The 144,179-nt window shown below is 38.3% G+C and overlaps 1 protein-coding gene and 1 long non-coding RNA gene across 5 annotated transcripts; both read right to left on the bottom strand.

Annotated features, from left to right (window-relative positions):
• Positions 1-40,537: 40,537 nt before the first annotated feature.
• LOC122703105 lies at positions 40,538-48,638 on the bottom strand. The gene is made up of 3 exons (XR_006343460.1): positions 48,619-48,638; positions 44,587-44,589; positions 40,538-40,678 (listed from the first exon to the last, which is right to left on the bottom strand). It is a non-coding gene; the product is annotated as an uncharacterized LOC122703105 (long non-coding RNA).
• A 1,362-nt stretch (positions 48,639-50,000) lies between these two features.
• ELMOD1 (ELMO domain containing 1) lies at positions 50,001-132,955 on the bottom strand. Of its 4 annotated transcripts, none has more exons than XM_043898224.1 (11): positions 132,636-132,955; positions 108,019-108,120; positions 94,648-94,793; positions 94,482-94,510; positions 93,399-93,496; positions 89,069-89,198; positions 72,187-72,320; positions 69,165-69,233; positions 65,703-65,753; positions 64,469-64,602; positions 50,001-51,389 (listed from the first exon to the last, which is right to left on the bottom strand). In XM_043898224.1, the coding sequence occupies exons 2-11, from the start codon at positions 108,033-108,035 to the stop codon at positions 51,217-51,219; spliced, it is 981 nt and encodes a 326-aa protein (XP_043754159.1). In that variant the 5' UTR covers positions 108,036-108,120; positions 132,636-132,955; the 3' UTR covers positions 50,001-51,216. The 4 variants fall into 4 exon arrangements, with proteins under 4 accessions (XP_043754159.1, XP_043754164.1, XP_043754174.1 ...); XM_043898229.1 differs by lacking the exon at positions 132,636-132,955 and adding an exon at positions 115,471-115,490; XM_043898239.1 differs by lacking the exon at positions 132,636-132,955 and adding an exon at positions 99,420-99,550.
• Positions 132,956-144,179: the final 11,224 nt, after the last annotated feature.

The raw sequence follows: 144,179 nt of genomic DNA, 5'->3' as shown, positions 1-144,179 counted from the left end.
ATTTCCTTCTGACTTTCAGAGTTTTTGCTGAAAGGTCCACTGTAATCATATGGGTTTTCCCTTGTATGTTGCTTACTCATTTTCCCTTGCTGCTTTTAATATTCTTTCTTTATGTTTAACACCTGTGAGTTTGATTAATATGTGTCTCAATATGTTTCTCTTTGGGTTTATCCTGTAAAGGACTGTCTGCACTTCTTGAATTTGATTGACTATTTCCTTTCCCATGTTGGGGAAGTTTTCAACCATAATTTCTTCAAAAATTTTCTCAGTATCTTTCTTTCTTCTTCCTCTGGGATCCCTACAACTCAAATGTTGGTGCATTTAATATTGTCCCAAAGGTCTCTGAGGCTATCCTCAATTCTTTTCATTCTTTTACCTTTATTCTGGTCTTCAGCACTTATTTCCACCATTCTATCTTCCAGCTCACTTATCCATTCTTCTGACTCAGTTATTCTGCTATTGTTTCCTTCTACAGTATTTTTAATTTCAGTAATTGTGTTATTCATCTCTGTTTGCTTATTCTTTATTTCTTCTATGTCTTTGGTGATTGCATTAACTGTGTTAAATGTTTCTTGCCTTTTCTTCATGCTATTTTCAAGTCTTCAGAGCATCTTTACTATCATTATTCTGAATTCTCTTTCAGGTAGATTGCTTATTTCCTCTTTGTTTATTTGGTATTGTGTGTTTCTACCTTGTTCTTTCATTTGTGCTGTATTTCTCTGTCTTTTTTTTTTATTCTAACTTGTTCCACTTGAGGTCTGCTTTTCCCAACCTTTAGAGTTTTACTCCTTCTTCCTTTCGGCTTTTGTCTTTGGAGGGAAAGATTGGTTGAGTGGTTTGTGTTGACTTCTTGTTAGGGGTGACTTGTGCCTGTGTTCTAGTGGGAGGAGATCAAGTAGATCAAGCAGGTAATTACAGAAATAATGGGAAATACACCCACACTTCCACACACAGTTATAACCAAAGTGTTCTAAAGAAAAGAGTACAGTAGATTGATTTGGTGAGTGGAAAACCAAAAGTGATATTGACCAATCAAAAGCAGAGCTAACTAACACTCAGTCTGGAAACTGCCTGAGCAGAGTGCCAACTGGGGAATACAGCAAAGAGAGCACAACAATTTAACTTACAAGGTTAAAAAAGAAAGAGAGAAAGAAAAAAAGGGAGAAGAAAAAAACAGAAAAAAGGAGAAGGGAGAGAAAAGAAAGGAAGGGGTGGAAGAGAAGATAAAAAAAGAGACAAAAGAAAAAATAAAAAAGCAAAGATAAATAGATGAATGTGAAAAGATTTATATATATTCAGGAATAGCTATATCTAGGAAAGAACTTTAAGAAAAGCAGTCAAATATATCAAAAACAAAATCAGAAAAATCACCGAAAAAAGGTGGGGGGAGGAGTTGAAGAAAAATAATCTTAAAATGAATGTGCTTTTTAACATGAAAAACAAAGAGGAAAACTCCACAGCACCACAGAAAGCTAATGTGAAGGCAGAAATATGTAGGGAGAATAAAGAGTGTGATTTATAATGAAAAAAAAAAAAAGAAGGTTTCAAGGTCCTCGTTCTTCTTGGTTGTGGAGTCTGCCCCCGTGGATGGGGTTGGATTAGTGTCCTGTGATGTTTCCCTGGCTGGAGGAGCTTGTGCCAGTGTTCTGGTTGATGGAGCTGGATCTTGTCTCTCTGAAGGGCAGTGCAGTGTCTAGTAGAAGGTTTTGGGGGTGTCTATGGGTTTAGTATGTCTTTGGGCAGTCCTTCTGGCTTTGGCAGTGTTAGACACGTCTATTTCCACAGCTGCGTTGAAGTGGCACTCTCAGCCTATCTTCACTGCCGCCAGCCCCCTACTTGTCCCCAGAATCTTTGCCAGAGCTTCTGTTCCCTGGTCCCGCCCTGCACTGCAGGCCAAAGCTTGCTAGATAGGGGCCGTCTGTGGATCTTTTCTCAGCACCCCGACCCTATCCTCTGCATCATGGAGACTTGTGTGGGCTTCTCTCACCCCCCTGAGCTTGCCCTCTGTGTTGTGGGGCTTATGTGTACTTGTGTTGGCTCCCCAGGCCCGTCTTTTACGTCGCGGGGCTTGTGTGCATTTGCGTCGGCTCACCAGCCTGCTCTCTGTGTCCTGAGGCGTGTGTGTCCTTCCTTCAGCTCCCTGGGCCCAGCCTTTGTGCCGCAGGGTTCCTGTGGGCCTCTCTCAGTTCCCGAAGCCAGCCATTTTGATGTTGCCACATTCCGTGAGCTTCTTATGGGCTGAGAAGTGCAGCTATCTCTGTTTTCTACCTTCTAAGTCCTGCTTTGCCTGGCTTTCTGAGATTCCACAGGACCCCCTCGGGCCTCCCTGTGAGGGAGCTTCCCAGTGCACGGGAACTCTTCCCGCTTCATGACTCCCTCCCTCGGGGTACAAGCTCCCATTCAGACGTTCTCCATCTTTTCCGTTTTATGTCTCTATCCTCTCTCCTACCTTATTCCAGGGAGCTTATCCTGTCCCTGTGGAGGCCTGGAGTTTTCTGCTGTTGTCTAAAGGTGGCTTTGTAGGAGTTATTCTGTATCTTGATGAGTTTTTTATGTATTTGTGGGGAGGCTGGCGATCTCCCTGTCTTTCTCCTCTACTATCTTCTTCTGTCATCCTGTAACTAGGCATCTATACATTTTGAGATGCATAGAAATATTAAGCCACTATATTGTGAAATAGGAACTAACATAGTATTATAGGTCAGTTATATTTAAAAGCAAACAAGCAAAAAACTCATAGGAAAAAAGATCAGATTTGTGATTTTCAGAAGTAACAAGTAGAAGGAGGGAGAGTTGGATGAAAGCAGTCAAAAGGTATAAACTCAGAGTTGTAAGACTAACTGCTAGAGATGTAGTGCCTGACACAATAAATGTAATTAACACTGCTATATGTTACACATGAAAGTTGTTAAGAGACTAAATCTTGAGTAGTGATCACAAGAAAAAAGTTTTTCTACTTAATTTTGTACTTGTATGAGATGATGGTTATTTACTAAACTTGTTTTGATAATCACTTGATGTTGTTGTTCAGTTGCTCAGTTGTGTCTGACTCTTTGCGATCCCATGAACTGCAGCAAGCCAGGTTTCCCTGTTCTTCACCTTCTCCTGGAGCTTCATGATATATGTCAAATCATTATGCTGTACACTTTAAACTTATATAGTGCTACATGTCAATATTTCTCAATAAAACTCAAAGAAAAAAAAGATAAGTAGATCCAGATACCGGGATGAACTCATTGAGACACCTAAAGACTGCTGTGAAGCCGGAAGTGGGGGCGGGGGTCAAGATGCCCATGCTTGGTACCAAGTACCAGTCCAAAGTTGACTCCAGCTGATCTCAGGTGGGTTTTTCCTGATATCTTTCCTGCAAATTACACAAAGCAATGTTTATGAAAACAATAAACTCTAATAGGAATATGAAAGTGTTTTATTTGAACAAAACTAGGGGTAAAGGACTTCCCCCAGTGGCACAGAGGTAAAGAATCCATCTGCAGTGCAGGAGCCACAGGAGATGAGAGTTTTGTCCCTGGGTCAGGAAGATCTCCTGGAGGAGGGCATGGCAACCCACTGCAGTATTCTTGCCTGGAGAATCCAATGGACAGAGGAGCATGGCAGGCTACAGTCCATAGGGTTGCAGAGTTGGATAGGATTGAAGCGACTTAGCACACACATATGTGTAAGGACAAAAGCCTGGGAGATGCAGATTCAAGAAACACTTGAATTTTTCCCTGTAGACTACAGAATGGGGGGATTTTATATAGGCAAAATTACATTAGTTAATTGTCAAGAATTAGGATGGGAGCTGGCAAGAAAGAAAGATGCCTGTTAAGCAAAGATTGGTTGGGATTTGAAATTTTTGCATAGTTTCAAGGAGAGTCCTTGAAACCACAAGGCTGCAGCTTGCAGTTGCTAACAGATATGGTTTTGAGTGTGGCTGGTGATGCTCTTGTTTTTGATACAGTTCAAAAAATTCAAGTTCTCAGTGACGCAGGAACATGTTTGAAACCACAGCCACCTGGCTCCATTTTGAATGTCTGGACCACAATTACTCCATTTTGATTTTTAAATGCCTTCTGTATTTTAATGCTGAAAGCAGATGAACAATCTGCTTTTTTAAAAAATTATGAAAACATGATAACACATTTACAAGAGTCTTGGAAAATACAGAACAAGGTTACATATAGTTCCACTATTACAATTTTTTTTAATAGATAAATTAAGATTTTTAGTTGGAGTTTCAATATCAAACTCTCAAAGAATAATAGAATGAATAAATAGAGAGGTAGAAAGCTATAGTTGACCTGAAAAGCTCTATGAACCAATTCAACATAATTAAGATTTATACAATTTACATAGAAGTAGGAAACAAATTCTATTCAAGTTCCCATAGACTATAAACTAGGAGACACTGGAACATATCCAGGGACAAAAGACCAAGAGCAAAAACCTGATGTTCTAAAGATATTCAAATCATATATAGTCTCTTCTCTTATCACTGTGGAATTCTGTTAGAAATCAGTATCAGAAGATATTTGAAAATGACCCACATGTTTTCAAGTTACAATGTGACATTTACCAAGCAAGATCTTTGACTTGGCCATTGAAACATTCAAAAAAGTTGGAAGACTGAAAATACACAGAGAATAATTGCAAAGAAGAAATCATTTGAATGATAAATTAATATCAAAATGAGAAATTAATATCAAAGATACTTTAAAAATTCCAAGTATTTGGAAATTAAATGTTCACCTTTGAATGAGAAGTGTATCTAAGAAATCATAATAAGGAAAGAGAAAATATTTATAATAGAATAAAAATGAAAAGAGAATTTACCAGAATTTGTTGCATGCAGCTGAAGATGTTCAATGCAATTAAATATAATGTGGAGTTCTTGCAGAAGGTATGAAAACAAATAATGAACACTAGCATAAAATTTTGTGAAATTTGAACAAAATCTGTACTTTAGTTAATAATACTGTATCACAAATTAACTTCCTGTTTGGTTTTTTTGTTAGACACAGTATTTCTTTATATTTTCAGAATTGGATTAGAAGTTTCAAGCCATACTCAAAATTTTTTTAATCAGTAAGATAATAAACTTTCTAGACTTTTAGCAGTAAGACTAGATGTCAAAATACATGAAACTATATCAAAGTTTTGAGTCAATATAAATTAGAAATCAAGCATTCTATGCAAAGAAAGTCAAACAAGTAGAATCAAAGTGTCATAAGATTTTAGCATTTTTTTGTGTGTATGTATACACACACACAAACCTTTTCTACTACACTTGATAAAAGTTTGAAAAAGAAGAATGAAAACAAAACAAAAAAGATGGAGATGGAGAAATTGGAAAACACAAACTAAATGAAATAGTAGCACTGAATATGAAAGAGAAAAATGAAACAAGATAAAAGTAAAAGATCATCATAAAGTCTAGTCTTTTTTTTTTTAATGACTGCTCATTAGAAACATACCAGGAGCTTTGGAGAAAAAAACAGTAATACCTGAGCATTTGTACTCTTGAAAAATTCTCAGATAATCCTGCTAGGCATCTGAATTTTAAAACATGATTACAGGTTTTTCTAGTAAATGGTAGTATTAGTGATATAGAATTCTATTATTTTCTGTTGACCAATCATGATAGAATGGTATTAAGCAAATAATAGTTACATAATCATACTACTAAAAGAAGTTTATCAGTTTTCACAATCAACAGCCGGACAAAAAAATAAAAGATAATTACACTTGCAAGCCGTAATGGACGACTGAACGACTGAAATGAACTAAACTGAACTGAACTGAAGAGACAGGAGACAATGACCAGTTCAGTTCAGTTCAGTTCAGTCGCTCAGTCGTGTCTGACTCTTTGAGAACCCATGGACTGCAGCACACCAGGCCTCCCTGACCACCACCAACTCCGGGAATTTACCCAAACTCATGTCCGTTGAGTCGGTGATGCCATCCAGCCATCTCATCCTTTGTCGTCCCCTTCTCCTCCTGCCCTCTATCTTTCCCAGCATCAGGGTCTTTTCCAATGAGTCAACTCTTCACATCAGGTGGCCAAAGTATTGGAGTTTCAGCCTCAGCCTCAGTCCTTCCAATGAACACTCAGGACTGATCTCCTTTAGGATGGACTGGTTGGATCTCCTTGCAGTCCAAGGGACTCTCAAGAGTCTTCTCCAACACCACAGTTCAAAAACATCAGTTCTTCGGTGCTCAGCTTTCTTCACAGTCCAACTCTCACATCCATACATGACCATTGGAAAAACAAATAGCCTTGACTAGGCGGACCTTTGTTGGCAAAGTAATGTCTCTACTTTTTAATATGCTCTCTAGGTTGGTCATAACTTCCCTTCCAAGGAGTAAGCACCTTTTAATTTCATGGCTGCAGTCACCATCTATGTTTGATACTACATAAGAGACAGGAGACAATTATAGTTAGAACAAAATTCAAGTCAAAGCAAATTTAAGCTGGAATTTTCCCACATACCTGAATATGTGAAAATTTCTTTCATCAACAGTGATAGTTTATGGTGAATGATGTTGGATTTATATTTTCCAAAGAAGATTCAGCTTCAGGACCAGGGACCAGGCTTGATCACTCATGAGCTTTTGTGTATCAGAGTTTTATCAAAGTAAAAAAAGTGACAGAGAAAGTTTCTGACATAGACATCAGAAGGGGGATGGAGAGTGCCCCCCTTGCTACTGTTAGCAAGGGAGTTATATACTTTTTAAATTGGTTATTACAATAAATCAAAAGAATGTCTCAAGGTTGCAAAAATTTTACTAGACTCACTCCTACAACTTGCATTTTAGGATAAATGGATTAGAACTTAACAATAGAAAGATCCTACCACACCCACTCCCATAATTTACATTCTAAGATATCAGTCTTCAGTTCAGGTCAGGTCAGTCGCTCAGCTGTGTCTGACTTTTTGCGACCCCATGAACTGCAGCACGCCAGTCCTTCCAATGAACACCCAGGACTGATCTCCTTCAGGATGGACTGGTTGGATCTCCTTGCAGTCCACGGGACTCTCAAGAGTCTTCTCCAACACCACAGTTCAAAAGCATCAATTCTTCAGTGCTCAGCTTTCTTTATAGTCCAATTCTCACATCCATACATGGCCACTGGAAAAACCATAGCCTTGACTAGAGAGACCTTTGTTGACAAAGTAATGTCTCTGCTTTTTAATATGCTATCTAGGTTGGTCATAACTTTCCTTCCAAGGAGTAAGCATCTTTTAATTTCATGGCTGCAGTCACCATCTACAGTGATTTTGGAGCCCCCCAAAATAAAGTCTGACACTGTTTCCACTGTCTCCCCATCTATTTCCCATGAAGTGATGGGACCAGATGTCATGGTGTTAGTTTTCTGAATGTTGAGCTTTTAAACCAACTTCTTCACTCTCCTCTTTCACTTTCACCAAGAGATTTTTTAGTTCCTCTTCACTTTCTGCCATAAGGGTGGTGTCAGCTGCATATCTGTTATTGATATTTCTCCCGGCAATCTTGATTCCAGCTTGTGCTTCCTCCAGCCCAGCATTTCTCATAATGTACTCTGCATATAAGTTAAATAAGCAGGGTGACAATATACAGCCTTGATGTCCTCCTTTTCCTATTTGGAACCAGTCTGTTGTTCCATGCCCAGTTCAAACTGTTGCTTCCTGACCTGCATACAGATTTCTCAAGCTTCATCAGAATGTTTTCAGGAAGGAGAAACTGTCCTCAAGCAGGATACATTGTTGTTATATAATACTTAGTACAGAGTTTAAACTGAGTTATTTGTTGTGTAATCATCAGTTCTGGGCTTAAAGAAAAAAAATGTTTTATGTGACTAAGACTAAGGAATGGAGAGAGAGAGAGAAACGATTGTCCTTTACTCCTCCTTGAGAATTCCAGGCCCCCATTTCCTCCTTGAGAACCCCAGATCCCTTTTTCCTCCTTGGGGAACCCAGACTTCTTATCAACCTGCCTAGGTACTGACTCTCTCAACAGCATTAATCAGTTACCAGAAACTAGCACAAAGTTGTAAATCAACTACATTGCAATTTTAAAAATTAGCCAATTATATGCACTTGTAGGAATTTGTCACATTGGGAGATGTTTTTGTCTTCCAATCATTAGATCATTTTAAAGTAAGGCACTGGAAAAGGCACAGTCTTTGAATTCACAGATTATATTTTGCTTACTAATGTGTGTGTGTACTTAGTCACTCAGTCATGTCTGACTCTTTGTGACCACATGGACTGTAGCCTGCCAGGCTTCTCTGTTGATGGGGATTCTCCAGGCAAGTATACTGGAGTGGGTTGCCATGTCCTCCTCCAGGGGATCTTCCCAACCCAGGGATAGAATCCAGGTCTCCTGCATTGCAGGTAGATTCCTTACCATCTGAGCCACCAGCGAAGCTCAGAAAAGTTACCAATCTTTCGTGAGTCACAATTTTCTTAGCTGTAAAAGTAGACTATAGTATCATTTTGTATGAATAAGATTACCTAAAGTATTATTTAGAATTTTTTTTTTCCAGTACTTAAGTCATGTCTAACTCTTTGCAACCCCATGGCTTGTATCCTGCCAGGCTCCCCTGTCTATTGGACTTCCCAGGCAAGAATTCTGGAGTGGGTTGCCATTTTCTTCTTCAGGGATCTTTCCGGACTAGGGATTGAACCCACGTCTCCTGCATTGGTAAGCAGATTCTTTACCTCTGAGTCACCTGAGAAGTCCATTATTTAGATACCTTGTGTTTAATCAGATAACAGTGCCTGACAATTAGTAATTACTAAGTGTTACTTAATATTATTAAGACATAAGTAAAGGATTTTCAATTCTTGGGACATAGTAGTCCCTAAGAAATATGTTAAAGATTAGTGGTAGGTAATGCTGCTGTTATTTCAATAATATTGAATACTATATCTTCTTCACAATGAGAGATAGATTGTAAAGAAGGCAGAATACCAAAGAATTGACACCTTCAAACTGAGGTGCTGAAGACCCCTGAAAGTCTCTTGGACAGCAAGGAGATCAAACCAGTCAATCTTAAGGGAAATCAACCCTCGTTGGAAGGACTGATGCTGTAGATGAAGCTCCAGTATTTTGGTCATCTGATGTGGACAGCTGACTCATTGGAAAAGCCCCTGATGCTGGGAAAGATTGAGGGTAGAAGGAGAAGAGGGAGTCAGAGGATGAGATGGCTGGATGGAATCCCCAATGCAATGGACATGGACTTGAGCAAACTTTGGGAGATGGTGAGGGACAGGGAGGCCTGGCTTGCTGCAGTCCATGGGGTCACAAAGAATTGGACACGACTGGGCAACTGAAAAACAACAAAAACAATTCTGCTGTTATTTCAATTCTATATATTTTAAGAAAGAACATACAACACTTTGTGAACATTGGGGGATTCTTTTTTGAAAGCAGAGGAAAGAGAATTTCAGATTATTTTACTCCTGATAAGTACAGTGTATATCTGAAACACTTAAACAATTGTGAATTCCTGCACCAACCCCAGACCTACTGAATTGGAATCTCCAAGTGTGGAGTCTGGCTTGCTATATTTAAAATCAGCTCCTTGGATGATTTTTACACTCACTAAAGTTTGAGAAATGCTAATTTACAACATACTTAAATGCCAATCCACAGGATTTGCACCTCTTATGAAGGACTTGGCACTGGTTGGAATGAGAAGTTCACACATTTTTACTTTCTCAGAAGGATCACAGAATTCAGTTCCCATGTTGGATCTATAGATTCTCTCAAAACAACTTTTCTTCTTTATATCTGAAGATTCAGACCAGACCACAGATTCGTTTAATTAAAAGAAAACATGAGGTTAGAGTGTATTAGCTTGTATGTAAGATTTCTATTTTGATACATTTTCAGAAAAATTTTGGAGTTGTCATTCAAGTTTTAATAGCTTCAGAAGCATTAAACATCTAAAGATTTTTCCAAATCATGTTCCCATTTGATACTAATCTTTTTCTTTTTTTTTGGAGTCAGACTGCATGCCAGAGTAGAAAATCAGCATATAGTAGTCTTTAGGATTCAGATTTTAAAAATTCAGAACTTTGTTATTTCTCCCCGAGAGGTAAAGTGAAAATGCAGTCTCAGCAGCAGCCATTTCATACAGGGTTAGCGCAATGTGATATCAGTCTGGAGACAGGGTCACAGGCTCCAACCAATGCTATTTGACCCAGATCCAAGTGTGAATTGCCTTCTCTTCCAACCACTTAACCATTTCATATTCCTCTGACAGCCTCAAAAGAACTTCAATGTAAAAACTCTATTTTCAGTACTTAATGTGTCTATAGTGATAACATGTATAGTGAAACCCAGCACCCACACACTCACATATATTCTGCCAAATTCCAAGACAGTCTGTCTTCACAACACAAACTTTTCAGATGTTCAGAGGTTTCATGGTGACTATACAGCATTTAAACCTGAAAACTGCTCCTGTTCTTTGCTGTATACTCCTTGAACTTTCCATCTTCATCCAGAATGACAAGGCATTTATAGGGTCTTAAAATCCACTTTGAGATTTCTCTGTGTGTGGAACAGCAACACTTGGAATTAGTGATATTGTAAGCCCCCTTTTATAAATTGAAATATAGTTGATTTAAAGATTGTGCTCATGTCCAGTGTACAGCATAGTCATTCAGTACTTTTGCAGATTATATTCCATTATAGATTGTTACAAGATAATACACTATTCAGTATATCCTTGATGCTTATCTGTTTTATCCATAGTAGCTTGTATTTGTTAACCCCATACCTTTAATTTGTTCCTTCTCCCTTCTCTCTCCTCTTTGGTAACAACAAGTCTGTTTGTTATATCTATGTTTGTTTTTGTTTTGAATGTACATTCATTTGTATTATTTTTAGATTTCACATATAAGTGATATTTGTCTTTGACTTATTTCACTAAGAATAATATTTTCTAGGTCTATCCACATTGCTGCAAATGGCAGTATTTCATTTTTATGATTGTATACTATTTCACAATATTCCACGTTTTCTTAATCTAATGTTCACTTGGTTTGCTTCTGTGTCTGGCTATTGTAAATAATGCTGCTATGAACAATGGAGTGTAGGTATCTTTAGAAATTAGGGTTTAATTTTTGCCTGGATATACCCAGGAGTAAAATTGTTGGATCATATGGTAGTTCTATTTTTAGTTTTTGAAGAAACCCCAGTAGTGTTTTCCATAGTGGCTGCATCAGTTCCCACCAACAGAGTAATGTACATGTGTTCCTTTTTCTCCACATCCTCCCCAACACTTGTTATTTGCAGTCGTTTTGATGCCAACACCCACAGGATCATAGAAAAAGCCAGAGAATTTCAGAAAAACAACTACTTCTGATTAATTGACTACACTAAAGCCTTTGACTACGTGGATCACAACAAACTGGAAAATTCTTCAAGAGATGGGAATATCAGACAACCCTACCTGCCTCCTGAAAAACTTATATGTAGGTCAAGAAGTAATAGAACCAGACATGGAACAATGGACTGGTTCAATTTTGGGAAAGGAGTACAAAAAAGCTGCATATTGTCACCTTGATTATTTAACTTATATACAGGGTACATCATGTAAAATGCCAGGCTGGATCAATCACAAGTTGGAGTCAAGATTTTCAGGAGAAATATCAATAACCTCCGATACACAGATGATACCACCCTAGTGGCAGAAAGCAAAGAGGAACTAAAAGACCTCTTGATGAAAGTGGAAGAGGAGGGTGAAAAGGCTAGCTGAAACCTCAATACACAGAAAACTAACTTATATACAGGGTACATCATGTAAAATGCCAGGCTGGATCAATCACAAGTTGGAGTCAAGATTTTCAGGAGAAATATCAATAACCTCCGATACACAGATGATACCACCCTAGTGGCAGAAAGCAAAGAGGAACTAAAAGACATCTTGATGAAAGTGGAAGAGGAGGGTGAAAAGGCTAGCTGAAACCTCAATACACAGAAAACTAAGATCATGGCATCCACTCCCATCACTTCATGGCAAATAAATGGGGAAAAAGTGGAAACAGTGACATACTTTATTTTCTTGGGTTCCAAAATCACTGCAGATGGTGACCATAGCCATGAAACTAAAAGACGTTTGCTCCTTGGAAGAAAAGCTAGGGCAAACCTAGACAGCATATTAAAAAGCAGAGACATCACTTTGCCGACAAGGGTCCAACTATACTGTCAAAGCTATAGTTTTTCTAGTAGTCATGTGTGGATGTTGGAGAAGGCAATGGCACCCCACTCCAGTACTCTTGCCTGGAAAATCCCATGGACAGGGGAGCCTGGTAGGCTTCAGTCCACGGGGTCGCTAGGAGCCGGACATGACTGAGCGACTTCACTTTCACTTTTCACTTTCATGCATTGGAGAAGGAAATGGCAACCCACTCCAGTATTCTTGCCTGGAGAATCCCAGGGACGGGGGAGCCTGGTGGGCTGCCCTCTAGGGGGTCGCACATAGTCGGACACGACTGAAGTGACTTAGCAGCAGCAGCATGTGTGGATGTGAGAATTGGACCATAAAGAAGGCTGAGTGCCAGAGAATTGATGCTTTCAAACTGTGGTGCTGGAGGACTCTTGAGAGTTCCTTGGACTGCAAGGAGATCAAATCAGCTAATCCTAAAGGAAATCAGTCCTGAATATTCATTGGAAGGACTGATGCTGAAGCTGAAGCTCCAATACTTTGGCCAAATGATGTGAAGAACTGACTCACTGGGAAAAAAAAACCCTGATGTTGGGAAAGATTGAAGGCAGGAGGAAATGGGGGTGACAGAGGATGAGATGGTTGGATGACATCACTGATTTAATGGATATTAGTTTGAGCAAACTCTGGGAGATAGTGGAGGAGGAGGAAGCCTTAGGTGCTGCACTTCGTGGGTCCCAAAGAGTTGGACACGACTGAGTGACTGAATAACAACAGCAACAATTTGACAGGTATGAGGCGGTATCTCATTGTGGTTTTGATTTGCTTTTTTATTATGATTAGTGCTGTTAAACGTCTTTTCATGTAAATGTGCCTGTTAGCCATCTTTATGTCCTCACTGGAGAAATGTCCATTCAGTTCTTCTGCCTATTCTTTGATTTTTAAAAAAAAAATATATATTGAGTTGTATGAACTGCCTATATATTTTGGATACTAACCCTTTGTTGCTTTCACCATTTGCAAATATTTTCTCTCATTCTGTAGATTTTTTCATTTTGTTGATAGAAAGTTGTGTTTCCATTTTCACTTGTCTTGGGGTCTTTTCTGACTTTTATCTTTGATTTCATCATTGCCTCATTGGTTTTTCATAGCATTTTTATTTATTCTTTCTCCAGTTTTCTTTCTGTAGTTGATTTCTAGTTTCACATCAGTGGGGAAACGCTTGATATAATTTCTATTCTCTAAAATTTGTTGAGGTTTGTGACCTAGTATATGATCTATTCTGGAGAATGTTCTACATGCTCTGGAAATGAATGTGTATTCAACTATTTTAGAATATAATGTCTTTCAGGCATCAATTAACACCAACTGGTTTATTGTGTTATTTGAAACTCTATTTTCTTACTAATTTTCTGTCTGGTTGACATGTCTATGATGTCAGTGAAATATCAAGTCTACTATTACTATATTATTGTCAATTTCTCCTTTCATGTCTGTTAGGGGGGTGTAATTTGCTTTATATATTTAGGTGTTCCTGTATTGAGTGTGTCTATGATAATGAGTATAATATCATCTTCTTGAACCAATTCCTTTATCATAATGTAATGCCCTTCTTTGTCTTTCATTATGGCCTTGTATAAACTCTATGTTTTCTAATCTGAATATTGCTCAACCCTCATTTTCTTGTTGTGTCTGTTTTTGTGAAATATCTTTTTCCATCTCCTCACTGTCAGTCATTATATGTCTTTCACCCTGAAGTGAGGCTCTTGTAAGTAGCATATAGATGGATCTAGTTTTTTTATCCAGCCACCCAACTCTTTTGATTGGAGTATTTAAGTCACTGACATGTAAATTTATTATTTATAAGTATGAAGTTACTGCCATTTTAATCCTTATTTACCAGTTGGTTTTCTTTTTTCTTTTTTTGTAGTTCTTCTGTGTTCATTTCTTCTTTTTGTTTTGCTCATTGTACCCTGATGATTTTATTCTGTGGTATGCTTAGGTTTCTTTTTATTTATCTTTTGTGTATCTATTGTAGATTTTGTAAAATTATTTTTTATTGAGGGATAATTGCTTTACAGAATTTTGTTTTCTATTAAACCTCAACATGAATCAGCCATAAGTATACATATATCCTCTCCCATTTTAAAAAATTTATTTATTTTTTATTGAGGGATAATTGCTTTGTAGAATTTTGCTGTTTTCTGTCAAGCTTCAACATGAATTATCCATAGGTAAATATATATCCCCTCCTTTTTGAAACTCAATCCCATCTCCTGCCCTATCCCATCCCTCTAGGTTGATACAGACCCCTGATTGAGTTTCCTGAGACATACAGCAAGTTCCCGTTGGCTATCTATTTTACATATGGTAATGTAAGTTTCCATGTAACTCTTTCCATACATCTTACCCTCTCCTCCCCTCTTCCAATGTCCATAAGTCTATTCTTTATGTCTGTTTCTCTATTGCTGCCCTGAAAATAAATTCTTCACTGCCATTTTTCTAGATTCCATATGTATGTGTTAGAATACAATATTTATCTTTCTTTTTCTGACTCACTTCACCCTATAATAGGTTCTAGGTTCATCCACCTCATCAGAACTGACTCAAATACGTTCCTTTTTATGGCTGAGTAATATTCCATTGTGTATATGTACCACAACTTTATCCACTTATCTGTCAATGGACATCTAGGTTGCTTCCATGTCCTAGCTATTGTAAATAGTGCTGTGATGAACAATGGGATACATGTGTCTTCTTCAATTTTGGTTTCCTCAGAGTATATGCTTGCAAGTGGGATTACTGGGTCATGTGGTGATTTTATTCCTAGTTTTATAAGGAATCTCCATATCATCGTCCACAGTGGCTGTATCAATTTACATTCCCACCAACAAGACAAGAGCTTTGCCTTTTTCCCACACCCTCTCCAGCATTTACTGTTTATAGACTTTTTAATGATGGCCATTCTGACCAGAGTGAGGTGATATCTCATTGTAGTTTTGATTTCCATTTCTCTAATAATGAATGATGTTGAGTATCTTTTCATGTGTTTGTTAGCCATATGTATATCTTCTTTGTAGAAATGTCTGTTCAGGTCTTTCCCCCACTTTTTGATTGGGTTGTTTGTTTTTCTGGTATTGAGTTGTATGAGCTGCTGGTATATTTTGGAAATTAATTCTTTATCAGTTGTTTCCTTTGCTATTATTTTCTCCCATTCTGAGGGTTTTCTTTTCACCTTGCTTAGAGTTTCCTTTGCTGTATAAAAGCTTTTAAGTTTAATCAGGACCCACTTGTTTAGTTGTTTTTATTTCTGTTACTCTAGGAGGTGGGTCATTGAGGATCTTGCTTTGATTTATGTCATCAAGTGTTCTGCCTATGTTTTCCTCTAAGAGTTTTGTAGTTTCTGGTCTTATATGTAGCTCTTTAATCCATTTTGAGTTTATCTTTGTGTACGGTGTTAGGAAGTGTTCTAATTTCTTTCTTTTACATGTAGCTGTACAGTTTTCCCAGCACCAGTTATTGAAGAGGCTGTCTTTGCCCCACTGTATATTCTTGCCTCCTTTGTCAAAAATAAGGTACCCATAGGTGTGTGAGTTTATTTTGGGGGTTTCTATCTTGTTCCATTGGTGTATATTTCTGTTTTTGTGCCAGTACCATACTGTCTTGATGACTGTAGCTTTGTATTATAATCTGAAGTCAGGAAAGTTGATTCCTCCAGCTCCATTCTTTCTCAAAAATGCTTTGGCTATCTGGGGTCTTTTGTGTTTCCATACGAATTGTTAAATTTTTTGTTCTAGTTCTGTGAAAAATGGCACTGGTAATTTGATAGGGATCGCATTGAATCTGTAAATTGCATTTTGTATTATAGTCATTTTCACAATATTGATTCTTCCTCCCCAGGAACATGGAATATCTCTCCATCTGTTTAAGTCATCTTTGATTTCTTTCATTAGCATCTTATAATTTTCTGTATACAGTTTTTTTTTGGATCCATATGTAAGTTTATTCCTAGATATTTAATTATTTTTATTGCAATGGTGAAGGGGATTGACACCTTAATTTCTCTTTCTGCAAATGATTTCTCTGTCTTGATTTTGCACCCTGCAGCTTTGCTAAATTCACTGATTAGCTCTAGTAATTTTCTGATTCTATCTTTAGTGTTTACTATGTACAGTATCATGTCATCTGCAAACACTGAGAGCTTTACTTCTTCTTTTCCAATCTGGATTCCTTTTATTTCTTTTTCTTCTATGATTGCTGTAGCTAGGACTTGCAGAACTATGTTGAATAATAGTGGTGACAGTGGACACCCTTGTCTTGTTCCTGATCTTAGGGGGAATGCTTTCAGTTTTTCACCTTGAGAATAATGTTTGCTGTAGGCTTATCATATATGGCCTTTACTATGTTGACATAGGTTCCTTCTATACCCATTTTTTTGAAGAGTTTTAATCATAAATGGGTGCTGAATTTTGTCAAAGGCTTTTTCTGAATCTATTGAGATTATCACATGGTTTTTATCTTTCAATTTGTTAATATGGTGTATCACATTGATTGATTTGTATATATTGAAGAATCCTTGCATCTCTGGAATAAACCTGACTTGATCATGGTGCTTCAGCTTTTTGATGTGTTACTGAATTCTGATTGCCAAAATTTTGTTGAGGATTTTTACATCTATGTTCATCAGTGATATTGGCCTGTAGTTTTCTTTTTTGTGTTGTCTTTGGTTTTGGTATCAGGGTGATGGTGGTCTCGTAAAACGAGTTAGGAATCATTCCTTCCTCTGCAGAGTTTTAGAAGGAGAGGCATTAGCTCTTCTCTAAATGTTTGATAGAATTCTCCTATGAAGCCATCTGGTCCTGGGCTTTTGCTTTTTTGGGAGATTTTTGATCACAGCTTCAATTTCAGTTCTAGTGATTGTATTGATAATAATATCTATTTCTTCCTGGTTCAGTCTTGGAAGATTGAACTTTTCTAAGAATCTGTCCATTTCTTCCATCATCTATTTTATTGCCATATAGTCGTGCATAATACTCTCTTATAATCCTTTGCATTTCTGCATTGTCTGTTGTAATCTCTCCTTTTCATTTCTGATTTTATTGATTTGATTCTTCTCTCTTTTTTTGTATGATGAGTCTGGCTAAAAGTTTGTCAATTTTGTTTATCTTCTCAAAGAACCAGCTTTTAGTTTTATTAATATTTACTATTGTTTCTTTCATTTCTTTTTCATTATTTCTGCTAGGATCTTTATGATTTCTTTCCTTCTACGAATTTTGGTGGGTTTTTGTTGTTGTTGTTGTTGTTGTTGTTGCTGTTCTTCTTTTCCCAGTTGTTTTAGGTGTGAAGTTAGGTTGTCTATTTGATGTTTTTCTTGTTTCTTGAGGTATGATTCTATTGCTATAAACTTCCCTCTTAGAACTGATTTTGCTGCATCCCATAGGTTTTGAGTTGTCATGTTTTCATTGTCATTTGTTTCTAGAAATTTTTTGATTTCTCTTTTGATTTCTTCAATAACCTGTTGGTTATTTAGAAATGTGTTGTTTAATCTCCATCTGTTTGTGTTTCTTACACTTTTTTCTTGTAATTGATATCTAGTCTCATAGCTTTGTGGTTGGAGAAGATGCTTGATATCATTTCAATTTTCTTAAATTTACTGAGGTTTGATTTGTGATCCAAGATGTGGTCTATCCTGGAGAATGTTCAGTGTGCACTTGAGAAGAAGGTGTATGCTTCTGTATTTGGATGGAATGTCCTGATGATATCAATGAGATCCATCTCATCTAATGTATCATTTAAGAATTGTGTTTCCTTATTAATTTTCTGTTTTGATGATCTGTCTATTTGTGTGAATGAGGTGTTAAAGTCTCCTACTATTATTGTGTTACTGTCAATTTCTTCTTTTATGTCTGTTAGTGTTTGTCTTATGTATTGAGGTGCTCCTGTGTTGCATGCATAGATATTTACAATTGTTATATCTTCCTCTTGGATTGATCCCTTGATCATTATGTAGTGTCCTTCCTTATCTCTTGTAATAATCTTTATTTTAAGGTCTATTTTGTCTGATATGAGGATTGCTACTCCAGCTTTCTTTTGCTTGCCATTTTCATGGAATATATTTTTCCATCCTCTCACTTTCAGTCTATATATGTCTTTAGATCTGAAGTGGGTTTCTTGTAGACAGCATATAGATGGGTTTTGTTTTTGTATCCATTCAGCCAGTCTGTGTCTTTTGGTTGGAGCATTTAATCCATTTACATTTAAAGTAATTATTGATATATATGTTCCTATTGCCATTTTCTTAATTGTTTGGGGTTGATTTTGTAGATCTTTTTTCTTCTCTTCTGTTTCTTGGCTATATTAGCCCCTTTAACATTTATTGTAAAACTGGTTTGATGCTGATGAATTCTCTTAACTTTTGCCTGTCTGAAAAGCTTTTTATTTCTCCATCAGTTTTGAATGAGATCCTTGCCAGGTACAGTAATCTTGGTTGTAGATTTTCCCCTTCCAGTACTTTAAATATATTCTGCCCTTCCCTTCTGACCTGCAGAGTTTCTGCTGAAAGATCAGCTGTTAAGTATATGGGGTTTCCCTTGTATATTACTTGTTGCTTCTCCCTTGCAGCTTTTAATATTCTTTCTTTGTGTTTAGTTTTTATTCGATTGACTAGTATGTGTCTTGGTATGTTTCTCCTTGGGTTTATCTTGTATGGGACTCTTTGTGCATCTTGGACTGTCTGACTGTTTCCTTTGCCATGTTGGGGAAAGTTTTAGCTATAATCTCTTCAAAAATTTTCTCATACCCTTTCTTTTTCTCTTTTTCTGGGACTTCTATAATTCAAATTTTGGTGCATTTTATATTGTCCCAGATGTCTCTGAGACTAGCCTCAGTTCTTTTCATTCTTTTTTCTTTATTCTGCTCTTCAGAAGTTGTTTCCAACATTTTATCTTTCAGGTCATTGATTCGTTCTTCCACTTCAAATATTCAGCTATTGATTCCTTCTAGAGTATTTTTAATTTCAGTAATTGTGTTGTTTCTGTATGTGTATTATTTAATTCTTCTAGGTCTTTGTTAATTGAGTCTTGCATTTTCTCCAATTTGTTTTCAAAGTTTTTGATCATCTTTACTATCATTATTCTGATCTTTTTCAGGTAGTTTGCCTATTTCCTCTTCATTTATTTGAACTTCTGTGTTTCTAGTTTATTCCTTTATTTGTGCAGTATTTCTCTGCCTTTTCAGTATTTTTTTTTAAACTTATTGTGTTTGAGGTCTCCTTTTTCCAGGCTTCAGAGAAAGTGGAAGTCTTGCCTTTAAGAAGGTTGAATTCTTTCTTCCTTTTGGTTTCTGCCCTTCTAAGGTTGATCCAGTGGTTTGTGTAAGCTTCATGTATGGTGAGATTTATGCTGAGTTTTTGTTTGTTTGCTTGCTTATTTTTCCTCTGTTGGACAAGGTTGAGTGAGGTGGTAATCCTGTCTGCTGGTCATTGGGTTTGTATTTTTGTTGTTGCTGTTGTCTAGATGAGGCATTCTGCACAGGGTACTACTGGTGGTTGGCTGATGCTGGGTCTTGTATTCAAGTGGTTTCATTTGTGGGAATTCTCATTATTTGACACTCCCTATGGTTAGTTCTCTGGTAGTCTAGGGTCTTGGAGTCAATGCTCCACTCCAAAGGCTCAGGGCTTGATTTCTGGTCAGGAACAAAGATTCCACAAGTGCTTTGCTATGGCATTAAGTGAGATTAAAACAAATATCCAAAAACGAGAAACCAAAGATGAACCCCAGACAAATGGCAGTTAAAAAATCAGGCAAATAATAATTGAAATAATTGAATATACACATATACATATACACCCATGAGTAAAGTAAAAACCGTCCAACAAAAATACAGTAGATTGACCCAGTGAACAAAGGGAATAAAAAAATTATATTTATCATTTAAGAACAAAATTAACTAAAGCACAAACTTGAAAACAAAACTAAAGCAAGGTGCCAATTGGGGAATAAAGCAATGAAAATAAAACTAAGAAATATGTTGAGAAAAAGGAGAGAAAGAAAAGAAAGAAACAAGAGATATGCAAAGTTAAATAGAGGTAGATAAAGAAGATTTATATACATTAAAGATTAACTGCAAAGGGAAAAGAACAGTAAGTAGGAAAAGCAAACAAAGGAATAAATGTAGAAAAAATAATAATAGGTTTAAAAAATTAAAATTAAAGAGAGAGAGAGAGAAGGAAAGCTCCATAGAACTGCAAAAGCCCAAAGTAGAGGCAGAGGTTTATAACAACAATAAAAAATTTGACTGAGGGAAAAAATGCTGAAAAGTTTAATTGGATTACATAATGCCAATAAAATTGATAAGTACAATGGGGGTGGGGTGAGGAAAAAGGAAAAGAAAGCAATATTCCAAAAGAATCTGCAGGACAGGTCAAAACATAAGAATAATAGTTTTTCTTGAGTCACTACTGTCAGAGTCCTTTCCCTCGCTGGGAGTCACAGTCCATCTCACCTCCCTAGGATGCCTTCTAACACTGTGCTGATCTTGGACCTGCTGTGGGGGCAGCTCAGATTCTAGTCTGGTCCTACTCCTGTGTGTTCTTGCCTCCAATGTCCACAGCTATCAGAACTAGTGCATTTTCTTTTGTGGGAGCTCTCAATGTCCTTTTATATATTCCATAGACACAGTGTTTGCCTAGTTGATTATGTGGATTTAATCTGCAGCTTGTACAGCTCGTGGGAAGGTTTTGGGTCTTCATTCTTAACCCTGGGTTTCAACTGTGGTTTTATTTCCACCTCTACATGTGGGTCATCCACTGGGCTTAGCTCCTGAGTCTGCCCTGGAGGACTTGGGTTTGCCCCTGTGAGGCCCAGGTGTGGAGGTGGTGCAACTGCTTGGGTCATAGTGGTTCTGGCAGCACCAGGTACTCAGGGGAGTTGGCAGCTAGGGCAGCAGGAAATATAGTGCTCTAGAAGTGTATGGCAACCAGTATTCTTGCCTGGAGACCCTCCCTCCCTGACAGAGAAGCCTGGCAGGCCACAGTCTACAGGGTCACAAAGAGTTGGACACAACTGAAGCAACCCTGCATGCGTAGACACAAGACTTTTTTTTTGTCTATGGCAGCTTTGCCCCAGTGAGAGTTGAGCATGAAGGTGGAGCAGCTGCTTGGCTTGCAGGGACCCTGGTGGCTCCTACTGTGTAGGGACAGGGACTGCCTCTGCTTCAGGAAGCCCTATCAGAGTCTTTTTTTGAGACTCTTGTAGCTGACGATCAGAAGGCCTCTTTGGCCAGTTTTTCTCCATAGCTCCACCCATTTAGGCACTTAGAGGGCTCCCTTGCCCTCGGTCCTTCTCTGTTGTTTGGTGCATCAGGCACATAGAGGGCCCCCCCTGGCTGGGGTCCTACTCTGTAGATTGGTGCATCAGGCATTTAAAGGGGCACCCTAGGTGGGGCTTACTCTGTGGTTCAGTGTGTGAGGCATTTGATGGGCCAGCCTCTCTATTGTTCAGCTACCGGTTGCTGGCATGTGGGGAGAGAGAGGCTATGGTGATGGCTCTGCCCCCTATGCATGACTCAGCAGTATCACCTTGTTTCCATGCCTGCCTGGTTTTCCTCCACTGGCATTTCCCACCATGATCTTTTCCCTCACACCCCCTGGATCCATCTCTCCACAGTCAACAGCAGTCCTCTCCCTGGGATTGCTCCACAATCCCTAAACTACAGTTCCCAGCTACTGCACCTTCCAGGGGACCAGCGGTTCCTGTCCGGGGTACGTATGGCTGCAGCAAGGACTGTCTGATTCTCATTCCATTTAGGCTGCCACAGATCAGCTGTTTCACTCTCAGCCTTGAATGTTTCTCCTCTGACTCACACAATTGCCATGACATGGGGATCAGATCCCTGTTTTAGTTCCCCCACCCACAGAGGGCAGGTCCAGTCTTACTAACATTCTTGTTTCCCCCCCTAGTTCCTTCATCCTACTGAGTTTTGCATGGTACAATGTATTCTTTTCCACTGGTCAGGTCCTCCTGCCTGCTTTCAGCTGGTGTTCTGAAGGTGTATTCCTTTATGTATCTGTGGAGAGAGATGTACTCCATGTCCACCTACTTCTCCATCTTGTTCCTCTATTGTAGATTTTTTATTTGTGGTTACCATGTGGTTCATATATGACAAACTGTAATTATAGTACTTGATTTACACTGATAGTCTTTTAAGTTCAAATACATTCTAAAAGATCTTTATTTTTAGTCCTTTCACCCTCATTTTGTTTTTGATGTCATATTTTACATCATTATGCTTATTCCTTTGCTGTTTATTACAGTTATAGTTGCTTTTACATTTTTCTTATTTGAGTGATCTTCAGTATCCTCACTACATATTTTTCTTTCCTAATTGGGATTTTTCCTTTCCTATAGAGTCTTCTTTCATATTTAGAGAAAAACCTTCAATGTTTCTTTTGGGGTAGGTTTAATATTGATGAATTCTTTTAGTTTTTTTGCTTGTCTGAGAATCTCTTTATCTCTCTATTCTAAATTATAATCTTGCTAGGTAGATTATCCTCCTGGAGGGCATGGCAACCCATTCCAGTATTCTTGCCTGGAGAATTCCATGGACAGAGGAGCCTGGAGGCTTACAGTCCATTGGGTCACAAGGAGTCAGACATGACTGAAATGACTAAGCAGAGTTTCCTAGTTGCAGGTTTTTACCTTTTAGCACTTTGAATATATCATGCCACTCTCTCTTGGTCTGTAAAGTTTATACAGAGCAATCAGATAATACTTTTATTGAGACTCCCTTGTATATGACTGCCTTTCTCTTGATACTTTTAGAATTCTCTAACTTTTGCCATTTTAACTGTGACACATTTTGGTTTGGGTCCATTTAGGTTCATCTTGTTTGGGACCTCCTGTGCTTCTTGTACCCAATTATCCATTTTTTTCTTTACGTTTAGGAAGTTTTCAACCATAATTTCTTTAAATAAATTTTGGATCTTTTTCTCTTTCCTTTCTACTTATGAAATCTCTATAATGGGAATATGGAAGGTTTAAGTTATCCCACAGATCTGTATGTTGCTTTCATTTTTTTAAATCTGTCTTTCTGTCTGCTGTTGTGATTGAGTGATTTCTATTGTTCTGTCTTCCACATCACTTATGCGTTCTTTGTGTCATTTAGTCTGCTGTTCGTTGCTTCTAGAGTGCTTTTCATCTCAAATATTAAGTTATCTATTTTTGTCTGGATCTTCTTGATATTTTTTAGGTGTTTTTTTAAAATGAGTCAGTGCTTAGATTAATTTTCTTTCCTAATTCAGTTACTTTGAATTCATTTTCTAATAGACTCTCTTTCATTGTTTATTTCTTTCTCTTGCTCTTTCAATTGAGAACAGTTCCTCTGCCCTTTCACTGTATTTAGTTTTAGACGTTTTAGATGAAACAGCCACCCATGGTGCTTTTGAAGGAGTGTCCTTATGTAGGAGTGTCCCTGGGTAGACTGTGTGTCTCGAGTGCCTTTGAGGGGGAGGGCAGGATTTGATGTGGATACCAGTCATGTCTTTCATGTCTGCTGACTGCTATCACCTTGGTATGAAGTGTGGCTGGTTTTGGAGAAGCTAGAGACTACTCAGGGTGTGACATGGGACATCATCTCTGATCAGTGGCCATCATCACTGGCTCCCAAGTTGTTCCCAAGTTGCTTAATTGAAAGACCTGAGGGTTGAACCTGAGCTGGCTCTGTTCCCTTTAAGAGTATGTTTTTCCTTCTCCCCTCCCTGGGACTTTGCCCCAAAGGAAGGGTGCTTATGTAAGGGGTTTGTGCACTTACAGAGGTGCTGCCCGTTTAAGTGTCTTTGGCTCTGCTCAAGTGCAGCCTGTGGTGGTATCTTTTCCTTTGTTACATCCACCTGAGATCTAGTGCTAGGTTGTGTCATGGGGTGGGAGGTGCTGAAGCATTCACTTGGCTGAAACTGACAAGTATGGTGTGGAGGTTGTGGGAGTTCAATTGGCGGCACTTCTGTCAGAAGTGTGGGCTTCTTCTGTGCATTTAAGTGCATTTAAGTGCCAATAATGGCCACTGCCACCCTACCTGGATCACACCCGCATTGCTTCTGTGTCTCTGGATCCAGTGTTTCCCCTGGTCCTGACCATCACAGATCCAGTGCCAAGCTGTGGCATGGAGTGAGTGGGACTGGGATGTTCACTTCACACAGACTGGGAGTGTGGTGGAAGCAGTAACTGCTAAGGCAAACCTCTTTTTGCCCTGTCTATGGGAAATCCAGCACCTGCCCACTCCTGAGTGGAGTCTAGGCCTCTTCAGCCTATCTGCCCCAGTGGTTCCCTGATTAGCTCAGGGAGCTTGCCTCCTCTGCGTGGGATCCCAGGGCTGGGATTCTCAGTCTGTGGCTTGACTAGCTCACTCCCCAGAGTGGGAGTCTACCATGTGATCTCCCTTTTCTTCTGAGTCCCCTCCCGGGGCACACGTCCCAACCTAGTGCTTTGCTTCCCACTCTACCTGATTATGTGTATATCTTGCTTACAACCTTGTAGGAGTCCTTCTGCCTGTTTCCTGTTAGTTTTCTGTGAGTATTGTTTCATGTGTAGATGTATTTTTCATGTGTTTTTAGAGGGAGGTGATCTCTATACCATCTTACTCTACCATCTTGACCTTCTTCCTCCTTCAGGCCCAGTCAGTAACGGATTCCATCTCCACTCTGTCAGAATGACTATAGCTGACTAACCAAAAAAAAGGAAAGCTAAACTTGTAAGATTTGATTTTTGATACATGTGATGAAACAACCACACCTTGATTTTGGAAATGAACCATTTGTAATTTGACAGATTAACAACCTGAAACACATTATATATGATACCATATGTCATGGAATTTAATGATGGTTTTGGACCAGTCCATTTTGAATATCTCATGAAAAATCATATCTTTGATATTTAACATTACTCATGGTTAGCTCCTGAGTCATAAAGCATTCTCTTCCTAAGAAAGTTGTGTATAACAAAATATATTTTCCTTGTAGATCTCTGTAGTTGGTTCTGTTTTCCCCCTTTTCCATCTTTTCCTGGTGTTTTCTGTGTCCCAAATATGCTTATTCTGATACCATGATGATTAATATGAACTTTTAGCTCAGGTTGCAGTAAATCTACAAACCAATCCTCCCAATAATAAGATATTCCTTCTATCTACAATGAAAAGATAAAGCAAGCCTAATGCTTCACACTTAGCTGTAAAAGCAACATTATCACTCATATATGGAGTGGAATTGAAAGCTTACCTCTTCTGAGAGAAATCATGCCATAGTATCTGACCTTTACTTTTTTGTACAGGGCATATATTTTTATAAGTATTGCTTTTTATTTGCAATTCAATTACATCGGCAAATGTTCTTCTGAATATTCCACATTTATACAATTGAAACTGTGTGATTGTGAGGATATTTATGACCATGTTTCTCTTTTGGACTGGAAAGTATATTGGCACATCATTCTAACTGGATGCCTAGGACTCTCTATTTAATATTTAGCTTTATAATTGAACAATTACTTGAAAAGAGTGGGATCAGAGGTGCTTGAATCAAAAGTTTGTTGAATCTCTCACTCTTTTTTATGGTTGCTTAATAATAAACACTTTAACCTTCATTATGGCTGGAAATAGAACAAAAATTTTAGCAAGGGTTGAAATTTTAGCTGTGCAGAGGAATAAATAGCCCTGTGACCTCTGAGATTTCCAACAATATCATTGGATGGTTTCCCTGAGAACTTTCTTTACAACTCTCAGATGCTAAAACCAGTTGCTTACAGATCTCTTTCCTTACTCTCAAGGAACATGATCTAAATATGAATCATCATAGGATCTTGGCTAGACAATCTTCCTAGTGACACAATATCCTTTTCCTAAAGATATGCCAAAGGAATTCTTTCCACAGTTTCTCCCTCAGAAGAGAACATAGTGGGAAAACATGGGTTTGACAACAATTAGACTTAAGTTTTAATCCTGAATCAGACACTTACTAGCAATTTGTTAAATAACAAGTAAATTAAATTCCCTAAGTCACAGTTTTCTAATATAAAATGGCAGATTCATTCCAATCCCAAAGGAAGGCAATGCAAAAGAACGTTCAAACTACCTCTCAATAGCACTCATCTCACATGATAAAAAGTAATGCTCAAAGTTCTCCAAGCCAGGTTTCAACAGTACGTGAACTGAGAACTTCCAGCTGTTCAAGCTAGATTTAGAAAAGGCAGAGGAACCAGAGATCAAATTGCCAACATCCATTGTATCATCAAAAAAGCAAGAGAGTTCCAGAAAAACATCTACTTCTGCTTCATTGACTGCACCAAGGCCTTTGACTGTGTGGATCACAACAAACTGTGGAAAATTCTTCAAGAGATGGGAACACCAAACCACCTTACCTCCCTCCTGAGAAATCTGTATGCAGGTCAAGAAGCAACAGTTAGAACCAGACATGAAACAACGGACTGGTTCCAAATTGGGAAAGGAGTACATCAAGGTTGTATACTGTTACCCTGCTTATTTAAACTATATGCAGAGTACATCATGGGAAATGCCTGGCTGGATGAAGCAAAAACTGGAATCAAGATTGCTGGGATAAATATCTGTAACCTCATACAGAGATGACACCACCCTTATGGCAGAAGGCGAAGAAGAACTAAAGAGCCTCTTGATGAAAGTGAAAGAGGAGAGTGACAACTCAACATTAGAAAACTAAGATCATGGCATCTGGTCCCATCACTTCATGGCAAAAAGATGGGGAAACAGTGGAAACAGTAACAGACTTTATTTTGGGGGAGTCCAAAATCACTGCAGACGGTGACTGCAACCATGAAATTAAAAGATGCTTACTCCTTGGAAGGAAAGTTATGACCAACCTAGACAGCATATTAAAAAGCAGAGACATTACTTTGCCAACAAAGGTCTGTCTAGTCAAGGTTATGGTTTTTCCAGTAGTCATGTATGGGTGTGAGAGTTGGACCATAAAGAAAGCTGAGCACCGAAGAATTCATGCTTTTGAACTCTGGTGTTGGGAAAGACTCTTGAGAGTCCCATGGACTGCAAGGAGATCCAATCAGTCCACCCTAAAGGAAATCAGTCCTGAATATTCATTGGAAGGACTGATGTTGAAGCTGAAACTCCAATACTTTGGCCACTTGATGCGAAGAACTGACTCATTGGAAAAGATCCTGATGCAGGGAAAGATTGAAGGCAGGAAGAGAAGGGGAAGACAGAGGATGAGATGGTTGGATGGCATCACTGACTCAGTGGACATGAGTTTAAGTAAACTCCAGGAGTTTGTGATGGATAGGGAAGCCTGGCATGCTGTGGTCCATGGTGTCGAAAAAGTCAGACATGACTGAGCGACTAAACTGAACTGAACTGAACTGAATTCTTCATTAGATAAGCTACACGTTGTTGAGGCCCTCTCGGTTGTGCCATCACTCCCAGGCCATACCTTTTCTTTCAGTAGCAAACAGATTAAACCCTGACCCTGTGGGCAAGCTTAAAGCAGGAGCCTGCAGGAGAGCAGTTTGAAGAGCCTTAAAAGCCCTTTGAGTTTCTGATGACCAGATAAACTTACCAGGCTTGACCTGTTGAGTTTCAGTTATAAGTTTATATTAAGGCTGGGCAAGTTCCCTGTAACCCAGAAATCAAATGCAGCAATAGCCTGTAATGCCCAAGAATCCTCTCAATTGTCTTAAAGTCATGGTAAGTAGAGGATGGTTTAGTATCAGTTCAGTCGCTCAGTCATGTCCAACTCTGTGACCCCATGGACTGCAGCATGCCAGTCTTCCCTGTCCATCAGAGTCTTTTCCAGTGAGTCAGTCCTTCACATAAGGTGTCCAAAATATTGGAGTTTCAGCTTCAGCATCAGTCCTTCCGATGAATATTCAGGACTGATTTCCTTTAGGATTGACTGATTTGATCTCCTTGTAGTCCAAGGGACTCTCAAGAGTCTTCTCCAACACCACAGCTCAAAAGCATCAGTTCTTCAGTGCTCAGCTTTCTTTGTAGTCCAACTCTCATACCCATACATGACTACTGAAAAAACCATAGCCTTGACTACACAGACCTTTGTTGGTAAAGTAATGTCTATTCCTTTTAATATGCTTTCTAGTTTGATCATAACTTTTCTTCCAAGGAGCAAGCATCTTTAATTTCATGGTTGCAGTCACCATCTGCAGTGATTTTGGAGCCCCCCAAAATAAAGTCTGTCACTCTTTCCACTGTTTCCCCATCTATTTGCAATGAAGTGATGGGACCAGATACCATGATATTAGTTTTCTGAATGTTGAGTTTTAAGCCAACTTTTTCACTCTCCTCTTTCACTTTCATCAAGAGGCTCTTTAATTTTTCACTTTCTGCCTTAAAGGTGGTGTCATCTGCATATCTGAAGTTATTGATATTTCTCCCAGAAATCTTGATTCCAGCTTGTGCTTCATCCAGCCCAGCATTTCTCATGATGTACTCTTCAAAAAAGTTAAGTAAGCAGGGTGACAATATACAGCCTTGATGTACTCCTTTCCCAATTTGGAACCAGTCCATTGTCCCATGTCTTGTTCTAACTGTTGTCTTGACCTGCATACAGATTTCTCAAGATGCAGGTCAGGTGGTCTGGTATTCCCATCTCTTAAAGATTTTCCAGTTTTCTGTGATCCACACAGTCAAAGGCTTTGGCATAGTCAATAAAGCAGAAGCAGATGTTTTTCTGGATCTCTCTTGCTTTTCAGTGACCTGACGGATGTTGGCAATTTGATCTCTGGTTCCTCTGCCTTTTTAAAATCCAGCTTGAACATCAAGAAGTTCATGGTTCATGTACTGTTGAAGCCTGGCTTGGAGAATTTTGAGCATTACTTTGCTAGCGTGTGAGATGAGTGCAATTGTGTGGTAGTTTAAACACTCTTTGGCATTGCCTTTCTTTGGGATTGGAATGAAAACTGGCCTTTTCCAGTCCTGTGGTCACTGCTGAGTTTTCCAAATTTGCTGATATACTGAGTGTGGCACTTTCACAGCATCATCTTTTAGGATTTGAAAGAGCTCAACTGGAATTCCATCACCTCTGCTAGCATTGCTGGTAGATACTTCCTAAGGCCCACTTGAGTTCACATTCCAGGATGTCTGGCTCTAGGTGACTGATCACACCATTGTGGTTATCTGGGTCATGAAGACGTTTTTTGTATAGTTCTGTGTATTCTTGCCACCTCTTCTTAATATGTTCTGCTTCTGTTAGGTCCATGCCATCTCTGTCCTTTATTGTGCCCATCTTTGCTTGATATGTTCCCTTGGTATCTCTAATTTTCTTGAAGAGATTGCTAGTCTTTCCCATTCTATTGTTTCCCTCCATTTCTTTGCATTGATAACTGAGGAAGGTTTTAGTTTATTATAGGTTTAATTCTAGAAAGCATCCCTTAAATCAATGACTGAAAAATATTTGGCTTGTTCAGGAATTTCAGACAATAAAGTATAGTGACTAGGCACCATGGGGTGTAAACGAACCACAGCCTCATTTATTATTTGTAAATCTTGATCTAATCTCCATTTATTATTTGACTTTTTTACACCCAAATAGGAGTGTTTCATGGAGTGTTACAGAGAATTAATAGCCTTAGTTCCTTTAAATTTTTAATGATGGGTTTTAACCCCTCCTTAACCTTGCTTTAATGGATACTGCTTTTGATGCAGAAATAGGTGAGGGTCTTTGAGCTTGATAATGACAGGAGCAGCATTTGTGCTCGACTCAGTTTTTCCATCAGCTGACACTCTAGAATTTACATTTTGTTCAATTAATGGGAGAAAAAGAGTGAATTTCATATACATGAAAACAGAGGCCTGGACCTTGCTCAGTATATTCCTCCCCTGAAAGGGTGAGGGAGACTCTGGCACAATGAGAACTCTTGAGAAAACAGCGCAAATGCCCAGTTGCAGCTTAAAGGATGACTGAAATAATAGCATTTGCCTCAACTAGAGAGCCCATTATGGTAGTAGATCAGGAGCAAAGTGGATCAGAGGCTTCAGTGAGCACAAAGAACATTGCCTCAGTGTCCAAAAGGAAATCGACTGATTGGTCCCCCAGTTTTTAATACTTGGGGTTCCTCAGATGTAATTAGGATGGGAGATTGTGTGGGGGATTCCCCGGCACCTTCACTCCTGATTGTCTTGAGAGTCTGACCCCTGGGGCTTATGCTTCTGAGGGCAGTCTCTTCTTCAGTGTGGTCCTGTGCAGACCAGACATGGAGCTGGAGGCGGCTTAAATGCCTGACAGCAACCCTGATTTGTGTCCCCCCTTTCCAGTGTAATAGTAAGTCCATCCCTTTTCACCTGGGCCCCTCTGGGCATTTTTCCTCAGACTGTTTCAGAGCAGATCTGACAGCCATCACTAGGGTTTCAGTCTTTCCCTGGTCTTTTTCTGCCTCTTCTCCTCCTCCTCATACTCTCTGCCATAGAAGGCCATCTGAGCCAGCTTCAGCAGTTTATCTAAGGACTGATTTTGTCTGAACACCTGTTTTAATAGTTGTAGCAGATATCTGCAGCCACCTGAGTGAGAAATCTATCTTTTAAGATTACTCCTCCGTCCGCACTTTCAGGATCAATCTCAGTGAATCTGCAAATGGCTTCCCGTAGTCTATCTAGGAATTTACCAGGACCTTCCTTCTCTCCCTATTCTATGCTTGCCAATTTGGGAGAATTTAGTCTTAGCGCATGCCCACTTGAGTCCTTCAGGAATACATCTGACAAAGTGACTCTGATCCCATCTTCCTTTAGCCGTGTTATAGTCCCAGTCTGACTCTATTGTGGGGACTGATTCCCCAATAGGGAGGGCTACTATCTCTTGTTACCTCATTCCTATTGACTCATGTTCAAACCATTCATCTCCAAAGGCAGTAGCTTTTTTTTCCAAAACTTGAGTTTTTGAGTCAGGAGTCAGCCTGTGTCCTAAGATATACACTACATCTCTCCAAGTAATGTTAAGCTTGGGGATCGAATTTATCCCAGTTTAAAATACCTTTCAAAAGGGTGCTTCTGGAACTGTTAGCTCCCATCTGTAAGAAGGAAAAAAATAGCATCCAGCGCTGTGGCTTTTTTTCTGCTGGAGTCATCCCTCCTTGCTCTAAATGGGGGTGGATTCAGACTTTCCACCAAAGCTTTGCTTCCCTGGTTGAACTTAGTCTGTCCCTTACCAATGGAGGCAACTTACTCATTCCTGTCAGCCTTCCTTGTTCTACCATCGAGGTAGGGTGGAGATGCACCAGGGGTAGACCTGATGGGCATCCCAAATTGATTTATAGTTCCTTACCATTAAGACCTTGGCTTGATTTCCCCTTTTCCTCTGGTGCCACCTGGGGTGGAGCAGAGTAGTCTTCTGGAATGTTTCCCAAGCTAGGAGTGCTAGGGAAAGCATCTGTGTTCTGTGTGCCTGTGCACATTCTTGAGCATATTCCTGGCCTCAGTAGAAACAGTGAGTCATAAAGGGATGAATGGAAAAAGCCAAGATGTCTCTTCTCAGTGTCACCACACCACTATATGTGACAGCAAAAGAGGTGGTGGCGGGTCGGCCAGCAAGGAAAAAGTGATTTTTGTCCTCGAACTACAAGGGCCAATCCTTCCAGTTCATTTTCATAGATTCCACAGGAGGAATATCTAGGGAGTTAAGACAGAAGCCACTGGAGAACTTTATCTGGTCTGCTAAGAGCTAGCATTGCCAAGGAAAGAATCCCGCTGTGCTCCCAATCTGGCCAGATCCTGGGGTTCCCATCCTATGTTCTTAGAAACCTCATGTTCATTAGCAGCACTTCCATCCATATAGTCTGGAACTACAGCCATTGGAAAGGACTCACTTTTAGGGCTCTGGTCCAGTATGGAAGCAGCCAAGAGAGAGACACTCCTGGAGCTAGAGCTCCACCTAGCTCCCATCAGCAGTGCACGAGAAAACAACCAAGATGTAACTTTTGGCTGCTAGCAAGGCTGGGTGCCTCGTGACTATGCATATAAGCTTGGGGTCTATGTAAAATACACAGTAATAACATGGATCACAAGTCCCTTGAAAGTCTATGATCCAACAGATTAGGTTAGTAGTTCTAATTCCCCAGGCAGTTATGAAATGGTCAAAGAGACCAGAGAAAGCTGACCGAGAAAGGAAAGTTCAGTCCACACGCTTTGCCCATTTCTTGCTGCTCCCCTTCACAGGGATGTTGGGTGCCTCTTCGCATTGGCAGGATCAGTATAAACCCCTTTCAGGGCTGCCTTCAGTCGTTACGAGGTGCCACAGAACTACAAACCCAGGCTCAACACTTCCTTTGTACTTCTTTTGTATATCTCAGACTTTCAATCAATCACACACACAGGCACACTGTAGACTTAGTTTAAAAAAAAAAAAAAAAGGCAGAAAACTCGTACACTGAGAAAGCAGAGAGACTAGAACTTTCTGCTTACCTTGTCCTTTGTCTTGAAGATACCAGATGAGCCCCCAAGATGATAGCTTATGGTGAATGGTGTTGGATTCGTGATCTCAGAAGGAGAGAATTTACCTTCGGGACCAGAGACGTGGCTTCAGGCACTCAGAGTTTCATGTGGCAAAAGTTTTATTACAGTGAAAAAAGGGATAGAAAAAGCTTCTGACATAGACATCAGAAGCGGATAGAGAGTGCCCCACTCACTAGTCTTATCAAGGCCCTATATACTTTTTCAACTGATTACTAACAATAGATCAAAAGAATGTCTCAAGGTTATAAATGTCTTATGAGACCCACTCCCACAACATACATCTTAGGATAACAGGATTAGTTAGAAGGTTCTTAAGAAGGAGAAACTTGTCTTTAAGCAAGATACTTTGTTGTTATATAATCATTAGCACAGAGTTTAAGGAAAAATGTACCCTTGAGCAAGATGAGTTCTTTCATTGTGTAATCATTAGCTCTGGGCTTAAAGAAAATTAGTCTTAGGTGAAATAGATTGTTGCCATAACAACTCAGAGCTTAAGAAAAAAAAAGTGTATTATGTGACTAAGATGAAGGAATGTAAAAAAAAAAAATTCTTGTCCCTTTCTCCTCCTTGAGGGCCCCCAGACTCCTTACCAACCTACCTAAGAATTAGCTCTCTCAACAAGTATCATTATGCTGTATTCACTTCATGAATATGAATCTTCTTTCCTCAGCTTATTTTGCCCCAGGGCCTAGGCCATGGTGATACTTAATAATATTTCAATAAATGTGTGAATGGAAACCTGTAGGTTGATTTAAATATTTTAAATAGATGAAATATGAATCTTCCCATCCAGATTCTTGTCTCTTTTCAAATATTCAAATCTGACTCATCAGTAAAATTTTGTCATTTCCTTCATATAGGTCTCACTTCTTACTGGCTTTGTACCTATGGATTTGTTTTATTTCCCTGTTGCTATTGTAAATAGGCTCTAGCTATAAAAAGTCCCAGATAGTAATAAACTACTCTGAGAAGTAAGGAAGATGGCAGGAAAGAGTTGGACACAGGGCTGCAGCCTAAACAGGTTGCTACAGCAGGCACCAGAGCAGCCTGAGGTCTTGGAAGAACAGGGCCAGGAAGTGCTAAAATGTAGAAGTAAGTTGCAAAAACATGTAGTTGGCAAATCAACCTACAGGTTTCCATTCAGATTGTGCTCTGTTCACCTTGGTGCCTTTGTCCATACTGTCTCCATAGTATTGTCTCCTATAACACCTAATACAGTCCAACTATTTCACTCACCTCACTGCAGTGTAATGGATTATGTGTCTATCTTCCAACTAGACTTGCAGGCAATGTGCTCATCTTATTCCTCTTTGTATCCTGGAGATTAGCATGATGCCTAACATATAACAGGCCCCCAGTAAATATTTGCTGATAAATGGATGAATGAATGCACAGTTCCCTAGCTCTCTGATTGTGAAGGAAAGAAAAAAGAACATTTTTCAGGGATATTCTACTTATATAACAGCACCGTAAACAAATCTGCATCAGGTACGTGGAGCTGCTGAGTGGTAGGAAACAAAAACAGGATATTCATGGTTGATCAGTGAGATGGAAATAAATATGATTATTTGAGCTGAAACTGTCATTCCTTGCATCAGTGATAATAAGACATATATATTCATGGTCCCATTATTTAAGGAGTTGTGAAGCGTTGACAGAAGATGTACTGTCTGGAATTTTTGCTTCAGTGACTCAAATTATCACTGATAAAATTTAAAAAGAAAAGAAAACAAACCAGTGGTCTTCTTAAACATGTTTAGTGAGACTGTAGCTACAAACTTTCTGCTAGAGGGACCAGGTGATGGGGATGGTTGACTCTAGATTATCTCCTATAATGTCTGCAAGACCCACAGCTGCAGTGTCAGTACCAAATCAGCAATGAAGCCAGGAGGGCTGAGCGCCTGGCAGACCCGCAGAAAGCAGTAGATTCAGGGGAAGCTCCAGCATAGTGTCAAGGTCAAGGTTCCCTTTCAGTTGTTTGTGAGAGAGCACATCTGGGCATGTGGGCATTTTTTGACTTGTTAGGGAACATTTTTAATCAAAGTTCTGTGTTCCTGAACATTAGCAGGCCTGGTATACCACACCCTTCATGATCAGGCCTCTGCCTTCGTCCTTGGCTTCTGGCTCATTTTTAGTTTAGGTGTCAATGAATACTCTGTCCAAAGGTGTGCTGAGCTAATGGTGTTCCCTGGATGGATCGTGTATGTCTCTATGATTTGGCACCTGGTATATTCTGTCAGAATTCTGTCCAGCCATAAACAATAAAGACTTAAATAAAGAACAGACTAAACCAACTGAAACTGAAAGATAATGTGTTTCACTTTCACAGAAAAGTCTGGAGAAGACAGTCTAGGACTGGTAGATCAGCTGAGGCCCTCAGGGACCTGGGCTACATTTAGGTCATCACTAACATCCTTACAATGTAGCTTTTGTATTTATGGTCTGAGATGGTAAATATCACATCCAGTTTATAGTAGCAGAGGGAACTAGAAACAAGTAAAATGACAGAGGGCAATTCTTTAATGGAACATTCTTAGAAGCTTCTCACAACACTCCCACTTACATTCTGCTTAATAAAATTTGTCAAATGATCACACCTAGCTGGAAGAGAAGGCAGGAAATGTAAGTCTTTAGTCTTGGGTAGCCATGCGCTCCAGCTTATTATTAGGGATTTCAATTACTATGAGAGATGAGTCAATAAAATACTGGGGAATGATTAGCATTATTTGTTGTACCAAGAAATTCTTATCTTTCGTGTAAAATGGTATAGCCCTTCTGGAAAACAATTTGACTGATTCTCGGAAAACTAAACATGAATTACCACATTATTTAGCAATTGCACACTTAGGGATTTATCCTAGAGATATGAAAAGTTATTTTAACATAACTGGTGAAATCGAAGTTGGTGGATTACATCAATGTTAATTTCCTGTTTGTGGCATTATAGCACAGCTACACAAGATGTTATCATTGGGGGTAAGTGGATGAAGGGTATATAGGATCTCTCCATATTAGTCCTTTTGATAGCACTGTTGTATGAAATAGTTATATTAAGAAGTTTAATAAAAAATGCTTTCAGAAGCTGGGGGGAAAAATAAAAAAATAACATAATTAGAAGTGGTCCCAAATGGCAGAGGAATAGGATGGAGAGACCACTTTCTCCCCCACAGATTCATCAAAAGATCATTTGAATGTTGAGCAACTGTCACAAAACAACTTCTGGATGCTGGCAGAGGACACCAGGCACACAGAATGGCAGACCAGTCTCTTTGAAATGAAGTAGGACAAAATATAAAAGATGAAAACAGAGACAAAAGATTTAGGGATGGAGATCCATCCTGGGGAGGGAGTCCTGAAGGAGGAGAAGTTTCCACACAGTAGGAAACCCTCTCACAGGCGTGTCTGTGGGGAACTTTGGAATCTCAGAGGACAACATAATCAGCAAACAAAAAAACCCTTACAGAATACACACCTAACTACAACTACTACAGAAGTGACACCGATGCTTACATCCACCAGCAGTGAGTGGGGCTGGGCAGGGAGGCACAAGCTGCATCTCTGGTCCTTAGGGTTAAGACTGGGCCTGGATGCCCTGAGGACAATCTGAGGGAGCTAATGTGAGATAGCAACCCAACCGTGGGATTGCCAGAGAGACCAAAAAAAAAAAAACCCTTTCCCACAAGAGGTTCTAACTCCACATGGTGACCCCTGGCATGCTCACAGAACAAAGGATTGAGCAAATATCAGAGGAGAGCAAGACATCTGCCATAGAGGGCCCTTCCTCCGCAGAGGCCGAGAGGCAGTTGTGCAACAGCCAGAACTGCAAGGCAAGGGGCTGCTGCAATCTTGACCCCAGAGACTGCATCTTCCACCAAACCATGAGCAGGCTCCCCATTGATAACCACGTCTTCCTGGGATCCTGGACGGTTGACTTCTGTCAGGAGTGTCACAGCCTGAGATCAGCTCTGCGGAGGAGACACATGGCTCATCTGGTACTGAGCACTAAAGGCACACCTAGGACACTGAGAGGCCGGGACTAGGGAGGTGCATGAGACGCATGGCCCACCAGGGGTAGTGCACTTGCCAAGCACCTGGGAAGGGTACAAAAGACACAGTCCATCTGGGTCTGCACCCTTGCAGAGGACCTGGGAGCCTGGGTGGCTTAGACCTGGGAAGCAGCATGCAGCGCCTGCTGGGGACAGTGCCCGTGCACAGCGCCCTGAAGCCTGAGCAGTGTGGACTCGGAAGTGATGCCACCTTGGGCTCTGGCAAACCCAGGGTTGTCCATCCGCTGCGAGCACTCTCCACACACGCCAGCGGCATTTGTTTGCAGTGCCCCTCCCTCCCCACAGCACAAGGGAACAAGTGAGCCTAACTAAGTGTCCTCCTTTGCCCCCTTGTGTCAGGGAAAGTTAGACACTGAAGAGACTTGCAAACAGAGGAAGCAGAAACAAAGAGGGGAAAATGCTCTGGAAGTGACAGGTGTAACAGAGTAAAACCCTGCAGTTAATGCTGAGACTGTGCATTTGAGGGGCAACCTTAGACCTTGAGAACAAATACAGGCTGGAATGAGGGACTATTTGACACTGAACTGACCCCATACTGCTCACAACAGCTCTAGAGAAATTCCCAGATAAATTTTTACTATTATAACTTTTTAATTTTTAAAAAATTTTAGTTATTATTCCTTTAACTTTCATTTATATAGCCTACTATTACCATTTTAAAAAACTTCTATTTAAAAAAAAACAAATTCCATATATATTTAAAAAAATTTTTGTGATAAGATTTTGTTTTGTATTTTTCATATTGTATTTTTGAGAGTCTAACCTCTATTCTAGGTTTTTAATCATTGTTTTTTGATATTTGTTATCAATTTTGTACCTTTAGGAATCTAATCTTCAGTATCCATTTTCACTTAGGGATTTGATTACTGGCTTGATTGCTCTCTCCCTTTTCTCCTCGAGTTCACCTCTATCTCCTTCCTCTATCTTATCATCTTTATATAACTCTGAAAATTTCTCTGGGTGTTCCTGGCTGTGGAGAACTGTTTCACCATTAACCAAGGGGCTTTATCTTCTGTGCTGTATGGACAGAGAAGTCTTGGAGCTACTGTAGGAGAAGGCCTGAAAGCCAGAGGCACTAGGCTTACCTCCAGAAATTTAGACCATCAGAGAACTCCTGACGCCAGGAAACATTAATAGACAAGAACTCACCTAAAAGTTTCCATACCTATGCTGAAACCAAGCTCCACCCAAGAGCCAACAAGTTCCAGTGCAAGACACATCGTGCTAATTCTCCAGCAAAACAGGAACACAGCCCAGAACATTAAAAGACAGGTTGCCCAAAGCTATGCCAAACCCATAGACACCTCAAAACTCACTACTGGACACTTGCATTGCACTCCAGAGATAAGAGATCCAGCTCCACTCACCAGAATACAGGTGCAAGCTCCCCCAACCAGAAAACATTGAGAAACCACTGGTCCAACCTCACCCACAGGGAGTGGACTCCACATTTAAAAGGAGCCATGAACTTCCAGCCTGCAGAAAGGGCACCCCAAACACAGCAAGCTAAACAAAATGTAAAGACAGAGAAATATCCAGCAGGTGAAGGAACATGATAAAAATCCACCAAACCAAAGAGGAGGAGATAAGGATTCTACCTGAAAGATAATTCAGAATAATAATAGTAAAGATGATCCCAAATCTAGAAAATAAAATGTAGTTACAAATAAATAGACTAGAGACAAGGATTGAGATGATGCAAGAAATGTTTAGAAAGGACCTAGAAGAAATAAAGATGAGTCAATCAATAACGAACAATAATGGTGAAAAATTAAAAGCATTTCCTCTAAAATCAGGAACAAGACAAGGGTGCCCATTCTCACCTCTACTATTCAACATAGTTTTGGAAGTCCTAGCCATAGCAAGCAGAGAAGAAAAAGAAATAAAAGGAATCCATATTGGAAAAGGAGAAAACTCTCACTGTTTGCAGATGACATGATCCTCTACATTGAAAAACATAAAGATACCACCAGAAACTTACTAGAGCTAATCAATGAATATAGTAAAGTTTCAGGATATAAAATTAATACACAGAAATCCTTTGCATTCCTATACATTAACAATGAAAAAAACAGAAAGAGAAATTAAGGAAACAATCCCATTTACCATTGTGACGAAAAGAATAAAATACTTAGGAATAAATTTACCTAAAGAAACAAAAGACCTATATATAGAAAAATATAAAACACTGATGAAAGATATAAAAGATGACACAAATAGACAGAGAAATATACCATGTTTGTGGATTGGAAGAATCAATATAGTGAAAATGAATACACTACCCAAAGCAACCTATAGATTCAACACAACCCCTTTCAAGTTACCAATGGTATTTTTCACAGAACTAGAACAAATAATTTCACAATTGTATGGGAACATAAAAAACCTTGAATAGCCAAAGCCATCTTAAGAAATAAAAATGTAACTGGAGGAATCAACCTGCCTGACTTAGACTATACTACAAAGCCCAGTCATCAAGACAGTATGGTACTGGCATAAAGACAGAAATACAGATCAATGGGACAAAATTGAAAGCCCAGAGATAAATCCACACACCTATGGACACTTTATCTTTGGCACAGTAGGCAAAAACATACAATGGAGGAAAGACAGTCTCTTTAACAAGTGGTGCTGGGGAAACTAGTCAACCACGTGTAAAAGACTGAAACTAGAGCACCTTCTAATGCCATACCCAAAAATAAACTGAAATGTAAATGTAAGACCAGAAACTATAATCACAGCAAGATCCTCTATGACCCACCTCCCAGATTAATGGAAATAAAAAAATAAATAAACAAATGGAACCTAATTAAATTTAAAAGCTTTTGCATAATGAAGGAAACTATAATTAAGGTGAAAAGGCAGCCTTCAGAATGGGAGAGAATAATAGCAAATGAAACAACTGACAAAGAATTAATCTCCAAAATATACAACTAGCTCATACAGCTCAATACCAGAAAAACGAACAACCCAATCAAAAAGTGGGCCAAAGAACTAAACAGACATTTCTCCAAAAAAGACATACAGATGGCTAATAAACACGTGAAAAGATTCTCAACATCACTCATTATCAGAGAAATGCAAATCATAACCACAATGACGCACCATCTCATGCTGGTCAGAATGGCTGCCATCAAAAAGTCTACAGACAGTAAATGCTGGAAAGGCTGTGGAAAAATGGGAACCTTCTTACACTGTTGGTGGGAATTCAAATGGGTACAGCCACTATGGAGAACAGTGTGGAGATTTCTTTAAAAACAGGAAATAGAACTGCCATATGACCCAGCAATCCTGCTGCTGAGCATACACACTGAGGAAACCAAAACTGGAAGAGACACATGTACCCCAATGTTCACTGCAGCACTGTTTACAATAGCTAGGACATGGAAGCAACCTAGGTGTCCATTGGCAGATGCATGGATAAGGAAGTTGTAGTACATATACACAATAGAATATTACTCAGTTATAAAAAGGAATGCATTGGAGTTAGTTCTAATGGGGTGGATGAAACTGGAACCTATTTTACAGACGACATAAGTCAGAAAGAGAAACACCAATACAGTATATTAATGCATTTATATGGAATTTAGAAAGATGGTAATGATGACCCTATATGCAAGACAGCAAAAGAGAGACAGATGTAAAGAACAGACTTCTGCACTATGTGGGAGGGAGAGGCAACAGTGGGATGATTTGAGAGAATGGCACTGAAACATGTGTATTACTATATGTAAAATAGATGACGAGTGCAAGTTTGAAGCATGAAGTGGGGCATACAAAGCCGGTGCTCTGAGACAACCCAGAGGGTTGGGGTATAGAGAAAGGTGGGAAGGGGTTCAGGATAGCTGAGACACATGTGCACCCGTGGCTGATTCATGTCGATGTGTGGCAAAAACCACCACGGTATTATAAAGTAATTATACTCCAATTAAAATAAATAAATTTTTTAAAAGGAAAACTTTGCTAAAAAGCCAAAGTTAATTGGAAATTTTATAAGTAATCAATTAAGCTAAAAGAAGGCTAGACAGGAAAAAAGATCAAAGAACATGCCATTATATATTTGTTCAAATCCATATAATGTATAACATCAAAAGTAAGCCCTAATATAAATTATGGATTTGGGGTGATTACGATGTGTCAGTGTAGAGTCAGCAGTTAGAACCACTGTACTACTCTGGTGGGAGATGTTGTTAATGACAGTATGCGTGAGAACAGGGAACAGATGAGAAAACTCTGAAACTTCTGCTCAATTTTCCAGTGAACCTAAAAGTGCTAAAAAAATAAAGTCTATTGAAAATAAAGTTTAAAAACAGATGAGATAAATAACAAGTTGTAAAATTACAGAACTAAATCCAACCATATCAATAACCACATTAAATATTTGTGGAACTAAGAGTTCGATAAAAGGCAAATGTCGTCAGATGGAGAGAATAAACTATGATATGTTCACACCATAGAAAACATTCAGCAATGAAAATAAAATAAAACCTCCAGTATATACGATAATATAGATGAATTTCAAATTTTGAGGGAGAAAGTTGGACCCAACAGGTTATATACAGTATGACTGCATTTAGATGAAGTTTAAAAGAAGGAAAAACCCAACAAAGTATACAGGGATGGCAATATATACATGTAAAACACACATTCAGGTGGTAAAACTATATGGTAAACTAAAACAGATACTACCATCCAAATGAAGAGTTATGACTTCAAAGGAGTGGGCATGAAGGGAGCGTGGCCGAGATGCTGATATTTTCTTCCTTGACCTGAGTGGTGTAAATAATTTATATTTCATTTTTGCTACATTTCTTATATCTCTATTAAACTTCACAACTTAAATGATTAAAAACAAGACAAAAATAAAACAAATAACTAAATTAAATAACCACAGCAACTTAATAGCATTTTAGATGGATCTTCACATTTGTGTAGCACATTCATGCATGTTAATCCATTTCATATTTAAATAGAGGTAGGAACACAAGTACAAGTTAGGCCCTAAAGCCAGGAAATTAGTTATGTGTAAATGTAACTCCAAGTCTAGTTATGTCATAAGGATATTTTAATAGCTTTCTTTGAACTGGCTAGTATTCTAAATTAAATTTACTATCTTTATTCTAAATCATGAAAAAAAGATTCAGATTGTTGTTAATCTGTGTGAGAGTCTTTGGTTTATTTAAGAATGGCTCTATTCTGTTTTGGTATGCTTTTATATAGTGTCAGAACACTTAGGCAGCAGAGTTCTGTTATTTTTATTGTCATTCTCTTGGTGTTTTCAAGTTCCTGGGTTCATTCTAGCCTCAGACTTCAAATAACTTCTCTGATAGTTGTGCATGCTCAGTCGCTAAGTTGTCTCCAACTCTTAGCCCACCAGGCTTCTTTGTCCATGGGATTTCCCAGGCAAGCATACTGGAGTGGGTTGCCATTTACTTCTCCAGGGGATCTTCCCAACCCATGGATCAAATTTACATCTGCATTTGCAGGCAGATTCTTTATCACTGAGCTACCTGCCAAGTTGCAATTAGGTGGTTTGTCTTCAGTGAGGTGAAAAGTTTGGCTAGTAAGCGAAGACTTTGTCTTCTCCAGCATGTAGGAAGCTAGCCAACCTGACTGACACCTTGAAAGAAGGAAACTCTTTGAGAATGGCCATCAGGGGGTGTGTGCATCTGGGGCAGCAGCAGCTTTGGCTACTGTGGGAAACTTCTCAAGAAGCATTTGGGGTGGGAGGGCTGGCAATTCGCCTGGGACCTGTATCCGCATTGATGTCTTAATTTGGGGGAGCTGCTGTAACAATACTGTGGGATGAATGGCTTAAACAGGAAACTTTTGTTTTTCACAATTCTGGAAGTTGAAAAGTCAAGATCAAGGTGCAGCTTTGGTGTCTGGTGAGGACTGTCTTCTAGGCTTGTAGATGGCCATCTTTTCACTGTATCCTCAAAGGGCAGAGAAAGACAGAGAGAGAGAGAGAAAGGAAGCTCTCTGTCTTTTCTTATAAGGGCTCTAATCCTATTTATGAGTTTTACCACCAAAGGTGATATAAGATCCCATTTCCTAATATCATCACCTTGAGGGTTAGGATTTCAACACAGGAATTTGGGAGGACACAAATATCCAGTCCATAATAACTTTCCATTTTCTCTATACTAACTCCTGTTTGTGCCTCTGGGTAATGACAACAAAACATGTAGTCCTTTGTTAGAGGTGGGTACAGTGTCAAGTTATATTGACAAAGTAAGTTAAGGGAAAGCAAAGGAAGTGTTTGATTTACTTCTAAACTATTAACAGTTGAGACTAAACCTTGTAAGGTTTCAGTGGAGAATGACCAGATCAATATTTTTTAGAGCAAGAAGCAAGGCAGTAGACTTAGTCTATGAGTTCCATGAGATCAATAGCGCCATCTTCTTTCCCATTTGATTCCCAGAGCTGGCAAATCTCTGATACAAAAATAAGTTCTCAATAAATGCTTGCTGAATAAAATTAATGGGGACACTGGCTACAAGGACAAATTTTATAGCTTAATTTTCTGTTAGAGTGAGCTCACAGCCAAAAACCAAACAGATAAAAGCCATCCATAATTAGACATAATTAGTACCATAATTACTACCAATGTGTTTAATTGGTACTTTGGAGCTTCCCAAGCACTTTAATTAATGATAGTTTATTTGATTTTTATTCTTACAGTAATCTTCTGAAAGGGAGCTGTAACATTTTTCTGTTATAGATGGTAAGCCAACATTGAGAGGGTAAGTCATGAGCCTGAGGAGGCTAGCAGCACAGAAACTGGAATATGGGTCTTCTGCCTGCAGATTTTTCCTAGTGTACCCTGAAGAAATAGTAAAAACTTGACCAAAAGTGGATTACAAAATTCTTGGTATCATACCGCTTCAGGCTGTTGATGTTTCTATTCCTCAGTAATTGCTACATGATTTGCACAGAAGAGCTAATACATCTAGAATATAAATGTATGGGTGTTATATGAAATTTGGCAAAAAATAACTCACAAGTTCTCTCTGGGCTTCTGGGAGAAACCATCTGCTCTTCTTTCTCCCAGCAGAAGGACCTACATGCACGCTCAGCCTCCCTGAGGACTGGAGATTTCCTTCCTTATGGTGACATCCCATAGACCCCAAAGTCTGCAGGAACAGAGCAGCTGGCAGCCAGATCCAGACTGCCTGGCTACAGAGTGCACCTATCAGATCATTCCCTCTGCCAAGGTGTGGTTTAGGTTTGCCCCCAAAGAGAAGAGGAAGAGACGTGCAGGAGCTCTTCACCTGAACCCAGACTGACAGTGTGTCTGGCACAGCACACAGGCCCTGGCAGCCTTGGGACAATGGGAAGCACTCACACCATTTTTTTCTCTTACTAATACTTGCTTTGAAATTTCCCTAGGAGAGTCTATTCCAAACCCATGTTTTGGGATGCTGTGGAATTCACTCAAGCTCTTGCCTGGTAGGCACTGATCCACCATGAAGGGACTCCCCCAACCCCCAACCCTGTCTTGATTCACCTTGCATGACAGAGGGGGTTTAACTGTTGTTTTACAAATTTAATCTCACCTTTCTCGTCTCTTTGCCACACTTTTCTAGTTGCCATCAACTTTCCTCTATAGTCTCTTTGCAAGACAAAATGCTACGTATATAATAGATAAAATAATAGAAAGGTACTAAGTCAACATTTGGGAAGACAGAGATGAGATGGCTGGATGGCATCACCGACTCGATGGACATGAGTTTGAGTAAACTCTGGGAGTTGGTGGTGGACAGGGAGGCCTGCTGTGTTTCAATTCATGGGGTCTCAAAGAGTCGGACACGACTGAGCGACTGAACTGAACTGAACTGAAGTCAACATTTTTTGCAAACCTACCCCCTGGTTTCTGTGAAGTATCCCAGTGTTGTTAACAGATGACATCACACATGTTAAGGTGCCTATGAGTAGTAGCATTCTAGAGGCTATGTCAGGTCATGGGACACAAGAATCTTTGAAGTAAAAGGAATGTTTTATTTACAAAGAGTTCACATCTTTGAAGCTCTATAAATTTCTTTTTCCACATGATGCCCTATAGCTCCTAGCCTGAATATACTGCAGTCAGGCCCTGCAAGGGCACTTTGCTGAGGTTTTCCACTGCGGGGCCAGAAGGAGGTACGCCGGCTTCTATTGCTCTTGGAGGAAGCAAGGATCTGGAGATGAGTTCACAATCCTGTTGGAATTGTTCTTTCTGTATCAAGGAAGAAATTCTGACCAAAAATATGGCAAGTTCTGAGGGATAGTATGATAAAGTATGAATTTATCCTACAGACATCTGAGCAAGAGATGTTATTTATGTATAGTGTATTATAATGTGGGAGGGGTATATAATCTACATGTTTATAATCTACCCTTGACAGAAAATAATTCCAACTAGGTAGATAGCATAATGATTAAGTTGGCGTTTAAGGCTCTGGGTTCAAGATCTTGCTATGCTCTATCTATCATTTATGTATTTACGATCTATCTATTGTCTTTTGACCACCTTCACTATGTGATGCTACTTATTTGTTTATTCACTTATTACCTTTTGACTATCTTCACACATTTGGCCCAGCCCATACCTCATACCTCTGGCAACTACCAATCTGTTCTTTGTATCTAAAAGTTACTTTAAAAAAAAAAAAGATTTCACATATAAGTGAGATCATATGGTACTTGTCTTTCTTTCTCTGACTTAAGATCCATCTATGTTGTTATGAATGAAAGGATTTCCCTCTTCCTCATGGCTGAATAATATTCCATTGTGTATATAAATACATCATGTTTTCTTTACCTATCCATCCATCGAAGGACATTTAGGTTAATCTCATGATGTGGCTATTATAAATAATGCTGCAATGAACCTGGAGGTGCATGTATCTTTTTGAATTAGTGTTTTCATTTCCTTTGGATAAATATCCAAACGTGGAATTTCTGGGCCCTAGGGTAGTTCTATTTTTAGGAATCTCTGTACTGTTTCCCACTGTGGTTATGCCAATTTACATCCCCATCAATAGCACACAAGGGATTCCCTTTTCTTCATATCCTCACCAATACTTGCTATTTCTTTTCTTTATGATAATAACCATTCCAACAGGTATGAGGTAATACTTCCCTGTGATTTTCTTTCTCTTGAGACTTCTGGTAATATTTTTAAATTCTCTAAGCTTGTTTGCCTAGGAAAACAAGCATGCAAACAATCTCACTTTGCATATTGTTGAGGAAATGAAATAATGTAAGGGAAAGACTAGCAGTCCTGGCACTTGGCAGCAACACTCACTAAATGTTAATTCTTGAAATGAAATCCATACCAGAATCTCTTTCATCTTCTAGGACTTGATATTATACTTTGTCCTGCTTTTTGCCATTTTGTTTCCGGATTAGAGCAGTCACTTCTGTCAAGCTCCCTGAAGAGTCAGAGGCATTGCTTTAATGAAGCATGTGTCACTATAGCTCAGCTTCCTAGATGTGGCTCTGGGCTTGGCTGGCACTTTTCCTTTCTGCCTCTTCTTTCTTCCCTCCACCTCCCATGCCCTAGCTCTACATTCCAGCAACCTTGGTCCCCTCCTCATTCCTGTTCAGTATGGATCTGGCCCTCTCTGTTTATGGATCAAGATAGTTTGTCACCATGAAGTTTGGTCGCTGGATTTTGTTTCCCCATTTCTGACTTCCTATAAGCCCAGCCTGTTCAGGTGACCTTTCAGTTCAGACCAAGCCCTTATCTCTGATGTGTGTTAAGATTTTGGGTTAGTACATTAGATATCAAAATGTCTATGTCCCTATGATGTATTTTTCTTGCCAGAGGTTAGAAAGTGAAGTTAGTTTGCATTTGTCTAATTGAGTACTGAGTGGATGATTCCTACTTATGTCTGTCTCTTTGTCTCTCTTAGTCACCTAATATCTCAGTTTCTGCAAATTGTCGCAGTTCACCCTACTGTCCTAAAGAAATTAACAACATCCTCTTTTTCTCTCAGAAGTACCCTGGTTTGGAAGATGTATCTTCCAGACCTATCTTTCAGATTAGTATATATTTAAGCTTCAATTCAAATAGTAAAGATGGTGGGTGACCAAGCAAAAAACATTTTTTTTTCACTACAATAACAATAACTGTGAGAAGGAAAATCAGATTGAAGTCACAATTTTCAGAAATGGTGCTTCAAAAAGTTTTCTTTCCTGGGCAAACTGTTTTTATCATAGCAAGTAGTGTTTTGAAAAACCTGGTAAAGGCATGCTATATAATTTACATTTTAAGCGGTTGACCCTTGTTCAATGGAGTAACTATAAGCAAGCTAAAAATGTTCAAGGGAAAAACACACAGCACATAACACTTTAAAGTATGCCTTTGAAAGCTTCTCCCCTTTTTTTTCACACCTCACTTCATATGACAGGATAGAATACATCTTTCACAAAGAGGTGTGAATAAGAAATCTAATAATACTCAGAACTAGAAGGAGTTGGCAGAGTCTGTTCATACTAAAATTGTGTAGTCATGTTAAGAAACAACAGAGAGAAATCATTCAAGGAGCTGGGAGGGAAAGCTCCTAGCTTTGTTACCATCAACTATCTCTGCCTGATCTGATAGACAGATGCCTGACGAACTATGAATGGAGGTTTGTGACATTGTATAGGAGGCAGTGATCAAGACTATCCCCAAGAAAAAGAAATGCAAAAAGGCAAAATTGTTGTTTGTGGAGGCCTTACAAATAGTTGAGAAAAGAAGAGAAGCTAAAGGCAAAGGAGAAAAGGAAAGATATATACATCTGATTGCAGAGTTCCACAGAACAGCAAGGAGAGATAAGAAAGCCTTCCTAAGTAATCAATGCAAAGAAATGGAGGAAAACAATAGAATGGGAAAGACTAGAGATCTCTTCAAGACAATCAGAGGTACAAAGAGAACATTTCATGCAAAGATGGGCACAATAAAGGACAGAAACTGTATGGACCTAACAGAAACAGAAGATATTAAGCAGAGGTGGCAAGAATACACAGAAGAACTCTACAAAAAAGATCTTAATGACCCAGATAACCATGATGGTGTGCATGCTCACCTAGAACCAGACAACCTGGAGTGTGAAATCAAGTAGGCCTTAGGAAGCATCACTATGAACAAAGCTAGTAGAGGTGATAGAATTCCAGTTGAGCTATTTCAAATTCCAAAAGATGATGCTGTGAAAGTGCTGCACTCAATATGCCAGCAAATTTGGAAAACTCAGCAGAGGCCACAGGACTGGAAAAGGTCAGTTTTCATTCCAATCCCAAAGAAAGGCAATGCCAAATAATGCTCAAACTACTGTACAATTGCACTCATCTCACATGCTAGCAAAGAAATGCTCAAAATTCTCCAAGCTAGGCTTCAACAGTATGTGAACTGTGAACTTCCAGATATTCAAGCTGGTTTTAGAAAAGGCAGAGGAACCAGATATCAAATTGCCAACTTTTGTTGGATCATTGAAAAAGCAAGAGAGTTCCAGAAAAACATCTTCTGCTTTATTGATTACACCAAAGCCTTTGACTGTGTGGATTACAACAAACTGTGGAAAATTCTTCAAGAGATGGGACTACCAGACCACCTTATCTTCCTTCTGAGAAATCTGTATGCAGGTCAAGAAGCAACAGTTAGAACTGGACATGGAACAACAGACTGGTTCTAAATAGGGAAAGGAGTACGTCAAGGCTGTATATTGTCACCCTGCTTATTTAACTTCTGTGCAGAGTACATCATGTGAATGCCAGGTTGGATGAAGTACAAGCTGGAATCAAGATTGCCGGAAGAAGTATCAATAACCTCAGATATGCAGATGATACCACCCCTATGGCAGAAAGCAAAGAGTAACTAAAGAGCCTCTTTAGTGAAAGTGAAAGAGGAGAGTGAAAAAACTGGCTTAAAACTCAACATTCAGAAAACTAAGATCATGGCATCTGGCCCCGTCACTTCATGGCCAATAGATGGGAAAACAATGGAAGCAGTGACAGAGTTTATTTTCTTGGGCTCCAAAAATCACTGCAGATGGTGATGGCAGCCATGAAATAAAAAGACACTTGCTCCTTGGAAGAAAAGTTATGACCAACCTAGACAGTATATTCAAAAGCAAAGACATTACTTTACCGACAAAGGTCTGTCTAGTCAAAGCTATGGTTTTTCCAGTAGTCATGTATGGATGTGAGAATTGAACTATAAAGAAACCTGAGCACCAAAGAATTGATGCTTCTGAACTGTGGTGTTGGAGAAGACTCTTGAGAGTCCCTTGGACTTCAAGGAGATCAAAGCATTCAATCCTAAATGAAATCAGTCCTGAATATTCATTGGAAGAACTGATGCTGAAGCTGAAACTCCAAAACTTTGGCTACCTGATGCAAGAACTAACTCATTGGAAAAGACCCCTGATGCAGGGAAAGATTGAAAGCAGGAGGAGAAGGGCATGACAGAGGATGATGGTTGGAAGGTATCACTGACTTGACAGACATAAGTTTCAGCAAGCTCTGAGAGTTGGTGATGGACAGGGAAGCCTGGCATGCTGCAATCTGTGTGGTTGCAAACAGTCACAAATGATTGATCGGCTGAACTGAACTGATCTCTTGCCTTACAGAAGAGACATGAGCTGGTTAAAACCCATACATTATCAAGCCATGTTAGTGACACATGACCATACTGGATAGGAAGAGACAATACATATATGTGGCGTGAAAAGAGAATAACACCTTCATATATAACAGTGACGGCTGTGATGGAAACTCAGGGCTCCCAAAACAGATCACTTACCAGGTTTACAAATTCTCACTTATTCTGAAGAGGAATATATATTCCTGTCACTACTCATCGTATATATCATGCGTTAAATCAATTCCTTCCCTTCCCCATTCTAAGAAAGGGCACAAAGGTATATAAGATGCAATGCAAAATCCTGCCACTTGGCACACAGCTGAAAGGGAACGGACAGAAAATCCTAGAGGAGCTAGAATGGACTAGGAAACAACAGCCACCTTAATATCTTCTATATCAGCTAACAGTAGAGAAATCAGGCTTTAAAGGAAGTTGCAAAGAAAAAGCTGGATCTTATTCATTCATTATACCAACATCAGGCCTCAAGGTTAGTTAAATAAAAGCACTCTCTCAGACATAACACACTGTAAATCATACCTGGTTACTCTGAACAATGGCATGATTTATATATAGCTCCAGGTTGTCAGTCTTTGACATTCTACCCACCCACATATTTGCATATTCAGAAGGTGTACAAACACAAAAATATTAAAATGAAATCCACTATGCATTATAGTAGAATGACATGTAATTTATTCATAACTGAGATAGGCCGTAGTCAAAATTCACTTAAATAAGCAAATGATTACACAAACGTCTAATAATACTAAAATTGATAGTCAGAAGGTATAAAATACCATGGGGATGAAATGCCATGGTAAAATACTATTCAACAGGCTATAATCATAATTCTTAACTAAATCATGGTTTTTAAAATGACTTTAAGCAGTTTCGAAATGATTTGATTTTGTTCCCCTGCCAAGCAATTTACTTCTTCCACTGATAAAAGACAGGGCCATTAGTTTCATAAGTCAGGTTCTTCTCTTGCAACACATTTTCTTGCAAAAATTTTTTTTAATATTACTTTTTGACATAAACAACAAACCAGCCAGCACTCAGTGCCCCAAGCAAAGATGCTTGGATCAGAACAGGGCCTGGGTTTAACTTGAGTTCAGCAAGAGGCAGGCAGTGAAAAAGCTTTTGCAGCATTTGCAGTATGCGTACTTCTTTTCTGAGGCTGAAGCATCATAAACATATTTAGGCATCAAAGCCAATAAAATTATGAGAATAAATTAATATGATGTCCAGATGACTATGCCACAATTACAACTGGGGGTAAATTACAATATAATTCTGTAGTACTTCAGACAAAAACAACACCTACCTAAATTTTGCTTCTTGTAAGCCTTGTTACATTTTCATGAAGTGCAGTAGTGTTTGTAATAATGATTTATCTTATCATGTGTCTGTTTGCATCATTTTACAGTCTTATACTTTATTGGAATGAGGTCCAAGCATGAACCTGGTCTGAAGAGCTAGCAGCTGTAGTCACAAAACATATCAATAAATTAAAAGGCTTTCACAGAACAAGATTCAGCTAAATCTTTTACATATAAAATACAGCTAGAGAAATACAATTCTTCAATGCTCAATTATGAGTGAGAGGAAGACAATTTAAAAAAATAGAAAACTCTCTCCATACTGGGTGTCAAGGCAAGATGTAACACTGCATGATGCCACAATATGAGCGGTCACTGGATGGCAGATACTCCAGAAACTGTGGTATCTGGGGATCTGGTAATTATGACCAAGATATGCAAACACTGTAACAAAAGGCATGCATACAATCACTGAGTGCATTCAGGGCATGAGCTGGGACCTAAGCAGAGATCTAACACAATAATGAGGCAGTGTTCCGGGGTATCCATTAAAACAAGTGTGGGTGACTACATGTTGATTAAACCTTCTGAGGCAGCAAAGTGCGGGCACAATGCCATGTCTGGATTCTGCAGCTGTTTTATGATCCTCTTGCGGAATTTCTCCCGCACACGATTAAATTCCATTATGTCCATAGGGTCCTCTTCAATCCAAAACTTATGAAACTCGTGCATCAAATAACCTGTTAGAGATAAGACAAGTGACAAGAATGCAAGAGGAAGAAAAAATCCTTAATCTTATTCAAAATCACCCTGAATGCTGAAAGAGATGTCAAACCAAGTATCAGCAACTCGGAAGCACAAAGACGAGATCAAAATGCAATAAATACTACTATTATAAATTATTCTTTAAGGAGGGGGGATCGGGATGGGGAATACATGTAAATCCATGGCTGGTTCATGTCAATGTATGACAAAAACTACTACAATATTGTAAAGTAATTAGCCTCCAACTAATAAAAATAAATGAAAAAAAAAAGGAAAAAAAATTATTCTTTAAAACTAGTGCAAGTAGAAGCTACCAATCTACAAGATTTTTGTACTTGGTCCCAGAATTATTCTCACTCTTCTAGAAGAGGAAGAAAAATCAATTCTGCCATTTCTAGAGTATGAAAAACATCTGGAACATATTCTGAAAGGTAGACAGTAACTACTTCATTCTTCCCCTCCTAGTTAAATTAACATAATGGTCTGATTTTTCAAAAGTGCTCCACTCAGCCTTTTTTCTCTTGAAATTTGATTTGAATAAAGTTTTAAATTACCCTGACAAGTCAAGCAATTGCATTCTGACTGTTATGAGACAATCAAAACTATAAATCAACTCTGAACAATACAGACTGGTCATTAAACTACATGAAATTGTTAATAAGACATTTTTGCTTTGAACTGTAATTTCATATTCAATTTTTTTGTCTCAAAAATGTTGTCTAGATTGGGGACATTTTGGAATAACTGCTAAGTATTTGATATGAGAACCTACTTGTTGTATTCTGCTTCCCCACTATACCCTTCTTCTACCATATTTAGAACTGAAATATCAATCAGTTCAGTTCAGTTCAGTCACTCAGTAGTGTCCAACTCTTTGTGACCCCATGGACTGCAGCACACCAGGCTTCCCTGTCCATCACCAACTCTCGGAGCTTACTCAAACTCATGTCCATCGAGTCAGTGATGCCATCCAACCATCTCATCCTCTATCGTCCCCTTCTCCTGCCTTCAATCTTTCTCAGCATCAGGGTCTTTTCAAATGAGTCAGTTCTTCACATCAGCTTCAGCATCAGTCTTTCCAAAGAATATTCAGGACAGATTCCCTTTAGGACTGACAGGTTTGATCTCCTTGCAGTCCACGGGACTCTCAAGAGTCTTCTCTAACACCACAGTTCATAAGCATCAATTCTTTGGCGCTCAGCTTTCTTAGGGAGTCCAACTCTCACATCCATACATGACTACTGAAAAAACCATAGTTCTGACTAGACGGACCTTTGTTGGCAAAGTAATGTCTCTGCTTTTTAATACGCTGTCTAGGTTGGTCATACCTTTTCTTCCAAGGAGCAAGTGTCTTTTAATTTCATGGCTGCAGTCACCATCTGCAGTGATTTTTGGAGCCCAGAAAAATGAAGTCTGTCACTGCTTCCATTGTTTCCCCATCTATTTCCCATGAAGTGATGGGGCCAGATGCCATGATCTTAGCTTTCTGAATGGTGAGTTTTAAGCTAACTTTTTCACTCTCCTCTTTCACTTTCATCAAGAGGCTCTTTAGTTCTTCTTCACTTTCTGCCATGAGGGTGGTGTCATCTGCATATCTGAGGTTATTTCTCCTGGCAATCTTGATTCCAGCTTGTGCTTCATCCAGCCTGGCATTTCGCATGATATACTCTGCATATAAGTTAAATAAGCAGGGTGACAATATACAGCCTTGACGTACTCCTTTTCCTATTTGGAAACAGTCTGTTCTTCCATGTCCAGTTCTAACTGTTGCTTCTTGACCTGCATACAGATTTCTCAGGAGGCAGGTCAGGTGGTCTGGTAGTCCCATCTCTTGAAGAATTTTCCACAGTTTGTTGTGATCCACACAGTCAAAGGCTTTGGCATAGTCAATAAAGCAGATGTTTTTCTGGAACTCTCTTGCTTTTTCGATGATCCAATGGATGTTGGCAATTTGATATCTGGTTCCTCTGCCTTTTCTAAATCTAGCTTGAACATCTGAAGTTCACTGTTCAAATACTGTTGAAGCCTAGCTTGGAGAATTTTGAGCATTACTTTGCTTGTGTGTGAGATGAATGCAATTGTGCAGTAGTTTGAGCATTCTTTGGCATTGCCTTTCTTTGGGATTGGAATGAAAACTGACCATTTCCAGTCCTGTGGCCACTGCTGAGTTTTCCAAATTTGCTGGAATATTAAGTGCAGCACTTTCAGAGCATCGTCTTTCAGGATTTGAGATAGCTCAACTGGAATACCATCACCTCCACTAGCTTTGTATTACTTACCACTCTTGACAATTGACAGGCACTGTGAAAAATTCTTTAATGAGGAATTCACTTTTCCACAATGAGAATTTCACTCACTCTAGGACAGCACAGGGTTTTAGAAGAATACAAATCCATTTGGTTTCACCATTTTTCTGCTTTACATGCAACTATAGGAAAACATTTTGAAAGGTTTAAATGACTAGAATAAAGAGTTGAAGGTGGAGGGGTTGTTAATAATCTAACACCATTCTTCTTCCTCTCAAGGTTACAAAAGTCAAGCTGTAAATCTTGCAAACTGATTCCGTGGGACTTTCTTTCTCTACCACATCAGAAAAATAATTGGACACTGTAACATTATTCTAATCAAATTGTGAAAATGGTGGCTTGGCTTCCAGGGTACGTATTATAATCATAAAACTTCACTAATTTATATAACATTACAGAGTGTTCACAAATCCATTTGGCTTACTGATCAGTTGGCTCATCTGCTAATTAACAAGCATGTAACAGATACAAGGAAATGGTAAAGTTCCATGCTCCCCAACTCTCAGTTTTTTGGAGAGGGAGCAAGGCAGAAAATTTCAGATAATGGTTTGTTAGCTAAGGAAGCTAACATAATGACATGTAGAGCAGAGGAAGGAAAGAGAAGCCAGACTACTGCTTACAGTCTCTTATTTAATTCTCACAACAGTTTTATAGAATAGGGAATGCAGATAAGTCTACATTTTACAGATGAGGACAGTGGGTTTAAACAGATGGTATACAATCATACATTTATAGCTGGAAGCTAGGACATGAAATAAACTGCCTTTTCCAGTGGACTCTCTTCTTCTGGTTATTATTCCTGTGTATAGTTCCTTCTTTGAAGGTCAAAGAAAAGCTAATTCTTTTTTCTCTTCTGGCCATTGTACTTCCTTCTCCTCATTGTACCTAATCTTATTTCATTTCAACGCAGCTGCATGTTCAGTGGAGCTTTAGACTGAATGTAATTTTCATAGCATATTGACTTGGTAGTGCAGTCAGTGCTCACTGAATAATACTGTAAAGTCAAAATGATAGAGCTCTTATATTCTTTCACCTAGATGAAATGCCTGTTTGAAATACAAACTTGCCTTTCCAACCCAGGACTGCAGCAAATTTGTTGTTGCCTGACTGTGTCCTGGTTTTGCTTCACTGCATTTGATTAGTACACAACTGAAACATACATAAGGACACAGGTAACTGCAAGAATATTAAAGAGGAGATGTGCAAAACTGATTATGTTTGATAGAGGAATAAAAAATCCAGGGCACAGTTTGTTTCTTCTAAAGAGGCCTAGTTCCTCTATTATAGAAGTAAATATAATCACCTAGTTGTCAAAGTAAGAGCTGTAATCACAAATATAAGGGGCTTCCACTTTCCATTAATAAGTCATTAAAATGTTAAGTATTTTACAATTTGCTTTTTTATTCAAGTCATACATGTTTTTGCTGTTCAGTTGCTAAGTTGTGTCTGACTTTTTGTGACCCCATGGACTGTAGCATGCCAGGATTCCCTGTCCTTCACTATCTCCTAGAGTCTGCACAAACTCATGTCTATTGAATTCTGATACTATCCAACCATCTCATCCTCTGTTACCCTTCTCCTCCTACCCTCAATCTTTCCCAGCATCAGGGTCTTTTCCAGTGAATTGGCTCTTCACATAAGGTAGCCAAAGTACTGAAGCTTCAGCTTTAGTGTCAGTCCTTCCAATGAATATTCAGGATTGACTTCCTTTAGGATTGACTGGTTTGATCTCCTTGGTGTCCAATGGACTCTCAAGAGTCTTTTTCTCTAGCACCACAATTCAAAAGCATTAATTTTTTTGGTGTTCAGTCTACTTTATGGTACAATTCTCACATCCATATATGACTACTGGAAAAGTCATAGCTTTGACTCTATGGATCTTTGTTGTCAAAGTGATGTCTTTGCTTTTTAATACACTGTCTAGGTTTGTCATTGCTTTTCTTCCAAGGAGCAAGCATCTTTTAATTTTGTGGCTACAATCACCATCTGCAGTGATTTTACAGCTCAAGAAGATAAAATGTGCCGTTTTCACTTTTTCCCCATCTATTTACATGAAATGATGGGACCAGATGCCATGATCTTAATTTTTTGAAGGTTAAGTCTCAAGTCAGTTTTTTCACTCTCATCTTTCACCCTCATCAAGAGGCTCTTTTTAGTTCCTCTTCACTTTCTGCCATTAGAGCGGGATCATCTGCATATCTGAGGTTGTTGATAATTCTCCTGGAAATCTTGATCTCATCTTGTGAGTCTTCCAGCCTGGCATTGTGCATAATGTACTCTGCACAGAAGTTAAATAAGCAGGGTGACAATATCAATGTGCAGCCTTAACCTACTCCTTTCCAAATTTGGAACCAGTCCATTGTTCCATGTCCAGTTTTAACTGTTGCTTCTTGACCTACATACAGGTTTTTCAGCAGGCAGGTAAGATGGCCTGGTATTCCAATCTCTGATGAATTTTCCACAGTTTCTTGTGATCCACAGTCAAAGGCTTTAGCATAGTCAGTGAACTTATTGATGCACAGCTGATTTACAATGTTGTATTATTTCAGGTGTCCAGCAAAATAGTTCAGTTATACATATGTATACCTATTCTTTTTCATATTCTTTCCCTTTTTGATTATTACAACATATTCAGTATACTTTTGTGCTATACAGTAGGTCCATCTTTGTTATCTATTTTATGTATAGTGTGTATATGTAAATCCCAACCTCCTAATTTAACCTCCCCACCTTTCCCCTTTGGTAGTCATAGTTTGTTTTTCATTTCTGTGGGTCAGTCTATCTTTTTTTTTTTGTAAATAAGTTCATTTGTATTTTTTCAGATTTCACATAAAAGCAATATCATATGATATTTGTCTTTCCCTGGCTTACTTCATTTAGTAGGATAATCTCTAGATCCATCCATGCTGCTATAATTGGCATTATTTCATTTTTTTTTTATGTCTGAGTAATATTGCATTGTGTGTGTGTATATATATATATATATATATATGCATGTGTGTATCTATCTATCTGTCCATATCACATCTTCTTCATCCATTCATCTGTTGATGGACATTTAGGTTGCTTCCATTCCTTGGCTACTGTAAATAATGCTTCAATGAACACTGGCATGCATGTATCCTAATTCCTGCTTCCTTAAATAAGCAACATTTCAATTCATTCAGCTGATTCTTTGATTACTGACTTCCATAGCTCTAAATAACATATTTTCCATTGCTTGGTTTTTTTACTTCCTTCATTTTGAAGATTCTCTTCTCTTCCCTGACAGATCTCCTTCTTTCTGGATCCCACTTATTCCTGTAAGGATTACTCTCTTATTTTGTGGAAATATATCCTTCAAGAGCTTCCTTATAAAGATACAAAAAAGTAAAATGTTTAAGACCTTGCACTTAAAAAATGTGTTTATTTTATTCCCACACTTAATTAGTAAGTTAGACTGGTTATAGAATTCTAAATTGGAAACTATATTCCCTTAGATTTTAAATAACATTCTCAAATGTTAGAAGATGTTATTCTACTATCTTCTGGAATAAAATGTTGCTGTTGAGAAGTCCAATGCCATCTTTTTTTTTTTTTTTAAAGTATTTTTTTTATTGGAGTATAATTGCTTTACAATGTTAAGTTCGGCTGTACAACATATATCAGACATGTCTACATATATCCCAAGCCTCTGAAGCTTCCCCCTCCCCCATCCCATCCCTCTAGGTGGACTATAGTTTTTTTTTTTTTTTTTACTTTTTTTTTTTTTTTTTTCCAGTGGGTTTTGTCATACATTGATATGAATCAGCCATGGATTTACATGTATTCCCAATCCCGATCCCCCCTCCCACCTCCCTCTCCACCCGATTCCTCTGGGTCTTCCCAGTGCACCAGGCCGGAGCACTTGTCTCATGCATCCCACCTGGGCTGGTGATCTGTTTCACCATAGATAGTATACATGCTGTTCTTTTGAAATATCCCACCCTCACATTCTCCCACAGAGTTCAAAAGTCTGTTCTGTATTTCTGTGTCTCTTTTTCTGTTTTGCATATAGGGTTATCGTTATCACCTTTCTAAATTATAAGCAAGGTGAAAAGACAGCCCTCAGATTGGGAGAAAATAATAGCAAATGAAGAAACAGACAAAGGATTAATCTCAAAAATATACAAGCAACTCCTGCAGCTCAATTCCAGAAAAATAAATGACCCAATCAAAAAATGGGCCAAAGAACTAAACAGACATTTCTCCAAAGAAGACATACAGATGGCTAACAAACACATGAAAAGATGCTCAACATCACTCATTATCAGAGAAATGCAAATCAAAACCACAATGAGGTACCATTACACGCCAGTCAGGATGGCTGCTATCCAAAAGTCTACAAGCAATAAATGCTGGAGAGGGTGTGGAGAAAAGGGAACCCTCTTACACTGTTGGTGGGAATGCAAACTAGTACAGCCGCTATGGAAAACAGTGTGGAGATTCCTTAAAAAACTGGAAATAGAACTGCCATATGACCCAGCAATCCCACTTCTGGGCATACACACTGAGGAAACCAGATCTGAAAGAGACACGTGCACCCCAATGTTCATCGCAGCACTGTTTATAATAGCCAGGACATGGAAGCAACCTAGATGCCCATCAGCAGATGAATGGATAAGGAAGCTGTGGTACATATACACCATGGAATATTACTCAGCCATTAAAAAGAATTCATTTGAACCAGTCCTAATGAGATGGATGAAGCTGGAGCCCATTATACAGAGTGAAGTAAGCCAGAAAGATAAAGAACATTACAGCATACTAACACAATGCCATCTTAATTCTCAAGTCTTTATGTGACAGACTTGGAAATTTTTAGAATCACTTCTTCCCTAAGTCATAAAATTTCACAATGATATGGACCTGAGTGTGAATCCATTTTAATCTGTTACACTAGTTCTTACTAGCTGAAATATGAAGTCATCCTTCAGCTGTGAATATTTTTCTTGATTTATTACTTTGATTCCCTCCCCTTAGTTTCACTGTTCTTTTTTTGGCCCTTCTATTATAGACGTCTAAGAATGGTCCTTTCGACCTTTCTTTTCTATTTTCCATCCACATTTCTTTTTCTACTTTCTGGAAGAGTTTCTGGCTTCATCTTCTAATTCTCCCTCAAGGTTTCATTTATGTAATCTGATTTTTAATTTCTAAGAGTACTCTTTTATTCTCCGAATGCTCATTCTATGGCATCTTGTTCTTGTTTCACAGTAGCAATTCTCCCATCCAAGTACTAACCAGGCCCGACCCTGCTTAGCTTCCGAGATCAGATGAGATCGGGCACGTTCAGGGTAGTATGGCCGTAGACCACAGTAGCAATTCTCTTATCTCCTGGGGATATTAATGATACATATTTCTAAAATTTTCTTCTCTCTGCATTGTTTCTATTTCTTTCAGTTCAGTTCAGTTCAGTTGCTCAGTCGTGTCCGACTCCTTGTGACCCCATGAATCGCAGCACATCAGGCCTCCCTGTCCATCACAAACTCCCGGAGTTTACTCAAACTCACGCCCATCGAGTCGGTGATGCCATCCAGTCATCTCATCATCTGTCGTCCCCTTCTCCTCCTGCCCCTAATCCCTCCTGGCATCAGGGTCTTTTCTAATGAGTCAACTCTTCACATGAGGTGGCCAAAGTACTGGAGTTTCAGCTTCAGCATCAGTCCTTCCAATGAACACCCAGGACTGATCTCCTTCAGGATGGACTGGTTGGATCTCCTTGCAGTCCAAGGGACTCTCAAGAGTCTTCTCCAACATCACAGTTCAAAAGCATCAATTTTTCGGTGCTCAGCTTTCTTCACAGTCCAACTCTCACATCCATACATGACCACTGGAAAAACCATAGCCTTGACCAGATGGACCTTTGTTGGCAAAGTAATGTCTCTGCTTTTTAATATGCTATCTAGGTTGGTCATAAGTTTCCTTCCAAGGATCAAGTGTCTTTTAATTTTATGGCTGCAGTCACCATCTGCAGTGATTTTGGAGCTCCAAAAAATAAAGTCTGACACTGTTTCCACTGTCTCCCCATCTATTTCCCATGAGGTGATGGGACCGGATGCCATGATCTTAGATTTCTGAATGTTGAGCTTTAAGCCAACTTTTTCACTTAGAGTGGCTTTATTTCTGCCAGCTTTAGACTCTCTCTCATGCTTGAGGCTTTCCTTACTGTTATTGCTATCTAGGGCTACACTCAATATACCAGTAAATTTGAAAATTCAGCAGTGGCCACAGGACAGGAAAGGTCAGTTTTCATTCCAATCCCAAAGAAAGGCAATGCCAAAGAATGTTCAAACTACTACACAATTGCACTCATCTCACACACTAGCAAAGTAATGCTCAAAATTCTCCAAGCCAGGCTTCAACAGTATGTGAACCGTGAACTTTCAGATGTTCAAGCTGGATTTAGAAAAGGTAGAGGGACCAGAGATCAAACTGCCAACATCTGCTGGATCATCAAAAAAGCAAGAGAGTTCCAGAAAAACATCTGCTTCTGCTTTATTGACAACGCCAAAGCCATTGACTGTGTGGATCACAACAAACTGTGGAAAACCCTTCAAGAGAAATGGGAATACCAGACCACCTGATCTATCTCCTGAGAAATCTATATGCAGATCAAGAAGCAATAGTTATAACAGGACATGGAAAAACAGACTTGTTTCAAATCGGGAAAGGAGTATGTTAAGGCTATACATTGTCACCCTGCTTATTTAACTCATATGGAGAATACATCATGCGAAATGCTTAGCTGGATGAATCACAGGCTGGAATCAAGATTGCTGGGAGAAATAACAGTAACCTCAGATACGCAGATGATACCACCCTTTTATGGCAGAAAGCAAAGAGGAACTAAAGAATCTCTTGATGAAAGTAAAAGAAGAGAGTGAAAAAGTTGGCTTAAAACTCAGCATTCAAAAATGAAGATCATGGCATCCAGTCCCTTCATTTTATCGCAAATAGATGGGGAAACAATGGAAAAAGTGACAAGACTTTATTTTCAGGGGCTCCAAAATCACTGCAGATGGTGACTGCAGCCATGAAATTAAAAGACACTTGCTCCTTGGAAGAAAAGCTATGACCAACCTAGACGGCATATTAAAAAGCAGAGAAATTACTTTACTGACAATATTCTGTCTGGTCAAAGCTCTGGTTTTTCCAGTAGTCGTGTATGGATGTAAGAGTTGGATCATAAAGCAAGCTGAGCACCACAGAATTGATGTTTGAACTGTGGTGTTGGAGAAGACTCTTGAGAGTCCCTTGGACGACAAAGAGATCAAACCAGTCAGTCGTAAAGGAGATCAGTCCTGAATATTCACTGGAAGGACTGATGCTGAAGCTGAAGCTCCAATACTTTGGCTACCTGATTCGAAGAACCAACCCATTGGAAAAAACTCTGATGCTCAGAAAGATTGAAGGCAGGAGGAGAAGGGGACGACAGAGGATGAGATGGCTGGATGGCATCACCAATTCAATGGACATGAGTTTAATGTGTTCCAGGAGTTGGTGATGGACCGGGAAGTCCATGGACTTGCAAAGAGTCCACAGGGTTGCAAAGAGTTGGACATGACTAAGCAACTGAACTGACTGACTGATAAGAGGGATGGATTCACAATGCCTGGAGTCTCAAATGGGAAGATCTGAAGGTTGGGGGTGGTGACTTGACAGCTGGAGGCAGGAATCATTTGGAGGCATATTCATTCACATTTCTAGTAGCGGATGCTGACTATCCGTTGGGACCTCCTCTGGGGCTGTCAATCTCGATTACTACATATGACTTCTATGTATATCTTGGATTTCTTCACAACACAAAGGAATCAGATCCCTTACATGGTGGTTCATGCTTCCAAAGGCAGCTCAATCCCTGATCTCCAGATCAAAAATTTTTTTCTTTAAAAAAATTATTTTATTGATATATAGTTGTGTTATAATGTTGTATTAATTTCTTCTGTATAGTGAAGTGACTCAGTTATACATATATGCACATTCTTTATAATATTCTTTTCCATTATGGTTTATCATAGGATATTGAATATAGTTCCCCATTATATATACAGTAGGACCTTTTTGTTTATCATTCTATATATATCAGCTTGTGTCTACTAACTCCAAGCTCATTCCATCCCTTCCTCAGTCTCCTGTTCCTTGGCAACCACAAATCTGTTTTCTATGTCCATGGGTGTGTTTCTGTTTCATAGATAGGTTCATTTGTGTCATATTTTTGATTCTACATATAAGTGATATCATATGGTATTTGTCTTTCTCTTTCTGACTTATTCACTTAGTATGATAATCTCTAGTTGCATTCATGTTACTGCAAATGGCATTATTTCATTCTTTTTTATGGCTGAGTAATACTGTATTCCATTGTATATATGTACCACATCTTCTTTACCCACAAATGAAAGCCTTTCCTAACGTAGCCCTAGAAGTCACATAGTATGAATTCTGCTTATTCTATTGGTCAACCAACTGGTCAGCCCAGTTGGGCTGGGATGACAGAAACACAAAAATCCTACTTCTTAACAGAAGAAGTGTCCAAGAATTTGAGGACATGTTTTTAAGCATCTCACTCAAACATCTGATAATACCTGGATCTCTGCAGTGTATTTTACTAAATAAAAAGCCAATTGGAGTAAAAGTCAATTGGCAGCTCTAAGCACTAGGTAGGGTTTGCTGATCGTGAGCATGACTGTAGAGTGATATGGCTGGGCTGTTTCATGGGGCAGACCCAGAGGTCAGCGTTTTCAGCTATTTTCTCTTGGGATGTTCAGATTTCAGAGAAGGCCTTTGTCAGTCTCTTGACTGGCTGCCAAAGTGACAGGAACCAGGTAGGAGAAGGAGCCTGGGAGCCAGTCTTCATCATCACTTTCAGTATGGTTTGCCATTAGCTGTGCCTGATTCTCATCAGACCAGAGACCCTTTAATTTCTCTCTCTGGAAAGTAACCAGCTTTTGCTGAGGAGGGGGCAGGACAGAAGCTGTCTCTTGGAAAATGGGATTTAGGCCTCTAAGAGATTCTTAACATATTTTCAAGCAAACTTGCTAGTTTTGGTCTTATGTTAACCCTCATTTCCAAGATATGTTGATGCTGCCAATTCTTGAACTTTTTGGAGAGTCTTGCAGAATAAGTCAGGTTGCTTCTTACTTTCTGTGCCACCTGTTAGGCATCTGCTTTCTTAAGACCACTAACTCATTCACCACTTAATCTGTTTTCCAGCTTTCAAAATGAGATTTTCTTGTCTTGTTTCTGATTTTTATCCTTGTGGGTTTATGCTTTCTTTCAGTTCAGTTCAGTTCAGTTCAGTCGCTCAGTTGTGTCCGACTCTGCGACCCCATAAACTGCAACACGCCAGGCCTCCCTGTCCATCACCAACTCCCAGAGCCTACCCAAACTCATGTCCATTGAGTCGGTGATGCCATCCAACCATCTCATCCTCTGTCTCAGGATTTTCCTAAGAACTTTCTATTGAGTGGAATTTCAGAAGGGAGTGTAATACATACACTAATTATGTCATCTTAAACTGGATGTCCTGATTAGACAGATATAAAAGATGACAGAATCCTACATAATATAAGCACTATTAATTTAGGAACTTAAATAAAATAAATATCTATTAACTTTTGACTTTACCACATTTAAAAAATGAACCAGGGAACAATACTTTCCTGTGGTAGATCTGGGTTGGAATGATTGGGTCTTAACCATAATCAGAAAGAGAGCAGATCTGGTTACCAACTTAACAGCAGAAAAAAAAGGGCCAAAATAAACAAAAAGAGAAGAACTTTGACATTTTCTTGCTAAAAAAGCTTAAGTACAATAAGCAATGTTTAAATGGACAGGAGCCTGGCGTGCTCCAGTCCATGGGGTCACAAAGAGTCGGTCATGACTTGGTGACTGAACAACAAAAACTATAAAATAACTTCAAAGGCATTTCTTCTATAAATTGCTTAGGGTTACTTGATGATTTGGCATATTATCTTTCTATGTTCCTCCAAACCAGTTAATGTCTGGCCTGCAAAGATGATAATGACATATAGCTACACTTTACGATTCTGCCTTTAAAATTAGACAATAGCATCCCAGGACTCTACTAAACAGTCTTGATCTCTATCTTCTGAAACCTCAGCACAACTGCAAGCTCAGGTTCAGGGTCAACAACAATCCCTCTATTAGCACCTGCAGTTAGAGGGAACTGCAAACACTACCCTCTGTAGCAACAGTAGTGGTAGCAATAAAATTAATACCAACAACTCCAACACCATCTGTATCACCCACTAAACCACCACCTCCTCTTTCTAATCTTCACGGAATACTAACAATGGGACTAGCTAATAAAAAAACCATCTTATCTTCATTTCATTTTGCATCCATTTTATAGATGAGATAGCTGAGGTTTAGGGGAGGGTAGTAAATGTAGATCTGGAGTAAACTCAGGCTGTCTTCAAAGCCTATGCGGTTAAGCGACATGCTGGATTAGAGGGAGAAAGACATCCATGATGTCTTTAAGTCAGATGGGAAGTTGATACACTGAATATATTGGCAAGAGGTGGGAACGAGCAAAGATTCATGATGCCTGAAAATATGTGGTTTTGAATGAGAAAATAAAATAAAAACCAAAGGAGGAGTTCAAAGGCTCCAAAGCAACCAAATCACAAAGATCTCTCAGCTTCAGCCCTTGTCCAGAGTGTTCTCTATAGAAGTCTATGGCAATAATTAAGCAACAAGACACTTACAGAATGTTTGCTGGAAGTGAGATAATGTTGGAGCTTCTGGAGCGATGTTGTAGAAATGGGTTTTTAGTGCTCCGCTCACCAGTAGATTATATGCCAGATCAGTTATATTGATGCCCACAATTGCAAATGAGTACCTGTAAAGTACAAGCCACAACGCCAACTGTGTGTCACATATGGGAAGCAAGCATCTCAAAAAAATGATAGTTTGATTTTTACATTAAATTAAATTATGAGAATGGCAGATTTCCCTTCCTCACAGCCTTACCAAAACTCTAAATCTTATTAACAGAAAATTTTAATAATGTTTGCCAAGAGAACTGAGAGTTTGTATGCCTTGACTTATTAATTCCATTCCCAAATATATGAGAAAAAAACAGAAAATGAAAAAGCTTTATACGCAAGGATAGTCATTTATATAGCAAAGATATGTAAATTATTCATATATCCTAAAGAAGATGATTGGTGAAATAAATTATGATAATCTCATATAGTGTACTACAGCTAGTAAAACTATATTCCTTAAGATGATTTAAGCAGGATATAAAACAATATATAAGGAACAAGCCAAGTTTTATTATATACATTCAAATGCGAACAAAAATATTCAGAGACTCAAATACTACAAATATTAATATGGGTATATTAGAGTGATATGACTAGGGTGTTTTTGTTTACTTCTCTGTATTTTTTAAAATTTCTATAATAAATAAAATATTACTCTTAAAATGAGGAAAAATTAGTATCTTAATACTCAGCATATATTTTCTAGTTCATTTTCCACACGTCTATTCAAAATTAAGTCAAACGCAGTTCTTAAGTCTTCTCTGGCACTATAAATCCAGCACATAAAAAAGAAGTTCTCTGTTCAGAAATATTTTTGGATGACATGAGGCATTATAAAAAATTTTATAAAGTAAAATTTTAACTAATAGCCTGACACTTGATAGAAATCCTTCAAACTAGCAAATACAATTCCAAATTATGACTTTTGAAAATCATTTCCATATAGTTGTAACTTTCTAAACCTTTGACTAGAACATAGGCAAAGCAGTATCATATAATCATATAAGTAAATCCAAAAAACATAAGCAGGTTCTTTTCAAAACTGGATTATTTATTTCCATCAGGACAAGGAGATTTTCATCCTCGTCATTTTTTGCAGTGCTCTTAGGATATTTTTGTTCTGGTTCTGGTTCGGACTGACAACCCTTTATATATGGAGTCCCACACTCACCCAATTGCTTTATCCATCCTTTTCTTCTCCCATTCTGCTTTGCTGAATTTGCTGAATAAATGAGTGAACAAATAAATAAATATGTAAGATTTGATCTCTAATTAGCACCTGTTCTCTTTTAATGTTTTTTTTTTAAACTGTTGACTAGATGTGGGGATGTCTATAACTCAGTTATCAAACACTAATCAATTTAAATGTTATTAACTAAAAAGCTCCAGTGTAATTTACACAGAGCTCAGAAATGGAATTATTTAAAGCCATGGTACTTATCCCTTATTCACTATATTATGGTAGTGAGAGACAGACCTAAAAATCAAGCATACTCTTTTATATTATCCATTAATTATCAAACAATACTTCCTCCATGAAACGTTGCCTGGTATCTCTCTCTCCTCTAGCAAGATGCTACCTCATTCTCTCATGATTCCCCACCCTGCATTTCATCTGGTTTTCCCTCATGGAAATTATATTATTTAGCCTTATTTGTGATGTCTTATACACAGCAGATGCCAAATAAACATTTACTGATAGTGAAAAAAAGAAGGAAAGAAGAAAATGAGGGAGGGAGGGGAAAAGGCAAGGAGAGACACATAAGCTTTAAAAATTCTGTTCCAACAAGTGCTGTAGCATTTCCTCTGGCTAAGCCAAGACAACTAAACCGCAGCAGATACATTTTAACACTTTTTTATACTTACAGCTTCTGAATAAAACTATCTGAGGAAAGAGTTCTATAATAAAGGCTTTCTGAAAATACTAGCTTGCATTCTATTACTTTGTGTACTTTCTTATACCCCTTCTCACCCACTTCCATACTGCCAACATCTGGTAGGCAGGAACCACCTTGCATTCTTCTTTGCGGCCAACGTGACCTTCATTCAGTGTTCTACACTAAAAACTGTTGTTAGTCTTGGAACTAAATACAATTCTAAAACTAGAGTTATTATGAACATTTAGCTTCCATATAAGTAACAGAAAGAGTTCTTCATAAAACAGTGCAAACACTACATCAAAAGACACACATGTTACACACAGCACAAGCCCACGAAAATGATGCAAAATTGGTGTTTTACTCTAAGAACTTTCTATTCTATAAATGACTGGCTCTAATTCAAAGAAACTGTCTTTAATTCATGTTAAAATAAGCCACTTCTTTTTAAAGTGTAACTGCCAATTATCAGCCAAAGAGGCATCAGGAGATTTTTACCTTAAACAACTCATACCCAAACTAAAAAGAGTTAGGTGTGAAATTAAAGAAATTTTGTATAAACAAATTTATAAGCAGCTCTTTTCAACAAAACTTTATAAATACATAGTGTCTCTGTATTTTGTTAAATTACATCTACCTGCATTGGAAATATAAGAAAAGGCCAAATGACCTCCACTCATTTCAATACTTTTAAGTAATGATACTCTATAGGATGTCCCAACCCAAACAGAAGGAACTCCTCTCTTCAGGAGACACACACCACAAACAAGCACAAAAACAAACTGTCAAAATTCTCCTCTTAAACTTGAATCTACTTTTATCCCTCAAGTTACTTCAGGATAGATCTTCACAAGAGCAACAATGTATAATGCTTGCTGAAGGGTAGGCAGGGAAAAACCTTCCTTAGTATTTCCTGGCTTCTCCCTGTTCAACACCTGAGATATTCAGGGTCTGAAAGAATCTAGGGTGATATCACAATGGGTTAATAAATATTTCTTTCAGACACTGGTGAAGGACAGTGGTGATTTCAAGACATTCTGATTTGTATTCAGTGACATTTACCATCAATTTCAAGTGGTTAATAGTTGAACTTCATCTAGTCAATTTTATTTGTAGCTTGAGGGACAAAGGATTTGCATGCTCCTCCACCCCACACATTCTAGTTTCTTCTTAAATAAGAGTAAACACACAAACCCTCAATACTCCCTCTCTGATGGCCAACACAGGATATAAAATTATAAAGCTTTTCTTTCAAGATCGCTCATAGACAAAATTAATCCCTCTCCAACAGTTTATTAACAAATATTTTAAGCTTACTGCCACTTCCCAAGGACCGTGAAGGATTCATGTCTTCTAACTAATGCTTCTCCACAGAATAACAGTGCTCACAGACTCCTCAGTCAATTTTAATTATAGAGATTTCAGAATCTCTACATTAACAGAAACATGTAATTCGATGTAGTTAAAAAATTAAAATAGCTTGATTTCAGCCATGCAATATATGAAGAAAGAGTTAAGGGATCTTAGTGTTTTTCTTAAAGTAAATAAAAGGTAAAGAAAATGAAAATTTAACCTTGTAAAAGATTATAATTATAAATTTGGGAAGTATAGTATAATTTAATGAATCTTAGCCATTGAAGCTATAGTCAGTATAATAGTAAGATAAGAGGGGAGCCCCAAAGTCAGTCTATACCACTCATAGATTCTGAGAGTGGTATGATAAAATTTGGGCCTTATTTAGTAATCATGAACACTAACAAGGACTCTGTTCATGCTGAGGAGAAAAAAGTGATACAAAAATATGAATACATAATAGAAGAACTCCTTACAATAAGAGTGACTAAAGCATGTATATACTCTTCATAATAATACAATTAGAAATACATTAATAGGAGAGTTAATATGCTTTGTGCAACAAAATTCCCAAATAAAATGTTCATCTCTTGGAGTAGATGGGATCAGAGGTATGTGGTAATGTGTTCAGCCTTTAGGTGACGTTTCAAAATGTTTTTCCAATAGACACAGCTGTAGAAAGACTCGTGACATTTTCTATCAGGTCAGTCTAATCTGATTTTTCCTTTACCAAAATGCAAGCCAAATGTAATGAACTATATTATATAAACTGTCAGGAAATGTTTGCTTTTAGAAAATTTTCATGAATTTATATTTCTTGAAAAATTCTTACCCATACTTAGCCTAAAATAAAAGTGAGAAAAAGCAAAAGCAAAGAAAAATACCTTATTTCCTCTTTAGTGATATCCCTTAATGCAATCAGTTAAAAAAAATTTAGAAAGTTAAATGAAAACACAAACAATTTACAATCTAGAATTTTATTAAGAAAATAAAAGAGCCTCAGCAATTTTAGACTTTCTCACTTGGTCTCTGACTTCGACTTCCATTCTTCCCTCTGTTCCCCCTCTGTGGTCCCTTGTTTCCCACCTCTTTCATACTCTACTTTCTCCTTCTTCTATGCCCATCTCCTCAATCCTCCCAGACACCAGAGGTACTACTAATCCCTTCAGGTAAATACATATTTCACTTGAACAGTGCCACTTTATATCCTAAAACCTGTAACAAGTCTGACATTTTAACCTTCCTATTCAGCATTTGTCAAAAGTGCTTGTTTGAAAGAGCTTTAAGCCTCACTTCTGGTGGGTTGACTCTCTTGAGAATCTCATCAATAGAGCCATATAGGAGATGAAGCTAATTCTACCTAATCTACAAAACCTAATTCACCTTTTATTTTTAATGATTACCTGCATTTGGGATGAAGAGAATCAGAGAGGACCTGCTGAGCTGCTGCAGCATCTCTTTCTGCAAAATACCTATAGTTGGAGGGAAAAGAAAACCATAACTCCAGACCTTTAGAATACATTCATTTCAACCCAATTTGAGGTCATTTTGGATTCAGAAACGGATACCAAAATAAGTGATATCACTTGTTTCAGCTGCTCCAGAGAATGAACTGCTTTTCATAACAGAATTTTCCAAATACAATGAGAATCTAATAGGGTACTTGTAAAACCCACAAAGTTTTAGTAATGATTCCAGGAGGTTTGAAAATTTAACTGTGAACTTTACCATTCCCCAGAGAGCCAAAGATATTCTTAATGAGGGTTATAGATTCTTTTGTTTGTCTGCTTTTAATTTTATTTATTTTTTAATTGAAGGATAATTGCTTTACAGAAGAGGGTTATAGATTTTTAGTAGGAAGGCAGAATGAGGCCCCTCAGAAGGCAGAAAAAGCCTGGATGAAGGCAACATGGTGAGAGGTTCTGACAGCCAAACAGCAGAGGAAGGATGAGACTAGATGAGGTTCAGTGTATCTTCTTGGAGAATATTCTTGGGGTAAATTTTGGATGAAACATCTTACAGAGCATAGAGATGTTAAATTTCTGTTTTGGGGGGAAAAGGGCAATGAATTTCCTAACAAATGCAAAAAGCTTACATACCCTCAAAAATACATCATAAAAGTTACTTCATAAAGACAATTATAAAATACAATTAAGAATAGCATATATTATTTGATTTGATGCATATATAATTTCTTGAATATATCTAAAGGATAAAACAAGCTCTTAAATTTTCTTTCAAAAAGTTCAAAGATAGCAAATTTCATAAACATATCCATGATTATTAATGAAATTGAGTCTCTTCATACTTTTGTTGGTCATCTAGGTTTCTCCTTTTATAGCCTATCTGTTAATATTTCTTGGTCCAGTATATCTTCAAATGCATTCAAATAAATAAGATAAATGAAGCCTCAGAGCCTCATATAATGGAGATGGATCCTTTATCATATATGAATGTCAACCTTGGTTTTCATTTTATCTATGGTGGCTTATCTTGCAGAAAGTTTCACTTTTAATGTCTGAGATCCATTGATTTCTCTTTTACAGCTTGTGCTTTTTTGGTTTTTGTCTTTAAGAGATCCCTCTTTACTCACATATTTCAAAGATTTTCTCCTAAAAGTTGTAAATAGTTGTTTTTGACATTCCACTTGTAAACTGAGGTGAGGTAGATATTTATTTTTCAAACGGAAAGTCAACTGTCCCAGCTGTACTTATCAAAAGCTCATCCTTTACATACTTATTTGCAACCCCACCTTTACTTTTCTATCCATTCACACATTACATAATAATGTAACATTTAAAACACTTTATAAAAGAATGGGTGACTATTCAGATATAAAGAACAAACTAGTGGTTACCAGTGGAGAGGGGGAGGAGGACAAAATCGGAGTAAAGGAGTAGGAGATACAAACTGTTGGGTATAAGACAAGCTACAAGGATGTATTTTAAAACATGGGGAGTGGAAGCAAAATTTTCTCATAACTGTAAATTGAAGGTGACCTTTAAAACTGTATAAAATATATACCATCTTAAAAAAAGGCATGAGTGATTATTAAACTTCATAAATTTAAAATAAAAGCAAAGATCTAGGGGGGAAATGGGTGCTATTAAAAACGTCATTTTTTCTTTTAAAAACATATCACTACCCTTCCTAAGAACAACCATAAGGACTCCTTTTTTCTTGAAAATGAATGGCTACAAATGACCCAATTTAAGCATGAAAAAAATAATGAGGACAATTATTAAATCACATAAGCACACAAAAACCAGGAGTTAAAATGATAATTTAAAAATATAGAGATAAAGCCAAAAAAAAAACCCAAAGTTTGATCACTAACAAAAGCACTAGGGCACCAACTCCTTCCTCTGAAAATTGGTAACTTATTTACTTGAGCAGCTATCCTGCCTGTCTTTTAGAGAAACCAAACAACCGTATTTAATAAAAGAAACAGTCTTTACAGATTTCCAGCCAAAAATTGTGGGAAGAAAAACAAAATTAGGAAATGGTTAAATGGCTAGACGGCAATGGAGACATCAGGCTGTGATTCCTCTGACTCATTTCAGCGTAAAACTGACAGTGCGGATGCTACACTCTCAACATGAACCTATTCAAGTGTTTTCGAATATCTCTTATTTTCAAGAAATGCCACGATGGGTACAAATGCAAACAGACAAATATAGACTGTGGGATATTTCATAGTACAGGAAAGTTGACCTAGATTCTTGCATGAGTTTAATGACAGGATTGGGGGTGCAAAAGGGGAGGACAGAGGGGGAGAAATTGCTTGAATTAAAAAAGACCAGAGAGATAATCATTAAGTGCAATGCAGAGATCTTACATGGAACTGGATTATGACAAACCAGCTATAAAAGACATTTTTGAGAGAACTGGGAAATTTGAATATGGTCAGGATATATAGATAATACCAAGGAATCATTGTTAATTTTGTTAGGTGTAATAATGTCATTGGGGTTAACATAAGGTAATATTCATGTCTTCTAAAGCTACATATTGACATATGAGACTGAAACTACAAACAGTATAAGATTTTCATTAACATAATTCTACCAAAAAAAAGTGCTGCAAGTATTTCAAAATGTCAATAATTACTAAATCTGGATGATCAGTATAAAGGGGATTCTTTATAATCTCTCCTCTGTTTTTGTATACAATGGAAATGTTTCATAATAAAATAATTAAAATAAATTTGAGACTTGTTTAAAAGAATGCATAAAGTTTGCCAGATAAAAGGAAGATGGTAGTAGTTTTTTAAATTTTATGAACCTGAGTTGAAGTCAGAGGACTTGAATGTTTACTTGGAGTCTTCTGGGCAGTGGCCTCTAGGACTAATAACTCAACTTTGACATTTCAATATGAGGAGGCCAGACATCACTTTAAAACTCAACCATTCTTCATTTTACTTACTGCAAATTGTACAGTCCCAAAAGTCCCATTCCTCGGAAATCTGTTTTAGGATCATCACCTTGGAAACCAATTTCACACCATTGCTTAGAAATCCGGGATTCCAGTGGAGTATTGGGCTTCAAGAATTTCCATAACTGAAGACAAAGAAAAAATTAGCTTGTTAATATACACAGATATAATACTATTTCTTACTGGCTAAAATTTAGTAAACTACACTATTAAGAAGAACTTGGGAAATCTGAATATATGCAAGTATATTACAATTGCAGATCTGGTTATCTTTCAATTATCTATGACAACAGCTCTCAAAGTATGACTGAAAGACTCCTTGAGGGAGTCTAAGATGTTTCCAGGAAGCCTGGGAAGCAAAAATTATTTTGTAATAGAACTAAGAGGTTAGTTGTCTTTTTACTCTCATCTTCTCATAAAAATACAGTGGAATTTTCCAGAGGCTGAATGACATGTGATGATGTCATTGTACTGAAGGCAATGGAATGTATACTTGTGTATATTTTAGTGTGTTTAATCTTTCTGTTTTAGTTCCTAGTCAGTGATATGTTTATGTGTATATGTGTGTATACATACACACAATCTTCTACAGAAGATTTTTGGAATCTTCAAAAACATTTAAGAGAGTAAAGGGAAGGGAAGAAAAGGAATAATTTTGAGGTCATGCATTATTCAAGTCCTCAGAAATGATTAGCTAACTTTATAGCAAAACAATTAGCAGCACTGTTAACAAAAAGAAAGTGAACTGACTTGAGTTTCATTTCTCATCTATAACAGGGATGAGAATAAATAAGGATCATATAGTTGAACAAAGAAAGATGTTCTTGGATTAGAAGAATCAATATGTGAAAATGACTACACTACCCAAAGCAATCTACAGATTCAATGCAATCCCTATCAAATTACTAATGACATTTTTTTTCACAGAACTAGAACAAAAAATTTTGCTACTTGTATGGAAACACAAAAGATCCTGAACAGCCAAAGCAACCCTGAGAAAGAAAAATAGAGCTAGAGAAATCAACCTTCCTGAACTCAGACTATACTACAAAGCTAGTTATCACAGCATATGGTACAGGCACAAAAACAGGCATACAGACAAAGGAAATGAGATAGAAAGCCCAGAGATAAACCCATGTACCTATGGGCACCTTAGCTTTGACAAAGGATGCAAGAATATACAATGGAGAAAAGACAGCCTCTTCAATAAGTGGTGCTCGGAAAATGGGACAGCTACATGTAAAAGAATGAAACTAGAACACCTTCTAAAACCATACACAAAAATAAACCCAAAATGGGCTAAAGACTGAAATATAAGGCCAGAAACTACAAAACTCTTTAGAGGAAAACATAGGCAGGACGCTCTTTGACACAATTCACAGCAAGATCCTTTTGACCCACCTCCTAGAGTAATGGAAATAAAAACAAAAATAAACTAGCAGGACCTAATTAAACTTAAAAGCTTTGGCAAAGCAAAGAAAACTATAAACAAATGAAAAGACAATCCCCAGAATGGGAGAAAATAATTGCAAATGAAACAACTGACAAAAGATCACTCTCCAAACTATACAAGCAGTTTATGCAATGCAATATCAGAAAAACAACTCCATCAAAAAATGGGCAGAAGACCTAAACAGACATTTCTCCAAAGAAGACATACAAAGTGGTCAACAAACACATGAAAAAATGTTCAACACTGCTCATTATTAGAGAAATGCAAATCAAAACCACCATGAGGTATCACCTCACACCTGTTAGAATGGTTACCATCACAAAGTCTACAAACAATAAATGCGAGAGAGAATGTAGAGAAAAGGGAACCCTCTTGCATTGTTGGTGGGAATGTAAATGGATACAGTCACTATGGAGAACAGTATGGGGATTACTCAAAAAACTAGGACTAAAACTACCATATGACCCAGCAATCCCACTAGTAGGCATATACCCTGAGAAAACCATAATTCAAAAAGACACATGTACCCCAATGTTCACTGCAGCACTATTTACAATAAGTAGGACATGGAAGCAACTTAGATGTCCATGGACAGAAAATGGATAAAGAAATTGTGGTACAATCTACACAATGGAATATTGCTCAGCCATAAAAAGAATGAACTTGAGTCAGTTGTAGTGAGGTGGATGAACCTAGAGCCTGTTATACAAAGTGAAGTAGGTCAGAATGTGGAAAACAAATATCATATATTAATACATATATGTGGAATCTAGAAAAATGGTACTGATGAACCTATTTACAGGGCAAGAACAGAGACACAGAAGTAGAGAATGGACTTGTGAATACAGCGGGAAGGAGAGGGTGGATGAATTGAGAGAGCAGCATTGAAATATATATACACCCATGTGCAACACAGATAGCTAGTGGGAAGTTGCTATAGAACACAGGGAGCTCAGCATGGTGCTCTGTGATGACCGAGACGGGTGAGACGGTGGTGGGGAAGCTCAATAGGGAGAGGATATGTATATACATAGAGCTATTTCATGTGGCTGTACACCATTGTAAAGCAATTACACTTCAATTAAAAATAAAAATATATTGTCACCCTGCTTATTTAGCTTGTATGCAGAGAACATCATGCGAAATGCTGGGCTGGATGAAGCTCAAGCTGGAATCAAGATTGCTGGAAGAAATATCAATAACCTCAGATATGCAGATGATACAACCCTTATGGCAGAAAGTGAAGAAGAACTAAAGAGTCTCTTCATGAAGGTGAACGAGGAGAGTGAAAAAGCTGGCTTAACTCAACATTCAAAAAACTAAGATCATAGCATCCACTCCCATCACTTCATGGCAAATAGATGGGGAAAAAAGTGAAAACAGTGACAGACTTTATTTTCTTGGGCTCCAAAATCACCGTGGACTGTGACTGCAGCCATGAAATTAAAAGACACTTGCTTCTTGGAAAAGAAGCTATGACAAACCTAGACAGCATATTAAAAAACAGAGAGATCACTTTGTCGACAAAGGCCCATATAGCCAAAGCTATGGTTTTTCCAGTAGTCAAGTGCAGATGTGACAGTTGGACCAGAAAGGTTAAGTACTGAAGAATTGATGCTTTTGGACTGTAGTGCTGGAAAGATTCTTGAGAGTCCCTTGGACAGCAAGGAGATCAAACTAGTCAATCCTAAAGGAAATCAACCCTGAATATTCACTAGAAGGACTGATGTTAAAGCTGAAGCTCCAATAGTTTGGCCACCTGATGCAAAGAGTCAATTCATTGAAAAAGACCTTGATGCTGGGAAACACTGAGGGCAGGAGGAGAAGAGGGCGACAGAGGATGAGATGGTTGGATGTCATCATTAACTCAATAGAAATGAGTTTGAGCAAACTCCGGGAGACAGTGAAGGACAGGGAAGCCTGGCGTGCTGCAGTCCATGGGGTCATAATAAGTCAGACATGACTGAGCAACTGAGCAACAATGAAAAATAAAAAGATAATAATGTTCATGCTGCTGCTGCTGCTAAGTTGCTTCAGTTGTGTCCAACTCTGTTGCGACCCCATAGATAGCAACCCACCAGGCTCCCCTATCCCTGGGATTCTCCAAGCAAGAACACCGGAGTGGGTTGCCATTTCCTTCTCCAATGCATGAAAGTGAAAAGTGAAAGTGAAGTCACTCAGTCGAGTCCGACTCTCAGTGACCCCATGGACTGTAGCCTACCAGGTTCCTCCGTCCATGGGAATGTCCAGGCAAGAGTACTGGAGTGGGTTGCCATTGCTTTCTTGGATAATGTTCAGGAATAAACCTCAAAAAGATATTATCATTGTTAACAGTTACCTAAAATAATTTATGATCAATTGCATTTTACTGGACAAATATAAATTCTAGACATTATGCTCTTCACTGCTTAAGAAACTGGTTGTACTTTTTCAACTTCCTATTGAAAAATAAATGCAGTATGTATTACTACTTGAGAGAGTGAGAAAAACTGAAACCCTCAACTGTATATATATGTAATGTTCAAAATATTAGTTTTTTCTAGTAAATGAAGATGGGTATGTAAACAATTTACTTTTTAGGATATTAATAACATTTCATGTTATATCTTCATTATAGACAAGGATAAATAGAAATATAAAATTTCCTGTTACTATTTAAGATATAATTCACCTTTTATTTTTTTTTTAATTTTTTAAAAAAATTTTTTTCCCTTTATTTTTTTTTCAGTGGGTTTTGTCATACATTGATATGAATCAGCCATAGATTTATACATATTCCCCATCCTGATCCCCCCTCCCTATAATTCACCTTTTAAATTGCTAATTCTGTCATATGGATTTTAAAACTTAAAGGGAACAGTATATGTCACATCTGACATAGTATAAAGGAAAGTTCAATGACAGGAAATACTAACAAAAAGTTGTAATTCATCAAAGTTCTTTTAGGCATTAATGCAAAATTACTTATTATTCAAATGATACAATATTTTGTTTTAGCACAAGAGGTAAATTCAATCTAAAGGGTGAGAAAAATTTTCAGAGAAAAGAAAGTATATCTATCATGCTTGAAAGTAAAATATCAAACTGATATAAGAAATCTCTTTTTTTAAAAAAAAATATTTATTTAGTTTTGGCTGTGCCGGTTCTTCATTGCTGCGCAGGCTTTTCTCTAGTTGAGGCAAGCGGGGCTACTCTCTAGTTGCAACGCATAGGCTTCTCATTGCAGTGGCTTCTCTTTTTATGATGCATGGGCTCTATTGTTTCAGTAGTTTCAGCACATGGGCTCAGTAGAGCAGCTCCTGGGCTCTAGGGCACAGGCTCAAGAGTTGTGGCAAACAGGCTTAGCTGCTCTGATGCATGTGGGGTTTTCACAAATCAGGGATCGAACCAGTGTCTCCTGCATTGGCAGGTGGATTCTCTACTATTGGGCCACCAGGGAAGCTCCCAGAAATCTCTTGTTATATTCCCCATATAAGAATTTGCCAGTGCTCTTTATTCATCAAAAGACAAAATGCTATAATTCACTGGACGAGTACAAAAAACTGAGAGAAAAGATCTCCTTAAAAAAAAAATCCTCTGGGAACTGATTTGGTTACTGCCACAGTGAAAACCAAGCAAACAAAAACAGATTGTAAAGCTCATCATATTCACTTGAACAATATCTGGAAGTAATCTCAAGGCCCTACACCATTTAAAAATACCTGGTTTGATCAAGTGAGTGGAGTAAAATGCCAACAGCAAGCATTTCATTTCTACAGTTAAATGATAAACTTCCTTCATTCAGAGAATACTTGGTTTGGGAAAGTAAAAGCTTTGAATGATAAAATGTTTTAAAAATAAATTTAAAAAAGAAATTCCATTTTAATAATTTCCTGTATCACAACAGACGAGATTAATGGCTAAAAAGTGTTCTTAATTTCTTAACGTCACTTTCATGGAAAATGAAAACCAGTGATGCTAAACCACTTACATGAAGTGCTACCAAGTGTACATTTCCTGTAAGAATGCTTGAGTTACTGCCTACTGGATTCTCTTCTGATAGATAGGCTCTTCCCAGAAAAATACCAGGAGGCAGCAGGGTAGCTCTGAAAGGTAAGGTCATTTCTTGCACCTGGAAGCTGACTGAAATCTTAACTAAGGTGGTGGGCCTCTGGTGGGGGGCTTTGATGAGTCTAGCCATCTAAGGCTATACTACTGGGAGTAGAATTATTACAAAGCCACCTGCCATCCGCAGAAGACAAGGGTTAGAAGGGTCATTCTTGTGCAGATGACAAGCCAGAGATGTGAAAGCTGCATGCTGAGTCAGTCCACCATCCTGTGCCCTGTTTAATTCTCTCCTCTTTGCATTCAGACTTTATCGCAAGTGTATTTGAACACTTCTGCCCTGTCTCTGGTTTGCTGCAGAACAGAAAGAGAAAGGGCATTTGTCTATGTTTCCACTGAAGAAGCAGCAGCTCTAAGATCAGACCTCTTAATTTTGAGTTAAATTTTTCCCATTAAGTACATGAATGCACCTAAAGTTTTGCCTTTACTATTAATTTGGTTAGAAAACACTTAATAAGGATGTCCGTTTGAATAACGCATATGGACAGTGCTACATAAGTGTAAACTGATGTTAATCAGTTTTATCCCAGCCTATGCTTAAATGACCATAACAATCAAGGCTTTTTTTTTTCTTTTCTTTTTAAAATAACTTTATAATTTTGGGTTTTTAAAATAATTTAATTTATTTGGCTGTTCTGGGACTTCGTTGCTGGGCTTTTTCTCTAGTTGTGGTGAGCAGGGGCCATTCTCTAGATGCAATAGTACATGGGCTTCTCATTGCAGTCACTTCTCTTGTTGCAGAGTGGAGGCTCTAGAAACATGGGCTTTGATAGCTGCAGCACATGGGCTCAGGAGTTGTGGTGCCTGGGCTTAGTTGATCTGTGACATGTGGCATCCTTCTGGGCTAGGGATGGAAACCATGTCTCCTGCACTGGCAGACAGATTCTTTGCTGAGCCACCAGGGAAGCCCCAGATTTCTTTTTCATAGTTTATAAGAAGAAACACTGATAATGGTCTCTTATGTTTATATAAATGAAAGCAATTAAACAATCTGGCAATATATCACTCAAGCCTCTAAACCAAGGGTCAGCAAACTTTGTCTGTAAAGGGTTAGACAGCAAATATCTTAAGGCTTTGTTGGCTATAAGCTCACTGCCACAACTACTTGATTTTTTCAATGGGGTATAAAAGCAGCCATAGACAACATATAAATCAATGAGCATGGATGTGCTCCTATAAAACCTTACTTAGAAAAATGGGTGACAGGCCAGATTTTGACCTACAAGTTTTGGTTTTCTTATTTTAGCTCTAAAGAATTTTGTGAAGCCCAAGTTGGATGGCGTGGCTTAATCTGGGTCATGGTGAATGACAAGAGTATGCGGCAAAATGTACTGTACATAATAGGATAAAGGAGAAATAGCTTAAAGAAATAAACTGGGAAGGGTCCAAAATGCATGTGAAGATGCATTCTGGTTTTCTACTACCAGACACCGGAAACCTGAAGTTTGTAATTGAGAATACAATGAAAATAATCCCTCCAGTGGTACTTTAGAAGATGGAAGGAAGGAGGCTAATGGTCAGTGGCAGAATTAAAAGGCTATTCTATTAGCTCAAGTTGGAAATGATGGCTAAAATAAGGCAGTGGGAACAGAAATCATTTGAGAGGTATTTTAGAGACACTCTATGGATAAGATTTAGTGACTTTTGTAGATGTAGAATACCTCCCAAATTAGATTACAAGCCATTTGAGGGTAGAACATATGTCTTTCCTCAAAGTGCCTATTTAATTCACTAGCTGTGTGAATTGGAGACTGGACTAACATACTTTAGTTTGCTTATCTCTGCAGTAATGAAAAGCAAGATTGGGCAAGATGGCAAAGTAGAAAGATTCTGAGCTCACTTCCTACTACAGGCACATCAAAATCACAACTATTTACAGAAAAATCATCAATGAAAAAGACCAAAATCTACCAGAAAAAAATCTTTTACAACTAAAGATTAACAGAAGGAATAACAAGACGGGTAGGAGGGGTGGAGTTACAATATAGTCATGTCCCATACTCCAGGTGGGTGATCCACAAATGGGAGGATAATTAGATATTAGAAATGCAGAGGTTCTCTCCAAGGAGTGAGAGGTCTAAGTCTCATATCAGGCTCCCCAGCCTGGGGGTCTTGTGCTGGGAAGATGAGCCCCCAGAGTATCTGACTTTGAGGGTCAGTGGGGTCTTTCTTTCTGAGTTACCAAATGGCTAGGGGAAATAGAAACTTCACCCTTAAAGGGCACACACAAAATCTTACACGCAGTGGGACTCAGCCAAGAAGCATTAATTTGATAGGTACCTGGGTCAGACCTACCTGCTGATCTTGCAGAGTCTTCCAGGGGGAGAGAAGGCAACTGCAGCTCACCCCGAGAACACAGACTCTTATGGCTGCTATTTTGAGGAGTTCATTCTACCACATGGATAGTGGTACTGGCAAGCACCACTGTAGACCCAGGACCCAGCCCTGCTCTGGCCCAGAATACTGCAGGCACCAGCACTTAGACATCTCAGGCCAAGCAACTAACTGGACGGGGACAGAGCCCCACCCACCAGCAGATTAGGTGACCTTATGACATTTTAAACCCACAGTTGCTTCTGGAATATGGCCCTTCCAATCAGAGAACCAGGAATCCAACTCCTTCAATTACTGGGCAGGCACCAGTCTAAGAATCACCTGGGTTCTGGCCCTGCTCCCTAGGGGACCTTCTCTAGCCTCTAGAGCAGCCTCACCCACCAGGGAGCAGATAACAGTCACAAGCCTATGTACATGGCCTATCGGCCAGTAGGCCAGGCCCTGCACTGGGACCAGCTAGGCTCTGGCCCCACTTATTAGCAGGCTAACAATACAAGCTTTGGGGTGCTCCAGACCTTACACCCAACTGTATCAGGAACTGACTCCATCCACTAGCAATCTGACACCAGCTCTGGGACCCCCTTGGTCCTGCAGCCAGCTCCCTAGACCTGCACTCCACCCACCAATGTGCCAGCACGAGCCTCAGGGCTACCCACGATTCTGCAGCAGCTGCCGCCTGACCTGGTCCCACCAGCCAGCAGGCAGAAGCCCCCACACAAAGCAGAGTCTGGCAACCAACGGGATCAGTGACTAACAAGTCTGCCACACTGCCTACATAATCAGCTCCCCACAACAGAAGAGCCCATGCAGTTCTCACAGGTGGACTCCCTAAAACATAAAGCTCGGGTAAAGAGAGGGAAGTTTACTGCTGGGACACATAGGACATCTCCTACAAAAAGCCACTACTCCAAGTGTGGGAGATATAATCAACCTACTAGATCATAAAAATAAAAAAAGCAGGAGATTGGTTCAAGATGGTGAAGTGGAAGAATGTGCGCTCACCTCCTTCTGTAAGAGAACCAAAATTACAACTAAATGCTGAACAACCATCAAAAGGAAGATGCTGGAACCCACCAAAAAAAGCACCCCATGTATAAAGACAAAGGAGAAGCCACAATGAGATGGTAGAAGGGGCACAATTACAATAAAATCAAATTCCATACTAGCGTAATGGCGACCCACAAATTGCAGAACAATTATACCATAGAAGTTCTCCCACTGTTGCAAAGGTTCTGAGTCCCACGTCAGGCTTCCCAACCTGGGGAATAGGCAAAGGGACTAGGACTTCTCAGGAAATCTGATCTTGAAGGCCAATGTGGATTTGACTGCAGGATTTCCACAGGACTAGGGGAAACAGAGACTCTACTCCTGGAGTGCACACACAAAGTCCTGTGTGCATCAGAGTCCAGGGAAAAGGAGCAGTGAACAAAGGAGACAGAACCAGATCTATCTGCTAGTGTTGGAGGGTCTCCTGCAGAGGGGTGGGGGTGGCTGTGGTTTACGTGTGGGTACAAGGGCACTGGTAGCAGAAGTTCTAGGAAGTACTCATTGGTGTAAGCCCTCCTAGAGGCCTAGAGGAGCCTCTGGCTCCAGGGCTGGGTTGCCTCAGGCCAAACAACTGACAGAAAAGGAGTGCAGGCCCACCCTGCAGATTAAAGTTTTCTGAGTACAGTCCTGCCCACCAGAGAAAGATACAGTTCTACTAACCACCAGTCCCTCCCAACAATAAACTTGCACAAGCCTCTTAGATTGCCTCATCAACCAGAGGGCAGACAGAAGCATAAAGAACTGAAATCCTGCAGCATCCAGAAAGAAAACTACAATCACAGAAAGCTAAACAAAATGAAAAGGCAGAAGATTATGTTTCAGAGGAAAGAAAAAGATGAAATCCCAGAAAAACAATGAAATGAAGTGGAGATAGGCCATCTGCCACAAAAAGAATTCAGAATAATGCTGAAGATAATACAGGATGTTGGGGGAAAATGGAAGCAAAGATTGAGAAGATGTAAGAAATGTTTAACAAAGATCTAGAAGAGAGTCCGAGGCAGGACAAACCTAAGGAGGAACACACTGAGATGCAGAGTAATCAAACTGACAAAAATTAAAGACAAAGATAAAATCTTAAAAGCAACAAGGGAAAAACTACATAACATACAAGGGGACTCTCATAAAGTTATCAGCTGATTTCTCAGGAAAAACTCCGCAAGACAGAGGAGTGGCACAACATACTTAAAGGGATGAAAGGGAAGAACCGACAGCCGAACACTCTACCTAGAAGGCCTCATTCAGATTTGATGGAGAAATCAAAAGCTTCACAGACAAGCAAAAGCTAAGAGAATCACCCAATCAACTGTGCAACAAAAGGAACTTCTCTAGGTGGGAAAGAGACTAGCAATTTACAAAACAAAACAAACAGACAGACAAAAAACCATGTAAACAGATGAACTGTTATATCACAACTTGATGGGAACAGCAAACCTCCACACCACAATATATACACACAGAAAAGTAAAAGCAAGTCAAACACAACACCAAAGATGGTCATCACAAGAGAAGAAAATGAAAGAGACCTATAAAAACAAACCCAAAACAATTAAGAAAATTGATATAGGAATACACATATGGATAATTACCTTAAATGTAAATGGGTTAAATGTGCCAATAAAAAGACATAGACTGGCTGGGTGGATACTATAACAAGACCCCTATATATGCTGTCTACAACAGACCCACCTCAGATGTAGGCATATATACAGACTGAAAGTGATGCATTGGAAGAAGGTATTCCATGCAAAAGGAAATCAAAGGAAAGTTGGAGTAGCAATACTTGTATCAGACAAAATAGACTTTAAAACAAAGACTGTTATAAGAGACAAAGAAGGATGCTACATAATGATCAAGGGATCAATACAAGAAGGAGGTACAACAATTATAAATATATATGCACCCAATATAGGAGCACTTCAATATGTAAGGTAAATACTAACAACCATAAAGGGAGAAATCGACAGCACAATCATAGTAGAGGACTTAACACTCTGCTTTCATCAACAAACAGATCATCCGTATAGAGAATCATAAGGAAATAGGCCTTAAATGACATATTAGACCAGATGGACTTAATTGATATTTATAGAGCATTCCATTCAAAAGCAGCAGAATATACATTACTCTCAGGAGCTATGTGACATATTCCAGGATTAACCACATGCTACGCCACAAGGTCAGCCTTAAAAATTTAAGAAAATTTAAATCATATCCAGCATCTTTTCTAATCACAATGCTATGAGATTAGCAATAAACTACAAGGAAAAAAAAATGGGAGAAGGCAATGGCACCCCACTCCAGTACTCTTGCCTGGAGAATCCCATGGACGAGGAGCCTGGTGGGCTGCAGTCCATGGGGTCGTGAAGAGTCAGACACGACTGAGCGACTTAACTTTCACTTTTCACTTTCATGCATTGGAGAAGGAAAGGGCAACCCACTCCAGTGTTCTTGCCTGGAGAATCCCAGGGATGGGGGAGCCTGGTGGGCTGCCGTCTATGGGGTCGCATAAAGTTGGATATGACTGAAGTGACTTAGAAGCAGCAGCAGCAACAAGAAAAAAACTACAATAACACAAACACATGGAGGCTAAGTAATATAAAAGTAAAAAACAAATGGATCACTGAAGACATCAGAGAAAATTTAAAAATACCTAGAGACAAATGAAAACACAATGATCTGAAACCCAGGAATGCAGCAAAAGTAATTCCAAGAGGGAAGTTTATATTAATAAAACCTATTACCTTACCTCAGGAAATAAGAAAAAATGCAAATAAAGACCTAATCTTACATCTAAAGCAACTAAAAAAAGAACAAACAATAACCTAAGTTAGCAGAAGTAACAAAATCATAAAGATCAGAGCAGAAATAAACGAAACAGAGACAAAGAAAATAATATAAAGATCAATGAAATTAAAAGCTAGTTCTTTGAAAAGATAAACAAAATTGATAAACCTTTAGTTAGACTCAACAAGGAAAAAAACAAGTAATTACAACTGACACCACAGAATATAAATGATCGTGAAGAAAATGAAGTCACTCAGTTGTGTTCGACTCTTTGTGACTCCATGGACTGTAGCCTGCCGGGCTCCTCTGTCCATGGGATTTCCCAGGCAAGCATCCTGGAGTGGGTTGCCATTCCCTTCTCCAAGGGACTGCCTGACCCAGGGATCGAACCCAGGTCTCCTGCACTGCAGGCAGACTCTTTACCATCTGAGCCACCAGGAAAGCCCACAAAGGATTGTAGGAGACTACTATAAACAACTGTATGCCAATGAAATGAACAACCTAGAAGAGATGGAAAAATTCCTAGAAAGTGCAATATCCTAGGGCTGACTGGAGAAGAAATAGAAAATATAAACAGTTCTATTGCAAGTAATGAAAGTGAATCAGTAATATGAAAAAAAAAATAATAAAACCTCTCAATAAACAAAGTCTAGCACCAGTAACCTCCCTAGGCAATGGAAATACAAGCAAAAATAAACAAACAGGGGATAACCAAACTTACAAGCTTTCGCCTAGCAAAGGAAACCATAAACAGAATGAAAGACAGTCTATGGACTGGGAGAATATGTTTGCAAACAATGCAACCAACAAGGGCTCAGTTTCCAAAATATACAAACTGTTCATGCAACTCAATAACAAAACAACAAACAACCCAACCAAAAAATGGGCAGAAGATCTAAACAGACATTTCTCCAAGGAAAACATACAGATGGCCAGTAGGCATATGAAAAAAATACTCAACATCATTAATTATTACAGAAATGCCAATCAAATCCACAATGAGATATCATTTCACTCTGGTCAGAATGGCCCATCATTAAAATGGCTACAAATAGCAAATGCTGGAGAGGTGTGGGGGAAAGGGAATCCTTCTACACTGTTGGTGGGAATGTAAACTGGTATAGCTACTGTGGAAAACAGTGTGGCGTCTCCTCAACAGACTAAAAATAGGCTGATCATCTGATCCAGCAATCCCATTCCTGGGCGTATATCTGGACAAAAGTATAATTTGAAAAGATACCTGTACCCAAATGTTCATAGCAGCAGTATTTACAACAGCCCAGATATAGAAGCAACATAACTGTCCATTGACAGATGAATGGATAAAAATAGAACACAACTCAGCCATAAAAAAGAATGAAATAATGCCATTTGCAGGAACTGTGGTGTTGGAGGACTCTTGAGAATCCCTTGGACAGCAAGGAGACCAAACCAGTCAATCCCAAAGGAAATCAGTCCTGATGTCCATTGGAAGGACTGATGCTGAAGCTGAAGCTCCAATACTTTGGCCACTTGATGGGAAGAACTGACTCACCAGAAAAGATCCTGATTCTGGGAAAGACTGAAGGCAGGAAGAGAAGGGGAAGACAGAAGAAATGGTTGGATGACATCACTGACTCAATGGGCATGAATTTGAGCAAGTTCTGGGAAATGGTGAAGAACAGGGAAGCCTGGCATGCTGCAGTCCATGGGGTCGCAGAGAGTCAGACATGACTGAGTGACTGAACAACAAGAAAGAGATAATCATACCAAGAGAAGTAAGTGAGAAAGACAAATACCATATGGTGTCACTTACATGTGAAATCTAAAGTATGATGCAAATGAACTTATTTACAAAACAGAAACAGGCTCAGAACATAGGAAACAGATTTGTGGTTGCCAAGACAGTGGGTAAGGAGGGATTGATTGGGAATTTGGGATTAGCACATGCAAACTATTAAATGTAGAATGGATAAACAACAATTCCTACTGTATGGCACAGAGAACTGTGTTCATTATTCTGTAATAAACCATAATGGAAAGGAATATGAAAAAGAATATATATATACATATGTGTGCGTATGAAACTGAATCACTTTGCTATATACCAGAAGCTATCATCTCTCGTGTATCTTGCATTGGCAGTGGGATTCTTTACCACTCGAGCCACCTAGGAAGCCCCCAGAAACTAACACAAATTGCAAATCAACTGTACTGCAATAAAAATTTTAAAAAAATATGATTAAAATTAGGCAGAAGATTTGAATAGACTTTTTTTTTCTAAGAGGGCATATATTTCACCAACAGATACATTAAAAGATGCTCAACGTCATTAATCCTCAGAGAAATGCAAATCAAAACCACAATGAGATATCACCTCATTTCTGTCAAAATGGCTATCATCAAAAAACCACAAGTAAAAACTGCTGGTGAGGATGTAGAGAAAAGATAGATAACCTTTGTATACTGTTGGTGGTAATATAAATTGGTGCATTCACTGAGAACAGTATGGCAGTTTCTCAGAAAACTAAAAATAGGACTACTATATGACTCGGCAATTCCACTCCTGAATATATGTTCAAAAAAACTGAAAACACTAATTTGAAAAGATACATGTACTGCAATGTTCATAGCAGCATTATTTACAGTTGCCAGGATATGGAAGCAAACTAAGTGCCCAGCAACAGATAAATGGATAAAGACATGGTATATATATTATACATACAATGGAATTCAGCCCTATGGACTTGGAGGATATTATGCTAAGTGAAATAAATCAAACAGAAAAAGAAAAATACTACACGATATCACTTACATATGGAACCTAGAAGAAGAAACTAGTAAATAAAACGTTAAACAAGTATCACAGATATAGAGAACAAACTAGTGGTTACCAGTTGGGAGAGGGAAGCATGAAGGGGCAAGATAAGAGTAGGGAATTAAGAGGTACTAACTACTATGTATAAAATAAGCTATAAGGGTATTTTGTATAGCACATGAAATATATCCAATATTTTATAAGTAAGTGGAGTATAACCTTTGAAAATTATGAATTATTATTTAGGGTTTCCCTGATAGTTCAGTTGGTAAAGAATCCTCCTGCAATATGGGAGACCTGGGTTCAATCCCTGAGTTGGGAAGATCCCCTGGAGAAGGGAAAGGCTATCCACTCTAGCATTCTGGTCTGGAGAATTCCATGGACTGTATAGTCCATGGGGTCTCAAAGAATTGGACACAACTGAGCCACTTTCATTTTCAATTTGACTGTGTATAACCTGAAACATAATATTGTACATCAACAGTACCTCTATAAAAAAAGTTTTTTTAAATAAAGTTAATGATGAAAAAAATTAAGATAACAATCATCAAGAATCCATCTGCCAATGGAGGAGACACGGCTTGATCCCTAGGTTGGGAAGATCCCCTGGAGAAGGAAATGGCAACCCAGTCCACTATTCTTGCCTGGAAAACTGCATGGACAGAGGAGCCTGGCAGGCTACAGTACATAGGGTCACAAAAGAGTCAGACACGACTTAGCTACTAAATAACAGAAACAATCATCCCCCGCCTATCTCTTATAGCTGTGACTATAAAAATAACACCGACATACTCAAATTGTGACCACAGATAAAAGTCATATCATAAAAGTTCTTGATCTGTATCTAATGACTTCAATAATTCATTCATTCACTCATTTTTGCTGAAAACCTATGTGCCAGGACACATACAACAGATCAACTAAGATGATGTATATCAGGTAACCAAATGTCATTGATTCAGAGGGCATTTTAGTCATTTTAATGAACTGTTCAGGAGCATATGGCCAGTGCGTTAACTACAACACTTCTTTTCTCTTTCATCACCTCTTATTTCCCGCCTTTGAGTTCATTTAATTAAAGTTGACTATCCCTAGCAGAACACAGGGAAAAAACTACCAAAGGGATGAAGCTCAGCCACTAAGTAGCTAAAAGTAAGCAGAGGAGAAAAAGAAGAAACCATTGTTAAGAATGAAACTATTGTTACTTTTAAAGATTGACATCAGATCTAGCACTCATTAGTAGGGATAAAAGAGTCATCTGCTTAAGTATTTACATATACAAAAATACATACTACACACAAAATCACAAAAGGATACATTTTCCAAATTACAGTTTCTATTTACATTTTTCAATAAAATAAGTTAAAGCGGCTAAACAAATGTTTTCTTCCAATTTCATTACTGCCGTTTTGAATTCTAGAAAAAGACAAAGAAGCACTCCAACTTAAAAATCTGTTTTCAGAAATGAATTTATAAAACAATAGTTCTAAAGATGTGTCTTGATTTTTTAAAGTTTTATTGATGTGTCATAATACAGTATCAAATCAGATAAGATTTTTAAGATTTTGCTTTGACAGCCAAGAAGGAGTGTTTAAAACTGTGTATTATTCTTCAAACAGCTTTAATACACCATATATAAACTTTTACCTACTCTTTAATACTCTCCAAGTTACATGAATAAATAATCAGCATTAAGATCTTGGGTAATTTCCCCAGGGAGTTATTGTGGAAGCAGAAACCAACTTTATCTTCTTTGCCATCTACTGAAAGCCATAAATGGAAATCCTAGGTCACTCTTTGACAAATGCTATTTCTATTGGCTTTCAACACAGTTAAACAATCTAAGTGAAAGGGAAAGTACTATAGTTGCTCAGCTGTATTTGACTCTTTGTGACCTCATGGACTGTAGCCCACCAGGCTCCTCTGTCCATGGAATTTTCCAGGCGAGAATACTGGAGTGGGTTGTCATTCCCTTCTCCCATCTTCCCAACCCAGGGATCCAACCCAGGTCTCGTGCACTGCACAGGATTCTTCACCATCTGAGCCACCAAGGAAGCTCTAAACAATCTGAACTTGAGCCAAATGTGAGAGGCCATAGAAATCACCTCTGATACCTTTTCAGATTACACATGAAAAGTGGCTTTATTTTTAACTTCTCACATGAATTTTCTATTGAAAAATTAACCTTCAACATCTGAACTAGCAAGAAAAGGTAGGCTTTACCTCTTAGTTCAGTGTTCATGTCATGTTCACATTTGTTTCCCCCACATCCAGACCAGGGCCTAGCACACAGCAGGGGCTTGGCAAACATTAGCTGACCTAAGTGAAGAACTGAAAGGTGTTCAAGTACTAACCTTCAAAAGCATCTCTTCATGTTGGGGATTATCAGAATCGTAGGATTCTCTGCGCAGTTTTTCCACATCTGCAATAAGGTTTCTGTAGCCAACAATTTGCAGAAGGCAAGCCTGAAGAGAGATTCCCAATCTAAGGTTTTAAAAAATAGAAGAAATACATATTAGGAAAAACAAAACATATTCTTTGACATTTGTTCACTTGATGTATGTACAATAGGGCTTTTCATATTTATATAATATTTATGAAATAGGATCTAATAGAAGCACAATTTTTAACTGAAACTCCACATGGACAATTGTGGAAGTTAGTTAAAATTTATCTCATTCCAGTTTTTTCTTAGGTCAAATTGCAATAATATGGCTTAAAAACATGGGAGCTCTTTATGCAGGTGACTTGAAAGATGTAGAAAATACAGGTGGTCACAGTTTCTTAGGGATCATTTTACTCGCTTAGGTAGATATATCAGAAACTCTTCAGAAGGGTGTGCGGGGGCAGCTATTAGTGTGAGAGAAAGAAATCATCCCAGGGGCTTAGGGGTAAGAGAAATTTCAAAACAAATGAAAACAACAAAAATTAAAACACTTCTGCTTGCAAGCACCCCTGACAGATAAGGCAATGCCAAGAGAAAGAACTCACTATTTTACATTTCCCATTCCATTTGAACCACTCTACTTGTCTGAATGCTTTTTCTTATGCTGAAACCAAACATGCTTTATTACAAAATGGTTCAAATGCTGTTGTCAGAGAAAATTTATTTCCACATTTCCCTGACATGTATATTAATTTTAAGACAGGAATTTTCTTCTAGTCTCATCTCCAGGGTCTTATCTCAAATCCCCACTTTCTTCAGTTCCTTCTCATGGGACATGGTTTTCAGATGTTTTACTATCTTTCTCAGTCTTCTCTGAATGTACAGTTTGTGTGATTTTCCCCTTAAAACATATCATGGGAACAAAAATCAATCTGGCAAGCATGACATAGAGATGATCATTATTTCCTGTGATCTGAATGCTGTTTTTCTCTCCTACAACACAAAACGTAAAATAGAGTCTCCTTAAGCAGTCAAATAACATTATGAGTTCATTGAACAGGTGACTAAATAATCACCAAGATCCTGTTTTCTATAAATTACTGTTACATAAATTACCCTCCTGTACTCATTTGATGGCTGCTAGTTTCTTTGTAGTCATTCAACTTTGTGATTCAACAATAGCAATTTCATATGATTCAAGCCAAGAATTACTGTTCAATATACTCTGACTTCTAATTCACTCATTAAATTTGAACATTTTTTGTTGCAGTGGTCATCATAATCACAATGACATCATAATCACAATGACAGTGTCATAACCATCTTTTTGAGAGGGAAGAGATGTATAGAGTTTAACTCAAAGTTGAGGGCAATAGAAAATCTTATTTTAGGACTGTATGTTTATTTCAAACACAAAGGGCAGTGTCAGGTAACCCAGAACACTAAACTTATATAAAACTGAATGCTCAATTAAAAAAAACCTGAATTTGATATTTAAATTTAGGAAAAAGGCACAGTGGTACTCATCACCCAGAAAATCAACAGAGGACAGAGAGGAGAGTTAAGGAAAGAGGAGAGTGGGAGAAATAAAAAAGAAAACAAGGGAGCCAATTCAATTTTACAGTAGTAATTCTTACCACCACCATAAGTGGCATCTGAAAAAATGTACAAAACAAAGTAAGGTTAATAGTAGTGATGACTTGATAGATTAAATAGTATTTCCCCCAGCTCTATTTCTTGATTTTTTTTCCAGAAAATTATTTAATTTTTTAAAGATCACATCTTGTCAATGTCAAACTGGAAAAAAAAATACTAAAATTCCTATTCGGCTGTAAAAGACAATCTATTGTGTCAGGGTCTAACCCTAACCCTAAACCCTAACCCTAACTCTAACCGTAACCCTAATTTCTGCATTGTTGAAATTTGCCATTTGATATTGGAATACAGTCTTAAATAAATGTGGTCATGTTATACATCATTTTAATGCACATTTCTTGCTTTATGTTTTTTGCTAATGACTTCTTAGATGCTGTTTATATTTATTTGAGACTATGGAAATGATGTTTAGGCAAAAAGCAAATTTGAACAATTTTCTTAGTCGAGTTTAAATGGATTGTAAAGCAACGGAGACAACTCACAATATCAACAATGCATTTGGCCCAGGAACTGCTAATGAATGTACAGTGCAGTGGTGGTTCAAGAAGTTTTGCAAAGACGATGAGAGCCTTGGAAGTGAAGAGTGCAATGGTCAGCCATTGGAAGCTGATAATGGCCAACTGAGAGCAATTGTCGAAGCTGACCCTTTTAACACAAGAAGTTGATGAAGAACTCAATGTCAACCATTTTATGGTCATTCAGCATTTGAAGCAAATTGGAAAGGTGAATAAGCTCGATAAGTGGGTACCTCATGAACTGACCAAAAATCAAAAATTGTCATTTTGAAGTGTTTTATTCTATGTAACAACAACAAAGCTTTTCTCAATTGGACTGTGACGTGTGATGAAAGTGGATTTTGTATGACAACTGGCAACAACCAGCTCAGTGGCTTGAACAAGAAGAAGCTACAGAGCACTTCTCATAGCCAAACTTGCATGAAGAAAAGGTTATGATCACTGTTCGGTGGTCTGCTGCAGATCTGATCCACTATAGCTTTCTGAATCCTGGCGAAACCATTACCTCTGAGAAGTCTGCTCAGCAAACTGAAGATCTGCACCGAAAACTGCAATGCCTGCAACCAGCACTGGCCAACAGAAAGGGCCCAATTCTCCATGACAACACCCAACCACATGTTGCACAACCAAGACTTCAGAAGTTGAACAAATTAGGCTACGGTGTTCTGCTTACCCACTGTGGTCACCTGACCCCTCAAAATCCAACCACTACTTTTTCAAGCAACTTAACAACTTTTTGCAAGGAAAACACTTCTACAACCAGCAGGGGGCAGAAAATGCTTTCCAAGGGTTTGTCAAATCCCAAAGCATGGGTTTTTATGCTACAGGAATAAACGAACATTTCTCATTGGCAAAAATGTGTTGATTGTAATAGTTCCTATTTTGATTAATGAAGATGTCTTTGAGCCGTTATAATGATTTTAAAATTCATGGTCCAAAACTGCAATTAAATACTACCTATAAAAGTTTTTTCTTCCTAAAGGAAATCAAAAGAATAGATGGTAAGGAAACACGTCTGAATGAAATATATAACTTTCATAAAAGAGACAGAAAAGATTTGCTATTAAATCTAACCCAATCTCTAAGTATGATTACAGGTCTAATATATCTTTCATGCCTAATTGTAACCTTAAATTTTAAATGAATTGCATTCTTACCACAATTTCAGAGAAATAAGTCAGTAGGTTTCAAAAAGACATTTACTATATAACTAAATCACATTTAATAAAGCTGAATAAGGGAAAGCAGCTAATTAGCTGAAGCATCTGCAGAAGAATGCTATGGATACCATGTAGAAATGAAGTTTTGTGATGAGCAATTAGCTAGTACCTGGAATCCCTCCAATATATAGACCTATGCCAAGTGCACTCTGAATGTAACATCTGAAGTTAAGCATGCACATCTAAAAGACAGTTTGACTGTTACCTACCTAAACTGTATCTGAATGTATCTGCATACAGAATTTATTCTACCCAATATCCTTAGACTAAAATTTTACAGAAAAATTCCTGTACCCAATGGAAAATATAAAGCTAATTTTAAATGTCATGTACATCACCAAATGCATTTTAATACTTCCAAGATAAGACAACTAATTACAAAATTCTAAAGTCTTCATATAAAAGTCATCTCTCTTCCCACACATGTCTGTCTTCTTCACAAGCAGGTAGTAACTGTCTCCAAGATTAACAGCCTATCATGAACTTAAGAAATATTCTTCATACAGCAGAGTCAGCTCAGGCACATTTACAATTTGTACATTTACTGTTAATGTAAAACATAGGCATCATATGGAGTGACTGTTGATGAATGGACTCCCTTTATTTCATCTTCTGATATCAAGGGTGTCCATCAGATTTCTTACATTCATTGCATCTCAAAAGCATAAACATAAATCACAACAGAATAACAAAGTTGCTGCTATTTACAAATATGAAAAAGGCATCTTTTTTCTTTATTTTTCACCTGAAAGTCAAAACATGCAGATAATTATCTGGGGCAAAGAAAGAAGAGAGAGACAGAGAAAGCGTGTGTGAAAAAGTATTTAGAAACAGAATATTTAGAAATACTAAGTATGTGGCATGTGACTTCTGTTTTATATTTATAACACAATGAACATATTCTTACTGTGGATTTATGTCGGGGTTAATTTTTTTCAGTTCCATGATGTCGTCTATAGTTTTTTCAATAGCATCAGGGTGAACACTCACTGAAGTCTGTAATAGCTAGAAAACAAGTTTAAATCAGTTCACTTGTCATGAACACTAGTATCTTAAGTGGGGTCTATTTAAATTGGGGCTTCAAATATTTGTTTAAAGCTTAAAAACAAAAATTGATGTAGCCTTTAAATTCTAGTAAATTTGGTATTTTTCTGATTAAGGTAATAAACATAAAACAAAAATACATAAGCTTGTTTTTTTTTTTTTACCACTTTCATCTGTTTCAAGTTACTCACATAGAAATAATATATTTTCTTTTTCTTACTGAACTCACATGGTTTCCACTGTTAATGAGCATACATCTATTACTGTGTGAAGTACATGGGAGATATAGTCTTAAGGATGTCAAAATTAAATATTCAAGAATCTTAAGAAACAAATTTTTCTTTCTTATGTGGATGCTTAACTATGTGCTATAAATGCTAGCATAGTGGCTTGGAAAATCTTGAGTATAAAGTTAAATGATTTGGATATTGAGGAACTAGCAGAGAGATAACACTTCTCTTATTTCCATGGAATATTTATGATTTGGAAAGAGATATAAAAAGGGATGAATTCAAGAAGGAAGTAATATGTGCAGCATAAATCTGTCTGGAAATTCATGAGTGCCTGTTTTCAGATAAAAAGCAGTGTTTTGTGATGGGAAAAAAATCTTTCTTCTCAGTTTGCCTTAGTATTCAAGTGCTTAGTCGATCAGTTGTATCCAACTCTTTGTGACCACGTGGACTGTAGCCCGCCAGGCTCCTCTGTCCATGGAATTTCCCAGGCAAGAATACTGGAGGGGGTGCCATTTCTTTCTCCAGGGAATATTCCTGACCCAGGGATTGAACCTGGGTCTCCTGCATTGCAGGCAGACTCTTTACCATCTGAGCCACCAGGGAAGCCCATAGCCAAAGGTATATTTTGTTTCTTAAGATTTTTACTTTTGGATGATTGGAGGTAAGCCTCCAAGTGAGAAGTTGCTGAAAAATACAGAAACAATTTTACTTACCTTACTTTTTGAATCTCTCAGTGATGTTTCTGGAAAAGAGATAATTTTAAAAGCTATTCAAATATTATCTTTTACAAGTGGTTTACAATTACTGTACTGAAATATAACACTGTATCCTCAATTACAGAAAGCCTACATTTTGCTTACTTCTTTGTTTCATGCTTACCAATTTTCATGGTTCTAGAAGCTCCAGGCTTGGTATTATAACAGATTCGTTGCAGTTCACATCTTCCAGTCAGTTTTCTCATTACAAATTTCAGGCAACGCCACAAAAATTTACAATAAAAATACAGGCAGACCTGGATCAGCATTCTGTCAAAAATAAAAGACAGCACTCTTCCAACAGAACTCTGGAAGAGAATAGAAAGCAGCCACCACCAGCAAGCAACAAGCCCAGAAGAAAATCAACCATTAGACTTCTTGGGTTCACAAGCGTATTTCATTATTTCAATCCCATGTTACTTTATTTGAGGTAGCTACAAAATCCATCATCAGGAGTGAAGCCCTAGGTCTGTAAGGCTTGCTACTTGCTACTATGACAGCAAGTTCCAGAATGCCTATTCTAGTAAATTTGATACACCAACAGAGAGTGAAGCATGGGAAATTCTTTCTTTTCCTACCTTTGCCTAAAAATATTGTTAAAACAGATCACTACCTTGAACACAGAATCCTTGTGTTTTAGAAGCTGTCTCTCCTACAGACATGGGGAAGAACATGCTATAGCAACTCTCATCTGCCTCCGTGAACACCTCTCAGCTCACCCTAGTAAATTTACAGCTTTTCCTTCATGCCTTTTTTGGCTGCTGTTTATTTCTTCCCTTGCTCCCATTTTTCTCCTTCCCTCTGCTTTTGTTTTGGTACTATTGTCCTCTTTGAGGACTTGATTGTGTGGCCACCTGTCTTCTCTGCTGACCAATCCCAATACTTCTTGGATGTGCCAGAACGCCTCCTCATCAGCTCACTAAACAAGCATGTTGACCTTTGGTTCTTCAACATTCTTTGATTTAAACCTTCCAAAATCTCCCCCTCTTGAGAAGTTTGTTCCTGGTTCCTGCTAAACAAAGCTTTCTTCATTGCACACCCTGTCTCACTCCAATAAAGTATTGGAACTATACTTTATTGGACAAACTATAAAGTGTATTGTCACCAATCATGTACTTATTCACAATGTCTCTGGCACATGTGAATTTGTGTTTTATGCGAACTTTTAGTTTTTAATATGAGTCTACATATTTAATACATGATTCTGCATATTTACATATTTAATATGTAAGTCCACATATTTAGTTTTTAATATGTCTACTACTTCATGATACTGTTCGGAGTCTCAAATGACTCAGGCTATAGAGGTAAAGATTTATTATCCAGGAACTTGTATTCAACTCATCTTCTCTGAATACGAGAGCTTCCCTAGAAGGTAGAGTTATTTTCCTCTAGAAGGCAGAATTATTTATAATACTTCTTATTGGTGTCATTTCTAAAAGATATTTTTCTCAGATGTTCACTAATTTCCCCCAATTCTAACATATGGTGATCCAGGGTCATTCAGATGAATTAGTGCAGTTAACATTAGCCTCAGTGATGTGATGAAGCCCTGATGTGAACAAACACCTTAATTGTGTTCCTTTGTTCAATGCTCTGGCTCCAATACCTAGAACAGCCTAAGTTAAAAACAACAAGTTCAACAAACTAACTTGTATAAAAGCATGAAGTGTATATCATATAAATGCAAAGGGAACAGAGGAAACATACAAGTAACCAAGCTGCTACATTGAATATGAGAGAATCCTTTGTAGATAATAAAATTGGATTCTAGAGGACCTAATAACAAAATATCCATAGAACATGTATGGAATAATATGTCTTTTCTTATAATAAATAAAACAAAAAAATTTAATGATGACATACAAACAAGGAGAAAAAGATTGGCAGGATATACAACAAAAAGGTTAACAGAGATTTGTCTGGGTAATGGAATTATGAGTAATTTTTACTTGCTTTCTGGTTAAGTAATTTTCTTTTTTAATATGGATACATTATTTTAAGAAAAAAGAAAGTTATAACAGTGATCATGAAAAATCATTACAAACAAGTACATATGAAATTTCTATATAAAGTCAGATTCTACTGAAAGACAAAAAAATGGATTTACTGTGTGGTGAAGTCTGCAATTCAACTGTTTTAGTCAAATATGTTCTAAGATCTATTAAGATTTAGATTACCAGCTTCTAAAAAAATGTAACCCTGAAAATGATTAAATGATTAAAATGGAATATTTTAATTAGACGAGTGAGAAATTATACAAAACTTCAACTCGCTCTCTTGAAAAAATTTTCCATTTTTCCAACTATTGGATAGCTATGACAGAAGAAGCGATTGAGCAATATCCTTATTAACTGGTTATCAGCCAAATGGTAATGATATTAATAACTGGTTGGCATTAATCATATTACTAAGTCAAAAATAAAGCTTTCTATGACATCTGCCCCTACAGTACCCATGTGCAACTTCCCGTAAAGTTTGTCTAGCATGTGGACCAGCTACTCAGATGAAGCCTCTTTTAAGTCTATACATTAGGACTGCATAATAATCAGGTTCTTGTAGTACTAAATCTTCCTAGAGAAAAGGTTCTAATTACTGTTTAAGGAGTATCTTTGTATTCACCCTACTTAGGTACAAGCCAATTAAGTTAAACTGCAGAAAGTTTCCCCCATGCAAATTCTTCATCAGAGCTATACAAAGGTGTGGCTTGAGACCTAGAGGTGTCCTTCTAGGTGGTAGGGAGCAGTCAGATGTAGAGTGACTTTCAGCCCATCTGTAATTTCTCCCACTGGCCTCCTTGCAAATGAGAAGAAAATGCTTGGGGAATTATTTTGCATCAGACAGTCTTACACAAAAGGAGAGAAAAGATATCATGTTCTATGCATGTCTTTTTTTCAGTTCCCCTGAGGCTATTCACACTGTCAAAGACAACAAAATCTGGTGGAAACCCACAATGAGGAGTTAAAGATGATGCCTCATTTCTTAGGGCTCACTGCTCTGTAAAGTACATCACAACCCTCTCATATAATCACAGGAAGACTATCACAAACCATGAAAGAGAAATGCTCCTTTCAGTTGTGAAAGTGTTTGTCACCCAGTTGTGTCTGACTCTGTGACCACATGGGCTGTAGTCTGCCAGACTCCTCTGTCCATTAACTCTCCAGGCAAGAATACTGGAGTAGGTATCCATTCTCTTCTCAAGGGGATCTTCCAGATTCAGAGATTGAACCTGAGTCTCCTGCATTACAGGCGCTAACTTTTATACACTGCTTCCTTACCCTTTCATAATTTCTGGGCCGATAGTCCAAATTATGCTATTTATCAATACTATCCAGGATATATTTTGATTTTTTCCCCTTGTGTTTTTAATCGGCCAACATGCCCACAAATATTTCATTAAGTAACCAGCTTGTTATGGGAGGCACTGTACTTTCTTTCTATGTGAGGTATTTTCCAGCCAATCATCAGATCAAACCATGTTTTGCCAGATACTATTTATTTTGCATTTAGATCATAAACCTAAGGCATGGTCAGAGAAGCAAACATCACTGCTTCCTCTTAATTTGGAAGCCTTATTTTTATGAGAACAAGTACCCAAGTTGCTTCCTCATGAAAGGACCAGATCAGCAAAACCTCCATATGAGCACCTCAGGATGGCTGTTCTTCATCATCAAATGCCACCTACCAGTAGATCACTCCTTAAATGTTTGAATCTATTTAAGTGCATCAATTGTAAAATGTATGGAGAAACTGATTAAGGTCCAGAGAACAATAAAAATGATTAAATATTTGGGGAGAATGTTATATTGGTTTGTCATGTTTACCCTGAAAAGGAAGAAATTGAGAAGTGGATCTTTAAATGCTCTTAAGCTAATTAGTAGTTGGTTTAGGAGAAAAAAAGAAAGGAAGGAGGGAAAAAGGGAGAAAGGTGTGTCTCTTTCCATTCTGTGTTTAGGAATAGGAACTTTTGGATTTATAGTACTTTTCCTTCTTTTAATTTTATCTCCTTTCTGACAGCATGCCTGGAGTGAAGGCATAGCACTATCCTCAGTTTTCTTAGTTCTTATGGAAGATTCTCAAATCACTACTGCAAAGATCTGCTATATTTATAGGAACTTAATCAAATTCTCAAGACTAAAAAAAGAAAATACTGTCACATCTCCTGTTTTCTGTTTTTTTATATGCATGTGTTTTTTTGTGTGTTTGTTTGTTTGCCACGCTGCATAGCTTGCTGGATCATAGTTCTCTGCCCAGGGATTGAACCAAGGCCCACATTGAAAGCAGAGTCCTAACCGCTGGACTGTCAGGGAATTCCCACCATCTCCTATTTTTAACAACTATATGTATTGTCAGTAGTTTTTTTGTGTTTGTTTCTCTTTTTTCAATCACAGCTTTTTGATCATGTTCCAAAAGGAGCTACTGCAGTTTCAAAGATGAATGCCTGGCTTAAGCACTGGAAGAATCTGATTTAACATAAGAGTTACTTATACAGTCTTATACAGCTACTTATATAGGGCCCAGGGTTCACATCCCTGTCCAGGAGCAAAAACTGAATGAATAAACAAGAGCTACTTATGCATGTTCTATTTCCAACATTTTCTGTTACTGTTATTTACTAATATGCTGCAGAGTGAAGTTTATGGCTGAATTCACAGCAATGTCCTTCCATAAGGCAAAAATGATCACTTTTATCATTTAACATTCATCCTCTAGTTTGCACAAGAATAGCCACCCAATGTAAATTATTCAAAATGAATCATATCTCTACCAAATAAGTGAGCTCCTGTCTTGTACTTCTTTGTTAGAGGAATCCATTCAGCAGTGATAAGGCCTCTAAAACAGGAGATATACCTTGGACCATGTAGTCTCCTGCTTGTGGGGTGGGGGTGTGGGTACCTGTACACTACTCCGTCATCTTAAATTTGTGATTCTGATTATCTTCTTTTGAAACAGGAAGAGAAAAGTAGCTTATTTTGAACAGTTTCAATGAGTTTGCTACTGAAAGTTAATTCTTGCTTGAAGGAATCCTATAATAAACAAGAAGTACACTATTGGTGAGGAAGGACACATACAAAATAATCATAATTCTTGGATCAAAGCAACTTTCTTAAACAAAATACTTTTCATCTGAATGGCCATAACGAACAGCACACTACTGAATGTTTCCAACATCATATATACTTTCTGAAATGACATTTTAAAAATTTTTAGTTGAAGTTCCCAATTAGGAGCACTGGCAGTCAGATGGAAATTAACTTGTCAACAGGTATTTGGCCTAGTAAATGGGCCCTTCTAAATAACGAGAATCCATAGGAAAAGAGGCTCTGGAGGACTTGATACATGAATTAGAAATGTGAAATCATACAAATAAACCATTTGTGAGCCTCTAGAGAAACAAGATTATTTCCCCCACATTGAGCGGCAGTGAGGCAGTATGCAGCCCCTTGGATGGAATTCCATCATTTTTCTTTTTCTTTTTTTTGGCCTTGTGGCATGTGGGATCTTAGTTCCCTGACCAGGGATGGACCCTGCATGGCCTGCAGTAGAACCACAGCATCCCAGCCACTGGACCAGCAAGGAAGTCCCTCCCCCACTCATTTCCATCATTCTTTATCTGAAGAGACATGCTGCCTTTCAAAAGTAGTGGGTATAAATCTATCATGAATAGACATTATTCCAAATGCTGTTGCTATAGTAAAGGGCACTATTTTTTAATTCCAGGGACATTTCATATGAGGGATTAAAGAGCAATAGCTGACTGTGGTACAACTGAAATAATAAATTAATGGTTTATTCTTTTCCTTTCAAAGAAAAGAGACAAAAGCGTCTCTTAAATTACTAATGAGATCACTTCAATTATAAACAATGTTAAATCCATACATTTTACAGGATTTATTTTTAAACTTCAGATTTTTTTTTCTATTTGGACAACATATTTACTAGTTTATTTGTAAGGGAATCAGCAAACACATTATGCCTTGACATTCAGGAAACATTTAGACAAGGGGACTGACCAAGACGGCAGAGTAGGAAGACTGATCGCTCCCCTCCTTCCATGGCACACCAAAATTGTAACTATTTACAGAGCAACAGTTGATAAGAAAGACCAGAAGACTAGCAGAAAAGACCTTCAGAAAAGATCTTCTCCAACTAAAGCTATAAAGAAGGAACCACTGCAAGACAGGTAGGAGGAGTGGAGATGAGGCACAGTCCGACCCCTGGGTAGGTGACCCACAAATGGGAGAACAATCACAACTGCAGAGGGTCTCCACAAGGAGCAAAGAGTTCAGGCCCGACATTAGACTACCCAGTCTGGGGATCCTGCACCAGGAAGATGATCACCAAAAAGTTAAGGTCTGAAGGCCAGTCAGGAGACCCAGAGAGCTGTAGGAAAAACAACCTCACTGTTAAAGGGCGCATACAAAATCTCACGGGGCTTCCCTGGTGGCTCAGTGGTAAAGAATGCACCTGCTAATGCAGGAGATGCAGATTTGATTTCCAGGTCAGGAAGATCCCCAAGAAGAAAATGGCAATCAGTCCAGTATTCTTGCCTGGAAATTCCCAAGGACAGCGGAGCCTGGTAGGCTCCAGTCCATGGAATCCCACAGAGTCAGACATGACTGAATGACTCAACAACACAAAATCTCACATGCTCTGGTAACCAGGGCAGAAGCAGTCATTTGAAAGGAGCCTGGGTCAGACCTACCTGCTGATCTTGGAGAGCCTTTTGGAGAGGCAGGAGGCAGCTGGAGCTCACCCTGGGGACACAGACACTGCAGCAGCCCTTGTGGGGAGTGTGTCCCACCACAGGGACATGTATGCCGGCAAGTGCCATTTTGGAATCCTCCCTGGAACCTATTAGCTCTGGGACCTGGCCCTATCCACCGGCCTGTCAGCACCAGTACTGGGATGCCTTAGGCCAAACAACCAGCTGGGTAGGAACACGGCCCCACCTACCAACAGGACTACTGCCTTAAGACCCCCTGCCCACCAGAGGGCCCAAGACCTGGCCCCACACACCAGGGCCCCGGCACTAGCCCTGGGACCCCAGGACCTCAGCCCTACCCACCAGCAGGCTGACACCAGCTCCAGGACCCCGGGTCCTACAGCCTGAGACCCCAGGACCAGGGCTTACCCACCAGGAGACAGACACCACTTCCAGGACCATGGCAGTACCCCCCACAGCCTAAAATGTCACAACCCAGCCTACCCAACAGCAGGCCAACACCGGTTCTAAGACTCTCTGTCAGGCACCCTAGGATCCAGCCCCTAGATCACTAGTGGGCTTATACAAGCTTTGGGACACCCCAGACCCTGCAGCCAGCTGAGTCAGGAGCTGGCCTCCCCCAGTAACACACAGACATCATCCTACCTCAGCTCTAGGACCCCCAGGGCTGTGCAGCTGGAGAACCCAGAACCTGGCTCTGCCTACCCCAGGCTGATATGATACCAGTTTTGAGACATTGTGGACCCTTCAGCCAGTCATTGTGGGATCCAGCCCCACTCACCAATGAGCTGAAACTATTTGGGGACATTCCGGGCCATGCAGTGAGCCAGGTAATGAACAGGCTCTGCCCATCAGCAGGCCAACACTTGATCAAAGACCCCCAGGCCCGCAAACACTTGTCCTGGATCCCAGGTCAACCCACAGGAGGGCCAACACTAGCCTTTGGACTCCCCAAAGTGTTATACCGAGCTGTCTTATGACCCATCCCTGCCAGCAGCTGCCAGCAGCTTCTGCACAAAGCTCACTTTGCAACTGACTGATCAAGGCAGGGGTGGGGGTGAGGGGTGAGGACAGCCATGCCTACCAGACCATCTACAGCATTCAGCCCACTACAGTAGAAGGTGGAGAAGGCAATGACAGCCCACTCCAGTACTCTTGCCTGGAAAATTCCATGGATGGAGGAGCCTGGTAGGCTACAGTCCATGGGGTCGCAAAGAGTCGGACACGACTGAGCAACTTCACTTTCTTTCTTTCTATAGTTCCTTTTGGGGAAGGAAATGGCAACCCACTCTGGTGTTCTTGCCTGGAGAATCCTATGGACGGAGGGGCCTGGTGGGCTACAGTCTATGGGGCTGCATAGAGTCGGACACGACTAAGCAAGTAACACACACACAGTAAAAGGATGCATGTGGTCCACATAGGGGGCACCCCAAGAGCACAGAGCTCTGGTGATAAGAGGTGAGTGTACTGCTGGGATACATAAGACATCTCCTATGAAAGACCACTTCTCCAAGGTCAGAAAACAAAACAAACCTACCAAATACATAGAAATAAAAACAGCAAATCAGGCAAAACGAGAAGACAGAGAAATATCTTCCAAAGGAACAAGAAAATACCCCAGAAGAAGAACTAGGTAAAGTAGAGACAGGCAATCTACCTGATAAAGAGGTAAAGTTAATGCTTTAAAGATGTTCAAAGAACTTGGTAGAAGACTGGATGAACAGAGTAGGAAATTAGAATTTTTTAAAAAAGATTTAGAAAATATTAAGAAGAACCAAACCGAGGTGAAGAATAGAATAACTGAAATAAGAAATACTCTAGAAAGAATTAGGCTTAGATGAGACATTTGCTCACAGGAGCAAATCAGTGAGCTGGAAACACAGCAGTGGAAATCACTGAAGCTAAATGGAGAAGAAAAACAAATGAGGCCAGTTTAAGAGATCTCTGCGACCACATCAAGTATACTAACGTTCACATTATAAGGGTCCCAGAAAGAGAAAAGAGAGAAAGGGACAGAGAGTATATCTGAAGACATAAGAGTTGAAAACTTCCCTAACCTGGGAAAGGAAACAGACAGGGCAGGAGAACCAATATTGCAGGTTCAAAAAATATGTCATGGCAAGCTCTGGTGAGATAACCTATAGGAAACTGCCTAGAAAACTATTCAGGTTAACATATTTCAACAAGGGTATGGATACTTTGTTTTAATGCAGGAAAGAAAGTAATTTGAAATATATATGTGTAAACATGTGTACCTATGTATGGGTCTATGTATAATATATATACATACACACATATATGTATACACATGTATATTTATGTGTGTATATACATATGTGGTGTGTATGTATGTGTCCTAAAAAAAAAAGAGAGAGAAAACTATGGCTAAAAGTACCAGTCTACGATGAGAGAGGTATTCAGATGCAACATAAATCTACCATTTTTTCAGGACTTTGTTTAAACATCCAAAAAATAAGCTCAGTTAAAGTCTCAAGTGAGGCTAGTCAAATTCTGGAAGAACTACATGACCCTGCACCTTCAGCCCTTCAAAAGCAATGGAAATCAGTTGGTGCTGAATGGAAATGCTACCCAGTTAAATAGAAAAGTGTCTGAAGTCTGACTTCAAATCTAGCCTCAATACAACTATGAGCTGTGTGACTCTGCACAAGTTACTCATAATGGAAGCAATGGACTAGATATCTGGCTCTAAGATAAAGTCAGACATATGTTAAAAGGGGAAAAGTGGTGTTATTTTTTTTTTTTTTTTGCCTGACATCTTTTTCTTTAAGGGCTTCCCTAGTGGTTCAAACAGTAAAGAATCCACCTGCAATGCAGGAGACCCAGGTTTGATCCCTGGGTTGGGAGAATGCCCTGGAGAAGGAAATGGCAACCAACTCTAGCATTCTTGCCTGGAGAATTCCACAGACAGAGGAGCCTGGTGGGCTACAGTCCATGGCATCACAAAAGAGTCGGACACGACGGAGTGACTAACTTTCACTTTCAGGTTCATCTTTTTCTTTAAGGTCCATACTATTTCTTGGTGAAAGTGTTACCATGCTTCTGGGCTGTTTTATGCCATGCTTCCAAAGGTGTCCAAGAACTGCCCCCCAAATTTATCTTTGCACCTTATCTTGTACTCACCCTAAACAGGATTTACTTCCAATAAACCTGGACCACATGATGCTTGTGGCAGCTGGTCATATTTCCTCAGGCTTTGCTCATAAGCACCTTCTCCATCTATTACATCCTCTATCTCTTTCCTTCAACATCAACTCAGTGAAGCCTTCCCTGAATATTCCTGTCACAAAATAGCTGCAGCATGTCACCAATCACATTCCTTCTTACATCTTAATTTTATATGTGTGGCTTTATCTCGTTACCAAGTGGTATGTTACTTTAGAGAAGAGGCCATCTCATATTCACTTTTGTATCACCCAGAACGCCTCACAACAGGTATACAGTAAGGGAGTAACATGCTACAGATATTAAGAGAAAAAAACTTTGAAGTCAGATAGGCATGCATTCAATATCTGTGTGCTTTGCATGAGATTTTTTAACTTTGCTAATAAACTTTATGCCCTGTGCTATAAAGTGAAGTATTAATTCCTATTTTATTACAGTTGTTAGGAAGAGAAAATAAAAGTTAAAATGTGGCATAGTACTAGAATTACTAGTAGTACTAAACAGTACTAATTCAATCAGTGGATGAAGCTATTAATCAAGCGTGAACTTCTAAAGCTCCATTTATAGATATTTTTGTGAACTGGAAGCCTGTATCTATTAATCACAGTAGGGAAATATTGTTTCTCCCTCTACTGTTTCACAGCCAGTACAAGTCTGCTCTATATCTCAGTTTCTCCCATGGAGGTGTGAGGTTGGCAGATGTTTTCATTTTCCTCTCTTCTGCCTAAGGAAGGAAAGTAAGCAGTAAGGTCCATGCCAAGAAACTGAGATCTTGAGGCTGAAATAGTTGAAAGCAATTATTTATATGGGATGACTTCTAACATCCCCTTTATTAGAAAAATTCAAAATTAATAATGTTCCAGTGACCTTAAAAGTATATAATCTAAATAACTAAATTCTAGTAAAGGAAAAGATCTTAATATAAGTGTTAGGTTCTCTCTATTATAAACATCAACTGAGTTGAAATTAATAAAATATATTAAATAAACTAATCTCTAAGCTTCAGTTCTATTTCAGACTCAAAAAGTGTCCCCTCTTTCTGATCACACATAGACATACTTTCTTCTCAGTTTTATCCCCTGTGTTTTTTTTAATGTAGATCAAGGCTAAAGTCATATTGGGTGACTATGGGGTACTTATCCAATATCCCATATCTAATGTCAACTTAAAACACACCCTTCAGCTGGGTGTATTAATCCTATAGCATTTATTTCTAATATCTCACGTAATGTGTTTTCTATTCCCTTAAGCTTTGAGTAGTTACACCATTAAAGTACGTGATGGTAGCAGGTACTCAGAGAGGAGTGTGGGTTCCATGTACCTGAAATGTGGATTAAAATTCATTTTTTCCCACACTTTGTTTCTTTAAGATCAACTTCATCTCTTCTGAGGCTGTACATGACCTCAGAAATTGCTTATTCTAGAGTAACTCAGAAGTAGATTAATCACTCTGTGAGCTTTTAAATGATGCTGATTCTCCTCAGTGAAAGTCAGCTCCTTATTCTGCATAATATATTTGCTGAGCTCAGGAATTAACACATGATTTGTTCAAGTTATATTTATGCAACCTTCTCTTTGGTTCCAATGAAAAGATTGCTAAATTGTCCAGCATCTGTAGGAATGGACCACAGGGAACAGAAGGCGATCTAAATGACCTGATAGAGCCTGTGATGCAGGATTCTTGCTCCTTGTCCTCCTATTTCTTCAAATCCCACAAACATTAACATATAATGAATACATACAAGTTACAACTTAATAAGAGCAAATTAATTAAAATTAATTAAAAACAAAAATTAAAGTTAAAAGCAATAATCAACTAATAAGAAATGATGACTGAGTTTCCTTTTATTACTTCAAAACTAAGGGTTAATGAGAAAATCCTCACATTTCTTTCTTGATGTGTAATTTATTATCCTAGCTTCAAAGTTAAGTCACGTCTATAAAACAAATGTGCCAAGTTAAAAGAGAAAAATTTGTATCAGAACACATAACTGAAAGGGATATGCCAGTTCCATCACCGTTGGTGCTGCTCTGTGTGAAATGAGAGTGGTAGATTTTCCACTGTATCAGTTTCAAATCATCAAATACAAATTAATATTAAAAATACAATCTCTATACCTATTCAACTTAACAAAAACTAATAGAAACAAATGCTATTTCTCTCTAAATGGCTAGTTTTGAGGCCACTCGAGTTTTTCTGAAACAAATAAAACACTGAAGAAGAAATTCAGTAGTTCAAGGCTTGGTACACACTTCACCATTACCACCCCGCCTTTACAAAAGGAACTCCTAATCTTCAACCAATACTAAAGCTATCTGTTAATATGATTCTATAGCTAACAAATACCACATTTACATTCAAGGGAGATTTATAGTTACTAATTTTTCATGAATGTGTAAACAGATAGGTTAATTGCCACGGCAACCAAAAATGTATGCGTTAAGTACTTTGATGGTAAATGTCCCAATGATTTTTCAAATACTATCTTTTTACACATCTAAAATAAACAGGTTGAGGAATATTCTGCACAACAAAATAAATGCTAATGCATGTAAATGATTTAATTCCAACCTTCTGAGTTTTCACAATTCTAAGATTGAATAAACACCAGTAGACACACCAAAACATAGTGAATTCCACCCAAATGATTTAGGTGCTCCAGAAATAACAACGCAATGAAAACCAGTGGGAAAAAGAAAATCTTAAATTGCATCTACTGAAAGAATTAAATCATTTCCTAAAAGAAATAAGCCAACTAATTATTTTCTTAGAAAAAATAGCCAGAACAAGGGATGAGAATATGAAATATAGGTAGGTCACCATCTTGCAGGAAAGAAACTCAATATTGTAGAAAGTGTGTTTCATTTTGTAACTTTCAGGACCAAATTAACTTTAGTTTGTCATATTTTAATTTAATGTAAAATTTCTGAGCATTTATAGAATTGTGAATGAAGTCAATACTCTTAAAAATAATTGTGACCGTATGTCCAACTAAATGGTTTTCAAAACAAAACAAGATCATTCTAAAATACACAAACATACATGGCACCCTATACAGCATAATATTCAGGGAACCAAAAATTAATGCAGATTTCAGAGGAATCACCGAGGCAGAAAATGCAAAATCTTAGACTATATATTTTCCCCCAAAAATGAAGATTTGAAAATGCTTGTATGGATTGGCTGGCCAACCAAAATCTATGTTTAAAATTACTTTTTTCAAAGAAAATGATTCTATACAAATTATACTGATTCCTTGACTACTAATTCCTCAAACCTAAACCTTTGGGCTTTATAAACACAAAGCATCGAAGTATACCTGCCCCATGCTTTTGTGCCTATATTCTTTTATAATCTCTTGTAATCTCCTACTTGCAAGTGCTCTCTCTTAGGATCAGTATGCATATAAAGTTAGCAGAAGGAACTCTATGGCCAAATTATTCTTAGCCAAAATACAATGCTATTTCATGCAATCCAAAGAGACCCGCTTATAGGATCACATATGGTGAACAGAAATACTATACTAATTGTTAAGGAAGTCTCTCCATTTCATAGGGCTCATCCGGGAAACCATAAATACTCACCTCAGGAAGTGCTTCATTGTGACTATTTTGATTATCCAGATGTTATACAAACTGTTCTTAAGTAACTGTTTCCAAATTTGCCTTTGGCAAAGTAAATGTAAACTGTGGGAAGAAATTAGATATATTTACTGTTAATGGGGCTAGAAAAATCAAACCTCAAATTTCTGCTAATCTTAGTAAGCAGATAAGGTGCTATGTACCCAAAACTTTATCAACCAAATTTACCACACAGCAATGTAATTCAATGGGTGGAGATTAAAGCTAAAGCCTTTTACTTTATAATTACACAATGTCTTCCAAGTCACTTGTTGGAGAAATTGCTAGTTTCGTGAGCAATCTCTTCAATAGTAAACTTTTCATCTATTTTGGATACTGTTCCTATACCTTGAAGAACAGTATTTATATGAAAGATAAAAATGAAGAACCAATAAATTAACTATTCTGATTTCCAGATATCAGATGGTCTTAAATCTGGCAGCCTCAACCTTTCAGAAGTATAACTCAAAAAATAACTCGAAGCAACTGGTGATGTTTTTTAAGTTTAAAAAAAAAAAAGCTGATAAAAAGTAAGTACTCCAAACAAATGAATAATATGTCCCTAACCCCATCTCTGGAGGGCACTCTAAATAAATTGGTGAAATTATATATTTGTTTCATGCATGTCAGTTTACAACACACTTTCACAAAATCTACAATATCAAGGTAATGGTCTTCCAACAAGGAAGGACACCAGCAGCTGCCTACAAAGCAGTAAACTGGGATGAGATATGAAGAAACAGACCAGAGAATAGAGAGTGGTTGAGAGCAACAGCAGAATGAAGTTACCTCATGAGAGACAGAAAAACAACACTAGCTGCCAACAAAGATAAGGCAAGAAACTACATGTGTGGACAAATGGCTTTCAGTAGAGACATAATTACCAACTAGAACAGCCTAGGAATGTGGAAACTCAGCCTAAACAAAAGACAGTCTCTTCTCTTTTTAATTGAAGTATAGATGATTTACAATATTACATAAGTTTCAGATGTACAACATAGTGATTCATAATTTTTAAAGGTTATATTCCATTTATACTTATTGTAAAATATTCAATATATTCCCTGTTCTGTACAATACATTCTTATAGCTTGTTATATACATAGTAGTTTATATTAATATCTCTTAATCCCCTACTTTTCTCTTGCTCTTCTCTCATCCCTCTCCCCACAGGTAACCACTAGTTTGTTCTCTATATCAGAATATGTTTCTTTTTTGTCTACTTACAAGTTGATTTTATTTTTTATGTTCCATATATAAGAGATACCATGCAGTACAGTATTCAGTTATTTCACTTAGCATAACATCCTCCAAGTTGCAAACAGCAAAAATCTGTTCACTTTTTATGGCTGAGTAGTATTCCATTGTGTATATACACCACATCCATTTTTACTCACTCATCTGTTGATGGACACTTTGGTTGCTTCCATACATTGGCAACTGTAAATAATGCTGCTATGATATTGAGTGCATATAACTCTATAAATTAGTGCTTTCGTATCTTTTGGGAACATACTCTGGAGTGGAATTGCTGGGTCATATGGTAGTAATATTTTTAGTTTTTAAAGAATGCTCCATATTGTTTTCCATAGTGGCTACACCAATTTACATTCCTATCAACAGTAGACAAGATTTACCTTTTCTCCACACTCATGCCAGCATTTACTGTTTGCAAACTTTTTGATAATGGCCATTCTGACCAGTTTGAGGTGATACCTCATTGTATTTTTTATTTGTATTTCATGAATAACAAGCAATGTTGAACATCTTTTCATGTATTTTTGGCCATCTGTATGTCTTCTCTGGAGAAATGTTTATTTATATCATCTGCCCATTTTTGATTGGGCTATTTGTGGTTTGTTTGTTTTTTTTTTTATATTGAGCTGCATGAGCCATTTGTATATTTTGGAGATTAATCCCTTGTTGTCGCTTCATCTGCAAATATTTTCCCCCATTTGGCGGGCTGTCTTCAATTCATTTATGGTTACCTTTGTTTTTCAAATGTTTTTGAATTTAATTAGGTCCCATTTGCTTAGTTTTTATTTTCATTATTCTACATGGTGGATAAAAAAGATCTTGCTGCAATTTATGTCAATGAATGCTTTGCCTATGTTTTCCTCTAAAAGTTTTATAGTATCTGGCTTTACACTTAGGATTTCAATCCATTTAGAGTTTTTATAGATGGTGTTAGAGAATGTTCTACTTTCATTCTTTTGCATGCAGTTGTCCAGTCTTCCCAGCACCACTTACACACAATCTTATCTCCATCATATATTTTCACCTCTTTCAGTTCAGTCACTCAGTCATGTCTGACTTCCTGTGACCCCATGGACTGCAGCATGCCAGGCCTCCCTGTCCATCACCAACTCCCAGAGTTTACCCAAACTCATCTCCATTGGGTCGGTGATGCCATCCAACCATCTCATCCTCTGTCGCCCCTTCTCCTCCCGCCTTCAATGTCTCCTTAGTCATAGACTAATTGACCATAGGTGTGTGCATTTATTTCTGGGCTTTCCATCCTGCTCCATTGATCTTTATTTCTGTTTTTCTGACAGCACCATACTGTTTTGAAAACTGTAGCTTTGTAGTATAGTCTGAAGTCAGGGTGCCTATTCCTCCAGTTCCATTTTTCTTTCTTTAGATTGTTTTGGATATTTGTGGTCTTTTGTATCTCCATACAAATTTTAAGATTTTTTTTTTTTGTTCTAGTTCTGTGAAAAATATTATTGGTAATTTGATGGGGATTGCATTGAATACGTATATTGTCTTGGGTAGTATAGTCATTTTCACAATATTGACTCTTCCAATTCAAGAACATGGTATATCTTTTCATCTGTTTGTGACATCTTTGATTTCTTTCATCAGCATCTTATAGTTTTTGGAATACAAACACAAAAGCTATAATACATCTTACAGCTTTTGTATCTTCAGGTACATTTATTCCTAGGTATTTTATTCTTTCTGATATGATAGTAAGCAGGATGCTTCCTTAATTGTTCTTTCTGGTCTTTTGTTGTTAGTGTACAGAAATGCAACAGATTTCTGTGTATTAATTTTGTATCCTGCAAATTTACTGAATTTGTTGATAAGCTCTAGGAATTTTCTGGTAGTATCTTTAGGATTTTCTATGTATAGTATTATGTCATCTGCAAAGAGTGACACTTTTGCTTCTTCTTTTCCAGTTTGGATTCCTTTTTCCTTTTCTTCTCTGATTGCCATGGCTCAGAATTCCAAAACTGTGTTGAATAGAAGTGGTGAGAGTAGACATCCTTGCCGTGTTCCTGATCTTAGAGGAAACATCTTTCAGCTTTTCACTGTTGAGTATGATGTTAGCTGTGGGTTTGTCATATATGACATTATTATGATGAGGTATGTTCCCTCTATGTCCACTTTCTGGGCTGTTGTTATTATAAATGGGCGTTGAATTTATATTGTTCATTTATGTTTGTTCTTTAAAGCTTCTAACTCTTTATTAAACATTTCCTGTATCCTTTCAGTCTGTGTCGCCATTCTTTTTCCAAGATCTTGGATGGCCTTTACTGTCATCACTGAATTCTTTTTCAGGTAGTTTGCATATCTCTACTTCACTTGGTTGTTCTCCCAAGTTTTTATTTTGTTCCTTCATCTGGAACATATTTCTCTGCCATTTCTTATTGTCTATCTTTCTGTGTTTGTGGTCTCTATTCCTCAGATTGCAGGACTATAGTTCCTTTTTATTTTGTGGTGTCTGCCCCTGGTGAGTATTGCAGGCTTCCTGGTGGGAGGGACTGGCTTGTCCTCTGGTGGGTGGAGCTGGTTCTTGTCCCTCTGGTGGACAGGGCCACATCAAGGGGTGCATTTAGAATTGGCAGTAGGCTCAGGATGACTTTAGGCACTTTTAACCATCCTGTTGGTTGTTTGGCTTGAGGTGCCCCAGCACTGAAGCCTGTATGCTGTTGCGTGGGCCCAGTCTTGCTGCCAAAATGGTGTCCTTCAGGAGAGCTCACACCAATGAACATTCTCTGGGGCCCCCACCAGTGTCCTTATCCCCAGAGTGAACCACAGCCATTTCCGATCTCCCAGGAGACCCTCCAAGATCTGCAGGTAGGCCTGACCCAGGCTCCTGTGGAGTTACTGCTTTTCTCTGGGTCGCAGTGCACATGAAACCATGTGTGCATCCTCCAAGAATAGAGTCTCCCTCAGGTCCTGCTTAGCTCCTGCACTCCAGTCCCACTGGCCTTCAAGGCCAGATGTTTTGCCAGCTCCTTCTCCCAATGCCAGGCCCTGAGGTTGGGATTCAGAACTCTCACTCCTGTGGGAGAACCTCTGAAATATAATTATTTTCTAGTTTGTGGGTCATTCACCTGGCAGGTATAGGATCTGATTATATCATAAAAGTGCTCCTTCTACCATCTTATTACGGCTTCTTCTTTGTCTTTTGGTGTAGAATATCTTTTTGGGTAGGTTTGAGTCTTTTTTGTTGATGGCTGTTTAGCAGTTAGCTGTGATTTTGGTTTTTTCATGAGAGGAGTTAAACTCAAGTTCTTCTACTCCACCATCTTGTATCTTGCCCCTCTCAATAGTATGATTTTATTCTTCAATTTGTTAATCAATCACATTGATTGATTATGGTTACTTGTTTCCCTGAGATAAATCCCACTTGCGTATGGTAAATGATCCTTTTAGAGTATTGTTGGATTTGATTTGTTAATATTTTCTTGAGTTTTTTGCAACTATGTTCATCAGTGATACTGGCCTTAATATTCTTTTTGTGTGATATCTTTGGTTTTCGTATCATGGTGAGTTAATCAAATGAATTCAGAAGAATTTCTTCCTCTGCAATTTTTTGGAGTAGTTTAAGAAGGACAGGTATTAAGTCTTCTCTAAATGTCTGGTAGAACTCACTTTTGAAGCCATCTGGTAGCTAGACTCTTGTTTGTTGGGAGTTTTGCCAGTATTTTGATACACAGCAATTTCTGTAAATATTTTATGCATGAAAAAAGTGTTAAGTGTCAACTTAAAATCCATGGCTGATTCATGTCAATGTATGACAAAACCCACTACAATATTGTAAAGTAATTAGCCTCCAACTAATAAAAATAAATGAAAAAAAAAAAAAAGATTGTGGTTGCTTCTGAGAAGAGGGAGGGTTTTATTATTGAGGAGTGAGATAATGGCCTCCAATTTTTAAAATATTCTATTTATTAAAAAGCAAAATAAATGATAAATGTGTTCATTCTGAGTAGTGGGACTGTATACTATTCTTTGTACTTTTGTGTCTTTTAAAAAGTATGAAGCTTAAGATAATTCATGAATGTGGTTTCATGAAACAGTGTTTCAATGAAGACAGAACAGTCTTATATTGGAAGACGCCATCTAGGACTTTCAGAGATGAAGAAGAGAAGATACTGCCTGACTTCAAAGTTTCAAAAGACAGGCTGACTCTCTTGTTAAGGGCCAATGCAGCTGGTGACCTTAAGTTAAAGTTAATGCTCACTTATCATTCAGAAAATCCTAGGGCCCTTAAGAATTAGGCTAGATCTACTCTTCCTGTGCTCTATAAATGGGACAACAAAGCCTGAATGATAGCACATCTCCTTAAAACATGGTTTACTGACTCTTTTAAGCCCACTGTTGGGAACTTTTGCTAGATAAAAAGATTCCTTTAAATATATCACTACTCAATACACCTGGTCATCACCCACGAGCACTAACGGAGATATACAATGAGATCTATATTGTTCTCATGCTTGCTAATACAACATCCATCCTGTAGGCCATGGGTCAAGGAGTCATTCCAACTTTTAAGTCTTATTAACTAAGAAATATGTTAGTAACACTATAGCTGCCATAGATGGTGACTCCTCTAATGGATCTGGGCAAAGTCAATTGAAAACGTTCTGGAAATGATTCACCATTCCAGATGTTACTAAGAACATTCATGATGAACAGGATTTTGGAAGAATTTGATTCCAACTTTCATGGATGACTTTGAGGGGCTGAAGACTTCAGTGGAGGAAGTAACTGCAAATATGGTGGGAACAGTAAGAGAACTAGAATTAGAAGTGGAGTCTGAGGCTATGACTGAATTGCTGCAACCTCATAAAACTTGAGCAGATGAGAAGTTGCAAAGAAAGTGGTTTCTTGGGAAGGAATCAACTCCTGGTGAAGATGCTGTGAAGATTATTGAAATGACAACAATGGATTTAGATTATTACATAAACTTAGTTGATAAAGCAGAAGCAGGCTTTGAGAGATTGACTTCAATTTTGAAAGAAGTTCTTCTGTGGGTAAAGTGCCATCAAACACCACAGAGAAATTGTTCAAGAAACTTTGCTGTTGTCTTCAGAAATTGATACAGTCACTGCAGTCTTTAGCAACCACCACCCTGATCAGTTGGCAGCCTCAACATCAAGGCAAGAAAGTCCACAAGAAAAAAGATTATGACTAACAGAAGGCTCAGGTGATGGCCAGCATTTTTTAGCAGTAAATATGTTATATTAATAATTAAGGCATGCACATTTTTTAGACATAATGCCACTGCACACTTAATAGACTACAGTATAGTTTAAACATAACGTGTATATGCACCGGCAAACCATAAAATTCTTACTATTCACTTAACTGCATTGGTTCAGAAACAGGCCCGCAAAATCTCTGAGGTATGCCTGTAGTGACTTCCTGAGTACAATATGGAAAGTGTAGAAGTAAGTAACTTTACAGTTGAGAAAGCTGACAAATATTAACTTGGGTGGATGATAAAGATGAATACTACAGTGATAATTCATGTTCACAGTATATACCCTTGATGTAATGAAGTGGCACTTTAAGAAATGCAGCCCCAAACTGCAAATTTGCTGAACCCACAAGGGAGATGGTCATCCTTTCTCTCAGGTGCTGGTCTGCCCAGTCCACACTGACTTACTGACCTTGCCTGGACACCTCCAAGGAATCCTAAGAGTTTTGGCCCAGCTTCTAGATGTCCAGGTTCAGACAAAAGTATACATGATGTAAGACTTTCTCCATGGACTTGTGACTTGTGGTCAATACCCTGTGGAGTGAGGATGCAGAAGTTGTGGGGGGTGAACAGCTGAGATCTGTGAGCTATGTACAAAGCTTTGGCTAGTTACTTAGAATATGGTTTTGGAATAGGGTTGAGCTTAGGAAGGCCTTGATGTGTCTGAATATGGGACTCAGTGTTTGGGATGCTGGGTGAATAGGAAACTACAAAGATATAAAATTGCGGCAGTGTGATTGTCAGAAAGTATGTCACAGTATTGAAGATGAGGTTTGTGGATATATGAAAGTTGTTAACCAGTGATGTTTATCTTTGACAAAACTGATAAAACTTGGCACCTTCTTGGAGCATCAGTGTATTTCAGATTTGGAGGGGCAAAAATTAAATCTTTTAAAGAAAGAAAAATAACAGCAATTTACCTCTGTGGTTTTCCTCCTTTAAACCCAGATTAATCATGATAAAAACATCAGACAAATACTTAATGAGGGATATACCAGAAAATACCCAGTATTCCTCAAAGCTCTCAAGATCAAAAACAAGGAAAGTCTGAGGAGCTGTTCCAGTCAAGAGATGCCTATGGAGACATGATTATTAAATACAATGTGGTATCAAGGATCAGATCCTAGGACAGAAAAAGGACATTAAGTTAAAACTAGGCAAATCTGAATAAGCATAGATTTCAGTTAATAGGGATCAATATCTATCCATTAGTTGTGACAAATATAGCATATTAATATAAGGTTTTTAAAAATCAGAGTATAATTGCTCCACAATGTTGTTTTGGTTTGTTTTATACAACTAAGTGAATCAGCTGTGTGTATACATATATCCGTCCCCCTCGAACCTTCCTCCTAGCCCCCCATCCCACCCCAGGTCATCACAGAGCACCACACAGCTCCCTGTGAGACACAGAAGCTCCCCCGGCTATGTGTCCACACGTGGCAGTGGACGCATGTCAGTGCTATCCTCCCAATCTGTTCCCCCTCCCCTGTGTCCACATGTCCGTTCTCTATATCTGCGTCTCTATCTCTCCCTTGCAAACAGCTTCATCTGTACCATTTTTTCTAGATTCCACACATATATGCTAATATATGATATCATATGATATTTGTTTTTATTTTTCTGACTTACTTTACTCTGTATGACAGACTCTAGGTCCATTCACCTCACTACAAATGGCCCAGTTTTGTTCCTTTTTGTGGCTGAGTAATGGTTCAGCTGGTAAAGAATCTGCCTGCCAATGAAGGAGATACAAGAGATGTGGGTTAGACCCCTGGGTCAGGAAGATCCTCTGGAGAAGGAAATGGCAACCCACTCCAGTATTCTTGCCTGCAAAATTCCATGGGCAAAGGAGCGTGGCAGGCTACAGTCCATGGGGTCACAAAAAGTTGGACACAACTGAGCACACGTGCATACACACACACACACAATTAACAACAGAGGAAAATGGGCACTAGTACAAGGCAGCGCTATAGTATCTTTGTAATGCTTCTGTGACTCTAAAGCTATTTTAAAAAATTATTACAATATGTTAGCGCCTACTATGCTCTAAACACAGAGTTAGGCACTAAGGATATAGGGTGAACAAGAGGTTATAAATTCCATCTTCCAGACCCAACAGTCTTAAGGAAGGGAGAAGAGAAGATGGTATACCAATACAAAAACAAATAGGTACTTAACCACAATATTACAAGTGGAAATGGGTGCTGTGACAGTGAATGTAAGAGGTGCTTACCTTAGATGTAGGGTTCGGGGGGTTCCCCCAAATAGCACATGCAAGGTCCTAGAAGCAAGAATATATTACACACAATGTATGGAGGGGAAAACATTCAATATGACCTAGTGTAGTGCTCAGTGAGAAGAACAGGTACAAACAGAGATGGCAAAATATGGATGGTCAAGAAAGGATCAGGTCATTGAAGGCTTTATGTAATATTAAAGACCTTTCAAACTTACTCCATGAGAAGTGAAGAACTATTGAAAGTTATAGACTGGGATGTGACATGATCAGAGTTATACTCTTAAAAATGTAATCTCACTGTAGAATGGAGAATAAATTAGATTGTGGTGAAATTATTAACTAGGTGCATCATTTTTAAGGTTATTACAATCATCTAGGCACACACAATAATTGGAGGATAAAGCAAAAGACAGACAAAGTGTGATGGATCTGAGAGATATTTAGAAGGTAAAATCAATAGGACGTTTGTTAATTGACTGATTGAGGGTGATTAGTGAAGGAAAAGGAGGAGTCCAACATTATGCCCATGTTTATGGCTAGCAACTAGTTAGACAGTAGAATTTTCCACTAAGATATGGAATTTTGGAAATGCAGATTTGAGGGTCTGGGTGTTTCTGGGGATCTTAGGTTCATTTTGAATTTTCAGGTTCAAGAGGGGTTGTAGATATACATGTTTCTGAAGGTCAGGAGAGAAATCTTAGTTGTATACAAAGATTTGGGTTTCCTCAGCATATAAATGGTAGTTAAAACTACAGCCCAGGGGAAATGATAAATAAATAGCATATGCAACATTTGTTGTTCCTAACAATACTTTTTGTCATCAGGATAATATTAAATTAGGATTGTCATAGTACTAAGGCAATAAAGTAATGGAGTACATTTCAGAAAGATTTTTATAAAAATTTTTAAAAATTATACTTAATGGTTTAATTTCAGTTAGCTAGAAAACTGGTTTACCTAAAAAAAAAAAAAAAAACTCATTCATAATGATGCGGGACAAATCAAGTATAATACTTCAGCTTCATGACCTGTACATAGTGGTTCCTGAGTCTTTCCATTAAGACAAAACAAAAACTTCTTGAATATTTGTGTGCCGGTACTGTTCTGGGTAACATGTGCATGCATGCTAAATTGTGCTGCTTCAGTTGTGTCCTACTCTTTGCGACCCAATGGACTGTAGTCCACCAGGTCCCTCTGTCCATTGACCTTCCCAGGCGAGAATAGTGGAGTGGGTTGCCATGCCCTCCTCCAAGGATCAAACCTGAATCTCCTGGGGCTGCTGAACTGCAGGTGGATTCTTTACCACTGAGCCACAGGGGGAGCCCTTTCTGGGTAAGGCAACATAGTTTAACACTACAAAGGATCCTTACTATTTAAGGGAAGTTTGTCAAATATGGCAGAGAAGATGCATGGTGGCTAAGAGCACAAGTTTTGGAGACAGAATTCATGTCTGAGCTTCGCCAATAGCCAAATCGCTTTAGACAAGTTGCTTAATCACTCTGGGGTTCAGCTAGATGGGGAGAGAAATCACAACTACCTTTAAAAGGATTGCTCTAAGAACTGAATCAACCAAAGCATAGCATAGTTAAATGCAATATCCAATCAATGAGTTGCTACTCATTTCTAGTATTATTATTAATGCTTTGTCATTCTTAATATATCCTCCCCTACAGTAAAAGCTCATTTTGTCAAGAATCACTTAAGAGACTGTTTAGATAAATTCTGGCAGGTTATGACCTGAACTGGCACACCAAAGATGGTGATAAAGAGAAGCAAACAGAAGTAAAATATAATTCAAAGGTAGAATCAAACTGACTTGCTGATTGTGTAGGACAAGTGACGGGAAGGAAGATAGTAATTAGTCCTAATTATTTGTTCTCCAAACAGAAAACAAAAATAGCAATTAGTTCTAATTATCTGCCCCTAAAGAGGAAACACCAAAAATGGCTTTGGGTGGTAGAAGAAAGCATTTTGCAAATGGTATTTAAGTCCCTGCTCACCGGGTGCTCATTAAATAACTTCTCTAAATGTTTTCTACAGAAAGCAAAAAGAATTACTTTATTTGTTAAATCTAGCTTTGTTTTAAAGGAGGCATACCTGCTAATATACTAGTTACTGTTAACCAGAAAATCTATATAAAAGACAGGAACAAATCATAATTGGTATGCAATGTACGATACTCTGAGACACTACTGATGAGAAATGTCCTTTGAATTGTTTTTCCATAAGTGGTGCTGAGTTAATCTACTTCTTTGTAGCCAAAACAGTATTTCTGAAGTGGCTGGGCATGGCCTAAGCTCAGGGAAAATTTGAATTTACTTTTTGTTTGCATGGCACTCTAACAAAATAGTAGCCTTGATAGACTTCTCAAGTATTTTATACTGCTGACATTAACCTGATGAAGCTTCAGTTCAGTTCAGTTCAGTCGCTCAGTCATGTCCGACTCTTTGTGACCCCATGAACCGCAGCATGCCAGGCCTCCCTGTCCATCACCAACTCCTGGAGTTTACTCAAGCCCATGTACACTGAGTCGGTGATGCCATCCAACCTTCTCATCCTCCATCATCCCCTTCTCCTCCTGCCCTCAATCTTTTCAAATGAGTCAGCTCTTCGCATGAGGTGGCCAAAGTACTGGAGTTTCATCTTCAACATCAGTCCTTCCAATGAACACCCAGGACTGATCTCCTTTAGCATGGACTGGTTGGATCTCCTTGCAGTGCAAGGGACTCTCAAGAGTCTTCTCCAACACCACAGTTCAAAAGCATCAATTCTTCAGCACTCAGCTTTCTTTATAGTCCAACTCACACATCCATACATGACCACTGGAAAAACCATAGCCTTGACTTAGATGGACCATTGTTGACAAAGTACTGTCTCTGCTTTTTAATATGCTGTCTAGGTTGGTCATAACTTTCCTCCCAAGGAGTAAGCATCTTTTAATTTCATGGTTGCAATCACCATCTGCAGTATGATGAAACATAAAACATATTCTCTGACTCAAACATTTTTATTCAGGTTAAACCAGGTTGTTGTTTAGTCGCTAAGTCATGTCTGACTCTGCAACCCCATGGACTGTAGCCCACCAGGCTCCTCTGTCCATGGGATTCTCTAGGCAAGAATACTGAAGTGGGTTGCCATTTCCTTCTCCAGGTAAACCAGGTTAACTAAGTCTGTAATATGTTATAGGGTGATCACATATGACTAACTCATGTCCTTCTTAGCCTCAAAAGCAGCCTCCCAACTCTATACTGCATAGTCTCCCTGAGCTCTGGTTCCCTTCCGCTATCACAGTCATCACAGTCATTCCATTCATATTCTCACCTATACACAGGGTTCAAGACTACTTCCTTATACTACTAACATCACTCTGACCATAAACGTCTCAGGAATGATAAACATTTATCCACACATAGACTGAGTGAGTGAGTATATAAATGTTTGGTTGAAGGCAGAGCATGGTCTAATTCAAGCTCTATTTTCCTATCTTCATTTGATATTATTTCATGTGATGCTACTTCTTGAAAGGTCTGCTTTTGGCTTCCATGTTTCCATGTTCTCCTGATTTCCTGTCTATCTCACACTCTTCCTCTGCCTGCCCTTTAGGTTTAGGTTTTCCCCAATGTTCCTATTCTTCTGCTATACCTTTCCTAAGTGACCTTGTGTGGCCTCAAACAAATTCAATACATGATTTATCCAAGGACATACATCCAATTGGTAGGAACAGACCTCAGTTCTTAATTCTAGTCAATAAACATCATTGTGCACTTATTACGTTCACTAGAGACTCAAAATAAGTAAAACAGTCTTTGCCCACAAGCAATGTGAAATCGAGCAGATCTCACATAAGGGATCTACTGCCCTTTCTGAAGTCAATATAGAAGCTCTGAGCTTTTTCACTCTCCTCTTTCACTTTCATTAAGAGACTCTAGTTCCTCTTTGCTTTCTGCCACTAGGGTGGTGTCCAGTGCATGTCCAAGGTTATTGACATTTCTCCCAGCAATCTTGACTCCAGCTTGAGCTTCATCCAGCCTGGCATTTCATATGATGTACTTTGCATAGAAGTTAAATAAGTAGAGTGACGATATACAGCCCTGACGTACTCCTTTGCCAATCTGGAACCAGTCTGTTGTTCCATGTCCAGTTTTAACTGTTGCTTCTTGATATACATACAGATTCTTCAGGATGCAGGTAAGGTCATCTGGTAGTCCCATCTCTTGAAGAATTTTCTAGTTTGTTGTGATCCACACAGTCAAAGGCTTTGGCGTAATCAATAAAGCCTAAGTAGATGTTTTCCTGGAATTCTCTTGCTTTCTCTATCACCCATCAGATGCTGGCAATTTGATCTCTGGTTCCTCTGCCTTTTCTAAATCCAGCTTGAACATCTGGAAGTTCACAGTTCACGTACTGTGGAAGTTCACAGTTCACATACTGTTGAGGCCTGGCTTGGAGAATTTTTAGCATTACTTTGCTCGTGTGTGAGATGAGTGCAATTGTGTGGTAGTTTGAACATTCTTTGGCATTGCCTTTCTTTGGGATTGGAATGAAAACTGACCTTTTCCAGTCCTCTGGTCACTGCTGAGTTTTCCAAATTTGCTTGCATATTGAGTACAGCACTTTCAGAGCATCATCTTTTAGGATTTGAACTAGCTTAGCTGGAATTCCATCACCTCTACTAGTTTTGTTTGTAGTGATGCTTCCTAAGGCCTATTTGACTCCTCATTCCAGGATGTCTGGCTCCAGGTGAGTGACCACACCATTGTGGTTATCTGGGTCATGAAGATCTTTTTTGTATAGTTCTTCCATGTATTCTTGCCATCTAAACATGTTTATAGACTTCCATCTAAACATGAAAATAAAACACATGTATTCCAACACATAATCCAACTATGACCAACCTAGACAGCATATTAAAAAGCAGAGACATTATTTTGCCAACAAAGGTCTGTCTAGTCAAAGCTATGGTTTTTCCAGTAGTCATGAACTGATGTGAAAGTTGGACTATAAAGCAAGCTGAGCACTGAAGAATTGTTTTTTGAACTGTGGTGCTGGAGAAGACTCTTGAGCATCCCTTGGACTGCAAGGAGATCAAACCAGTCAGTCCTAAAGGAAATCAGTCCTGAATATTCATTGGAAGGACTGATACAGAAGCTGAAACTCCAATACTTTGGCCACCTAATGCCAAGAACTGAGTCATTTGAAAAGACCTTGATGCTGGGAAAGACTGAAGGCAGGAGAAGGGGACAACAGAGGAGGAGAGGGTTGGATGGCATCACTGACTCGATGGACATGAGCTTGAGCAAGCTTCCCAAGTTGGTGATGGACAGGGAAGCCTAGCGTGCTGCAGTCTATGGGATCGCAAGGAGTTGGACACGACTGAGCGACTGAACTGAATCCAACTAACATAAAGAAATCAAAAAGTGTAAATCCATAAGGCTAAGGGCAACAGGAATGCACATGAGATGTCAGCAGAATCTGGAAGCTGATAGTTAAGCAAATGGTAATTTACTTCACCTACCTGACTAAACCTACAGTGAGGGAAGTGACCCAAAGGCAATATAATTCAGAGTACAGAATCTTAGTCATGTTCAAGAGTTAGGGGTGCCAAACTCCTCTAAAAATGGGAATGCAGAATGAAACAACACATTGAAAGTTTTCATAAGAATAAGTTAGGGTCTGGACCTCCTCCCCACTTAAAGAGAATAGGCACAACCCCTCTCCATTCCATCAGAAGAGGTGAGATTAACTCTTGAAGGGGATGAGCTAAATAGGTTCTGAATTTCTAGAAACAAGAAATGAGGCTGAGCTCTATACTGAATATTAGGAAGTTAAATGAAAGTCTACATGATAAAGGTGAGATTTATCCAGCCTTCTTCTCCCATTCAGCTCCCAGAACAGTGGCAGACAGATTACTAGTCCTCAGATTTACCCTTCAGAAAACCATCCAAACCAAGATACATGTGAAACTCTCTTAGGTAAAAACAGAGATAATGGGAGAACTGAGGAAAGAGAAAAGAATGTATATAAGGGAAAGATGTTAGGTATGAAAGTTAAATCTTCACTTCCATAGTAGAAAATCAGTAGATCTGATATTTTTAAATATTGAGAAATAGCAATATTAGAGTATTATTTAAAAGTAAGATGGAATACACCAGAAGAATAAGCTAAAACAATTAAAGTGAGTACACCTGAGAAACACATGTGGAATGGAGAAGGACTGGGCAACAAGTCTATTTTACATTATAATACTGTATAATTATATAATGTCTTAAATGATATGTATTACTTTGATTAAAGACAAAATTTGTTTTTAAAAAAAGGTGACATACATAGGGTGGTGTTTCCAGCCTCCTGAGGTCCAGTGCCCTGAAACCCTGTGAACCCACACTTTAAAAAAACAAAAAATAAGGAACTAAGGTTCCTAGTCAGTTGCTTACATCAAGTAGATAGATTCAAAAAGACCGAGTTACTTTATAATAGTATGCCACCAGACCACATACTGTAGGTTTTTGTTGAATTTGACACAAATTAAAATGTGTTGAAAGTATTTAATGGGAAAGTGGAAGAGTTTGAGCTGACAAATGTTGACACCGTTCAAGTCATTTGATATAATAACTAGGAATCCTCCTCTTGGGGCCAAATATAATAACAGAATAGATATGACATTTCTGAAGGTTGCTTTGGAAATGGCAAGAACAGCAGTATATTCTTTAAACAAATCTTCAACTAGAGAACATATTCAAAAGAAAGTTGCAGAGTGGAAAATCAAGATATATATTATTGCAGGATTATGATATGACCTACTAGCATCATATAAATGTCTTAAAAAGAAATCAGTGGGCACTGGTGTATTCTTCATATGGTTTTCTTTTTAAAAATCTCCCCCAAAAGGTAGCTTAAAACCTAATTAAAATAAACACACAATTTGTTTATTTTAAAAGGTCCTAGGAAAGTAGAAACAATATATTAAGTATGTGTTTTAGAGCTATACACTGAAATATTCACAAATGGTATGGTATGATGTCTGAGATCTGCTTCAAAATAAAATTGGGTGGATAGAGAGTAGGTGCTAAAAATCAAACAGCATCAATCATGAATTGATAATTGTCAAATACTATAATCCATTATGTTATTCTGTTGACTTTTGTACAAATAGAAAAGTCATAAAAAATAAATGTGCCATCCACAAAACTGAGAGTCACTGTAAGTATATAGGCATGTTTTATAGTCAAACAAAGCTAAAATGATTAGTACCTGAATTTGTTCATAACGTAAATCTACTATTTTATAACAGCTTTGGGAGACTACTAGAACAATGAAACGGAATTTGGTGTTTAACTCACAACATTTCCATGACTGATTTAATTATCTTAAGTTCTCTTTAAATCTACTCTAGAGCCCCCAGTATGCTGTTATGTATCATCATTTTTTAGTAATTACTTACAGAGCCTTTTTCTTAATAGTAAAAATGTAGTAGTATATATTCAGTGACATCTTAGACTTGGTGAAATATGTTAGATGGGTTGAAGAGAGAAAGGTGACAATGAAAACATGACACACTTGTTTTCTAATTTTTCTAATGTTTTCTAATTTCATAAAAGTTAAGATGAAGAAAACAATTTGAGTCTTCCCAGTGCACCAGGCCCGAGCACTTGTCTCATGAGGGATTGGGTAGAGAGGGAGGTGGGAGGGGGGATTGGGATGGGGAATACATGTAAATCCATGGCTGATTCATGTCAATGTATGACAAAACCCACTACAATATTATAAAGCAATTAGCCTCCAACTAATAAAAATAAATGAAAAAAAAAAGAAAACAATTTGACTCTTATGAAACATATATTTTTCCCCCACAGCATTCTTTCTCACCCCAGCCTTTCATCCCTACAATAAATCAATCTTGAGAGTCAGGAATTCAAAGAATATTTGCCTTTATCAAAGTTTGACAGTGGCGTCCCTACCTTCTCCTACTTGTCCTCATAGCACTAATTTGAAAATACCAGTTTTGCTTGCCTCTCCTACCAAATGACAAGCAAGATGCCTTGTTACAGAAATACTCAGAAAATGAATAAATATTTCCTTTTGAGCCTTTCAGAGTACTTTGTACTCAGTAGGTCCCAGTGACTGACTAAGATGCCAATGTAAGCATGGACTTGTTCGCCTTGTACCAGTCAGGCTTTTTTATTATCACAAAGAATGGAAACTAGCTCTGCCTATTTAAGCAGAAAAGGAATTTGAAGGTAATCTACAGAATCTCCAGGAGGACTGGAGAAGTGGGTTTGGAGGTTACGTAGACAAAATTAATGCTTAAAATGACAACATAGAGCCAATCTAATAAAGACACCTTTACTTCCATTATCAGGTCCAGACTCAATAGCTGGCTCCACTGACCCCTCCCCAGGACTAACCAAGAGTGTTGCCAAAAAAATATGTGCTGCTGGGGCAGAGTCTGGGTCCATGTCTCTGATGAGTCCATGTCTTATCACACGCAAAGATGCCTGGGAGAGAAAGCATCTGGCACTTTTAGCTGCTATAGTGAGAAAGTGGCCTCTGTCTCATAATGTGAGACAGCCCCCTCAATACAGCAGTGTTCAAGAGTAAAGATAGGCATCCACTCTATAAACAAATACCTCTGAAAGCCAAAATACACTGCAAACAGAGTACACATAGACTACACTGAGTGAATACATGTCTGCCTTTCATCTTGTCTAGTTTGTGCCATTTTATTTTAGAACCTGGAGATGATCCTTTGTGGCTACTTTGTGGCTATTCAAAGAACATATTATTTTATCTAAGAATTTCAAGTCTGATCTTAACTAGGTGAACCCACTGGTGGTCACAAAGTAGAAGCATTTAAGTGATGATTGGTTAATTATCTAAAGAATAATATTTAAGTAGAAAAGAATGAGGAGAGATATTCATTATTAATCAAGGAAAGGATGTACAATAGTTATGTGCTACTTAAATGTTACTAATTAGATGTTGGCAGATTCATATATAAGTGCCTAAGAACTCAATGTAAAATGCATAATCAGATTTAGGAGCTGCTTTTAAAGTCATATGAGCCAACATCCTACCCAGGCTCACAAGAGTCAGGCATTCCCTTACTACTTTTCCTGATAGATGACCCAAAATGCATCACTTTCAGTATAGCTCATTAATAGTGTCTATTTTTGATTTTTTCAAATGGACTCTATGAATCCAACCAAAGAAAGCATTAATTTCTTCTGTACTATTGGTTAATACTCAAGTGAACTAACTTTTACAACTCAAACTGTTGTTAAAGAAGGATTCCCACTCCCTGGCCTTAGGCAACTAATTTTAGAAACTAAATGAAACCAACTCTTTCTGCACAGAATTTTAGTTTCAGCTCTTGCTCTGGGCTAAGGGATGTTAAGTGTAACCCTGATTGTCATTCAAATTCACTAGTTCTTGGAGCTTTGCATTATCAACAAACCTGATATATGTATAGTTTATCTGTGTGTGTCTGTGCTCAGTCACTCAGTTGCGTCTGACTCTTTGCAACCCCATGGACTGTAGCCTGCCCGGCTCCTCTGTCCATGGGATTTTCCCAGCAAGAATACTGGAGTGGGTTGCCATTTCCTCCTCCAGAGGATCTTCCTGACCCAGGGATAGAGCCCACGTCTTTACAGCATCTCCTGCATTAGCAGGGGAGTTCTTCACCATTGAGCCACCTGGGAAGCCCAAGTATATCTGAGTCATTGATAAAATTGTAGAAATGTCAGGGTCAAGGGAAGAGATCTGAAGCAGGCCAACAGAAACAAGGTTCTATGTGGCTTTCACACTTAGAAACATTCTTTGGTTACAGCTGATGAATCCAGCTATTAGATCTCATCCCAGATCTCATTTTTTCATTTCATCTACAAAGATTACTCAAGAGTCTAGTTGACAGATATATTCCAGAAGGTTGGTGCAGATGTAAAAATTTGATAAGTCTGGCTCTATTTTAAATATTCTAGGTTATCTACAATTTAAAGGAATAATAGAAAAAATACTTGATACAAACATTCAAAAACTTTAATCCACTCCTCCTGTTTTATGTCTTGATTTTCATGTACAAGTTCACATATTGGGCTACATACAGATCATACATGAGACAGAATATGAACATCAAATTTCTATGCCAGATATTTTAATGTAAGTTTTCAAAGTTTTAAGTTATATATTTAGGTGGTCCTATGTTGGGTGAATATATATTTACTACTATTATGATTAATGATGTGCATAATATATATTAATTAAAATAGCTTTGATAAATGTTTACCATTTTAAAGAATATATGATAAAACTTCTCAATTAAAAACAACTGTTTTAAGAGTTTTGCTAATCCAAATGGATTCTAAGACCAAAGAAAATCTGAAATTAAAATGTAACTGTTCTACTAGAATACAGAATCTTCAGAAAATCTGGCTTTCAAATACTGAAGGGTACAGCATCTTGATTCTTCTTCTGAAGCAAAAGGAAGAAATATACTTGCATAGTTAATTCATTCCAGAGACTGATTCACACTTAAAATATTTATAATGCCAAACTGTAATGTAAAAAAAAAAAAAGGGAACAGAGTTTATGTTATCATTGATGACATTTGCTAAACCAAAAAGCAGCCGTGGTATAAATAAGTTATTAGTTTCATCATGAATGAAAGCTTCTAAACATACGGCATCTTTACTTATACAAGGGAAAAAGGACTGAGAATTATATCAGCTGAAATAAGACCTTATACCACACATTCTAATTAACAAAGTCCCAATCCCAATAATTAAAATGGAAACTACATTTTAAAGTTATATAAAGACTTTTGAATCTGTAGTCATTAGCTTGTTTGAAACTGATTTTAAGGGGGCTTAATGAGCTCTCCTTAAACATTTACCACAATCATCTTGACTTATATAAAAAAAAAAGCAAAAGATCAAACAGCAAATTCTGAATTATTCTGATGGCATCAAAAACATTACAGATTGTACACAGACAATATAGAAATTGTCTAATTACATTGAGATTGAAGTTATTTATCCCTTAGAACACAATTAATGTTTATTTTATAGACAAAGGTGATTGGAGTTGACACAATATTCTCTTTTGAAATGTGTATATCTTTCATTTTTCAGCACAGAAACTAGTGTTAAATAAGACTTGCTCATGGTCAGCATAAATGAACTGGAGGGCTAAAAATTCCTGGGATGCAAAAACATACTGTCTTCAGATTCTCTAAATTCAGACTATTTACTGAAGACTTAGAATGTGAACTGGGCAAACAATTTCAGTTAAAGCTCTTTTTGGGTGACAGTTCACATAAGCTGTCTTTAGAGATCACTGAAGTAAGGCTTTTTTAATAAGTCATATCACTTTAATAAGTGAAACCCTGCTGAAAATAGAAACTGTAGTCTAATTGCTTTGAGATTTTGGCAACTTCAATATGTCTTTGATCACTCTTTTTCTCATGTACTATCAGAATTATAAGGCAGTATGTTTGCCAGACACTACAAAGAGGAACAATACAAATACTTGAAATACAGTGTTTTCTGTTCTATTTTTAAGGAATTTGCTAAGGAATTTTTTAAGGAATTTGATAAGAAAAACCTGAATTAACTGCTTCACTATGCATTTTAGCATAGAGTAAACTTGTGATTTTAAAAACTTGCTGTAATTTAAAGTTTATATTTTATATGCTTATTTACTGTAATATAAAGTAGAAATTTAACCATACATATGGATACTCAGGGCTTCCCTGGTAGCTCAGCTAGTAAACAATCTGCCTGCAATGCAGGAGACCCCGGTTCGATTCCTGGGTCAGGAAGATTCCCTGAAGAAGGGGTAGGCTATCCACTCCAGCATTCTTGGGCGTCCCTGGTGGCTCAGATGGTAAAGAATCTGCTTGCAATATGGGATACCTGGGTTCGATCCCTGGGTTGGGAAGATCCCCTGGAGGAGGGCATGGCAACCCACTCCAGCATTCTTGCCTGGAGAATCCCCAGGGACAGAGGAGCCAGGCAGGCTGCAGTCCATGGTGTCCCAAATAGTTGGACACGACTGAGCTACTAAGCACAGCACAGCACTGCATGGATACTCAATCATATGAAGCTTTTCTGAAGATGGTCCCTAGAGATAACTATATCTGTTGACAGACGCGCAATCTAGAATGGCACTCTATCATCATTTGCTTGAGACTGGCAAATGGGAACCTTCAGAAAAAGGAGATTTTCTGTTCTCTACTTGGACCATAGTAGTTTGATCTTCAACTTTCCTGGAAAATTCCTATAGTGATCAATAGTGAAAGTACCCACTGGGTCTTCAGAGACACAAATATAAGTGGTGTGTTTACAGAATTAATTACATTTGAAATATTCCGAGTAGGTATTCTCTAGTACTACAAGCATATGGTCATTTTCACATAGTTCTATTTCTGTAAAATCTACATTTTTTTCCATTATCAGAATTTGCTTCCTTAAAGATAGCTGGACTAATCAGAAAATGATTGCAATTTAGTATCTTTTCCTATTGGAAGAAACAGACTTGCTAAAGCCAAAACATCTGCTTATCTTATTTCAGGAATTTGTGCTGAAGCAACCAAATATTGATAAGCATCACAAATATCAAATTTAAATATCATCTTTTACATAAAAATAACAAAACTTTAAAATACTATACACCAGATTTGTTTGATGATTTTTTTTAACCTGAGGAAACCAGGAAGGTAGCAGAACTGTGTAGAAGTCCTTTAGGTATTAGTCAAAAGGCAAACCAACTATTTTTTAAAATGCAGTGAGATGCATTCACCCAAGTACCATTTACCAATCCCTTTTCAGCTCCCTTTTCCATTCCCATCACCAACTATATAATGTCCTTTAGCGTTCCCTTTTCATTTTCCCCATTCTCAGCACGCTTCTTTGTCCTCTGACTGAGGCCGTCAACCTCTAGCTCCACTCCATTAGGTATAAAGGCATGAATTTCTTTATTCCTTGCCTCCCAGGGTAAGATCTCTCTCATTCAAGGTCGGACCTGTCAAAACTGCTCATCATTTTTGACTAGAGCCGCTAAGCAGAATTCAGTGGCTTTCCCAAGCTCCTCGAGGGGACCCTGCAAGTCTCATATCTTACATATCTTCCTCTACCCCCACTTCCCTTACTCATCTTTGGATCTTTTGGCACCTCTCACTAAATCTAGCCAGCAGAGATGTGTTGAACAATTCACTTTTTAAAAGTATTTTTTAAAAAAATTTTAATTGGAATATAAGTGCTTTACAATCTGTTAGTTTCTGCTGTACAACGAGGTGAGTCGGAACGTGTATGCAGCTCACTTTTAAGCATGAGTTATTTTCAATAGCTTGAGCCAGAACTGGCCTTGTCCCAGATTGTCTGTAGAAAAGCATATGATTTCCGCTCCACTTTCATTTTTCAAAACACGGTGACCCCAAAAAGAGGACCGAAACATTTCCAGTGGCTATGGAGTTGCCAGATAAAATACAGGCTGCTCAGTCAAAACTGAATTTTAGATGAACAACAAATAAAACAATTTTTAGTATAAGTATACCCCAGATTGTGCACGGGATATACTTATACTAAACACAATTATTCATTGTTTATCTGAAATTAAAATTTAAGTCATGAGCAGCTTATATTTTTATTTGCTAAATTGGATAGCTTTACCAGTGACTCTTTAAAAATTCTCACAGGACTCAAAGAATGCATCTTTAGAGCACCTGGAGGTTTGTATCTGAGCTCTGCAAACTTTAACTGGTCATATTTAATGTCTGTTAATGATACTGGGTTACTTTCTGAGCAAGTCAGTAACAAACTTTAGGAAATGCTCTTTCTTATACAAAATTTTTACTTAGTTTGTTAATTTCATAGACTTCCTGTCTAATACCATCTATCAATAATTTCAGCACAGAGAATATTGTAATGTTGCCCCAGATTTCTTGGAAAGCTGACATTCAGAGTCATTATCAATACTATTCCTGAATTAAGTCCTTGCATATATGTGTTAATAACTAAAATTTTTTGAAAATTTAATTTTGAAAACAATATGAGAAATATATGTCTTTCTTTTGGGGATTCCTTTTCTTCATCAAGCACAGTGAGACATACTGTCCTCACTAACAGGCTGGGGAGAAGCAGCCTGGGAGGCGGAGGTGGAGCCTGTGATGTAACTGCAGTGGGTCTTTGCTGGAAAAGTCTTCTCTAAATGAAAAATATCTGTACACCGAATTGTTCAGCTTCAATGTGCATGGTCTTAGAAGAGAAGAGACTTGTCTCTTTCAGCATAATGTAAATCTTAGAGGTTGAAATCTTGGTCAACAGAGGAATTCCTCAGAAGTTGTTTAGAGACATATTAAGAGTCTCACTAAGGGAGAAAAAAAGCAGGTTTCTTCAGCAAAGGAGTACCACTGTAGAGCACTAATGGTGTGTGTGTTATAGTGGAAGTTATAACCCAAAGTGTAAGGAAAGATGCCCTACAGCTTGTTCCAATCCTGAAAGTGCCCTACATTACTGTGTTCTTTCAGTATTCTTGACAAGTGATTATGGAAAAGACGTTCATTTCTTATTTCCACGGAAGAATTCAGGAGAGATAAATGCCTCCCAGTTGTAGAGGAATACAAATTTTGCCTTCCTCCAAATTTCAACTAGATCTCAGGTTCAACTTCTAGGGACAGAAAGACTAATTCTGTGTAACTACTTGGTGCCTTAAGATGATAATGAATTAAGACGTTTATTCCAACATAAGCATATTACCTGCTTTCCACCATATTGGAAGCTCCGGTTTGTCAAGCTCCAGGCTCAACACGCACACTGCAGAGATGCAGAACAACGCCTGGATATCTGCCCAAGACTAGTCTCTCCGAACGACAGACTCAAATTTACGGTACCAATCTAAAGCTCACCGGGGGGGTTAGCAGCATCTTTTCCCTAGTGGGTATAGGAAAGGGATAAGATCTGGCAAACTGAGGCACGGGGCTTCCACCTGCCTGTGCAGAGCATAAAGGCTGACAAACATATTCATTAAACTTGATCTGAAGCAACCTAGCCGACGAGGTCGTTGCTGAAATATTTATCAGGTGTGTTACCGGACTCGCCACTTAGAGGTCGGGAGGAAACACGGTGAATAGGAGCACCCACACTTGGGGGGCGGGGGGGGCAAAGGCACTCAATCGCACACCTCACCACCACACTAACTGTTTTGCTTTTAACAGCTCTGTCAGCCGTCGCTCCCCAGTCGCCTGTTCAATTCTACCTGCCTAGGAAAGAGATGTTCTCCTAAGTGAAGGGTGTCCGGGTAGTAGCAGGCACCGCGCGCCAGCCCCTCAGACAGGTCCCCGGGTTCCCGGCGCTGATGACCCTCCAGCTCTGCGGCCCGCCGACCCGAAGTCCTGCACTGCCCCTGGGGCCTCAGGCCGTGGGGCAAGGGGCCCCGAGACCCCGATGGGCCACTCGCCCGGCCCGGCCGCCCTTGTCTCGGCTCCTATTTTGGTCTCTGCCTACCATGCCTTCTCAAAAGCCCTCGGCGTTCGGTCAATAGGTGATTCGCGCCCCAGCCAAGATGTAAACAGCCTCTCCTGCCGACCTGCATCCCCTGGGTGTTAATTTGGGGTGGCAAGATGGGGGGACCGATGACGGTCCTCAATGACCACGAAGCCCCTGCACCGAGGTAGCATGCACTTTTCATTCCAACACCCTCTGCCCACACCCGCAGCATTCCTGCTGCGCCCCACACGCTGCACTGCTCGCGCGATGCCTCGCGTCCTCGCTGCCACCTCGCTCCTCTTCAAGGGCATTCGCGCCTTTCCTCTCCGCTCCTGGTGGGTCGCCCCAGGACGCCGCTACTCACGTGAACTCGGCGACCGCAGAAGCTCAGCAGGTCCCGGCGTGCGGCTGTCGGGTCTCCATCTCTGCTCTCTCAAGCGCTCCGACTGCGCGCTCCGCCCGGCGCTGGACGAGGTCGGTCCCAGCGCAGAGCCTGGACCAGGACGGCCGCGGCTGCCGCACTAGCTGCGGACGCGGGCGGGGCGGGGGCAGGGCCGGAATCTGGGTCGCTAGGAGCTGAGCAAGCTGGGATGGGCCCCAGGCGGCGGGCGGCGAGAGGCAACCGAGAGAAGCCCCGGGTAGGGCGTGCGGAGGTTTCCCTGGAAGCACAACCCGGGAGGCCACTGAGCATGCCCAGTCGCGGGGGAGGGAGCGCGGGCGCCTGGAGCCGAAGGGTTAAATCTGCAGACCTGGCTGCTTGAGCAGAAAGCAAGGAGTACAGGCTGGAAGATGGTGAACCTCAGGAGTCTTGTCTATGGGGTTCCTAAAGAGTCCTGGAATAAGAAGGCAAGCTGTATTCCTCGCTCCCTTCCCAGAAAATTGTTCAGTGGGCCAAGTTTGTTTTTTAGCTCAGCTTATTTTACCAAGTGAGATCTCTCCAATCCAGACATTCAGCCCTCACCTGCTCTCCTGAGCCTGGGGACCTCACCTGCAGGGAAGCCTCAGCAGTACCCGCCTTTCCCGATTACTAGACCAGTCCGGTCAAGTTAAAGAGCCAGCTCTTTAGTTTGGTTTGTAATTGAGGTCGCGTCAATCCTCTCAGGTTACATATTTGCATTTTTATCAGGTTTCAGAAACAATACCTTAACCCTGGGGTTAATTATAATGGATGAATTATGAACAACGAGACCTGGGGCTGTTTGGGGAACTTTGCTTCACAGTGCAAGAGGACTTGGCTCTGAACTCACTTAACTAACACACACACACACACACACACACACACACACACACGGAGACCTGTGCCTTTCTTTTGTATTGTGTTTCGTATTAAGGAAGAACGTTTTTCTCTCTAATTAAACAGTTTCTTAAGTTAGAAGCAGGATAGAGTGGGGGAAAGACTATGACCTTGGAGGCAGGCCTTGATTTCGGTTTCATTTACCACCCGAGTAGTTTACCCAGCTATGCTTCCTCTCTGTTACCTCATCTATAAAATGATGAGTCCTGGACTTCCTCTCTGGACTGGTGTGAGGATTAAGTGAGACAATGATGGCAAAGCACCTGTTACATAGTAAATGTTCACTGAATAAAATTCCTTTAGGTTCCACCTCCACCATACAGTTTTTATGAAAGGTTAGGTTAGTGATAGTCCTTAAATGGTGAACAAATTGTGTTCCTTCCTCACATTATATAACCATTATGCTTTATCCTTCTAATTTTTATTGTTCTTAGAAGCATTATCCACTATTACCTTCCCTTTATACTCTTCAGTTTCTTCATATTTTTAAATAAAACCTCTTGGGTGGCCATATATGAGTCCTCTTTGGAAGGAAAAGCTTTTTAGGAGAGATTCACTGTTGGCAGGTTTATCCACATGACAGAAGAATTTCATTCCAAAGTCGATTTTTAAAGTAATTTAATATTCTTCTTTTACTACTATTCCATAAAGTAAAGTATACTTGCATGGGAAGAAATTTACTTTCCACTGAGACTGCATACATTTTAAAGTATCAGTGCTCAAAAAATAAACTTTTCAATAGCTCCCGAACATTCCATGTGTTTCATAATGCTTTGCCTTTATTTATGGTGTTCCAGTCTTTCTGGAAGACTCTTCTCTTTCCATTCCACTTTACAAAGTCCTACCCATTCTTCAAATTCAAATGCCACCTTCTTTCAGAACACTTCCCCCAACTCCAAGGTAGAGCTAATGCTCTGCTTCCAGAGCACCAATGCATACTGATGTTACAGCACTTATCACAGTCTACTGCTATTGTTTAAGTAATGTAAAACAATTTACTGTGCAGGCATTGTTCTGTGAAAACAATTGTGAACAAGACAGACATGGTCTTTGCCCTCATAATGCTTAAAATCTAGCTTGAAGAAGATAGGCAATAAACACCTACAAAGTAAATAATCTCCAAGGACACAGACCAAGCATTTTTGTCTTTGTGTTCATCAAATTAATCTATAGGCCTTGATTCCTTCTCTCAAAAATATCAGTAAAAATAATAATGATAGCTCTTGGTCAACCACATTACATGGACTTGGATCCCTGCCAATGATTTTTATTCTTTTCATTTGACTCTTTCAGTTAGCTCCTAGAGGTAGAGACCTGCAATTCAAATGATGAATTGGAAGGGGTAGGGGAAGCCCAGAGAATTTAATCCCCACACAAAATTATATCTTTTTTCTAACCTCAAAGAATGGCATTTCTCCAGTGGCCAGATTCAGCCTGGACTCTCGTATCTCCTACATCTCAAACATCTCTTCCAGGATCATTCACCTCCTAAACCTTCACCTTCTTACCACCTTTGACCTCTGTTTATGTTCCTAGTTATTCTCTCTCTGTCATGTATTAGTTGACTGTTTGCTTCTACCTACTGTCTGAATAACTTGAGCTTTCCTCTTTGTTTCTTTTATGGTCTGAATGTGAGACAGACTTGGCACCACTTAGAAAACCACTACAATATTATAAAGTAGCCTCCAACTAATCAAAATAAATGGAAAAAAAAAAGAACCAACTTTTCCAAAGTAGATTTGTATACATGTATTCCATAGCATTTAGAGACAGCCTTGCCACGTATTAATGTTTAACTCTGGCCAGGATCTCATTCATCCTTGTATTAAAGAATTTAACAGATAACTAATATGTGATAGATCCTCCATAAAAGATTGTGAAATAATGAATGAATGTATACAGGTTCTCAACTCTTCTCAATTTCCTAGACTATATACATCTTTTCTTACTAGTCTTCTTAATAAGTCTAGGATTGGAGACAGTTTTTCCCTTTCCTACTCTATTAATTTCCCTCCAGTCACAAATTCACAGATTTCTACCCTTAAGGGTCCACAGCGCATTGTGGAAGAAAATCCTAGCCACAATTCATTATAAATTTGTGTGTTTTAGCTAAAGCCACAATCTATCATCTATAAATCAGTATTACTATTACCTCCTCCAATTCACAGCAGCTATCCTTAAAATTTTTCTCTTTTCCACATTCTCAACCCACCATGTTTTTAAAAATGGACATCCAGCTCTCCCCACTGCACCAAAGAAGAAAGACTACTGGGCATCATCACCCTAGGAATTAGCTTGTTATTTTAAGTTAGTCACTTGGGCATGTCCGACTCTTTGTGACACCATGGACTGTAGCCCACCAGACTCTTCTGTTTCATGGAATTCTCCAGGCAAGAATACTGGAGTGAGTAGCCATTTCTTTCTCCAGGGGATCTTCCCAATCCAGGGATTGAACCTGGGTTTCTTGCATTGCAGGCAGACTCTTTCCCATCTGAGCCACCAGGGAAGCCCAACCTTTCTTTCCTTTTCTTAATCAATCTCAGTAGAGTAGGTATTCTCTTCATTCTTTAGCTAGTCTATACCAATAAAATGTCGCCATCATAAAATAGCCTTTATCTTTTAGCTAACTACTAGGTACTATTTCAAGAAAAACTACTATTATACATAGCTTTGTCACAAGAAAACAAAGCATTTCTCATCAGTTAATAAACTTTGGGAAAATGCAGCTAATAAAAAACCTACTAGGATGACACATAGAGAGGTTTATAGAATTTCAGGTTACAGACTTGTTGGGACTAATATATCTTTGAATTAATTCAGGAAGTCCTCATGGGCTCCCAAACTGCCAGGGACTTATGCTCAGGTAGTTTGAAAGCAATTGATACCAATCACGATTCTTGGCCTTCCCCAATCAATAGAAGTTGACTAAGTGCCAGACAAGAAATTTAAGGAAGGCTTTATTGAGGCTCCTGTGGCTGCAGGAAGGAGTGAAAACAATAGCTTCCCTTGCCCACTCCCCAAAGTGGGAGCAAGCTGGTTTCTTATATGGAGTAAGGGTAGTAGTGTGTCCATGGGTCAGGCAGGAAGGGTAGATTAAGTGTTTTGTCGAATCTTTCAGTGGTGTTGTGTGGAGGCCATGCACAGTACCTTGCTTCTGCTCCTGACACTGGGCTTTTGCTCCCAGCTCTTCAGAAGTGGCAGTTGGGTCTTTTGGTATTTTTGTACCTTTTTTGCCCAATTTGCCCCAACTATGCATGCATACAGTTATTTTTAGTCTCTTATAGTTTCTTTTTATTTTGTTGCTCAAGGAGATGTTTGTCCAGGTGCAAGCATTACATCACTGAAGCAAAGGTCCCAGGTCCCACCCTGTTTCACAGTTAATTGTTTGAATTAATTGTGTTTGGTGACATTTGCTACAGCAATGTTACATAATGTTCAGGTACTAGCCTGGAAGTTAAGCGACTTGGCCTTAACCTCTTTCAGTTTTATCTCTAAAGTGAGGATGATGATAATAATAAACTAAAGGATATTTACCCTGTGTTGTTGCTGACAGAATTAAATTTGTAAATAATTTGTCAAGTGCTTAGCATAATTGTTGTCCCATAGTGGTCCATAAATGTTAGCCATGAATCCACCTGCCATTATTTCCACATAAAAAGCATATTTACCAGATTACCATGAGATTCACAGAGAGGTAGTTGAAGAAACTGAAATCACCTGATGTAGTATTTAGATGTGGTGAGTAGGGAATCCATGGAGGAAGAAGTTGTGCCTCTAAAGTCTGCCTCAGCAGTGGAACTGAGGAGGAAGGGAAGACCTGGGAGATACTGCGCTCTGTCATCTATTTGGACTCCAGATTGGTCCATTACAAGTGACATAGGGCTTAGTGTTTTCCAGACAGGTGACTCTCTTACTGAGCATCATCCTTAGGAATTTATTTGCATAAGAACTTCTCCACCCAAAGGTCTCTTTCCTTAGCAAGGTTAGATTGAGCAATGGGTAAGCAGAAATTTCCCGCTTGGATCATTTTGTGGGTGGAGTGGGAGTCATGGCCCATTTATTTATTTTTAATCTAGCTTTGATCTTAAGTGTTGTTACTTGAAGAATTTGTAGTAGAAGATGTATGTGTTGAATGTATCAGTTTCATAATGAAAGTAGAAATGAAAACTGTGGGCTTAAAAACCATTAGGCCATTGGTTAACTGTTGTGTAAAATTTAAAAATTAAGACCACTCCTTTCTAATAGAATGAATTTTATAGGCCTATGGAGTTCTGTGTCCTAATTGGAAGTGAGAGTTGGACCCAGAATGGCTATTAATATCTGTGTTGATAAAACTGGGACTGAGATTACATGAGTTATTCATTCTGCTAGAGAATGCTTTAAATAAAATAAAGGAAGATTCATAGACATGTTGCTATGGCAATAGTTCTCAAAACATGATCTGGAGAAGGCTTTCCAGTTGGCCTAAAGACTGGTCCAAAATGTAATTCACTTAATAATCATTTATTGAGTGCCTCTACTTCAGTATTCCTGCTTGGAGAATTCCATGGACAGAGTTTATAACCCATGGGGTTGCAAAGAGTCAGACCCGACTGAGCAACTAACACTTTATTGGTATATATAATACACTATCTTAGATATTGGAGATAAAAAGATGGATAAAATACCTTGAACTATGAACTCAAGATATTGATTGTAAAGATGATCAAAGGACTTGAGAGAAGAATGGATGAACAGAGTGAGAAGTTAGAAGTTTTTAATGAGCTGGAAAATTTAAAAATGAACCAAACAGATGAAGAACACAGTAAGTAAAATGAAAAACATGTTAGAAAGAATCACCAGTAGATTAAATGATACAGAGGAATTTATCAGTGAGCTCGATGACAGAGTAGTGAAAATTACTGAAGCTGAACAGAAAAAAGAATAAGATGAAAATAGTCTAAGAGACCTCTGAGACAATACTAAGCATAATAATATTCACATTAGAGCAGTCCTAGAAAGAGAATATAAAGGGGACAGAGAACATATTTGAAAATGTAAGAGCTAAGAACTTCCCTAGCCTGGAAAATGAAACAGACATTCAGGTTCAGGAAGCACAGAGAGTTCCAAATAAGATCAACACAAAGAGGATGCATAGTAATTAAAATGGCAATACTTAAAAATAGAGAATATTAAAAACAAAAAGGGAAAAGCAACAAATTATATACAAGGGAACTCCCATAAGGCTATCAACTGACTTTTCAGTAGAAACTTTGCAGGTCAGAAGGGCGTGGCATGATATATTTAAAGTGATGACAGGGAAAAACCTGCAGCCAAGAATTCCTGGCACAGTTTTCATTCAGATTTTAAGGAGAAAAAAAAAAAATTTATAGAGAAGCAAAGCTAAAAGAGTTCATCACCATGAAACCACTTTTACAAGAAATGTTAAAAGAATTTCTCTAAATGAAAAAGAAAAGGCCACAACTAAAAGCATGAAAATTATGAAAGGAAAAACTCATTGGTAAAGGTAAATATGGTAAAGGTAGTAAATCAACCATGTACAAACATAGAAGGAAGGCTAACAGACAAAGTTGGTAAAATCATCTATTTTCACAATAAGTAGTTAAGGAACACACAAAGCAAAAAGATGTAAAATATGATGTCAAAAATAGTAAATATGTTCAGTTCATTTCAGTTGCTCAGTCGTGTCCGACTCCTTGCAACCCCATGAATCGCAGCACGCCAGGCCTCCCTGTCCATCACCAACTCCCGGAGTTTACTCAAACTCATGTCCATCGAGTCAGTGATGCCATCCAGCCATCTCATCTTCTATCATCCCCTTCTCCTTCTGCCCCCAATCCCTCCCAGCATCAAGGTCTTTTCCAATGAGTCAACTCTTCCCATGAGGTGGCCAAAGTATTGGAGTTTCAGCTTCAGCATCAGTCCTTCCAATGAATATTCAGAACTGATCTCTTTTAGGATGGACTGGTTGAATCTCCTTGCAGTCCAAGGGACTCTCAAGAGTCTTCTCCAACACCACAGTTCAAAAGCATCAATTCTTCAGCACTTAGCTTTCTTCACAGTCCAACTCTCACATCCATACATGACCACTGGAAAAACCATAGCCTTGACTAGACGGATCTTTGTTGGCAAAGTAATGTCTCTGCTTTTTAATATTCTATCTAGGTTGATCATAACTTTACTTCCAAGGAGTAAACGTCTTTTAATTTCATGGCTGCAGTCACCATAATAGATACAAATACCAAAAGAGAAAGAAATCCAAACATAACACTAAACATAGTTATCAAGTCACAAGGTAAAAGAACAACAGAAAAAGAAACAAAAAAGGACTACAGAAACAACTCCAAAATAATAAACAAAATGGCAGTGAGTATATACCTATCAAAAATTATTCTAAGTGTAAATGGACAAAATGCTCTAATAAAAAGACATAGAGTGGCTGAATGGATACAAAAACAAGACTCATTATATTTGCTGCCTACAGGGGACTCACTTCAGGTCTAAAGACACACACAGACTAAAAGTGAAGAGATGAAAAAAGACATTCCAGGAAAATGGAAATTTTTTAAAAATCTGGAGTGGTAATACTTATGCCAGACAAAAGACTTGAAAACAAGGACTGTAACAAGAAACAAAGAAAGATAATATATAATGATTGAGAGATCAATCCAACATAAAAATATAACAACTGTAAATACATAGCACCCAATATAAGAGCACCTAAACACATAAAGCAAATACTTACAGACATAAAGGAGAAATTGACAGTAACAAAATAATAGTATGAGACTTTAATATCCTACTTACATCAATGGACGGGTCATCCAGGAAACAAATCAAAATGAAAACACTGACATTAAAGGACACATTAGGCAAAATGGACTTAATAGATATGTGTAGAACATTTTATCAAAAAGCAACAGAATACACATTCTTTTCAAGTACACATGGGATATTCTCCAACATAGATCACATGCTAGGTCAAAAACAAGTTTCAATAAAATGTAAGAAAACTGAAATAATATCAAGCATCTTTTCCAACCACAATGCTATGAGACTAGAAATCAACTACAAGGGGAAAAAATCTGCAAAAAGTAACCACAAACATATGTACATTTTCACACACACACACACACAATTGGTATTTTTATTCAAGTTTGTTTCCAATAAAGGATTAAATCTCTACTAAGCCTCTTTCTCCTGTCATCTCAATCACCCAGTCAGACTCCTTTGTGCTTGGCATTTAAGATGTCATTCCAGTGTGACCATGTAGGCTCAAAACATCTATGAGTCTTGGTTCTCAAGTACAAGAAAATTTAATTAATCTCTGAAAAATGGTTGATCCTGCAGAAATCTAAGAATAAGAAACTAGTGTTATACAATAAGATAATAGTTCAAATATACTGACACTGTGTATGATGCTCCTACTTGGAAATTTCAATGGGCTCATCTTACAAAGGCTTTTACAGATGGGCAGCCTCAGGCAGGGACATTGACAGTCAATCAGTGGCAACTTCCTTACCAGAATCTATTTTTTAGGGACAAATTTACATTTTTAAAACAGTTTTGAAGAACAGTCAAGTTTAGCAGAAAGGAGAAAATTTAGGTTTCCATGGGTCCAGGAAAATCAGGCTCTGAATCAGATTTGTTATGTAATTTTTTTACTAGAAATTTATCTTACTTAGGTTGAAGTGAAACCTTTTACTGAAACTCTAGAAGGACAAGTTGTCTGTTTTGATGCCAAGATAAACTTTGAGGACAATTCACTATATATACAAGAAGATGTATTTGCCATGGACAACAAATAAAAAATACATCTACTAATACGTTATCAGATGTGACCTAAAGTACATAAAATTAAATGGGAATACCTTGTGCTTTGTATTCGGTGCTGGGCTAGACATTGCTCCATATGACATCAGTTCTCTTCATGGTCAAAGTCCAGCCAACTTCTTGGATCTCGGTGTTAGGGAAACTCAAGTGTATTAAATATTTTAACTGCTTATTGCTGATCCTAAGGTGAATAGTGAAATTTGCTAATATTACTGATAACACCATCAAAGACTGCTGAAAACTAGAACTCATATCTCTGGTGACCAGGCTTGAAGGAATCAAGGTGCAAGAGTCTCAGAGCATATTCAACAATATCCAACTCCCTGTTACTTCTGGCATTGACTTGGAAGATGCAGTCAGGAAATCTGTGGCCAGCATGACAAGGAAGTCGTTCCTCTGTTTCTAATCCATTGTGGATAGAAGTCTCTATTCTTAGAAAAAGAGACAGTTCAAATCACTAGGAAGAAAATAGTGTCCATTGGAGGTAGTGGGGGGAAATGAGTGAGGGTCGGGAATCATAAACAAAAATTTTATGTCTATAGTTTTTTCAGGACTAGGTACCTAAGTAGCTTAAATAATTCTGATCTCACATACAACTTTCATTAAATAATGGCCTATCTTGTGTTATATTCTTTACCATGGTAAATCTGCCAGCAAACAGCATTTTGTTGACTTTTGGGAGGAATCTATATGGTCAATGTGGATAGAGTGAAAAATTCAACTCAGGACCTAGTTTATTTAAGAGAATTCTGCAGGACATATAGTCCAGAGTTAAAAAAAGGTGAAAGAAAAAAATCTCAAGCATAATTACACTTGAAACAGATGGTTTGAAAAGATACAACTGAAATATAGCTATAACAAAAGTTATAACAAATAGCTATTACACAACATAATAACCAATTTCTTATTCTAACACATATTGTGAATTAATTGTTCTTCCAAAAATATTTTTGTACTGTTTACCCCACATGTGTATCATACATTTGCTTCATCTTCTATATTCTATTATCTTACAATCAACATGATACCTGAAGGCTTATTTGCATCTGTGAGACAGAATTTTTATATTTCAAAGCTGAATAATTTTGATTCTTTGAAAATCTATATATTTAATTCATTTTCAAGTAACATAGCACTGAATATTAAGTTTGTTATAGATATTAGTGCCTTAAATTAATTTTATTTCTTCAGAATCTATCAGCCTGTTGTTGAAAGAGGGGAAGATATAATAAAGAAAGCAGGTTTTTTTTCATGATATTTATGTGATGGAAAAGAATTTGATTTAGGTTTTTGTTAACGTGGCTGAGATATTCATCTGTCCAGAATTTTCTAAGACTCTCCAGATCTCAAATATTTTCATTGTCAGATTGTATTTTAAATGATGAGTCTCAATATTTGGTCCATAAAATATGTTACCGTATACATAGAGATATTTTTAAATTTATTACAGAAACTGAAAAACATGAAGTTTACAGTGATATTATATTTTCACTCAGCATTTATTGGTGGGCAATGAAGATAGAAGATAAATAATGTGAAGCCTGCCCTAAAAAATCCCTAGAAGCAGAAAACATCATAGAAAAGGTGAATTTAATGCTGAAGAATAAGTGGCAAGCTACAGATATGGACAGATTTTGATAGGACCCCATTGGAAGGAGTGTCACGGATAAATCTTTCTTTAGTATGCCCAGAAAATTTCTACATATAGCAAAAAAAATTCCACTGAATTGCATGTCTCTGCTTAGTTCAGTGGTGTGTCATATAAAATTCTATAACTTTATATTTCATGGCATTGTGTATTTAAACATTTTAGTGGAAATCTAGAGCAGCCTTTGAAAATCTGACTTTTCATACTTGAAATTCCACATAACAGCTGGGTTTAGAACAGAAGTTCTTTCTGTTGTTATTGTAGTAAGGGTGTTTCTTCTATGAAGCATTTCTGAAATTCAAAAACATTATTTATAAATTCATAAATCTTTAACTTCAACAAACTGTTCTGAGTACCTACTAAAGTCAGTCAGTTCAGTCACTCAGTCATGTCTGACTCTGTGTGGCCCCACGGACTTCAGCATGCCAGGACTCCCTGTCCATCATCAACTCCTGTAGTTTACTCAAATTCATGTCTATTGAGTTGGTGATGCCATCCAACCATGTTATCCTCTGTCATCCCCTTCTCCTCCTGCCCTCAATCTTTCCCAGCATCAGGGTCTTTTCAGATGAGTCAGTTCTTGGCACCAGGTGGCCAAAGTATTGGAGTTTTGGCTTCAGCATCAGTCATTCCAATGAATATTCAGGACTTATTTCCTTTAGGATGGACTGGTTGGATCTCCTTGCAGTCCAAGGGACTCTCAAGAATCAACTCCAACACCGCAACTTAAAAGAATCAATTCTTCGGCACTGAGCTTTCTTTATACTTCAACTCTTACATCCATACATGACTACTGGAAAAACAATAGCTTGGACTAGACAGACCTTTGTTGGTAAAGTAATGTTTCTGCTTTTTAATATGCTATCTGGGTTGGTCATAACTTTTTTTCCAAGGAGCAAGCATCTTTTAATTTCATGGCTGCAATCACCATCGCAGTGATTTTGGAGCCCCCCAAAATAAAGTCTGACACTGTTTCCACTGTTTCTCCATCTATTTGCCTTGAAGTGATGGGACTGGATGCCATGATCTTAGTTTTCTGAATGTTGAGCTTTAAGCCAACTTTTTCACTCTCCTCTTTCACTTTCACCAAGAGGCTCTTTAGTTCTGCTTCACTTTCTGCCATAAGGGTGGTG

The sequence above is a fragment of the Cervus elaphus genome, chromosome 1, assembly GCF_910594005.1.
Source record: "Cervus elaphus chromosome 1, mCerEla1.1, whole genome shotgun sequence".
Lineage (NCBI taxonomy): Eukaryota > Metazoa > Chordata > Mammalia > Artiodactyla > Cervidae > Cervus > Cervus elaphus.
This window is presented reverse-complemented; position numbering and strand designations above follow the sequence as displayed.

Bases quoted from the DNA above. Each gene is read 5' to 3' on its own strand.
- ELMOD1 (XM_043898224.1), bottom strand. The intron at 93,497-94,481 runs GTAAGTAAAATT...CTTGTTTTCTAG, and splicing joins TGAGAGATTCAAAAAGTAAG to CTATTACAGACTTCAGTGAG. The intron at 89,199-93,398 runs GTAAGAATATGT...TTAAAACCTTAG, and splicing joins AACCCCGACATAAATCCACA to ATTGGGAATCTCTCTTCAGG.